The following is a 122628-nucleotide window of genomic DNA, read 5'->3' as shown; positions in this document are numbered from 1 at the left end:
AAATGCACTGTAGTAGGGCATGTCTTGGTTTTGATTTCGATTATACTTTGGCTATTATAATAACATGCCTGGTTAGAAGTAACAAAGAGCTTAATATGTATCTCCACTAAACAACGAAGCAAATAAGAAAGGGGGGGAAAGGAGCTTATTAACATTATAACCAAAGATAGAGTCATCAACGATCAACTAAAGAAACATATTGCATTGCTTCAGTTATTTATGTGCAAACTTCATTTTTCTACCTGAACAAATATGTCTATCCTACGCGTAAAAGTGTGAAAGAAGGTGCCTTACCTCATCTTAATCTGGCTCAAACAAAATTCTTGCTAGTGCAACAAAACCTTCTATTTACTATAAGACTTATCACTGTCATCAAAACCAATTACTGTATACAGAAACTTTATTGATTTTTGTGAAGAAAAAAAATAAATAGATTACTTGAACCAGCAAAGATGAAGGTAGAGATTAAATAAACATCACCAGAATGCCTAAAAATAAGTATTCAAGGGCATCGGTTAGAATGTACGCAGCTTACTTAATCAGTTGTCGTAAATGGCAAGTTATAAACTGTATTTTTTTTTACTCTTAAAACACTATAATTTTGTGTGCGCCTTACTCGTTTTGCAATATTATGCATGCCTGTACTAAAGACTTTCACCTGATTGAGTGACACAGTTTGCGGCAAATCGCACAATTACTCAATCCAACGTCGGGTCCCTCGGCTAGTATTTTGCTATTCAATAGCATTTCCTTCTTTAAGCTATTTCTGGACATTATTTGGAACAAATCTTTTCTTAAAATGTGATACTTTAGTATAACTGAACTTTACCTGTTTTTTAGTGGATGCGGAAAAGGCGTATGATTCCTGCAACTTGGGCACCTTGTTTTAAAAATTGGCCGATAAAAACATCTTTTCTGTTATCATTGATATACTATCTTCACGTTATTGTTCTATTCTTGCTTCTGTCTCTTATTCTGAAAGAACGTCCTCTGACCTTAATCTACCCCAAGGCATTCTTCAGGCTCTATTAGCTATAGTAACGCTAAAAAGGCCTTGCGCTAGTCAGTTCATCATAATCTTCAGAAAATGAGCGCTGGATGTACACATTACGATACAGGTAATAAAGTAAAATTTAATTTGAAAAAGTTATTATTGTTATGATGGTAGTAAAGGTAGCAAAACAGTGGATGCGCCGTAAATTACATACTTAATTTTCACAGGGTTAATGTAGTTCTTCTTTACAGCATCTTGTGTGGAAAGCCACTGTTACGTAATTCTAGAACATTCTAGAACCTTCGGCCTGTTTTTATGTTATTTGTGATTGGTTATATTTAGTCACGTGATCTCGACCACGTTTTTTCTTCATGTTGTTCATATTTTTGAGTTAGTTGAAAAATAACATTTCTAAAGACAAGTAATGCGTTTCAACTTGTTCTTATATCTTGTCTTCAAGTGATCAACACCATCTTAATCTCAAGTAGCGTCACTCCGATATTTTTATATACATTGCACTGAATAACCTATGGACAACAACAGAAGTACTCATCAAATTTGGTATACTTTTCTGTCATTCGTTTGCAATTGCAAGTATTTTAAACACAGTTGTGACTATCCTAGACCACTTCATGGATTGGAACTCCTTAAACTAAACAAGTCGATTCTAGACAACTTGAATACTCGAGCTATATCTGCTCCTAAATCCCTTTTTACCAAACACTTAGTATCAAATACATTGGTATTACACTTCAATACAAAAAATTGAAGCGCCATGTGCCTTTCTGTCAATCAAAACTTCACTTAATACGCATATTTTAAAACGACTTTGTTTCAGGATTTATTACAAATATTTAAATGGATGGGTTGGTTCAGCATATTTTGTTTAATGTTATCATGCTAAAAACCACCTTAAAACATATCTCCCATTTTAAAAAAGTTCATTTTATTCTGTTTATACTACATTTATTGAATTTCCGCGCCCGAAGGCGTAGGAAATTCTTTAAAACCGTCGTTTTTTTCTTTCGGAGCATTTTTTGAGAAAAAATCGACCCTGGGATTTCACGTTGCTCCGTCACAGATGTAAACTTCGTACACTAGCTCCCTAACTACTGGGAAGTCTCGTATTGACGTTTCAGGGCAAAATTGGTATTTGTTTTCGACAAAATTTGGCACAGTTAACAAAAAAAGTATGCTGAACATAATGGTAACATAATAATTTTGATTTTTGTCACCTAAATGTCATTTTAGGCCAAAATTGGTCCAAAAATTAGAACTACTTTATTTTCAACAAAATTTGGCACAGTTAACAAAAAAAGTATGCTGAACATGATGGTGACATCAAAATTTTGGTTTTTTGCCACCTTAAATGTCATTTTAGGCCAAAATTGGTCCAAAAATTAAAACTACTTCATTTTCAACAAAAATTGGCAAAGTTAACAAAAAAAGTATGCTGAACATAATGGTGACATCAAAATTTTAATTTTTGTCACCTAAATGCCATTTTAGGACAAAATTGGTCCAAAAATTAAAACCACTTCATTTTCGGCTAAATCTGGCACAGTTAACAAATAAAGTATGCTGAAAATGATGATGGTGCAAAAGTTTGATTTTTTGTCACTTAAATGTCATTTAGGCCAAAATTTATCTAAAAATTAAAACTGCTTTATTTTCGACAAAAATTGACACAGTTAATAAAAAAGTATGCTGAAAATGATGGTCACATCAAAATTTTGATTTTTTGTCAACTAATGCCGTTTAAGACCATAAACGTTTCAATCACAAGACTTTCAACCATGAATGATAGGCTGTATTTTTTGTTAGCAATTTCTTTTAAAATGTGAGTTTAATGGCACGTTTCGTTTTGTTTGCGTTTGTTGTAAGATATAATGTCACTGGTGTGCTTTATCTTCAGAGGTTCATGCACCAAACCCCTTCGAATGTTTGGCACAATAACACAACGAATTAGCAGGTTTTCATCAAATATTTTGGTAGCGCGCGGAAATTCTTAGAGCCCCCAGGGCTTCTTGTTAAGTAACATTCGAAATAATAAGCGAATATTTTCTTGTGTTTTCAACATGCTTTCTTTTTCGAAAGCTGCTATTATGGAATCAAGTTTTTTTGTGTTAAACCCCGGCTTGACGTCATCTCCTACGCGGCAAAGAAAAGCTTCCCCTAAACATGTTTTGTCGAGGCGTTTATTAAAGTCGGAGAAACAAACAAGAAGCAACGAGCTGCGTGGATCAAACTCATTAACAGAGCCGTAATCTCCCAAAGCGTGTTCCAATGTGCGATGAACACTTTTCGACCAGCTTTTTGATCAACGTTAAGAGCTTAAAAGAAAATTTTTACAGCCAGGTATGACATGTGGAAATCCTGTGTCAGAGATCATTAAAAAAATGTTGACTTCCTTGTCCGGTTGTTGGATAAGATTGGAATTTAGCTCCCAGTTATTTTTAAATTTCCACATATTTTTACAAAACAAATTTTTACCACAGATGTTGGTAATTCAATAATGGCTGCTGTTGGAGAGGTGGCGGGTACCCTTTTTTCGAAGTTAAAACGATTCAAGCATTTAATAAAAATTTATTGAGGTGCATATTTTTGTGCATTCTGAATAAGCATAATTATTTTCCTACGTAAATTCGTAAAATGAGTAATGAATGTCAATTGTTTTTGAATTAGCTACATTTTTCCAGAAATTCAAAATGCGTGGACTTCACATCAATTACGATTGTTTAAAGAAATACGTCAAACGAACAAGCTCTAGCTGTCGATAGATGACCAATGTGATAGTTCGAAGCATAATGCAACTTATTGTACCGTGTGTTGAAGGAACGTTGATACCGATAAATAGTGCACGTAAAAAAGTGAAAAATTGTGGTTGATATTTAGAAAATCTCTAATGAACATTAAGCATATAACTGTGAATAATCTTCTTGAAAACCATGAAGTAGAAATTGATTTAATATCTATTTACCACCAAAGGATGATAAAAAAACTAATTGCAACAAGCGTTTAAAGAAAAAAGGTTGGTATTTTTCAGAATAAATATATCGCTAAAATAAGAGCGAAATTATCGCTAAATGCATAAAAAATTTACGCATATTATTTCAGGTTACGGACAATTTCGGCCAGTGGGCACCACCTATAGTCAAACATCCCTACTAAAGCATACGCTACTGTATTGGAAGCGGGGAAAAATTGGTGAAGAGATTACTCTTAGTTATACACTATATATGCTTTCCTCGGAGTATATTACAGCAAGTGTGGACATGCTCCATACACTACAAAAAAATTGAGGAGCATTAGTTGGATTTAGCCTGTGCATAATTATGATCATACGACAACCGCAGCTTGTAATGAACATGCATAAGATAAATGAAGGTACTTCCACACCTGACTTGAAAGTATTTCATTCTCTTATAATCAGATACTCGCTAAAGACCGTCTTCTTCGGAAATGATAAAATGTTGGCTTTGATTGCATTAGGTCTACTTCATCAAAATTTATACATTGATAGAAAACAGGTACAAATTACAGGAAAATACCTCAAAACAAACACATGCTTAATCGGTGATTATCTTAACTTTTAAATCCTGCGAGGCTCACTGTCGTGAGAAAAACCCGGACGGAAAGTATGTGCTAAAACTACGTGTATGCGCTACTCAAACGCAACATAACAGTTTTCCGTTTCAAAGTTTAAGTACATCAATCGTACAGTTTCACAAAGAACTTCCTGGAAGCAGCCCATTTTGGAGCAGTTGATAGCGAAAAACGTTGAATTGGAAACTATAAAGCGCGTTTTTTTTGTTTCTCCATAATATCGACCTGATCGAGACATCATAATAGACAACTCTACGAAATATTCGCGACTTCAATAAAGATACTAGTCGATATCTTGTTCATTATTGCCCATATCAATATGATCTAAATATTAAATAATTTATTATATCCTATCCTTTAGGTCATACCATTTGTATAAACCATTTTTTATATTTATGTGTCGCTTTTAGTCTTGTAATTAGTTATCTATTTGGAACATTTACTCCAAGCGGAAGGTAACTAGCGTGTGGGTCATGCATACCAACTAACGCTGTCCAAAGTAGCTACTTGCTTCAATGGCTCGGCTGAGCGGGATCTCGCTGCTATTAAGAAACACATGAAAAAAAAATGTGTTCATATGATAACCGAGCCAGCCCGCCTAGGCGAGATGAAATTAACAATAGATTTAAAAAATTCTCATTAATTATTTAAAGTTCGAAATATATTCTTTTGTCTTCATTGTTTATGAATCTTTTGTGAAATGTAAACAAACCGGCTGGCCGGGATGTATAAAACTTCATATGAACACGAGATGAAAATCACCCCAGCTAGCCGAGCAAACCCGCCTCCATGTGAATAGCCCCTGAAATGCTCCAGATTTGTGGTGCACCTACCATCTAAAGAGGTTTCGGTACAAAACTCATACTCTTGATATGCATTCATCTAGACATGAATGATTGTTACTTACCTTCTAATTCACAAAGGCTTGCAGAGTTAAATAACAAACACTCCGTGTCTGTGAGAATTTTGGTACATTTTTTGCAATTACACCATATGTCGGGAAAAGCGTCAACACGTTTCTCTAATGCAGTGTTACTTTAACTATCATCCTCGCCCTCATAGTAACTTTACTGGCTGAAATGGAAAGCCCACAACTTTCTCACTAGAGGTCATCTTGTGAATGAGACAGCAAATAATAATAATTTGTATATATCATAACTGGGCCACAACCAAGCTTGAAAATTTATCGTTGTTGATGTCACAAGCGTTTCCGCGAAAAAAATTATTTACATTCGGACGCAAGGTGGCGACGGCACGAAGTTTCTTTCCATCCAATATTTTGCAACTTTGCGACCAATATATTCCCTATCCAATATATTGTTAACAGATCAAAACAAGTATAAAATTATATCACTTACATTGAATTAATTTTCGATTAAGTGGGGGAGGTAAGCTTTAAGGTATGTACAAATGGGAATTTTCACTTTTTCAGTGAGAGATATTAAGGGAGATTTTCACGAAGCGAGTTGAACGGCGAATTCGACGGGGAATTGTATCTGAGCATGCTCAGTTTTGTTTATTTTGATTTTGCATCGAAATATTCGCTTCGCTGAAAAGTAGAAACAGTTCCTACTTTTTCGCGGCTAAAAGGTTCGCTGCTAGTTTTTGACCAATCAGAACGCGGTTAACTAATGTAAACAATGACTTTGGCGCCTAATTTATTATGTCGTGAAAATTAAAAAGCGAATTCGCCATCGAATTCGCCGTTAAATTCGCTTGGTGAAAATCCCCCTTAAGACCTTTATTTGTTCATTCAGACAACTCTATAGCATTTATGCTAGGCTTAACTCACTTTCGGTATGAAATACTGAAACTAAGTTTACGATATTTACCTTTTAAACTTATAACTGAATGAACCAAAAGAATTTGGATATTAAGTCTTATTTTTGGGACATATCGGTGTCAATACCCTTATAATTTTTTAGAAGTATATAAAAAAACGACACGAAAATTCTTTTTAGCGTTTGAAAATGCATGAACACGCATTGATTTTTATCAGCTCGGCATGATTAAAATCATACAGTTTTGAGAATTGTTTGTTTTTATAAATCTTATCGTACAGAAACGTGCAAATGTTTGTCTGAAAAAATAATAGAATAAATATAATTATTCGTAATGAATGTAACTAAAATTCGGACACTTTATTTGATTTTGTGTTTCGTTATTAAACATTGTAATGGCCACATAAAAGATATGACACAGTCTTTAAAAACACAACTAGATGAAGAGACAGATCAAATCTTTGCAGAACTGCAAAAACAGCTTGACGAACTTGAAACCCTTAAAAAAGATGATAGAACTGGAAAATCTATAAAGGACGGCGCAGAAGAATCAAAAGATGCGATAAAGAAATTAAATGATCCAAACCATATGACTAAAGCGTTAGATGCGGTAAAAGGAATTGGTCCAAGTTTAGCAAAGTTTAAGTCAGGAGATCCTTACGATATTGCTGAAGGTGCTTTTGCTATTGTTGGTACAGTAACAGCTGCTCTACCACCTCCCGTAGGACCAGCACTTTCAGCTGTAGCGGCATTAGTGTCTGGCATCATACCTCTTTTTAAACCTGCACCAAAGGTAAGATTATATTAAAAAAATATTACCTAATTCGATGAAATTGTCGACAAGATTAATGTCTGTTAATGGCCAGGGCCTTGTTCAGGCTGTCCAAATATAAAAGGCCTAACAAATCCTGGGTACGAGGTTGTATGTAATCAAAAAAGGCAGATTTGATTTTCCCAAGGAGGTTTAAAAAGAAGGAGAGAGAACTCTTTTATTTCTATTGAAATCATCCGTGTCTCATGTTTACTTTTCTCTATTGTTCTTACATCGAATTCTGTCAATCAAAATTTGAAATCTCGCGCTTAAATTAATAAATTAGCCGTTGTCTTTTGTTACTATTTGCATAAATTATGAGCCCGCGGCTATTTTTCTCTCAGCGGTAAATGCTTGTTAGTTGATAAATTTGTCGTTTTTACATATCATAAACAAGCAAGAAGCGAAATGGCAGGCGAAGACGTTAAAAATATAATAGAATTGGATGATGACTTTTTTGTGACGGAAGAAATGTTGTCAGATTTTACTGTTTACGAAAGTTGTGAGGTGGAAGTATCGTTTGTGGAAGATCTGTTGGAAGAAGAAAATGAAGTAGATGCTGGATATTTGGGTATTCCTCAAATAGTATTCGTTGATGAAGAAGATGTGGACATGGTGGTTGATAACAACAGTACCAAAAATGTGAAGTTTGTGTGCAGCAAGTGCAAAAAACAGTATTTTAAAGAAGCTTACTACAAGAAACATACTCTGATATGTAAAAAGCCAACAGGTAATGCTTCAGTTTAATAAAGTCATGTTTTCTTTAAAACACCATTAGCTAGCTAGCTATAATGTTTTGTTTTTTGACTCTGCATGTAGATTTCATAGAAAAGCTATTGTATTATCATCATTTGATATGCTTTTTGTTGTTGTTGTCTTGTTTTGTTATCACAACTGTGTTCTGATGTCAACTCTGTATTCCAATAATAGATCCAGAAACAACAACAGTGGCAAGAAAAACTCTTGATGACTCAAAAAATAAATCAACTACAACAATTTCCACAAAACAAGTTAAATCAAAATCGAATCGTAAGTATTCATTCATGAACTCTGAGAACATAAGGAATTTTTTTTTGCTATATATAGAGCAAAATATTGTGAACTGGTGGTATAAACCTTTTTTTTTGCACCCTTTTAGAATCTTTATCCATCACCGATCATGAGCTGCAGCAAGAAAAAATGAATTTTGTTCGTGATGCTATGGTTAAAATTTCAAAAGACCCAATCAATAACATTGTTGTGAAAGGATTCAAAACACCTGGAAATCGTGTCAAAGAATTAGCCAACTCAATTTTGAATGCTGGGAGTGATGTTTTGGACATTATTTCTGAAAATGTAGTGTGTCGCATATTTAAAGAATTGCAAAAATCTAACCTACTGACTGGTTCAGGAAAAGAATCTCTTTGGAGAAAAGTGCATGAACTTGCACAAGACGATAAATTCAGACAACATTGGAAACATGTATTACCTAAAGGATACTGCATTGACAGTCAAGAATTCTCTATGTTGTTGCAGAAATTTGTTATGGAGTTAATAAAAATACTAGTAGCTCATGAAAACAAAAATCGACATGTCGAAAAAAGTCTTGACTTGAAACTCACAACTGAGGAACAAACTGTTCTGTATTATGTTTCAGGATACATAATTTTCTCGCTACGTAAAAAATACCAAAGATTAGCAGATTCGAAAAACAAAGTTGTTGCTGTGGCTGCATTGCAGTTTCTGAACTCATTGAAAGTTTCAGGTGATGATAAACTGCAGGTATATAGTTTTCTGGATTATACAAGATCTTGGGTGGACCAAGTCAGCAGAGGATACCTGATAAAAGTCAATGATGACATGTTTATTTTTTGCAGAAGAATTGAAAACGTTATTAGAAAAGTTTTAAATTTGAACATGTTGAAAAAATATAAAGGAGAAGATATACGGGAACTTTTCGAAAATGAACTTATGAAGGACTCTTTAATTGATCAAGCCTGGGTCATACTTTCACGGTATCTTGGAAATGAGAAGTTATCGAAAATTCTCAAAGCTCAGATCATTAAAAAATGGTGTGACATCAGAGCAAAAGCATATGTCACTGCATATATACAAGTAGTTCGACGCAAACTTGCTTCTCTAGCATCGGAGAAAAAAGAGAAGTTGACTGTAGTCTTATCTAAAAAAGGTGAACCAGCAATGAGAAAAAAACTTAACTAATTGTCATAACATTTTTACCTATAACTTGTTTTAATTTCTATATATCTTTTCCATGTATATAACTGTGTTTCTTAGTAAAATAATCATACCCTTATTATGTTTGTACTATTTTAAGGGTTTTTTTCGGATTGAGTAAGGATTCAATCTCGCTGAAGCTGTTTATTTTAAATCTAAATTTTTGCCAAGATTTGTGAACTTCACTCTCATTTCTTTTTTTTGTGCTACTTCTTTGTTCAGTTATGCACATTGGCAAGCGTTAAACTGAATAATGCTGCGAGATCAAAACTCTGCGCGCTTTGCTAGAAATTTAATAGATCATAAAAACGCGGAGAAATGGTTGATGGATAGGCTAATCAAGATGGTATGAAACAACATGCTTTTTATCAGCTGGAGGGACCCTGAAAAATAAGTTGCGCGTGCATAATTACCGACGCAAATATTCTTACGCGAGAATCGCTACTTAAAGCTGACCGCAACCTCGGACCTAGGATTGCCGCATCGGATGCTCTATGCCTGACTGTGGCCTGATGAAATCAACTCACTTTTTGATTATTCCATTTGATTAAATTTTTTGCAAACAAGTTTTATATCTCACACGGGTATCGAACTCTCTTTGCAAACAAGTTTTACATCTCACACGGGTATCGGGTATGTTTTATTGTGGTTTGTATACACCCTTACACCAAGAGGCCTTTGTCACGTTCTTTTTTTAAATCAACATAGTCCCGAATAGCGAATATTAATTTCGACACTCCTTCGCATGAATTCTTGTTGGGAATATAATGAAACTTGTCCCCAGGGTTGTTCTACATATCGCGAAGTGAGTATGTAAAAAAGCAAAACAAAACTGTAATATTTATTCACGTATGGCGGATCCATTCGAAATGAAGATAAAAGAAATTCCGTAATAGTTGTAATTTCCCGATGACATAAATAAAAATTACATAGCAATAATAAAGTAGCAATCCTAAATTTTTTTAATCTCAATTATTTTCTAAGATTTGATGTTTTCAAAAAAATGTTTCAAATCAAAGTCAAAATCGTACTCCACTAAAAATATTTGCAAAAGATGTGACTCAAAAGACAAGGCACTAATAACAAAACAACTTCTATGTTGAAAAAGCGTAATGGAAAAAATGTCTGACATACTCAGAAAAAATATAAATAAAATAGTCAAACAATCATGTTTCCAAAAGTATCAATATATAAATAACTATCTCTTTCTTTTCTGTGGAAGTTTCCTCATATCATTTACGTCTAGGTGAATCTGATTTTGATTACCACGTCGAGTGTTTCCACGTAGATCTCTGATCAACTCAGATTTCATAACAAGCAAAGAAAGTTCTTGTTGGCCAAATTGATAAAGTGTTGGGTTGTCACATGTACCACCACTTCGTCTTTGACGAGCGAAATGTTCCTCCAATGGATCTTGTGAGAATTTCTCGCTCAAAATCATCTTGACATTTGGACTCTGGAGAAGTAATTTGGTCAGTTCCACGAATGATTTCACTATGGACAAAGATAAAAAAAATATACATTTATAGAACAACACCGTTTGTCCATGAAACATTGCCTGGAACCACAATTGCAGAAAAATGTAGATTTTTTACCTGTTATTTTCCAACCATTTATCGTCTGTTTGCTCAATAACAATTTATTTTTTTCATCTTGGGATAAATTAGGTGTGTCATTGGCTTGTTCTTCCCACCTTCCCAGGTAATGTTCGAGGAATTCTTTCTCTAAAAACTGAATTTTACATGTTGATGTGAAAAAAATGAAAAATGAAAATGGAAATATTTGCACACCCTTTTACATGGAGATCAAGTTCTTTAGGACTGGTTTACAAATATGCAAAATGAACTTGAGCTTTTTGAGGGAAAAATGTTGTGTTTCTGAATTCCGTTACAAAATAATTGAATGTATTTCGAATGATACTACTAACCTCAAAACGCCAATCGTTAACATCTCTATATGCTGCAAGAGCTATTTTTCCGCCACGATCTTGATTAATTGAAGATACATTCAAGCAATCAAAAACTTGGTCAAACATACGCACAAACTTTATTGTACTTTTCGTATAATGCAGCCCCTGAACCTCAAGTGCATCAGCAGTTGTTTTACTCAAAACCTAAATGCAAAATCATAATTTACATGAGCAATGATAAACACATTATCAGAAGTATATCATTATTTGCAACTCCCACAAAATAATCAAACTGTGAATCCACTATCACTCAGAAAACACTAATACAAACAAGCAGACAAATAAATAATAAAAAAAGAAAAGAAAAATATCTCACTTGGATAGCCAACTTAACTTGCATCCTCAACCTTGGAGTTAACTTTATGTGATCCTCTTTTAGTTTATAAAGTTTCCTTAATCCAGGTGCTGCTCCATGTAAATTCAGATCCCATTCATAAACATTGACAAGATGGTTCCAGCTGATATCCATGTGATCGAGCTAATAAATAGAAAATTGATATATGTATACAGATATACTTTAAAATTGAAACAAACAAACAAAAAACACTTACAAAAAGATTGCGTGTATTATTGTTTCCATGAGAGTTCTCGAAACAGTTTCTCGTTGTTTTAATGAGATGAGGGACATCGGATATAAAAAAGATCTTTCTGTCCAATGATAATAAGTTGTTGGTCCAATATGTGTTACCAATATCAGGTGTCACCATAATTTTGTAAAACTTCCTATTGGGAGAAGCACCATCTGAAATAAATGCTCGAACATAAAAACCAATTGCCTCCAATACATATGTCGCCTCCCATACACATGGATAGAGCTGATCAGAGGTAAATCCCAATGATGCGAAATATCCAAAAGGATACACCAGAGATGAAACAATTCCTCGAACCATAAACACTATCACATAGGAAGCAAAGTGACGATCATTCTCTGATGATCCCTCAGCACGTTTTTGAAATTCAACTAACTCATCGTTAATATCCCCCATATCAGTGAAACCAACCAATTGTCCAGTTGACTGTCTGAACACCAAGTCAGCTTTTATTTTCATCTCATCATAAATAAGCGAAACGTTTTTTTGGTGATCATCCAGAGTTGCAATTTTACTATCCACTATTAATCTTTCAATGACATCTGGATTGAATCCACACATTGGATCAGTGAAGTTTATGTATTTTTTAAGTGTGTCAATATGTGGGAGTTTTAAAAAATTCAAATTCGGATTTCGCAAATGTTTATATGCTGCTGGTGAATGGTGGTATAAACTGAGGCACCACCTAATAATTAGTGGGTGCCATCTCATGCCATTAGGTGAACTTTTGGAAGCCATTTCTTTTTGTTGCTCCCATAACAACCACTGGGGACTGCCTTCGGGTATTTCAGGACATGTTTCCTCATTGCAAACAATATTTTTTATAAATTCGTGTTGCTCATCATCAACATGGATGCATTCTTTCTCAGTAATTTTTCTTACCCAAGATGATAATTGGGCAACTTTCTTTATTGCTCTCTGTTTTTCTCCCTGAGTATTGCGATATCTTTCCTCTAGTTCTTCTCTGGAAAGATATCGAATGTTTGTATGTGAGGAATCAAGCACAGAATCATCACTTTTCCGTCTACTTCTAACTTTTTTAACTGTTGGTTTAAAAGAATTGCACATACTACATACAGATGAAGGTTTTTCAGCTAAAAAATGACAGTTGGTATGGCGTATTGTTTTAAAATTGTCTTCATCAAATCTGACCATTTTATCGTCTTCAACAAAAGCTACTGGAAATGTTCCACTCTGATTCATGAATGGCTGTTCGAAATTACATCTCGACTTGATTACATCTTCATAACCTTGTAACCCCGTGCAAACACTGACTGACTTCCAGAATGACGAGAAAGTTGAAATATCATCATTTTTCAAAACACATGGCAGAGTTTTTGTTAGTTGTATTGTTTCTTTCTCCATAGGTTTCCCATATATGGAGAAATCCCAACCATTGCTGTTGTCTATACGTATTGTAAGCAAATGGTTTAATTCTTTTTCATTTTGACAAAGGGTATAGACACGTTTATAGTTATCCGATTTATCACATATACTAAAACCAACTTTCTTCATACTCACATCTAATTCCAGTATTTTTAAGCTGTCTTTTCTGTTTACAGCATAATTCATGCACACACAATTTTCATCCACATGAGGGTAAAATGATGCAGCAGTACCAATTATTTTTTTTGACGTTTTCATCTCATCTAATTTTCTTCTACATCCATTACAAGTAAATTTAGGAAATACACAAGGATCTTCTTGTTCAAAATTTATTCCATATATAGATTGAAACACTTCACTGTAAATATCACAAGATTTAAAATTAACGTAATGTTTACTTTTCACAATTTTCTTCCCACACAATCTACATAGCTTTTGAATATACTCTGAATGTGAAGCAGACATGTTGACACAGCAAAATTCAAATATGAATACTTTATTTTTCAAAAAAACTTCATAAAAAACCCACAAAGGTGTCAAGGGAATTAAAAAAAAATGTGAACCACTTGCCAGCTGGTTATGTAACACCTAATAAAAAAACAATTATAAACTCAATTCAATATATATTCAAAACATACAGCTGGTGTGAGAGAAAGAAAGAATATACATAAACAGAAAATCTACTCCCACTGGGGAAAAAAGAAAAAAAGTTGCTTAAAACTTTTACCTAAATATACATAATTAGAACTAATAATTATTTTCTTTTGTTCCATGACAATGGAAAACATCACCGAGTGCTGCGACGTGCTGCGACACCCTACCGAGAATTCGTCTACTTCGAGAGTAAAAAAAACAATTTTATAAATAACCCCTCCTGACGAGACCTGCACAAAAACGTTAATCAACCCTTTAACTAACATTTTCCCAGGAGGGGACATACGAAATAGTTTATAAGTTGTAAAACTTTACGATCTCCCAAGGCAGCTTTTCGCACTTTGAAGGCACTTTACTCCTTCCGCGTCCTTATGGAAGTGGAAAAACAAACTTCACCCTCATTGAATCTTGTAGTTTAACTAAACTACATGTTTTCCTGCTCTTCCGCATTGCTGTAAGTGTGATTTTTAAGATTTATCTTTTCTCGTTAAAACACTCGTTTCAGAGTCGGTAGGTAAATATTGAGCCAAATCAGAGACACGGATCAGTTCAAAGGGGCGCCGAAACAATAAAAAATTGAATAGAAAATTTAAAGGGACGCCGCGAGTTCTCTCTCCTTCTTTTTAAACCTCCTTGATTTTCCACATCTGCAACGCAAAAACTTTTGTATTTTAAAATAACACCATGTTCAATAGAAAATTGAATCTGAACAAGAGGTAACAAGAATCAATGATGTTTTTAATTTAATAAGAAAAGTATTTATCGTCTTGGTAAAGTCTTCACAGGATTATTTTCGCAAAAAAAACATTCCTAAAATATTGAAATTACGATTATACACTTTTTAATCGTTAATAGAATCGATCTTTATTGGATGGAAATTAAGATCTTTAAATGGAGGTCACATGAGGTTATTTTGGTCGGAATGTTTTTTACTATATCTGGCTATATTTTGTCTTCGTTTACTTCTTTAAGAAAATTAATGCGATGGAAAAAAACTAAGTTCGTCAGTGTTAAAAGTTGTTCTCATAAAGGCAAAAAAGGAAACAAGCAGGAAAAGGGGGATTATTTATTTGAGGTTAAAATGATGTATTTCATGTATAGGAAAAAGAAATTATAGCCAAAATGCTAAAAAACATACTTCGAGAAGAAAACGATGAATTGTTGAAGTCGGAAATAAATGGATTTAAAGAAGAGTTAGAGTCAGCACTTGCTGCAATATCAACGCTGAAAAAGTTTGATTCAGACGCATCAATGCGTTCTTCAGTGAATCAGATCCCTGCCAATTTTGGTGCAAACATTCTTGGTAAAGTAGGTGATCGAATACGTAAACGTGCTGGTGATGACACTAAAAGTGGAGGGAAAGGTGCATACGGTTTAGCAGTTGCTTTTGCTCAATTGGCAACATACCGCGATATTGGATTGACAAAAATGATGACATTACTACTGCAAACAGGTTTGCGTTCGTATTTTTTCTCAACCATTGCCATAATTGAAACATACGTGAACAAACTGTACGCCTAAAAAATAAATCAAATTAAAATAAGAAAAAAGACTGTTAAATGTTTAACTGTATTACATGTCTGAATTATCTATTATGTAACAATGCATGCATTATTCTACGATGGGTCGACAGGAAAAGAAAAATATTCAACTTAGATATTGTCTCGATATGGCAAAAATAAAAACATCTTCAGGTGATATGATAAAGTTTTGGAAAATCATGCGTAGCTATTCTTGGATTAACATGTAAATTTTGCTTCATTATAAAAAATTAATTTTATATAAATGACTTTTAGGAAAGTTTGGATTTTTTTAAGAAAGAAGAATATCCCGTCAATTTTATAAAATATACAATTAATAAGACAGGTAAGCCTGGCAGGTACGTTAATCACGTGAGAACAATAACACGAATGCATACGCAATCTGTTAGATCACGGTCTTTTTGGAGGTGCTTCTTATTTCCTTAAGATCTTATATTTTACGCACGAAATAATCTAATTTAGTTTATTGAAAGAATATTAACATTAAAAAGGTGTAAGAATTCAAATGAACATGTATGAGTATTTTTTATATGAATAGGAATAGTAAATTTTTCAACCCTATTCAGACTAGGCTTTATGAGGTTCTAAAAGGCCGGGTAGTAGTTGTGGGACTACAGATGCTCCCATCCCAATCCTCTGTAAAAAGACAGAACATCGTAGGCCGCAAATCTTGCCACAAACGTTTTTTTTGGAACACAAAAATATGACTTAAGGATATATATTTGAATACATTTTTTCCTGACCAACTTTTAAACAATGAGTCGCCATGACAACATACTTGACGTAATAAAAAAAATTTTCACAGTCATGAAGCTAACAAAAATAATATAAAGTCGCTAGCTTCCAACCCCTAAAAAGTATTTTTCAGAAGTTATTGTTAAAAATTGGAAAAGGGAACAGATTATTCTACCTTTTTCCACCAGTGTATCAAATCGTTCTTGCTCTAGGGAAATATCTTTTTTTTTTTTACAGGAAAAACTGGAAAAGATCTAGCTGAACAATATCAAAATGTCTTGGATCATAACCGAGACACTGTTTATCAGAGACATCTAGCGTTTTTTCATACACCAGCCCTAGCAATGGCACAAACCATGGTGTACTATTATCCACCAGGACATGACAAGCAAAGCAACTATCTATACTCTTTCATAAAAGCAAACGGAATAGACGAACCAAGCACAATTCCCACAGGTCACTATGTCATTAAATCCAAATATTGGCCGGCGTATTATCTTCGGCGAAGTTTTTCGTCTGGATATAAAACTGAAATATCGTATAGCCCTATGCCGTTCAATAAAAAACAAGGAAGAGTTTTGTATTCCGTGAGTTATAATGCAGACACTCCTACAACAGAAGACAGGATTCGTGTTACTAAAAAATCAAACGGTTATTACAGCTTTAAGTTGGACGATCCGCGATACACCACGCATAGTGATTATAGGTATGTGTTCATCAAAGTGGCCTTTTCAATTAATCAATACAAAACTAACCAAAAGACTCTACTTCATAGGTTACTAATATAAGAGATTTATAGTATTTATTACGGTTCTTAGTTGTTTTTTGTTTATTAATAACATTGAAAAACCTACTGTGACATTCAGATTTTCTAAAGCGCTATAAACGTGTCCTTCTTCATAAAGACGCGGTGATTCATGATTCGATTTTAGATCCCAGGTAATTATGCATATTCCTAATTCTAAAATTTATTACAATTTTCCATCCTTGCAACATGTATATGAAATTTAGGGAAAATGTATTACCAATCGCATATCCTGTTTGATTTTAATTTAATAAAAACTGACTTAATCATGTGACTAAAATTTACTTATTATTCCTAGATATATTACTAAATGGATGCTAAACCTTTTTTGCGAAACGTAAACAGATCTTTTTAGCTGTGTTTGTCTGACAAGATTATAGCAAATAAAACATTTCTATCTTCTAATATCTTGCCTACATTTAATTCTGGACACAAAGCTGTGGAATGAATTCAAAACTTGCTTAATGTTAGCGCTATCCTTTTAATTTTTATAGGTATGTATATTACAACAGTAAAGACAAAGATGTTTCGTATGTCAACATTGTCACCCGTCCTCCTTCAAATTATGGTGAGTTTATCATCATCAAATACATGGAGCCGAAAGGCACAGTCATCACTATATCAGAGAAGGATTCAGTGTCTAAATTCTGGAATGGTTTATCAAACAGGTGGGGTGTTTATCCAACAGAATTAGATGAATCGAATAAGAAATCAATACCGTTTATACTGCTGAAATGTGAAACGACCGCAGGATCAGAATGTCCAGATTGGAAGAGATAAGCACAGAAGTATATTTTTTGCAACTGAAAGGTTGGCACAATAAGTATATTCGTTCTGTAAAAACAAAATTTACAAATTTGTAAAAATCTGATTATTGTTGCAATGAATTTGAACGGCATATCAGTATTGTATTTGAATCGAATGTTGTTAATCTAAACCTGGAAAGCGCGTAAAAAATCCGTTTAGGCAGAACAACAATGAAAAAGAACCATCATTTGAATTATGATGACTTCAGCAATAACCCGTAGATACACAAAATACAGTTTTTTTTAGAAATTTGTATGTGATGATGTCATCAACCCGTCTGTTTCGAAACGGTTGGGTTGACCCAGCATTAAGAAATAGGTTTCATTTTAGTCGCAGATGGTCCTTATTTATCCACGCAGTAACAAACAACTAACTTCTCCATCCAAGTTATTTGGCCTCAAACTTGAAGGTGCAACGCAATGGATTAACTAATCTTGTTTAATGTATATTTAGGTCAGTTTAAATGCATTGGCGTTGTGCCGTAACGCCCAGAAATGTGATAAATCAGACATACTTTCTTCGGCTACGGAAAAGGTACATATAGACATACACCCGCAATTTCCGTAATATTATAAGAGACTAGTCGATAAGCCAGTGGAAAATCATGTTAGCCAAAGAAATAGTAGACAAAAAATGCATCAATTAGATTTTGGCGACGTCAGCAATGACCCGTCGCCAAAAAGACAAAAAATTCCGACATTTGCGTCAATTGCATGGAGCTGGAAACTCTAAATAAAATGATGTATAGGATCATGAACTTGCTTCCAATGAACGGTTAAGGAGATGTTAGGGTTTAACCAAGATCCACCAATATTTTTTTTCTTCAGAACTATGCTTGGCAATACTTGCATTAAATAGAGCTAATGACGCTGATCAAGACAATGTTTAGAATCATGTGCATTTGTAAGAAATCATTAGCCAAACTCGAAAAGTATTTTGAAGTATAAGAATAGACTACATGCAAGCGCAGGACAACCCCACTAGTCGAACAAAAATCGCTGAAACAGTTTTCAGTTTCAAGACAGTAAAGATAAAAAGCAAAAAAATTACAAAGACGTAATTGCATTTGAAAAACAGGTTGAGTTGAAAGCATTTATACGACATCACAAAGGATGTAGAAAGTATTTTTCTTGATGCAGAAGAGACTTGGTTTATTTGGTAAGGAAGGAAAACTGCAGCTCCTATTGGTGAAACGCAATATAGAGAAATCGGTAAAAAGAGACTAGAAAAATGCCAAATACAAATTCATGAAACGATTTCAAATAACAAGCTTATTCTATGTCGAGATAAGTTTGTGGGAAAAGATCAAGGCAGCATCCCTAAATGCGGAAAAAATTAAGCTTTATTGTTTAAACAATTTCACTTTGGTACTAGTATTAATACAATTATAAAATAACAATTTGTATTTCATAAATATAAGTGCAATAATTGTTGTGCCAAAAATAATAAAATTGATAAAATTAATTTATTTATTTATTTATTTATTTATTTATTTATCATCAATATTTACCCAGGATATACATTTCAGAATAAGTTTCTGCTTTTCAAATGTGTCCTGCTAAAATTAAAATCAAATACTCTACATTATATACAATTTAATATAAAATCGTCGATGTTCTAAAATCCAATAAAATGAAAAGGAATAGGCAAAACAAAAAGAAAAACGCTAAGCACATAGATGAAATGGTGAAAATACACTAAAGATAAGATTATAGGTGTCCATGAGTTAAGCGCTCAAATGGGAGATAATTGGTATAAATGGGTGAGGCAACAAAGCTAGTATAATATATGAAATATTGAAAATGCTATACTAAGAAACGAAAGATGAAACATGCCATATCACAAATGCTTCCTTCTGCTAAATGTCGAATGAATAATCGGCAAAAAACATTTTAATTCAAAACCGCGTATGTCATAAGCTTGCAGTATCTAAAAACATCAAGTAGAAAGGGTGAGAAACAGAGGTGAAAACATATAAATAAGGAAGACTAGACAAGGTTTAAGAGCTTCATATTGTGTTAGGGTCCAAAGTCCAAATAAAGTGTGTAAGTAGGCCAAACGATTAAAAAATATGGTTATCCAATTTATTTTTAAATTTCATATAACTAGGCTCCCTTCGTATATCTATTGGTAAAGAATTATATATACTGGCACCCATATAGTAAAAACCATTTCTTGCCATATCCAAACGTACTGCTGGTAACTTTAGCGAATAAGAATTGTTTCGAGTCAGTCTTTGATGATTTAGCAGCTGAAAGTGGTTCCAATAATTTGAGCATGTTTTACGATCAATACATTTTCTGACAACATTACAAGCATTTCGTTGAATTTTGTCGTAAATGGGTTGTAAACTGTTGTTGTTAGTTACTACTCTGGCACGTCTATCCAAGGACTGCAGTTTGTTCAACTGGGTGTTATTCAGGTTCAAATTGATGATACTATTGAATGTAATGATTGGAGTTATCATTGTTTCGTAAATCTTTTTAGCAGTTGTATCGTCAACTTCGGATCTTAGTCTCGTCAGTAAACGGAGTCTTCCAGATGCTTTTTTGTATGTAGAGTCGAAGTTGTTATTTAGAGACAACTTAGGATCAATAATTGATCCCAAATACTTGTAGCTTTTCGTCTCATTAATCTCCACAAAATTACATGACAATGATATTTTTCCTTCAGCACTTTTCAACATTTTACTCGTCCCGAATATCATCCATTCTGTTTTCCCTTTGTTTAAATTAATAACAAGATCATTTTCTCGTAGATATGTCTCAACAGCAAGAAGTTCTTCATTTAATACATTTTCAAGGACGAGAAAACTTTCACTTGAGAAGTAGATAACAGTGTCATCTGCAAATTTAATAACGCTAGCTTTAAGTAGGACATTATCAAAGTCATTAAAGAAAATTAAAAATAATAATGGCCCGAGTATGGACCCTTGCGGAACACCACAATTCACTGGTTGTGGGTCAGATTTGATATTATTTACCACTACTTCCTGCTTTCTCCCAAACAAATAATCAGAAAACCATTCTAGTTCGTTACCACGTATACCATAAGCTGATAATTTCTCAATTAAAATACTATGACCAACCGTGTCGAAGGCTTTTGACAAGTCCATGAAAACTGCAGCAACGTATTTTTTCTTATCAACTTCCTTTCTAATGTCATCTAACAATAGATTAGCAGCCAAATCTGTTGATCTGAGACGACGATACCCAAATTGATACTGAGATAATAAGTTGTTCTTCTCAAGATATTCGATAACTTGGTCATATACTGCCCTTTCGAGAATTTTTGAGATGACCGGCAATATAGATATAGGTCTATAGTTATTGTTATCGTCAGTCGAACCTTTTTTTAAAAATTGGCTTAACTACAGCATGCTTCCATTCTCCAGGTATCATAGCCGTTTGTATCGATAAGTTTATTATGTGACAAAGTGGAGCAGCGATTTGACTGGAACAATCTTTGAGCAGTCCAGGTGGAAGATCGTCTACACCTGTGGCTTTACTTCTCTTTAATTTTTTCAGTTCTTTTTCGATCGATATTTTCGATACATATTTGAAGGTAAATATGGAAGTAGTTTGTAATTTCGACCATTGTGGTTGTTTCCATACAAAAATCTTTTAAGGGAATCGATTTCTCCTTGATTTGAGCTGCTATTGAAGAGAAAAACAAACAAAGTGATTCAACTTTCGATTTGGTTGCTGTAGCATCACTTACGACGTTTCGTGGTTTAGTTGGCATTATTTTCTTTATCGTATCCCAAAATTTCTTTGGATTATGACAATTCTGTGCTAGTAAGTTTTTACTAAATTGGGACTTCGATTCTCGTATTTTACGTGTACATAAGTTTCGAACTTTGCAGTAAGCCTTCCAGTCGCTTGGAAATCTTCAGTAGGGAATATTCCATTACCTTCTTTTACGAGCTTTCTCTTCGCAATATAACATAATAAAATCAACACAAAAAGAGCAAATCGAAACACGTCCGACCTCGCCACCATCATAGTTTTCTGGCATAAACAAAACAATTATACCAAATCCTTTCCTTTTAATGAGCTCACACGACATAGGCAAGTAATCCAGAAAATGATCAACAGAGCAAACCCAAACAATTATGTATCATTATGCCATCCATGCTCTTTGTTGTCTTTCAACTCATCCCTTGGTTCCACTCTTTATACACCTATACATTGACAGCAATCTGCCATGAAAAATAAAAACAAACCAACCACCAATGTGAGTAAGAAGAGACCAATACTGTTCGTGTTATTGACACTTGCGCCGTGTATGAACAGGCTGAAATTAACCCACAAACAATGAACCAGCGCCACTATTGATCATAAACTTTTGTATCCATGATTGCATTGGACAGTCGTTGTAATAAATTACACCAGTAACGTATAAAATGTATTTCATTAATAATATTTATCTAACCAAATATATTAATGCATATATTTGGCTAGATAAAACAAGTTGAACACCTACCTTAAGGCGTAACGCTCAGTTATTCAAGTCAAATTTGAAATAGATTTCAAAATAACGCGCACCATAACCCAGGCTTGCGCGCACAATTTAATGCAATAATTAACTGAATGTCTGACATTAGACCTTTCTTCAAACCATTATTTTATTTTTTCTAGCACCAAAGTTTGTCATAAGAAAAAACGCAACGATATCACCTACAAATAAAATAATATTGTTAATTAACTAACCATTGATTTAACGGCGACATGTGTCTTTCTCGTCCTATTAAAAATGGAACAAACGAACCCTTGAAACACGGTTGTGTTTATATAATGTTATTCTTTCTCGGCGTAGTTTGCAATTCTATCAGTGCCTATATCTTTAGAGATTCCTCAGGTTTAGGGGGAGGGGTGGAGGAACTGCTAGAGAGGAGCTTTTCATATTTCTTTCGTAAACTTGTGATTAGCATGCACTGAGCCCTTGATTAGACAAAATTTTACAAAAAACATTGATTTTACAAATTTTTTGCTGACGTCAATATTTTTATAATGCTTTTACGATTTCACAATTATCACGACCTGATGTCACGTTAATCACCTCATTATCAACAGTTGCACCTCTGGATATAAACACTTTGCATTTGGCTTTATGAATTCAGTCCCCTGGGTGAATTGAAACTTCGTTTACAACGATCGCATGTGAAAACCATGTGTTGTGAACTTCTTTTTAACTTAAACAAAATAAACTTTCACGAGTCGATATTAAAACTTTCGTCAAATTTTTTCACTTATTTTTCGTAAGAAAACGCCATCACAGATTTGACGATTTTTTATATTCGCCAGAAACGACATCAACAAAAAACCAAGCTAAATTTCACATGATTTTTAACAAAGTTCAATTTAACCAGTGCTTAATGACACGTCTGCACTTCTCAACTTCGAGTTAATCCAGCCTCTGTATTTTAATTGGCCGAAAATTTATGAGTTATTAGCATATAGCAGTTCTAGTGTCCAGACTCTGCGCTTTGTTTTTAACTTCGTATCTCATTTTCCTCCACTCGAATCAGCAGTCAAAACCAAGAAAAATGTCAGAAATAAAATAAAACCCAATAACTTGTTTTGCTACAGAGCTACATAACTACAAAAGAGGTTCTTAAGTAAGTACTTAGCAAGTGTTACAATAACCATATGATAAATTACAAGAAGAGAGCTTGAAATTCAAACCGATTCTATTCCGTAATCATTTTTTTTCGAGCGTAGTATGTGAGTTTAGTTCTGTGTCTAGCTATCCGTCTATGTAATTAGTATGTCAAAGTAGATAGTTAATAGCAAGTAATGAAAACGTCGGAGTTTTGGAAGACTAAAGGTTTTGTCTGGTCACATTTTCATAACGTTAAATTTAGATCGGATTGCATCAATCTATCGGATAAATTTTTAAAATGTTCTTACACGTTTAATATAATACAATAGTGTTCTCAAAGTGTAATGTAAAGTATAAACAAGTATAATAATAATAATAAAATAATAATAAAATAATAATAAAATAATAATAAAATAATAAAATAATAATAATAATAATAATAATAATAATAATAATAATAAAATAATAATAAAATAATAATAAAATAATAAAATAATAAAATAATAAAATAATAAAATAATAATAATAATAATAATAATAATAATAATAATAATAATAATAATAATAATAATAATAATAATAATAATAATAATAATAATAATAATAATAATAATACTCAGAATCCACGCGAAACAAGAATTCTCAAGATCGAAGCACCCACGCTTTACAATTTCTTTTAAGTATTGTCCATAAACAATGGTGATTGTTGGAATTTATTTTTTTTGAGAAGTTTTTCGAGAAAAGTTTCTCAAAGAATAAAGAATAATACTACAAAATTACGGTACCTAAAACAAAAAACCCTTATTAATAATACTAAGAAAACTATTATTTATAAATTTGCTTTTATTGACCTTTACCATGAGTTAATTTCATTATGCAGCCCAATAAAAGCGAAATTAACACTTTTCCTTAACTCTTTTGCAGGCTACATATAATTGAAACTATCTCATAGTACAAGGTTATAAGCAATCGAACCATTGTTAAGTCGGTGTGACCACAGTCTCTATAAACAAACTGTCGTCGATGATAAAACTTCCCGCAAACAATGCTTCTTTCTGGATAAACATTGGACAACCAGCAGCAATGTTCATGTCTCTCGTAGGCTTCCGAAAACTCGACGAATTACGATCAGGAAGAAACGTCTCCCTGACGCTCTCTCGCGGATTGTCGTGGTTGATAAGACGGAATGTCACACGACTACTGAATGGCCACTTCAACAGAGCATCGTACTCTGAACGCATCACAACAAAGAACAGGGACACGTGCGTGCCCTTTCCCATGCCATCACCGTTCAGGTAGAGCCTATATATATTATTAAGGTACGTTAAGTAAATAAAGACTGTTTTCTTATACACTAGTTCATTTGTCGCCCTAACCTACTGCCTATGATTGCTCCCACACACCTGTGCCAGCTTGAAATCCAAAAATGATAAATATACCTTAAGGGAATTAACTTTTGAGCGTTTACTAGTTTCGAAACAATAATTTTCGCGAAATTTATGTTTAATTTCCTTATTTTCAAAATAAATTATGTTTAATGGAAGAAATACCGGCGGTAAGATAATATATTGAGTTAACAAAAAAATCGCCAAATTCCGCTGAATTTAATTATTTTTTACGTCAGCTAAATTTAAAAATTCTTTTACGTGTTCAGACACTAAAAGTCCATCTTCCAATTTTCTGTAACCAGTTGATCCGTTTGACGTCCCAGAAGAGGAGCGGTGCATGGAAGACGTAGAACTTCTGTTAGATGAACATGATGATAAAACAGATGAAGTTAACATATAAATCTTATATAAAACTAATTTGAAAAATAGATATTGTGTTTAAAATTCTATTATGTATTTAGCCTCCTCTCTTTATTTAGCCCCCCCCCTTCTATTAAGCTCCCCGTCTAAAACCTACAGAAATTAATAAGCCCCCCGGGGGCTAAAAAGAGGAATTACGATAACATCTTTTTTATTTAGTACAGAAGACGAGTTTGCGAAAATAATATCTGTAGAAATACGCAAGAAATGGACTAACGAAACAAATAGGTCTTGCAAAAAATTAATTTCCCTAAGGCAATAAAACAACATAAAACAAATCTGAACACTAAGAAAATGTTTACTTTTTAATCGTTTGACACTTGTGATGTTCCCAGCATGCAGGTAGCAGGTATTATTATTCTAGTTATTCCTAAAACGTTTTTTTTTTGCTATTTGCTTTTAATTTTACAACGTTAGGACTAGAATTTAAAATTAAACGCATAGCGTCTAACAACATTTCATAACATCTGGGTTTGTATCTCGAGCAGTTATCTTCCAATAACAAAAGCACGCCAATTGATAGCAGCATATAAACCATTCCATGATGTCGAGGAACTTTCCACTGTTTGAAGTTCTTTATAAACATGAAAAGTATTCGATCTATCATCTTTGCAACACATGGGAAGACAATGTGCATACTGTGTAACAGGAAATGGAAATGGAAACTGTATGATTTATAGATAATGTAGGAAAAAAATACAAAAAAAATTGGCTTGTGGGAGTGCTGTATATCTATACTGGACATGAACTAGTGCCATTATACATTTCTTTATTCATGTCTTCATAGCAGTAGATATTTAAACCAAACTACCCCAACAGAAATTACATAATGTGTACTCAAATAGAAATTACCTGTAACAAATACCTTACCTGGAACAAAATTTGTACCCCGCCCTGCTGGTAAAACAAGGAGCACTGTGAAGAGCTGTTACTTTGCCAGTGACAGCTTGCTGCATACGATGGCGCACATTATCGATCTTCCATAGCTGTCTTCCATCATAGCTAGTGTTTTCCAACAGTTGAAGTTTTAACTCCACGTCAGAAAGGTTGGCACTAATGACAGCGTTATTTGTCTCAATCATGTCAATCTTCGCAGCATAGTTATCCAGATCTCTTCTCATTTCAATTGAGTTACCCACAAACCCGCTGCTTGCACCTCTTGTATCCAAGTTTTGTAGCTTTCGCTCAAATTCCTGGTACTGAGAATCCACCACTGCCATCTGTTCTTGAATGGCTATAATAGATTCTTCCTTACCCAAATCTTTTTGCGCCTGAACATCGTCGATTACACGTTGTGTTCTCTCCTCGATGTGCTGCTTCGATTCCGATACCTCTTTCATCATATCCGATAATTGAGTCTGCAATATTAAAACCTGAACCTTTAACGGAGCTATCTTATTGGCTTGTTTTATTACTGTTTGCTCAACCTCAACACGGATGGATTTTTCATTCACCAATTCTGTTTGCAGCGCTTCGTTTTCAAGCTTCAACGATTCCACAAGCGACACTGTCAATGCAGTATGGGCAGCAATGTCTGCAACTAGGTGTTTATCCAAATTTTTTTTGCTTGTGAATGCCTGAAAAATTTATACCAAAATACAGCTGATACAAACTGGCATAGTCAAACAAAATTAACAGTAAAAAAAGAAAGAGAGGAAAAGTAGATAAGAAATTAATGCCTTACTGATTTATTTTAAACAAAAACAATATAAAAAATCAAATTAATTTTATTGGTCTGTTACTCATAGCGTAAAAGACCCTCCATGGTACCATATTAATTAGTTTTATATATTTACATATTAATTAGTTTTTTAAAAACATTTATACCATAATGATACAAGAAAAATGAAAATAATTTTCAGAACATACATTTGCTTTTTAATTATATTTACAATAATTCAAACTTGTTTTGTGCATTTTAAAAAAAGTTTCAAATCGAATAAGCATAAATTCCAAAGTATTAAAATAGAACACACACTTGCGTACCTTCTTCCAAAAACCTTTTTAGGCAACTCTTTACAGAAGATCTTTATTTTACTAATTAGATCAGTTAGGTAATAAAAAATGGATACTGATAACCTTTTACTATGTACTGTAAAATACAAAAACCAACCGTGAATGACCGCAGAACCTAGAATAGTCAGTCTAAACTTTTAAGTATGGCCTTTGTATCCGAAGAACAATATCAAAACTGGTGAGTATACATGAAATAACAAAAAGCACTGTCTAATATTCTTGGAGATATTAAAATTTCATGCATACCTTACTCTTGCACCCAATAATCTGATATGGACATGTACTTCCGGAGTCAATTTTGGGACAAACTGGAACGTGACTGTAAAGGTCATTTTGAGAGACAGCTTGACCACACTTATACGGGCACTCTCTTGGCTTCATCGCGCAACTGTTTTGATGGTCCTGTTAATATTAAATTGTTGTGCGTAACTCTTGAGATAATGAAAAAGCAGTTTTGACTTAAATTATTATTTTTCTTAATTTAGTGCCAAACATTATCAAACCCTACCAGATGGGCTGACGAGTATGGAGAGTCAGTACAAGAATCCTACATAGCGTCAAAATTTTCCGCTTAAATTTTTTTTAAAGTAAGGCATTGTATCAGAAATATCAGTGAGGAAACACAGTGGGAATTCATTTAGGCAATGCATGTGGGAAATTCAAAGCAAAGCAAGCACAAAATAAAAACATTGACAAAACATTGACTTAAAATTAACAAAGGAAAATACCTCAAGTAAATCAGCCTCAATTTCAACTTGACAATAATCACATCTTAACTTTCGTTTTGGGCACAAATTTATCAAATGATCATTGAGATTCCTTTTGATGACATTTCCTCCACAGTTGGTACACATTACCAGAAAGTAATCACACGTACTCACATGACCCTACAGAATAAACGATACAAAAGGTCGCGGGTTAAAATACATTCTAATAATACCATACAATTTGAAGAATGGGCCTAATTTGTTTCATTTAGTTTGACGCTTTCAAAAGTAGGACATCTACATGAAAATCTGTTGAGAACAGTGTTAATGAAGAAATACCTAGTAAAATACCTAATAAAATATTTCCAATGGATCCAAAAATTTGTTCCATTTAGATGAATTTTTGAATTACGAGGATTTAAATTAAATTAGTTTTCTTGTAAGCGTTTACTAACCTTTCTTAAAGGACCGAGAAATGTGTTTGATTTTTCAAATCACAGGAATTCACATGCACATAATTTTATTATATAAAAGAAAAACCGTCATTTTTGCCCACGGGACCTGTTTCTAATTCTTAAAAGGTTTGTCACCTATGACAATGAATTTCCATAACATATTTTTGTACAACAATGAGTTACATCGTTTTTACTCTTCAAAAATAAAGAAAATAAGAAATAGACATATTTCCATATACATTTTCGTTCAGCGGAATATACATACCAAAATACCGAATAACATGAAAACGAGATTATAGTTATAAGCAAATTTTTAGTTTGCAGCGAAGTAGTGCAGATATGGTTTGTTTACTTGCAATATTTGCAAAATTAATTTGTCATACAGATTGTTACTAAAATTTGGTGATAAAATGGGATAATAGCATGTATTATTGGGCCGTTCTATTGCTTTTGTTAATTATTCTTGGTGTTAAATGAGCTAATTATTAACTAGCTTAGAATATAATATGTCTAACTAGCTATAGTTGGCTGGCTGACTTGTTCCAAACAACCGTGAAATTTCAAGCTGTTTACGAAAATTGGTGATGTTGCTGCTATATATCCTGTGTCTCCCGTTATTTAGTGTACCTTATTTTTTAAACAACATCTGTAAAAATAAAGGCTTACTGATGACGGTGTGGTGGTTTTAAAATAGTAGTTGAGTTGACCTTATGGGTGCCGTACCTCGTTTTTTTTCCAAGTGAGGGTAGTTTTGGAAGTATTTATAACTCACATTTTACACATTTGTGGTTTCAGAATTAGGATACTAATATGACTTAGTGGAGAAAGTTGAACTTAAACTTTCCCTGGAATGTTCCTGCTTGTGTCACATTTTAAGCCTCTATAGTATTTGGTAAAAAAATTTATTTAAAATTCCAAAAAAAAAGATTGACAAAAAGGGATTTTTTTCCTAATTCTTAAATTTTGTATTCAGAGAGTTGCCATCTTGGTATTTTTCAGGCAAATGAAATTCTCCAGTGGTTATGCTTGGTCAAAAATAAATTTTTACTTGGGAGGATCACTTCACAAAACAATTTTAAAATTGTTGTTTGTAAAAACACAAAATAGTTACTAATGTACTGCCTAGAAAAAAAAATCTGTAACATTTTGTCCACAAAATGCCTGTCATATGAACATTTGTGAGGTGAAAACAAAATTTTTGGTTTTATATTTTCAAAAATCGACACTATGGAAGATCATTTTCTGTTAATAAACAATTTGAACAATTCTGCAAAATTAATTTTCAAGATTTGATGTAAGCAAGAAACCAAAATACCTGGTTTTTAAGAACATTGAGACTGAGATTTTGCCAAAAATTAAGCAAGTTTACAGCTGAAATCCAGACATTCTTATAAGAAAAAGTATATTATTTTACTTTCCTTTTTTTGGATAAAAACTTCTATATTAAAAAAAGACTCTACTTTTCCTAATGGAGATTTATGATAAGCTCTATGCTATATCAATTCATATTACTTATAAACTGTAAGTATTAAGGTTAACCATTACAATGCTTGATACAAACGTACAATTATTGACAGTCAGTAATAGAGGGAGTAGTGACAGATGGAGTGCGACAGTTACATAATCACAACAGCCAATAGTTTGAAAATATTAATTTTAAATATCGTTTTACACAACAAATGTTGAAAAATGATTTTATAAGAAAATCCAGCTGTTCCATTATTCTTGATGTTGAAATATCTTTATTGTCCTCTCCACTTTCCCCCAAAGTCAATGTTACTTTTCTCTATTACTCCAGTTTTTGCTGTACTTCTGTTAGCATCAGTCAAGTATATTCAATATTCAGCATTGATTTTGGGGAATGGAGAGCTCAAAATGAATTTTTTGAACTGATCAGAGTAATATGAAGTGACACTGAGCGTTAGTAAACTGTATGTTGAGTTTTAGTTCTAAACTTACTTAAACACAGTAAAATAAATATTTACATCATTCTAAAAACGTGGCTATAACAAATACCAAAAGATACGCCCTTAAAATTTACAATATTTTAACTTTTTTTCCACACTACCACTACCAAACCCTCTTTATAACTGTGTTAACTACGATTATGTGAAACTGCCAGTTAAAAGCTGTAAAAGTCAACATTTTGTTGATACATTCCTCAAACTTGCATGTAAACAACCAGCATCCCGAAATTTGCTCATTATTTTACAGCTCTTTACGCATTTTCATAGAACTTTCCAATGCTAGCTATATAATCTTGGCCATAACATAATGGAAACAAGGATGTGATTTTTAACACAAGAAAATAAGAATGTAATCTCAATATAACTCTTGCACACCCAAAGCGATGTTCACTATATTTGCACTAAGGGGGCCACAAATTTTTTTTCAAGAAAAAGAGAATTTTAGAGGATTTTAAAGAAGTTTGCACTGAACTTAGAAGAGTTTTTTTTGCAAATATGAAAACTTTAGAAGAAAAATAGAGGATTTTAGAGGATCATCTTTTTTTCTTAGATTTTCTTAGGTCTATGAATTTCTGATGTCAAAAACAAATACGCTTAGGAAAGTATTACTTCCAGCATAACTAAACAATTGAAATAGACGAGAAATGTATTGTTAACATGAAGGATAGAACTAACTGTTTATATTACTATAACAAATGTAAAATCTTTGTAACATGATAGTGAAAGTATCAAACTATTATCAGTGTGTACCAGAAATAAAATAGAGGAGTTAATTTAATTGGTCTCACTTTCAACTTTTTAGAGGACAATAGAGGATTTTAGAGGAGGTTTTTTAAAAAAAGGACTTTAGAGGAGGCGTGGCCACCCTGACTAATAAACTCAATATACCTCAGCATTAGCAACTTCACCAATCCATGGACAACCATTCTCCTTGTTATTGCAATAACATTTCAGTTGCAGAATTTCTCTCTTTGCATGTCTGTCTGGAAAGATTTGTGTATCATCAATAGGTTCTCCATCAATGGGACAAACAGAGGGATTTTTTCTAGAAATATGTAGTGGAAAATCAGTCTACATACATAGCTGTGCCGCAGTTAAAAAATATTCATTCACACAGCTCCAATGTGCAAAAGTAGAATGTAACTTACTCATGTACTACTAATGATCAGCTATAACTTAACAAAAATTACCTGCCATAAATGATACTAGATTTGGTGCTAGATTATGTGATATATAAACATAGTGACAAAGTTATATTTTATGACATATATGTATTTATACATTTCAACATCAAAAATCAACATTAAATTACAATTTAAAACTCAATTTTTTGTCAGACTTGCAAGCATTGGGTACATAAGAAGTGCAGTAGTATTGGTGGAAGGTTAAGAGCTGACATTCAGTTTGTATGCAAGCATTGCAAAGGTGAGGTTATAGAGAATGAAAAATTTCCAGCTTTAATGATGTACAACAGTGGCTCGTTGAGAACTTCTGTTACTTAGGTGATATGTTGGGCAGTGAAGGCGGGTGTTGGAAGGCGGGTGTTGGAAGAAGTGTTACTTGCAGGATAGGTTCTGCTTGGAAAAAGTTCAGAGAGTTACTTCCTTTGTTGACCAGCAGAGTCTACTTTTACTTTCTTCCTGGTCTTTCCATAACCTCATATCCTATGTTAAGGTGCCAAGAAAAAAACCCAGATTGCCAACTTTACTAATATCTTTTTATGCCAAACAAGCTACACAGACATGACCTAACCTATACCTTGTTGTACATTGTTGTAGGCTTTCGAAAAAAGTATTCAGGATTAGCAGATGTGTTTCAGTCCTCGTTGGATTGAACATCCAGTTTACACCAATGTATGCATATGTATAACGGAGTTTAAATCAGCCTGTGTTAACGTGATGTATCCTACAAGTTGTGGTTCATCTGGTATCTGGAATAGATATTTATCAAGGCTGTTTTTAAAAAGGTCCAGCGTGCAACCAGACATATTAAGGATGGATTTGGGGAGGATGTTAAAGAGCTTTATTCCATGGATAGGTAAACTGAGCTCTGCCACCCTACTGTATGGACCACACGGAAGTTTTGCTTTCCGCCCATGCCGAAGATGATGATAGCTTTGGATTTTCAAATTGACATTAGTACCAACTGTTCCATGATTTTCTAAATATACATTATTTGATACCTTTCCCTTCTACGGTCCAATGAATACAGTTTAAGTTCCTTAAATGATTTCCAATAGTTGTAATTGGTCAAGTTTCTGATTCTTCGTATTAGGACCATGGCAATGCCTGATCATTTGTATCTCTCCAACTTTATGTGGACTCCATAGGACTGAACAATACTCTAATAGAGGAAGAACAAGATATTTCTGCATGGTCATAAGGTGATCCTTCGTTCTGGTGTGAAAAGTTCTTAAAATCCAAGACATCATGTTTTTACTGTCATTTACTACTTTCAATATGTGGGAATGAAAGGAGCAGTTGGTGGAAAATATGACACCAAAATCTTTCAGTTCCTCTCGCTCTGTGATGATGGATCCAGAGGGGGAAAGATACGACATGCAATTGTTCAGGGTGTCATTATTATAAATTTGACTGTAAAAATTTTAAAAAACTGCAACTTTAACTATGGTAAAATATTTCAGCACAGTTTAATTGGATGTGTGAAGGTACATGCATTTAAATTGTCAAGGTTTTAGCACACCACATAGTTTGATATAAAACGTGCAAAAAATTGGCAGGAAAAAGTTATAAAACACATTATATACCTTCGGGCGTAACTGTAACAGGATCCGCATGCCAATTCTCCACGAAAGGTTTGTATCGGTTCTCTCAACAACAATTTGCACATTGAGCACTTATAGCGTCCAGTTACGGAAGAAACCAATTTTACGTCAAAACCACGAATATGACTCTCTGCCATCCTTTCTATTAATTATCTTAACAATAAATTGAAAAACCTTTTTCACAAAATAATATAAGATTTATTATGTTGACAAGAAACGAATGCTAAAAGCAATATACACTGAACTATACAGATAAACCCCAAATCTGGATTCCCTATTCCTTTCCATGTTTGAGGATTATTCACCCCAGAACATATGATGGGGGCATTACCACAGTTTTTCATGTGGGTTCATAAGGCAAAGCCAAAGGGTGTACAAGTAGTCATAGGTATGGGGCGTTCTAGCAAAGTTTTAGTACTAAAAATGTGCTAGAACCCCCATACCTATAACTACTTACTGTAATTAAATCAGAGGAACAAAGGGTTTTAAAGGATTGTAATTTCCTTACAGTCACACAAATAATAGAAAAATAACAAAGTTAGTTTTTTATCATTTCCTTGAGTGAAACAAAAATAATCGCTGTTAAGTTTTCATCACTATCAAAATACTGAGTATTTATTATTAAAAATATCCATTTGTTAAGGTTTTACATCCAAAAAACACTTTTCATGATTTTTGGATTTGCAAATTGGTGGCCAGTTAGTTCTTCATGAACATAGTTGACGGAACTGAAATATTGTTCCAGTAAATTAGGTCAGAATACAAACTAAAAAATTAAATTAAAAAAAAAATTAAAAATTAAATCTTCACCAAGATAGGATTATTAAAAGATAGGATCAATTTGCTAAAGGTGCAGGACAACCCATTAAGTTCATCATAGACTGGTAGCAAATCATTTTAAACCTTTAATTAAACCTCCTGATCTCTTTAGGTGTTCGTCAGAAGCACATAATACAACTTTTTATCGAAATTTACAATTGTTATTTTGCATAAGTGAACCTTTCCATGCTCTCATCAATTAACTTAATAATAACATAATATAGGCACAAACACAAATTATGCAACATTCAGGCATACACATTATGACGAATCATTTAAGACTTGAAATACAATTTGGGCCCAACATTAACCTCTGTACTTAAAATATACAATAGCAGTGATGAAAAAATTTCACCTAAGCAGACAAACAAAGAAAAATAATCGATTTTAATCAATGAAAAAAATTAAGGAATTTTACCAAATTAATAAAACACAAATTTATTTGATGTTTTGACTACTGTGACGTATACAGGATATCCAAGTATTGTAATTTATACATGAATGAAGATGTAAAATACATATGAAAATGCTGGCTTAGCTAAAATTGTTTTTTTTTAACTTTAATAAGTGGTGTCTTTTATATCCATACTTTGTGAGGATTTTTTTAGCACACATTGGAAGCAATGTTGGGAGGGGGAACAATGCAGGGAGGAGGATTTAGTAGAACTAAAGTCATAGAATAACTCATAAAATGCAAATTGAAAGCTTATCCGGGATAAGAGAAAGGTGCCCTGTTAGGTTGTGTTTGTTTAAATAAAGATGCAACTGCATTAACTTTAAGAGAATAGAACAGGAAAAGTCAAAAATTGCCAGCATATCCAGCTACTATCCCTCTTTTTGAATTTAGCCATAGCTACAGTACTGTACAGCACGCTATACTATGGCCTTCCCCGCACATGTAATGTCTTACCAGAACCTATTTTATATAATGCCCAAGATTGTTCATTTTTATTTGTATATTTTCATATTTGAGTTTGAAACCATATTTTTAACTAGATAACCTGTTAGATATGCTTTTAATATAGCTATAAGAATAACTTTATTTGCAGTAAAATGTACAAATAATTTAAAAAAACCAAAACCAAAAAACTGTTACTTTATATTAGCTATATATATATATGCTAGAGGCATTTCAAAATGTATTATAGTTTATTCTAATACTTGCGCTCCAAGGTATAACATTACCATGTCAAAACACATTACTTACTTACTAGGAGGAAACAAACAGGAGGGAAAGGTGAAAGCACGCAATAAAAGCACCTTTATTTTGCGGATCAGAAAAAAACTCTGGCAAAGGCGAATGCAACGTGGCGCTGTGTAGCTGGCGTTGTAGCTGGCGTTGTATTGCTGGCGTTGTCGCACGCATGTTAAAGCAAAAGTAATCTTAGTGCTGAAGTATAGAAAAAGGAATGCCTTCTTTCAAATACAAATCTCAGCATATACAGATAAAACAAAGTCAGACAAAAGGGACTAATGTTTAAGGAATTTTGTCTGACTAAAATTTTGTCCCACGAATAATTGGTCCAAAATTTTATTTTTAAAACCGGTCTTCTGAGAGCTATTGAAGTGTAAAATTCTATATTTAGTTCTAAAACTAATGAGAGAAAGTGATAGTAAAAGTACAGAAAAAAATCTTACAACGATAAAAGCTAGTTTTACCTATACAGTAATATATCTATAACAGTAATAATATATATACAAAATATAATGTAAAGATGATGAGTTTAGTTTTAACGGGATCTTTTACTTTTTCGAAAACATTTCGTGCATCGTTGATTACTTTGAATAACCTTTGAATATGATCTCTTTTTCGTTTTGCGTTATAAAAATTTACGATCCAGCCATTGTGTAAGGGTTTCAAATCAGAAAGTTAGAATTTAGATATCTGCCAGTCATTTCCAAGCAACTTGATCTAAAAACCAATCGTTATACTGGCTTTAAATAAAAGCTTTTCGTTCCTTATTGACACTTTGATTGAAAACTGACGAGAAATCAAAAGAAATTGACCCCTTTTGCTGCGCAATTACAACATGGTTGACCGAAAAAAAGGACAATTAAAAATATTTTACGGGAAATTTCTCGGCACGTTCATTTTTTTCTTAAGAAGAGGATTGCAGTATTATAAAAATCATCGAGTCAACTGAATATAGAATTTCTCCTATTCCAGTCCAAGATATATCACTCAAACAAAAACGAGAAGATCATTTCCACACTCTATTTATATGAATACAATGGAAACAAAGATGATGAAGAAAAATTATCCTCAGACAAGGAAATCAATTTGCTCATATGCGCATCATAATGGAGCTAGAGTGATAGTGAAGTCATGCAGCCACGTAAAAAGAAGAAAGCCCTTATTATAACGGAAACCTCGTTGAAAGCGAGTCCGATGGTGACGGGTTAGAACAACCCCGGATAAAAAGGAAGTTATTTTTCCTTGAAAATTGTCTTTTTGAACCTTACGCGCAAAGTGAAAAAATCTTTTATTCTTAAAATTATGTAGTCTAAGAAATTTTTAAAAAAAGACAAAATTCCTAGTCGGACAAAACTGATTAACTTTTTCAAAGGTGACTAATAATTTTGTCTGACTAAAATTTTGGTAAGGTAATAGCGAATCTGACACGCGCTCTAAAGGGTCTCTGCGTTCGCAAAAATAGCGGCTTCGCAACCTACTCGATGCAGAGTACTAAATATTTCACCCTTTTGTCCGTGGCACAGGTACGCTTTGCTAAAAATGTCCTAAACACGAAAAATACAAGTTGTTAAAGAAAATTTCAGGTAAATAAATATTTTTACAATGCTTCATGAAATCTATAAACGCTGTAAATAACAACTCAAAATTTGACTCTTCTTCAATGACAACAGGTTGTTGCACATTACATGGAATTACCTTTTATTCGTGCTAATTTTCGTGATTGCTCATTTTACCATTTTATTTTGCTACAGACCCATTTATTTAAACGTCTTTGAACTTGCCTATACCAGGAACTGACAATTAATTTTATCAACTGAATGAAATCAACACTTTTTTTTTTTTTTTACGACGATATCAAGAAGCAAAATATCGGTAAAATCATATTGCGTAACTGTCCTAAAGAAGAAGAAAAACGTGGCAAGTACTGTAACTGAAAATAAATTAGGCTCCAAAAATTCAGCTTTTTCAACATTTTCGCGAAGATTAATTTCAACAAATAAACCATTATTTTCAATTTCGCGAATATTGTTTCTGCGATTTGACCTTTTCTAAGATTTTCCCGCAGACGATTGTTCGCCCATATGATTTTTCGCAAATATGTGCACAATTCGTAAAATTCACTAAAATTAACCACAAACTAAGTTAATCCACTCGAGGTAACAGAAGTAATTCAGAGTTTTTATTGGAAACTTTGTGTGGGCTAACAATGCTTAGTAACGGAGAAAGAAGCATCCGCGAGTAAGAATAAAACAGAAAGTCCAAAGGCAATGTCCCAATAAAAAACCTCCATAAAATAAATCTTACATGACGATTTCATCGCTCTGTATTAGAAATGATAGGTATTCGACATCGTAGGCAGAACAACTTCAAGAATATAAACGTTATTCCAAAACATATAATCATTAACTTTTTATTTGCCATTTATTTATTTAAAATTTATTCGTTTCAATTGCCATATGCATATCAAAACTGAATAGTCTATTGAGAATAAAGTCATTATATATTCACTATATTCATAATCACTTGAAAGGGGTGGGATTCGAAAACTATCCTACGTGCCTCCATTTAAACGTTTAAAATGAGCAAGATAAATTGACATAAATTTAAACATTAGGAATTCAATACCGTATGAATATCAGGGATCCAAGGCTGAGGTCGTACGCCTCTTTCCCCTCCCTCGCCTTGCCCCGCCGCCGCAACCCATGACGTTAATTATAGCACAACCCATGTGCAAGTACAACATACAACATAAATGACTAGTTGTTGTCTTTTGTTTATAGTTTTAATACCTTTCACGATTCTTCGAGAACTTTAACCTTGCTTGCAAGAATATATATATTTTAGATAATATTTACAGGTGCGGATAATGGTAGGGATAATGTAAACATAGAGAATAAAACTGAAAAAATCAATTGGTCATGCAAAACACACAAGGCAACATGTTAGAGAAAGGGAATAAAATAAGTTATAGAACGGACCTCGATAAATGTGGGTACAAAAAGTTACTTCCCAATTGTTAATGCTACAGTCTACGCTCGTTATCTCGAACACTCGTAATCTCAAAACTTAACTATGTCAAACTATTTGAAGATGTTGCAGAAAAGTATGGGATAACAAAGAATACTGTTTTATCTTGGGTGAAAAACAAGGACAAATTATCTCTCCACTTAAAAAATCTTCGAGCAAACGAAAAAAGTTAAGAGGAAGCAGATAGTCCGATGTTTCCTAAATAGTTTGGTCTAAACCTTGGTACGTTACCCTAGCTGCCTTGTCGGTAATAAAACTATTAACCTATATGAGAAATATCCAAGGTGAGTTTATATTTACCTGGCTCCTTTTTTGAAATGTTACTAAACCTACTTACCTTTAACTCCTTTAGTTTTCTCCTTCAAATATTATTCTATAACTTCTGGGGCTTGATATACCGATGGATTTTTTTTTCAGACCTTAGGGCGCTTCGTTTTGCATTGCAGGCAATGCTAAATCCGTTTTGTAGACTGTCCAATACATACTCACCAAGACAGTCTTCAGTATCCGTCGCACACAGTTTCCCAATTTCAGGTAGATGCGTTGACAAACGTTTATTGCCGATATCTCTTCCCTGATCCTCTCCCTTGCTGCTCTCGTCTTCGGATGAAAACAGGTCTGGGGGATCGCTGGACACGTCCGGTATATCTAAAAAACTGAATATATTAATGCTGTGCACTAAACCAGTTGTGCAGAACCCACTGTTTTCCTGACAGGAAGAAACTTGTCTCGTGTTCACTCCTACTCCCTTTGTTTCCGCTGCCGAAGACATTTCTAACATAGTCAGCATACTGACGTAGACCTCTATATCTGGCACACACGTGCGGATACCTACAAAACGGAGAACTGCACTTGCCAAAATTAAAGGGCTAAGTACAACGTTTCGTGTAGTCTTCTATGTGCAAATGAAGCTTCATTGGGTAGAAAGGCTGGTTTGGCAAGGGTTGAGATGGTAGAAACATACGGCCATCGCCCACTTTTTCTCTGGCTTTAACGCGCTATATGTTCTAAATATGCGGTCGTAGTAATATAGCCGCCTGTTACCTTCCACCTCCCTGGCTGCCTTTATCATAAGTTAATTGTAACCCATAAGGTCTTGCATGCGTTGGGGAAACTTAGACGCGATCACTTTGCTTTAAAAGGCCTCGGCGCAGGTGACGTAATCCGTAATGTCAACTAAGTCTACTTTTGCCAGTTTTTTTCGTATAATTCTTCCGACGCGGGTAGGTTGGCTAGATTAACTCACAGTAGAAGTTTTAAGTCAATGTACTGTGAAATCAGAATTTTTTGAACAAGATATCCCGGAACTGGGGCACAGCATTCGGTGACTTGCACAGCTGCCTCGTTGCGACAAGGGAGCAGGATGACGTAGATTCTCCTCTCTCCTCTCTAATAAAGATTGGAACGATCTCCCCTTGTCTGTGGGGATGGCTAAGCTGGTCTTGTGAGGCTTAAAATTTTTCGTTAAATAGGTTCATCAGATCCCGATTATTCTCTGCGATTGCCTATGTCAAGTCCTCCCTTGTCACGACTGATGGAGTTTCCGTACTACTGAGTAACGGCTCCTCGCCCTGCATAAAAGACACTCAGTTGTTTGGATACAGAGGCCATGATAATTGAAAACGATTCCAAGCTCACAACCAGGTTTGTCTCGAGCGAGGTTCGAGATTACACGATGAACAGATTCTATAGCGCTTCGAATCTTTGTTTGTGGAAGGCAAATTAATTAACTAAATGCCAAAAAGCAGTCTAGTATTTTAGATTTTTTTTTTCAAAAAAAATTAGAGTTAAACAGGAATTTATAAAAAATGCGATGTATCGGTTGATACATCGTACTTTTACTACTACTTCGATTATTATAAATCCTTCAAATAAACTTTTTTCTTGTTTGATGCTGAGAAAAATCTCTCTGGGTTATAAGTAATGTGATCTTATAAATTAGTTTTGATTTTTTTACTCAATTTCAAAACTTTCCTATTTCGAACTTTCACACCACTTGCATCCGTTTTCTCGAACACTCGCTAACTCGAACTTTTTTGGCTATCCCTTGAGAGTTTAAGATAACTAATCGGTGGCCCGTGGAAAAATTACGGATTTCCCTGTCCTTTTTATACCGCATAGCGTGTGTCTTGCTACTTGCAGTACCATCTTACGTAACAGACAGACAGACAGACAGACAGACAGACAGACAGACAGACAGACAGACAGACAGACAGACAGACAGACAGACAGACAGACAGACAGACAGACAGACAGACAGACAGACAGACAGACAGACAGACAGACAGACAGACAGACAGACAGACAGACAGACAGACAGACAGACAGACAGACAGACAGACAGACAGACAGACAGACAGACAGACAGACAGACAGACAGACAGACAGACAGACAGACAGACAGACAGACAGACAGACAGACAGACAGACAGACAGACAGACAGACAGACAGACAGACAGACAGACAGACAGACAGACAGACAGACAGACAGACAGACAGACAGACAAACCAGGCCCATTTTTCTCTTCTTGACAATCTCGGACGGCGAGAAGAAATGACCCTGGGCCACACAGGTCAGTTCCGAGATATGATTGGTTTCTCATGTTTCTGTTAATTATGAAGATAAATTAATTTATGACTAAAAAATTGAATGATAACAGAAAAAAAATAATGGCGCTAAGTTTATGTACGAAAGGGACGCTGGAATGTTTATGATCTGCTGGACTAAATTTATTTTTGTGAAAAATAAAATATTTGGCATTGTTAGTATAGCTTAACGTGCAAACATAATTAAATAGCTTTTAGTTGTACTCAGAGACTGCTAAAGTAAGCTTCTGTTTTTTTTGCAGTGCAGTTGAGGAGGTAGCTTAGACTAGAAAGCTAGCTATGCTAGCTTTTGTCCACAGAGTGTAGTAAAAAACACAATGAATGTTTCTTTGAAGACATGTTTAGCAGCTATCTAGCTAGCTCAAATACAACACAAGGTATATACAGGTATACACAACTAATCCTATTTCTCCTAAACAGACCTTCTTTTACACTCTAGCTAATATTCTTTCGAGGCAGAATACATAAACAAAAAAATCATATGCTGTTGATTTGGTTGAAAAAGATTAAAAAACTGGATTAAGAAGTTCATACCATTTAATGAACTAAATAGTTATACGCTTAATTAAATCGATTTTACAGATTAAATAACATAATCTGCATGAAATGCAACATCCTATGTTTTATGACTTTTAATCTCTTAGTAAAGCAAAAAACATAAATTATTGAAAAAAGTCAATTGGTTTGACCATAGTGGTCATTTAGTTGTAAATGAGTTTCCAGGGACTCGTTTCGTGAAAACCGAAACTGTAATATGATAATATGCTGGTCTGATGGGATTAGAATAAAAAAATGATTCTGTAATAGCTATACTTTTCGAGTTTAGGCATTTAAAGCAGGGCGATAAGATTTTTTTTAAAGACAATTATAAATTTTGACCTAACAATTGTAAAATTATTTAGACAATACAATTACGACAATAACAGACAAAAGGAGCCAGTTATTATATACGTCAAAACGTATATATCTGATCTGTATCCGACACATGGTTACGTTGATGACTCAATACTAGTATAATATATAGCTACACCACGCCACTATAATGCCGGCGTGATAAAGCCTCAACTTAGGTTTATAGAGGTTCACGTCAGCAATAAGTCGCCCGCAAGACAAAAATGGAATTAGAAAGACTGCATGTGTCTAAAAAAATACTAAAAACTTAACTAGCCTTGTGGTAGAGCGTTCGCTTGCAGTGCGGAAGGTCTTGGGCTCAAATCCCAGCCGAGTCATGTCAGAGACTATAAAAGTGTGTATCTATTCTTTTTGCTTAGCGTTCAGCATAAGAATAGGATTGATATCTTAGGCGGTTGTCTAGTTGAGTGATTGCTGTGCTTGCAAGACTTTGTAGCTCATATGGCTTTAAATGCGCTAGGACCCCCTTTGCAGGACCCTTGTTGATAGCATTACCAACAGGAACTGAAGAGGCTATCCTGGGTAAATAATTTTAATAATAAAATAATAATAGGCATCTTCAGTAATTCTAATCACAAAACAGTCTGAGAATTCTGTGGCGTGGAAGCTAGCTAAAAGTACTTTCACTTTTAACTATAATATGAAGATAGCTAAAAATCATAATTAAAAAAGTGTAGCTATAGCTAGCTACCTTGGTTTGGCACAACCTTTGTTAGCTACAAAATTACCTCTTGGACCTTTGCTAGCTAGCTAGCTATACATGGCTGAAAACTTTTAAGTAAATACATATTTAAAATTTGTATGTAGCCAAAAAAGCGAGGGCAACACTGCAATCATTTTTTCTTGAAGCAAAAACTCAAAACACTTTAGCCGACTTGTTTCTGACTAAAAATAAAACTCTATCCATGATTTCGATCTAAGATTGTTTTGCATAAATTATAGCAATACGGTGTTCTCGGCGGTCCGCATGCAATTCTTAACAAAATGCCAAATTTTGAATAAACTAAAAATCAGCACGAATCGTGCTGATTTTAACCAGCCTGGCCCAGGGTCATTTCTTCGCGCCGTCTCGGATATCAAAAAAGGTTGGGGGTTTCTTTTGATTATAAAACATCATGATCAGATCTCAAGATCAATGACAGCTTTAATACCTGGAGTTATCCTGATCCTATATATACCGTTGCGAGAGACAATTACAAATTTTACTTTATGATGTCTATAAATTTCATTTCTTGAAAAGTTGACGGCGTATTGTGCGGTCAAACACGCTGTTTGCGGCTACTTCATATTTCTGAGGGCGCCTAATTGTTGACAAAAAGGTCACGTGGTTTAAATTCTAATCGATTTCACAGCAATCTTTGCACATGGTCGTACATGATTTCAAAGACTGTAAGATTATCCGTAATTCCTTCATTTATTTTGAACCAACAACTCATATTGCTCTGGGCAACCAAGATGAGCAGGAGATGCACGGCATGAAAACTTTATTTAATGGAAAATGAGTTCAAGTGATTTAAGATTAGGAAAACGTTAAATTAACGCATCAGATATCAGATTCAACTTCATCTGTATTTGGTACAACGACATCTCATTTAAGAAGTGCAATAGCAGAATTTATCAAAAAACTTTGTACAAATGTTTTATGTGCTGATGAGTTGGATTCAATTAGCTCTTTTACAGCTTGCTGATTGATACATGTGAACAAGAATCCTGGACTGAGACCTATTGGTGTAGGGGAGGTGCTCCAAAGGATAGATGGAAAAGTGATTATGTCTTTAACAAAGGATAAAGTAACAGAAGCGGCAGGATCTTCACAATTATGTGCTGGGCAGGAAGCAGGAACCGAAGCAGCAATACACGCTATGCATGACATATTCGATATGGATGAAACAGAAGCAGTCTTGTTGATTGATGCAGAAAACGCCTTCAACTCTATTAATAGGAAAGTCATGCTTCATAACATAGCTATTCTTTGTCCAATAATATTAACGTACATCAGTAACTGTTCAGCTCTCCAAAGAATATGCGTCAAACATGGTTAAATCCCGGGTGAAACAATTCCGTCCTCTATCACAAATTGCGGAAATAGATCCCCAAGCTGGATACTGTGGATTTATCAATGGATTCCGTAATAAATTGACGTACTTTATAAGAACTTTACCGAATATTTGCGACTTGCTATATCCACCGGAAGGAATAATGCGTGATAAGTTTATACCTGCATTAAATAGGGTATTCTATGCGCCAATAATGAAAGACTGCTTATGTCATTTCCACCACGTATGGGTGGTATGGGTCTCATAATATTTCATAAGGAAGTAATTCATGAGTACGCAAATTCTAGAGAATTAACGGCGACAGTTAGAGACCTCGTCCTGCAACAGAATACGTCATAGGTAACAACATCCACAACGAGGACGAAGGGAAAATTCAGAGCCAAACGTGAAAGTCGCCAAAATGAATTACTTCAAAAACTAACACTGTAACTAGATGCAAGAAAGCAAGTCTGAGTTGTAGAAACAGAGAAAAAGGATCGTCGAATTGGTTGACTATTTTGCCTTTGAAAGATCACGGCTTCGACCTGAATAAACAGAATTTTTGAGATGCTGTTAGAAAAAGATATGGTTGGAAATTTTCTAATGTCCCAACAACATGCGGTGCCAAATTTGATTTTCAACATGCTATGAACTGCAAGAGAGGTAGATTTGTTATCATCCGCCACAACAATGTTTGGGACAGCACCACAAATATGCTTTCACAACTTTGTAAAGATGTCGAATCGTAACATATGTTGATGCCTCTCACTGGTGAAAAGTTTGACAAACGATCAGTAAAAACGTCGCACGAAGCTCGTTTAGACGTAAGAGCTCGAGAATTTTGGGAGAAAGGACAAAATGCATGTTATGATATAAAGGTCATTGATCTAAACGCATCGCGCCAAAGCCTAAATCAATGCTATGTTAGGAAGGAGGCTTAGAAGAAGAATCACTACAACGAAAGAGTATTGGAAGTTGACAACGAATGCTTCACATCGTTGGTATTCTTGATTTATGGCGGAATGGGTCGAGAGTGCCAAACATTCTACTATCGGTTGGCTGAAGACATCGCAGCGAAAAAAAAGCCAAACCTGGGCAATGTGATATTGTGGATCCGGACGAAACTGAGTTTTTCACTGCTGAGAATGTGCCTATTGTGTATTACAGGCTCCCGTGCGGCAAATGTCAGGTCAGAGTGCAGTAGATTGGTTGCTGAAGACATTGATGTCGATTATCAACTGGCTAAAATTTAGACTTTTTCCTTGTAATGTAATCTTTTCTATGTTCTGTTATCCTTCCACGTATAATGTCTCCAGTCGAATTTATATGCATTTAATGTAATTTTTAATGTCTTTTTTATATTGGTATATCTTCGTATTAAAAAATTATACAGCTACTGGGCGCCAATTCCAAAAAGGTCATTGCAGTTTCAGATATCTGCAGAAGAAGTAAGCGTCAGAAGAACGTAACAGACTTTGCTGTACTAAAAATGGAGTTAGTTATGTTAGTGTAACCCAAATTCCTACACACACGGGTTGTGACTGTGCACTTGTAGTAAAACAAAGCGTTTATACCCAATTTTTGACATTTTTGACTGTAGCAAAAAATTCTTTGCGGAAAGGTTTCCTTTTGTTTTAAAAGGCAACATAGAGTTATCATTGAAACACCATTTTTTTTAGCAATGCGACAACATGGGCGAACAGGAGAGGGAAAGAAATCAAGTGGAAGTCCGACTATAATAAAAGATTATAATAGAGAGGACAAAAGTGGAACAAAATGAAAGGTTACGTTAGCTAGATAAGTAAGTGATATAGCAGAGGGCTAACCAGCTAATTCTAAGTGAAAGAACTACTATTACTGCTACATTTTGCTGCGTTTTGTTTCACATGTGAAAGTACTTCCATGGATATCATACACAAAAAAGTCCAGTTACCAAGTCCCTTAAATTGCTACCTAGTGACCTTTTTTAACTGCTAGCACAATAGAACATATTATCATAACAGTCACTGTTATTATGGTTGCCAAGTTGATACTATACTCCTGAAAAAACTTATAAATTTTTTCAGTAAACGAATTATTACCCCTACTTTCTTAATGTTTTTTCCGGTACGAGAATCTGTTGCAGCTATTTAGCATCTTGTGAATCTGCTATTTTTTCCTTACTCTTCACAATTTCTTAATCCTATATCTATAATTTTTGTGAAGTTCCCAGTGGAAAGCTTTTTCTTTTCCAATCTTTTTTAACTTTTACCTCGATCTTGTCAATGTATTTGTTGAAAAAGGTTAGCTTGCTCCAAATTAGCCTAATTGGTGACCTGGGTTCGTGATGCAGTATAGTCCATGCTCTCTTCTTAAAAAAGGAGGTTTCAATTCTACCACTGAAATGTCTTTAAATACTGTGTTCGCAACACCCTTAAACTTTTCATTGGTTTAGTACATTCCTTTAACCACATTGCCCGCGGTGGTCTGGAGCAAAATTTCTGCCTTAAATGCTAAACTGGATTTATCCTTATTCCTTAAACATATACCACCGTATAGAAATGGTTTTCATAGTCTTCAAACGTGTCGTATGCGAGCATTCTGTGAACCTAGTTGTCCGGTCAAAAGATTTCGTTTTCGTTTCCTCATTTTTTTGTGGGAATTCTGATCCTTTCATTGCGTTGTTTGGTGCTGCACATATGGGAATCTCCTGAAGTATATACTGACAGAAATTTTATCATAAGCAGTCACGCATAAGGGAACGCCAATTGCTCTATCGTGATTTTGCAGCTCAGAGACTTGCACTATTCGGCGTAACTCATAACACAAGAAAGATTTCGATGAGTGGGAAATTTAAACATTTATTTTCTGCTCGTCACCAAATATTTTAAACAAAGTATCGTCAATCATGTTGAGGCCATACTTGAATTATTAAACAAACTGCTTTTGTTTAGTCACTCTGTCAAGTCCGAGACTTCCATTTTCACTTTTCATTTAAACTTTCTTGAGCACTTCATTCCACATTTTTATAAAGAGCGCCTTTGTCCACTCCGATTTTTCCACCAATAGCTAAGCTAATATTTTAGGACCTCCACGTATCATGAGTTAGCATGTATTGCACAATTGACTGGTGGACATGCTGTTAACTCAGCTGCTTACCACTGGTGTAACAAACTGGTTTATCAAGCCTTAAAACCAACAACGACCATGATTTTTTTAAAAGAAACATGTAGATAGCCTGAATACAAAACATTTCCAAAATTTATATGTTAAGTTTGTTTGGGTATAAAGGCAAAAAAAAAAAACATTTATTATTATTTCATAATTTTTCTCCTCTTTATTAATGAAAGAGTTTTTTTGCAATTTCTAGAATACGGTTAAAACAATTAATCATTCACATAGAGTACTAAAAAACAATGATTGAATAAAATGTTCTCCCCTATCTTCCACAACGTTGGCACCTCCTTTTTTTAGTCAATAGCTCATCAGTGATTGTCTTTTTAAATTTTCTCTTTTTAAATCCTCCTTTTCTTTTTAACACTACTACTTTTTTTAAAATTGACTGTATGTTTCGTTTTTTGATATGTTGGGATAGCTAGTGGCGGTACATTTTCTTTCACTTCTATCGCTTCTTTTATGTCTTCTTTTAATCGGTTGTCTAATTTTCTTCCTGTTTCTCCGATGTATCGTTTATTGCAATCTATACGCATAAGTCATAGACAACTCTAATTTCTTCTCTTGTGCACCATCTTAAATAAGTGATTCTTCAGGAGTTTACCCTTTTTGCGTATCACTCACACATTAAATTTCTTGGCAAATCTTGCACGGTTCTTAAATACAACCTTCACACAAGGTAAAAACAATCTAATTCAGTTGTCGTCAATATTCTTCTGCATTTGGCATTCGTTTATGACTTCATTCATTGTTTTCTTGGCAACACTTCTCGGAAATCCGTATAATTACATTGTTTTATCAAAATAATTTAACTCACTTTTCAGATTATTTTCGTCACCACAGACCATTTTTGCACGTCTTGTCAAGGTCTTCACTTTTAATAATTTTACATGTATTTTACATAATTTTACATATTTCCAACGTGTCGTTTTCTTATAGACTTTCGTTTTTTTATTGTTTTCTCGTGTTCAAACAATCAGACAATTCATCTATTTCTTCTTCTGCAGTAAATTTAATTTTTTGGTGAATCTCATTAAGACTTGATAGAGTGTCATCGACAGCATACTTAGTTATTGTAAATGTATCGTCAACTTTTCTGAGCCATATCATAGGAACATGTAATAGTATATATATGTTCAATTCTTTAATTCGCTGAATAAAGATCTCGGAAAAACAGTAGACGTCGGAGATCCAATGAATAACCCACCAGCTTGCCCAAAAACTTTATTACCTATTTTGAAAGACATAAACTCAATTAAAAGCTGTACAAGTCTTATCAGTGTCCGCAATGTCAAAACTTACATTCATTTTATGTTCTTCTAGACGTGTATCCTTGACTACATTTAGGAATTGTTCAGTTTCTTTTGAAAGGATTTAGCACACATCATTAATGGTTTCAGTTCTCTACTAACAACTTTTACAATTTTTAAAAATGCTGTACCTCTTGCGTATATAAGTCAAACTTTAACCAGTTTTTTTGCGTGCTGTCAATGTGGAATGTGCTACTGGTGTAGTTGGAGTTACTATCTCGCCTATTACTATTTTATTGGTTTCCAACTTGTGACTAACCACCAATGTCCCAAATTGCATTTATAAGGTCACCGATTCATACTTGTTCCTAAACCTGTCTCTAATCGTTTTAAGGAAAGCTGTAAACAAGATTTCATTGGCGAACAGTCTGTTTTTGAAAATCTACTGTAGTGCGACTTGAACCCATTTCGACTTATTGCCTTGCGTGTAAGTGCAGCACGATAACCACAATGCCATGGCGAACTTCCTGATGTTTTTACATTATTTATACTGAGACGTATTTTATACTCAAAGAAAGTCATTATCAAGAACCTTTGTTTCTGTAGTGCTTTTTTCCATTTTTTTTACGAAATGAAGCGTAATATTGACGCTAAAATCGAAATGAACAGCTAGAAAAAGAGACAGGCTTTTTTAATCTAAACAGATTGAATAATATCGTCTTAAAAATGACAGTCTGCAGTATTTTTAGCAGTCACTACACATAGTGCTAAGAAGAAGAAAAAATCGAAACTAATCTGTTTTTATCGGCCATAGTGGCTACAATCGAGTTAATGACCGTGTTCGGAATCCTAAAAGGTATGTAAAGACCCACACGCTGTTTTTCTCGTTTGCTTTTCACTCTGCTCTGCTCTGCTGCCTTCTCACTTCTTCGTTAGTGGTGGATGTTTTTTTAGATCTTAGTTTATAGCTTGCTTATTACAAATTAATTCCATTCCTACAGAACCGCAAAGAAATTCGTGGTAGGTTCTTCAAATGAGACACTTTAATAAGCGTGTGTACGACGCAAGATAGTCTATGCAACTTTTGCATGTTTTTTTCTCCTTCATTTCACAATTTTGCAAGTTCATTATTTATATAAGCTTCTACTCTGTCTATGTTGTCTTTCTTTACGCTATACCTTTGTTTGTTTTTACAACTCCATCTCGATTAACTTCTCCATATTTTTACTTTCAATAATGCATGCCGCTCGAACTTTATCATTCTTAATCAACATTAATTTATTTAGCTTTACCACTCACTCAGTCCTGCACAAAATGACTGTTTAACACTAACACTATGTTCTCGTTTCCCTTTCTCAATCATTCTTTTGCATTCAAATCTAAACTCGTTTGCTATGGCATTTGCAAAAATTTATTTTTTATCTTTTCAATACTACATATCATGTCACCTATGGGTAGTTTGTGGCTATTTAAAGCCCAATCATTTTGATAGTAAAAGGTACAAACTCACCGGGTATTTCAACTTTGACAAAACTAAGTAACGTTTTCCTTTGATGTTTCTTTTGTTCCTTCTCTGATGTCGTACCATAACCTTTTTTAACCCTATTCTTGAATCTCGGAGAAATGTTTATCTTTATGTTCTACTATCTTTGAGTTTCTCTTTTTCGTTAGCCTTGACATATGTCCAAAATGTTCATGATTTAAATTTTAATTCATTTCTTTATATTATATACAAAGCATTGGCATCGTATTCTGGAATCACCTTTTTGTATGTGCAAATGTTGCTATGGGGAGTAAAAATTAATTCAAGATTCAATATTTTCAGGAAAATTCTGTTGTAAATTACATCGCTGTTCCAATCAAAAGAACGCTAATTATCATACCAACGTCGCTGTAGAATGTTGACGAGTTAAGCACTTGTCGAGCACAAAATAAATGTAATGTAGCTACTTATATGAATAAAGCACTACAGTTTACCTGTATGTTCTGATTTTTATTTGTGTTACATCACCAAGTTCTGTTGCAGGGAACACAAACAGCCGTAGTTGAATGGCTGTTCTGGACCAACTTAGTAACTTTGACACAAAAGGTTTAAACTTGAAACTGATAAAATATTACCGTTTCTTTTGGGTGGTAGAAAATCTATGAAATTATACACGAATAACAACCTTATTGTTTCTGTCCGTCAAAAACAGTTCGTGCTAACCGCGCACAAAATCTTCAAGCTACAAATAAAAAATGCGATACATTCTTACCGACTTATTTTTGACAGCCCAGGCTTATTAGACTTAGTAGAATTATGAAGTCTAGTTTCTATGAATAGCCATTTCAAGTTCGTCGTTGCCTCGACATGCTGACGAAAGAATAAGCAACGATCACAGATGGCGAAGGACATTTTGGACTGCAAATGTTGGTGGTAAGGTTGGGAGGTTTCTTTGTTAAAGCGCGCGAAACCGCTTTTTAATACTTTCTTTTTCAAAATTATTTTTTAATCATTTTTTCTTTGTTTAAACATACTTTCCTTTTTTAAGAATAAATGTTGAGCTTTTCGACCCTTTTTTCAACTAACTGCTTTGTAGTTATAGGAATATTTATTTTTTTTGTTTTGACGTTTCACCATGTTCTTTATCTTAAACAAGTGCTAGCCTAGCCAAATTGCTTTTTAGCTTAGTCAACAATACAATACAATCTTGAGTTGAGATAAGCTGCACCTGTTGGACAGAAAGACAGGCGAATATGTTTCAGGTTTTTGGGTGCAAAATAGTAAGAAGAAGAATTCGAAACTTGGACGCTTTTATTTTTGAACCTAATTTTTTGTTTTGTTTTTCTACGGACCAATGACAAGTACCAGAACTAAGATTAAAAAGTAACAACAATAAATAACTAATACCTTGCAACAGCTAGCCAAAGCAATTAGTGTTGATCCTTATGCAGCAGAAGGTGTCTACAAAAATGGATTCATTTTAAAAATATAGCGTTCTTACCATATACAATTAGTTCCCAGTTCCCTCTTGAGGCTAACTTCTTCAGATAACTCGAGCTTTTTACTTCAGAAAAGGAAATCAAAGACTAGATAACTGTGAGATTTTAATTTTGTTTTTAATTTTATTAACTCATGATGTAGTATAGATAGATAATGTTTTCTGTAAAGGAAAATTCAATTTACATAGGATTTGCATGTCTGTTGCATCGCAAAGATTGCACCTTTTTCCCGGTAACTGCTGCTCAACCTCTTGAAAAAATTGCCTTAACTGGAACTAAAATCTCATTTTACACTTAATTCGACTTAACAGTCCGAGTATTTTCCTCAGACCCTTGGAGGTTCGAGTTTCCGGAAGTTAATTGTGCATTTATAAATGTGTCCGCACAATTATAAATGTTAAAAGAAACTTATTCAACTATTGGAATTTAGCAGATACATTTGGGATGCATGTTTAACAGTCTACAAAAGATGGTAATAATGAAAAAGTGTCTCCAATAACTTACGCCATCCTCTAAAAAGGTTAATACAATATCCCAGTTGGTTTTAGCGGATATAGTAACACGATTGCACCAAAGAAGAACGTAAGCTCTTTTATTTCCTGCTTTTTCTTTTGAAAACAAAAAATGATCGTTAAAGTTAGGGCGCCTTTAACTTTATTTTTGCTATTTTTTTTAATGGCTCCTACCGACCCATTTTAACTAAACAAGTATTGTGGTTAAATATAAAGAAAAAACGGTGATACCTTCAACCAGCTCATCAGAAATAGTATTAATACTTTTTCAGGAATCTACAAAAAGAATGTTTCTTTTTAAAAGTTAACCGTTTTTTTTTTATCGCGCAGCACATAAAAAACAAATTAATAATTTAAACTATTTTCCAAGAAAACAATTATGAGACGAGATTACGAGTTTATTAGCTATATAAAAGAAAAAAAAAGTAAATCTCCTTATAAGGTTTAAATAAACTACAATCTATGTCATTGTCATTGAATAATATAGATATCATTATAAAGATATAATAAAAGAGAAAAAGACACAACAGCATAATTTTCTATTGAAACCCTTTTGTTCAAATAAACAATGCGGAGGAAGCGCGTCGCTTGGTTCCAGTTCTTTTTGCGCGTTTCTCGAAAAACGACCAATGACCAATTCTTTCAGTATAAAATCCCGACAATTTTACTTAGCTAAGCTAAAGCTTATTTGGTAAAAAGCTCTTAGGCGATTACCCTCGCCTTCCAAATAATATACCTGCATGATTTTCAAGAGAATCAGTTGGAGAAGAAGCTTGAAGGTAAAGCAGCCATATTTGTTGTTGAAACATGAAATTTGTGGGGGGTTTGTTTTCGTGTGTATGTAAAAAACAACCATGTTTTTTTTCAAGAAATACTAAATATAAATCCTTTTTAGATGTACGAAGGTAAGGGTTTATTCTTTACTTTTGTAGCTAATAACCTCTAAGTAAAGGGCGATGGCTAGCCATAGTTTAAGGACAAACTTCAACTAATAATTTTCGGTGTGGTAAAGTGTCCTTTACATATACTCGGTGTATTCTCTCACAACTATCAGTTTTGACTTGCAAGTATTTAGACCACATTTAAGTGATGTAAACTCTGAACTCAACTGCTATATCAGACAACTAAAATATGCTCTAAGAATTAATTATCAAAAATTTTACGCACTTTTTAATTCAAACACACATCTTGCAAACTCAGTATGGAGGTGGTTAACCTTGATCGGCAATACAATATTGAAAAACATATTAGCGTTACCAGGAACGTCGTATGGAAGTGTCGAATCGCAAAATATTTAACACAAACATGTATGTATATCCAAGTAACTGATTTCAAGATATAGACAAAACAACGTCGTATGGAAGTGTCGAATCGCAAAATATTTAACACAAACATGTATGTATATCCAAGTAACTGATTTCAAGATATAGACAAAACAACCACACATTGGCATTGAATTGGATGGACAGTATTTCATTGAAACAGGATGGACAACGGTGTGACACCTGGAAGGTTAGAAGGTTTATAAATTAGCTTAGTGGCTTTGGGTTAAAGAATAAATGTCAAAGAATTCAGAAAATTATAAAAATTTGGTTGTTAAAACTTAGCCTCTATGTTATACCAGTATATACCTTGTATGTACTGTATCAAAGCTTGATATGCAGTTTCTTGATCAGAAGCATGGACAATTTTTCTTACATGATCAGCCTGAAATTGTTCTTATTTTTCCATATTTGAACATTTTAACCTTATTTTGTTGTACGTACATTAAAAATATTTGCATTAAATCACATTTACAAGAACATGCTCGTTTAAAATAATAGCAACAATTTATTCTGTAGAAATGTTGCCTTGAAAGATGTTCCTCATGTTTTTGAGACGTTTGTACCGAATCATTTTGAACTTTTTTCTGAATTTTCGCTTTCCGAAGTGCGGGTAACTATATTTCTGGAAGTTGATAGGAAATACTATTGATATGAGTATTTCTCCCTATACTATTTATTGTTTCTTTCACTTTTCTTGCTGTCTAACCAAACTCTCGGTCTAAGACCTTTCAATTGTCTCAGTCAATAATATGATCATTCTTCCAGCTATGGCCCGCAATCCAATTTTTGTCTGTATCTGTGTTGCGTACGGCCCTAATTTTTTATACAATTTTTTTTCAATTTTACACAAATAAAAACAGTGAAAACATGGTTGAGTAAATGAGGAAAAGCCTAATAAAAAATCACAGAACCACAGTGAAAAACACATTCATTGTTGTTTAATGATTGACCCTGAATATTCATAAAATTTCAGAAAGTATCTTGATACTAAAGACAAATGTTACCAAAAAATGCCACTTAAATGAATGTGGTCAAACCGATCGACGTCGATCGAATCAATGTTACTAAAAATTGCATAGAACATTCCATAGTCTTCGTCAATCGACGTCGATTTGGCGGTCGAATTTAATAGAATTTAAAAGTAAGATTGCTTACTATTTTTTCGTTGAAATTTATCCAATTAGATCATTGATTACCCACGTGATGTGAACAAATCGATGAGGAAATTGAACATTCACTGAGAAACGGGGAAAAATGAAAATGGGTGAAAAGATTGTAGCAAACAAAACTTAATTGAATAAAGGTTTTTTTTATTAGAAAATGGGCCTTAAAAACCTCAAAAGCTGATGATGGGAGAAGGATCTCCCGAAACGTCGCCTACTAAACTATCATGTTCAAGAAATGATAAACTTTCCACAGTAATATGAATACTGAACAGACAAACCGAAATAATATCTTCAATAATCATTTTCTAACTCAGCGGGGTCCGCGCATAGACAGACCGACGACGGGTATTATTATAGGGATTGACGTTAAAGTAGTGTTATTTTTGTCGCACCGTAACGTCAGAAAATTTGACACATTGGAGATGCATTTTTCGGCAACATCAAAGGAAAATGAAGACATCCACTTTGCCTGTCACAGACACACAAACAGACACACTTAGCGTATTATTATATAGACTAGTCGATTAGGCCCGTGGAAAAATCCACTTAGGCAGAAAAACAATTGAAAAGTTCTGTCATTTGAATTTTGATGACATCAGCAAATATTTCAGTATATATTGGATATGCCTTTTACTAAAAAAAATAATCTGAAAATGCATAAAAAGAAAGTATATAAGTCATAATTAACCAAAAAAGTTCTTAAAATCTAACACAAAATATCAAATGTCAAATCGCATGAAATCCTCCCAACAAAACTTCAGACAAAATAAGAAAAACAACGGCGTGCAAGGTGTAAAATCTAGTTAGTAGAAAGTTACAACATTGACAGTCACAACCCAGACAGTTACGACAACAATAATAATAATGTCAGAAATAACACATATCTTAAATATGTATACATCTTATTATGTGGTTATGTTGAAAACCTTCAATATTTTAATCTGAAGTGTCGAAAAGAAAGGCTTGCAACAGTAAGCACAGATCTATGAAATAAGTTCTTTACGCATTTTAAACATTGTCTTTTCCCTAAATGCTTATACAACAATACAACCTGAACAATATCAAAAAGCCAAACTTAAACAAGCACAAAACACCTAAAATCAAAAAGATAAATTTTGAAAAATCATTTATTCGGTTGCATACCATCCTCTCCCGCAAAAATATGCACAAAATGTAAAAATTAACCGGTTAACAAAACAATTTTTTGTCTAATGATCCGTACTGACTTTACCAAACATTTTAACCTGAAATGTCGAAAAAGCAATGAGCAAGGAGTAAATTTTATTTTGAAAACATTGTATATATATATATATATGGTCCTTCCTCACAAAAGTTTACAATAAATGTAGAACACAAAGGTTTATGAGGAGCAAATCAAAATATGAACAAAAATCAGTTCAATTGGCATGTTCTATATTGCCTTCAGCCATAAAATCTTCCACAAAATTGATATGAAACCCATCAAATTCAACTCAGAAAAAGCAGTCATTTAAGTGCATACAAAAATACAACTTGTAGAATATCAAATTATTATTTTTAGTATATATAATTGCATATGGTCCTCCCTCACAACAGTTAAATTTTTGCACTAAATTTGCAACACAAAATACAAATTCTAAATAATTCCTATAGTTTTCCTCAAAAGTTTAATCAAAATATAAAAGATGAGAGGTGAACGACAAAATCAAAGTTTGCAGAATTTAATTATTTTGGTATATATATGTCTATTAATATATGCCCTTTATAACAATATTTCAATCCAAAATGTGAAAAAGAAAAACAGTTTGCAACAAAATCAATTATTCTGATGACATTGCATACACTTTTTCTCCACAAAAGTGTAAAAAAAGAATGGTTGTAGGAAATACTTCTGATTCAACAAAAATCAGTATTTGCATCTTGTACTCATTAAATATTACCCAAAATTTCAAAAAACTGTGATTCGGAACGCATCAAATTTATAAATAGAGAGGAATCAGTCATTTCGGTATGTTGTACAGAGTCCTGCCCGGTAAGAATTTATACAAAATATAAAAAAAAAACAAGTTTTTTCGGTGTTGTACTCCCTCAAAAAAGTTGAAACTTTTCTTAATTGAGACAAAATGCCATAAACAAAAACATTTTAGTCAGAACATCTAGAACAACAAAAATCACTACACTTAAGGTACCAGAATTACTACATGTTAAATAAAAATCGTTTCGTCATATTGCATGTAACCGATGTATATATATAAGTTACACAAAATGTGAAAAATACATTATTTGCATACACAAATTGTGAAAAATACATTATTTGCTTAAAAACAGTCCTTAAACTCTTCTTAAATATTATGTAATACTTTTTTAAAAGTTGTTGTGGCTTGTTAATTTAAGCTTAAAATGTCAATTAAATCAAGTTACAGTCACATTCTTAGCAAAGACCACTAAGATTAGCTTACATGTAAAAAGCAACATAAAACTGAAGCTAACATAAGGTAGCTACAGCAGCTAATAGCTGGTCACTTAAATATAAACTGGAGACTTAGCTAGGTATAAAGAACATGGCTACATATTTATAAATTCCTAGCTACCTATAGCTAGTTGTTGTTGGTGTGGTTGATGCTAGCTAACAAACATGTCTCGCATCAATAATATCATCAAAACTTTAAAAAACATAAACAAACCTTACAGAAACCTTTCTATACTTCATTTATATACCATGCCCCTTTTTAAATGCTTTTGTAAAGATTTATTTTGAAGGCAAGAGAAGACAAATGCTTAAAAAGGACAGCCATCTTTTTTGCAAACACAATTTCCGTTACTTTGTGCTAGAACTTCATTTAACAAACCACACAAAACTCGCGCTTTTCACGACAAAGAAGACATATTATTTTCGGCAACATCAAAGATTTTTTTCGGCAACATCAAAGGAAAATGACGATATACACTTTGCCTGTTACAGACACACAGACACACTCTCCGTATTATTATAAGAGACTAGTCGATAAGGCCCGTGGAAAAATCCACTTAGGCAGGATAACAGAAAAAAACAACCGTCATTAAAATTTTGATGACGTCAGCAGAGACATGTCAAAACACAAAATGTTTTTTTCAGAAATGTGTATGCCTGTTGCCTTCATCGTATGGATCTTGAAATGCTGATCAAGAAAATGTATATGATCATGTATCTTTGACAAACGGTTGCAGAGATATCAAGGTTTAAAGGTTTTTTGATGACGTCATCAAACCGTCATTCCGAAACGGATTCGGGGACCCAGGTTTGAAAAACTTACCCAAATTGGTCCCAGGTTGTCCCTAGTTACCCACGCGGTGAAAAAACATTGACGTCATTACCTCGTTTCCAAGTTATTAGGCCTCAAAGTTTTAAGTGCATTGTAATGGCTTCACTAATCTTAATTAACTTTCCTTTGACGTCAATACTATTTTATCGGTAAAGTTTGGTAAATTACAGAACAATTTTATAGGCGATGTTTTATAGAATTTGTTAAAAAAAATTTTGAAGAATGTAATCCACTTTGCAAAAGTGACAGACAGACACAAGGAATTAGCGTATTATTATATAGATTAATAAACATTGTCATGTTATCGTGCACAACAAAGGAAGACTAAGAATATTTTTGTTTAGATAGTAACTAATGGCTCAAACTAATTAGACTTCACGCATTCGAAACTTATTCAAAAAGCAACTAAATCAACATACCCCTGATTTAAAAGAGACGCTATCGCTTTGATCAGCATAAAAATACCACAGATCAACATATTCTGTTATGTTGACCTTGATTTGTTGATAACTTGTTTACAAATAAAGCTACCCATTAATCTGTCTGCCTTGTTAACAGTTTCTTGGTGATCTTTATAGTGATTTTCAAGGCTCGAGTTTAGTTAAAAATCAACAAAGAGTTTTTTTTTCAAAAACAATCACGTTCACAATTATAAATTTAATGCTTTAATATTCCTTTCGCGATTTTTTTCTAACTGTGTCAAGAAACATTTGTCAAAACTGGTTTCTGTGAGAAAATGATTTAACTTTGTCTACTTATTACTTAATATAACGCCTCTTAAAATGTCTGTGAATTCTAAGCTATAAAATTGGACATAATAAAAAGTCATTGTTTGGCTATCCAAATGTTCAAACATTGTCACTTAGCCAGGATTCTACTTCCGGTTAGGAGTTTCAGATTCTGCCCTTCTTTCCACTAATTTATGTAAATATTTGTACACTAAATGTGTAATTGAAAGTGTGATTTCTAACATTCTCACAACAACGGCATACGATTTCTCTACGTAGAGTTCTAATGTTTTTCCGCGTCATCGTCAAGATTGCAGTTTCGAAAGTTACCGCGCGCGTATTCAGTTCATAGTACAGTAGACTCCCGGTTATTCGAACCTGCACTTATTCGAATAATTCGGTTATTCGAAGTGAGATGGCGTTCCCCTTGGATCTGCTCACCCAACTCAGGCAAAAACACTCTCGGTTATTCGAACTTCAGTTATTCGAATAATTCGGTTATTCGAAGTGATTTTTATTCCCCTTGGGGCCAATTATAGGCTAAGTCACCCTCAGTTATTCGAATTTTTCTTATTGGGAGATCGTCGAGTGAGAACATTGATTTTCTGCGATTAAAACACTTTTTTTCTTCAAAAAATCAGGTTTCAATATTCATGGCTATTTACACTCTTCAAGCAATTTCTTCAAAAGTTCAATATTCTCCTTCAATCAGAAAGCAGTTAAACATGATAACACGTACATGTCAAAAACACTACATCGATAGTAAAAAACAATGTAGCATTAAAGATTTTTTTAAGAGTTGAACTCCTTGTATTTACTAGATACATTTTCTTTATAACTTTCATATTTTAAAACCTGTTAACAATTTGTTCAAATTTATTCTTTCTTCAAAAAGTGAAAATTCTTTGTGTTTACACGCTCAACTGAACCACAATGCCTCAATTACTTAAGAAAAGTCCATCCCATTAAGGTTAAGTTGAAAATCTGGCGGGAAAACGAATTTTTCAGTTATTCGAACTCCCGGTTATTCGAAGTAAATTCTTATCCGCCTTGAGGGTTCGAATAACCGGGAGTCTACTAGCGCAAAAAAGATACCCCAGGAGAATAACAATTCGACATAAGATGGACGAAACACAGAAGAAATAAGTAATTAAAGAAAAAAGGATAAAAATAAAGAGAATCACATAGTACAAAGTACATGTTACCTGAAAAAATGTTTCGCTTTACATTTTTGTGTTCTTTTTCTGCCTCGACATGTTTTATGAATAAGTTAAAGTCAGAGGTTGCACAAAGCGTTTTGCTTGGATGAGTTTGTGATAGCAGTATGATTCTAAAAAAAACAAAAAACAAAAATTTTATTGGGAAAATTTTAAAACTTAGCTCACAAAGTGTAAGTAAGGAATGTACATTTATGAACGTAGTTATAATTTAATAATTACAAATTTTGTGGGTGATTTAAAATATTTTTTAAAGTTCTTACTTAAATTTACGTACAACAACTTTCAATATAGTTTTGTTTAAAATAACATTAATGTTATTTACACAACATTTCTATGTTTAAACATTACTATATTGGTTTCATATTACCGCGGGTTTTTGGGAAACTGGGAAACTGGGAAATGTTATGTTCCGCATTTTATCACGGACTCTTAACGTCACGTGATCTTATGTATATATACGGAACATTTTTTTTTCTTAGTGTATATTACAGTCCTCTAGCGATCTGAGTTATTTTTCATGGTCCACACCGCGCCTGATAGATGGAAATTCTACATTATTTAGTCTGAAAGTAAAAATAGTTGACGTTGAAAAGCTGTGGAGGAAACGTGATGTTATGTTAAACAGTATAAAATTTATCGTGTGTATTAATGAAGAAAAGTTACAAAACGTTGAAGAAAAAAGAAAAAAATTTAATTAATACTAGGAAATTAACACAAGTTATCCCAGCAGGCACACGACGTCGTACAGATGTCTGTTGCTAGTCGCTGCTACGTCGTGACGTCGTTATTTCCGCCGTCGTATTTCGGCCCTAAACCGACGTCGATCCAACGTCAGGATTTCCAACGTCGCATATCGGCCATAAACCGACGTCGATTCGACGTTAGCTTATCAGACGTCGGATTTATACTTCAACACGACGTTGTACTAACGTCGCACCAACGTAAGATTCGATAACTCTTTCAGGGAAAAATATTCTTAAAATTTTCTTAGAAAAATAAAAAACGGTTTTTACAAATCCAATAGCTGACTGACTTTTGGAGATTGAACAAGGGATACATTTTTATTATAGTTTTACTTTAAAAGAGAAAGCGCAAAAGTTTCCAGTTAAAATTTGTAATAGATGTGACCAAACTATGTGATAAAAATTATGCAATTTGATATGTTAAAACATCGCACTTTCGAACGAGGAAATATTCGAACGGAAAAGAAGTCGCTACGAATTTAAAAATAAACACAACGTTTTTTTCTTTACCAAAAGAGAATTGAAGTTGCAAACGTTTTGAAATATATTTGTTGAAACGACGTGTTATATGTGTCAGTTTCTTTCGCGTTAAAATCGTTGTGTGTTAATTTCAAGCATTTGTTGCTGGTAAAGTATTGTTGCTGGTAAAGTATTGTGGATTTTGTAATAAATACAGTAGAGTCTCCATAACTCGAACAGCCACGGGGAAAAGGAAATCGTTCGAGTTATGGAGACATTCGAGTTGTAGAGGTTTTCAACTTTTAGCGCAATATCCTCCCTTTACGTGAACCAGCTGGATAAAAACGTTATATTTAATCTTAAGTCTAACTTTAAGGGGGCTATTAGGTTAATGAAAGTCAAAACAATACACTTTTAATGAACTTTTTAATGTTTATTTAGAAAAGAAGTCGGTGATAACTGTTTGCTTACAACTCATATCAAAATCTTTGGCGATATTACGATTCAAGTCCTTCAGGGAAGCTATCATTTCTTCTCCAAAATGTGAAAAAATACTCAAGTCTTCGAGGACGTTGATAGCTGTACGCACTTGCTCGGCCGTCGGTCTTGTGATCTTATCTTCTTCCTCCTTGTCTTCTTCGTCGACCTCTTTTAATTCTTCGTCTTGAGTCCCAGTGATCTCAGCAATGATGTCAGCAGTCTTCAGACGCCCAAGGGATGTACTGACTTCAATGTCAAAATCAATGAAATCTTCAGTTGATAAGTCAGGATCAATGTGGTCAGGAAACCTTCGTTTTATGTAAGAGAGTTCAGCATCGAGGGTTGGAATTGGGTCTTCTTCTACTTCGCTGGTTAAACTTTTAAAAGGGTCGTCATCTTCGTTGATCGCTCTTTCTGCATCCTTTTGGGAAATTTCTGATTTTCGAAAGCAATTGGTGAATGTTTTGTTGGAAACATCATCCCATGCTTTCCTTAGCATGTACATAGCTGCAAGAATCGATTTTTCCTCGTCCAAGGCTTTTATCAATTTCCGCACTGCTAGCGATCGATATTTTGCTTTCAGGGCGCGGATAATTCCTTGGTCCATAGGTTGGGTTCGGGACGTGGTATTTGGAGGAAGAAAGATCAATTCTACCCATTCCAGGTTTTCAACATGAGGATGTGCGGTACAATTGTCAATAATCAAAGCAATTTTTCGCTTAGAGACAGAGAATTTTTGATCAAGCTCGCGTACCCACTCTTCGAACAGCTCTCCAGACATCCAACTCTTCTTTTGCGAACGGTATCGACAGGGTAGTGTTTTGACACCTTTAAAGCAACGAGGGTTGGCGGACTTGCCGATTACAAACATTGGCAATCGTTCCCCCAAGGCATTACCAGCAGCTAAACCAGTAAGTCTAACTTTGCTGTGTTTTCCTCCAGAACACTTATCACCTTTCATATGCAAAGTTTTATTGGGAAGGCATTGAAATAAAAGCCCAAATTCGTCGGCGTTAAAAATGTCTTCCAGAGGATAGCGGGAGAGAATGGTTGGTGATGTTGTCTCCGACCATGGCGCTGTCATTTCCTCAGTGACGGACCGTGATTCTCCAGCGATGGTTTTGAAGGATACTCCATACCTGAAAGGAATGGATGAGAAAAACGTTTATCTCTGTAGTTGTGACAAGTGTAGATGGAGCTTTACATTTTGTTTGATTCGAATCATGGAATTCTAAATTTAGAATGCCATGGCCATGATTCGAATAGAAAACATTCGATTGTTACCATGTTTTGATTTGTGATGTTTGCCCGTTGTTAAACTGCTTGTAAATCTTTTCTTTATTTTTTTTCCAAGTTGACAGGGTGCTTGGAGGAATTTTGAACTCTTTTGCCACATCCTTTGGCGCAGTACCCTTTTCCAACGCTTTAAGAGCTTTGTACTTGATTTTGCACGACTTATTGTCAATTCGACGCTTTGATCCTGCCACAGACGACATTGTTATGAGAGTGTCTTTCTTTTGAAATTCTTTAGATTTTCTCGAAAACGTTCGAAAAAGACGTTCGAAAGGTTTGGATGACGCATCATTAATCATTCGAATTAATAATAAGGCCTGCAAAACACGTATTAACAAGATTTTTAGACCCAATTTATCAGGAAAACTGTTCGAATTTTGATTATGATGTCAGAAAATTCGAGTTATGGAGAGAAAAGTCTCCAAGGGACAAAAAAATTTGTTCGAGTTAAGGGAAGATTCGAGTTATGGAGGTTCGAGTTGTAGAGGTTTTTTTATAAGAGTTTATTAGGAAATTTTCACGGTGCCAACGAATTTGTTCGAGTTAAGGAGAGATTCGAGTTATAGAGGTTCGAGTTATGGAGACTCTACTGTATTACAAAAAAGCCGTAAAGATGTTGGCGAGAAAGGACGTATTTTTATGCTTATGCCTTGCGATAGCATGCCTTCTGATTATGAGAACTTTTAGTGATGATAACTCACCAGAAAGAAGAGACAATTCATTGAGAAAATGTGGAATATGTTTACTGGGAGAAAGGCAATTTCGACGACACTATCTTAGAATTCCCAAACTACAAAAGAGAACTTTGATGTTTATGTTGCTTCTTCTATGTAGTGGAGATATTGAATCATGTCAAGGGCCATTTCAAAAGAACTTTCAAGAGCTGTCAAACATGAGAGGAATAAAACTGATTCATCAAAATATCAGGGGATTGTTTGGTAAAAAAGATATGTTACAAACTTTGTTTACAAGCGAAAAATCAAAATTCATTCTAACTCTATCCGAAACACATACAACCTCTACAACAAACACAGAACTTTTTAAAAAGCGAAGGTTTCAGTTTATTCGCAAAGATCGCCCTGACGGTATTGGGGGTGGTGTTGCTATCTATTTATCTGATGATATTAAATGGAAAAGACGACCAGATTTAGAAACTTATGAAATTGAATGTATTTGGGTTGAAATTGAGATTTTTAAAGGGAAAAACTTTGTAGTTGGTTGCATATGCAGACCCCCCGATTCGTCAAATTACTTGAAAAAAGATTTCAACAGTTTTCTCAACGATATGCTGTCAAAAGTTAACAAAATCTCCATGGAAACGTTTCTCTTGGGAGATATGAATGTAAACTTTCTTATAAAATTGAATAACAAAGAAATTAAAAATATTTTTGTCACTCACGGACTTACATAAATCGTTAAATCACCAACTCGTGTAACAAAAGACACACAAACTTTAATTGATTCTTTGATTGATTGATTGATTGATTGATTGATTGATTGATTATAACAAACAATTTCTCTCATGTTCATTGTATTGAAGTTATACCCCTGAGTCTAAGTGATCATGATTGTGTTGCATGTGTACGAAAATTAAACCGTCGTAAAGAACAATTCAGAGCAATTGAATGCAGAGATTTTTCAAAATATAATCACACAGACTTTTCTTTCGATGTTGCAAATTTCAATTGGAAACCATTTTAAGAAACACAAAATGTTAATAGAGCTTGGAGTTTCATGAAAGAAGGACTTACATCGATTGCTGATAAACACGCACCTCTCATCACAAAACGTGTCAAGGGTAGGCCTTATCCATGGGTTACTTATGATTTGAAAGCGCTCATGAACACAAGAGACAAGTTGCTTCGCAAAGCGAGAAAATCGAAAAATGAATGTGACTGGTCGACTTACAAAAGACTTAAAAATTCTTGTAACAACAAAGTGAAACAAGCAAAACAGAAATACCACAAGTATCTTCTACACGAGAATTGTAAAAACCCGGCCAAGTTTTGGAAATGCATTAAAGAAATATTTCCAACAAAAGAACATCCTCCAGCTTCTGCAACTACAAGCATCGATCACGAAAAGAACCTGAATACTGCGAACGTATTGTGTAAGTTTTTTACAAACATTGCACAATCAATTAAATCCAAAGCTTTCAAGCTAAGAAATTTCGTCTGGAAGATACCACCAAAACTTGTTACGTCAGAAAAAGTGTTTACTTTCGGCTACGTTAGTCGAATATTTGTGGAAAAAGAACTGAGATCACTAAAACGGAGAAAAGCTGCTGATTGTGACAACCTACCTCCAGGAATCCTGAAAGATGCTGCCCAACCCCTATCGGGTCCATTAGCTCACCTCATCAATATGTCGATTTCCACTGGACTGGTTCCAACTAAGTCGAAAATTGCGAAAATTACCCCAACTCACAAAGGAGGTGCAACTGACAACAACAACAATTATCGACCGATTTTTGTACTTTCTTCCTTATCAAAAATCCTCGAGAAAGCTGTCCATAAACAACTATCTGATTACCCCGAGAGTAACAACATCTTATCAGAAAATCAGTTCGGTTATCGGAAAAGAGGTTCAACTGAGCTAACTACCATCCTGCTGACAGACAATATTCGCAAAGCTGTCGACAAAGGCAACTTGGTAGGTGCACTTTATATTGACTTATCCAAGGCTTTTGATACTTTAAACCATTCCATTCTCCTGGAAAAGTTGAAAAGTGTTGGAATCAGAGGTTCTGCTCGAAATTGGTTCGCTGACTACCTTTTCAATAGGGAGCAATACTGTATTGTTGAGAAGTGTAAATCAGAACGTATGAAGATCACCTGTGGAGTGCCCCAAGGGTCAATCTTGGGACCTCTTCTTTTCTTGATTTATTTCAATGATTTTGAGAAATGCTTAAAAAGCACGCATTCTTTGAACTTTGCTGATGACACTGTGGTTTATGTTGAGGGAAAGAACAAGGAATCAATCGAGTACCAGCTAAATAAGGACTTGAAGTTGATTTCAACATATTTCCAAATCAACTAGCTAGTTATCAACTTGAATAAAGGCAAAACCGAAACTATGCTTTTTGGTACCTCGAAAAAACTATCATCCTGTGGTAAAAATATGTCCTTGTTGTTTGATGACACTGAGATACAGGCTGCTGAAACATACAAATACTTGGGAACTACGTTGGATAGTTCACTTTCACTCTCTACTAATTTTGATAAAATCTACAAGCGTTCAGTATCCAAATTACGTATGTTGTCTTCTCTTCATAGTTATCTCGAAGATTCGTCAAAAAGAAAGATTTACAATGGAATGATTCTTCCTTGCATAACATACAACTGTACGGTAAACTTAAATTTAAGCCAAACGCAAAGAAATAAGCCTAAATCCATTGATAATCTAGCTGAAACGGTCACTGGAACAAGCCAACCACCTGTTGAAAACGTATTGAAGAAACAATCAATTCTACTTGTGCGAAAATGTTTAGAAAGGAAAACGTGTGCAAACTTTATTGATTACTTCAAAGTACAGTCCCATGGTAGGGGGACAAGAAATGATGGTTATAAATTACAAATTCCATTCACAAAACTCAAATATGCAAAATCTGGTTTCTTTTCAATGGGTGTTACACTATACAACGAGCTACCATTAAATATTCGTAAAATTGAAAATTTTAATTTGTTTAGGAAAAATGTTTTGAAGATTTTTAACCTTTGATTTGATTTATATCCGATAGTCCCATACTCCATTTGATAGTACAGAGTGTTCTGTTTGATTTAACGTGCTTATTTTTCCTGCGGAGACTTTACTTCAGCTGTGATACTTTATTTGTAACCTGTTAGTTCCATAAACAGACATTTGCTGTTTATTCTATCATCTCACACACTATCTGGCAGTTTTAGCTAATTTTAAGACTTTTTAACTAGTTTTATTTTTATTGCTTATATAATATATATTTTTACCTTACTATATTTTGCTAAATCTGTTAAAATCTGTTAATATATTTTTCTTTGAACACCTAGCTTTGCAATTACACATCTTGTCATTTCCGAAAAATGTTCTTATATAAAAAGTGTGTATCTTCGCTCTGTGACAAATTCTCTTTGCAATTTATATCACTAGTTAGATCATATTTTAATACCTTTACTTTCTTTCTATAGCAAATGGAAGAAAAAGTCGATGAAAAGTTTCGATACTGAAGACGCACGTGAAAAATGCAGAGGTGATGAAATATGTTTATGCTTGAGAACATAAAGGTATTGTAAATAAATATGAGTTATCAAGTGTCTTCTGATACTAGTGTATTTTAACAAATGTGAATACTAGTTGATTATAAAAGAAAATAAATTTAAAAATCACTTTTTGTTTTTAAGAGCCTCTTTGTTACGTCTGTTAAAATCGCAGCTTAGTCACTGTAACGTCACCTAACGTTACAGTTATACGTCTGTAAAAGGTCCGTAGACGTCTATACGACGTAGCCACGACGTCGATAGGACGTTGTGCTCTGACGTCGTACAGACGTCAAACTCCGACGTCTACGCAAATTTCCATTCTGACGTTAAGCGAACGTCGCACCGACGTAAAACTCGACATCGCTACAACGTCTCTGCGACGTTGGTGTGCCGGCCGGGAACGATTATGATTAAAACTATGTTGATATTGCTGAGCAAATTATGGATCAATCCCACTAGTGTCTGCGCTCGCTGAACTTACGACGGTGCTAATTGATGGTGGAAACAAGATGGCAGCTGGTACTCATGGCAGGACAGGCAAAAAATACGTAAGCGAGACAATCTGAACCTAATAATAATTTTAACATACAATTGAATACAAGTAAAACACGATACAAAATTGGCGGTTTTCAAAGATTGAACATCAAAACGATGTTCGTTTCGAAAGAGCCCTCAATTACATCGCCATTAGAGGCTTTAAGGGCTGTGGTACTAGAAAATTTACCAACAAAAGCTTTAGCTAGACTCAATTCGTCAAACATTTGCCTTATATGGCGGTCTAATTTTAAGTTTAGGTGCTAAAACTTCATGACCAGGTACCACAAGTGTGGCTGCTAAATCTTTTGGCGGTGCCGTTAAAATTAACTAATATTCATCATCTCAAAAGAGTAAGTAATGAAGTGCTAACAGGCAGAATGATACCGAAGTACTCGAAAATAGCACTTCGTTTGAAGAGAAACAATCTCAGAATTAACATTCCGACTAAAAGGTAAATCGTTTTTATTCTATTTGTAGATCCAAGAATATGAAAAGCGTACTCGGACAGTAACGAGGAGTTTGTCAATCTAACAATCAAGAATATCACTTTATAAAGGCAAACCAAGTTGTATGGTCATAAGATGCTTTTAATGCTCGATTTGAAAAATCGCTTGCTCATCTCAAAATAACAAGATGCACTGCAATTTAACGTTCACTTGTCGAATTTTTGTTGAACTGGTCAGTAGCAAAGAAGAGCCCATAACTATCTAATCATTAAAATAAAACTTCTATCCAAAACACTACCACAAACACTACCTCATGTTTTCAATCAACCCCTAGTGTTGGCTGATTCCAATTTGAATTTTTCAGCTGTAATTGGTAGTATCGCTTTAAAAGCACGGTATTAAAAATACGTCTTGCTTCTTCGTGGTCATAAAAACTTTTAATGTCAGAACACTAAGTACGTTTAAAACAAGTACGCAATTTAGGATATTTATAGGGATTTTGGTAAGATTATGACAGTTGGTAAGATTATGGTCTCTTAATTCTTATTAAGATTTTGAATTACATCCGAGATCTTATTAAAACGACGGTCTTTTTCTTCTCCTCCTCTTTCTTCTTTTTCTTCGACTGATTTTTAACCGATTGCCGTGACGTCACGACTTTTAAAGCCCGACCTGACACCGCTACCTAGCGCTACGCCGGCTGTGTGCGTATGTTGATATTCGTGAAATTGGAAAAGAATACAGACTGCGTTACGAATTTGATCACAAATATTGTTATTAACTTTATTTTAATATCATTTGATGACCTAACCTGGATACTCCTTCAAATTTTCATTTCCAGTAATGTTTTTAACGAGTCAGATTTAGTTCAACTAAACCGAGCTCTAAGGGTTAAGGTACGAGATGTTCCTATTAAGGGCCGAGCTGAAGCACGCCATATTGAACACACTCCTTTTTTCTCTTTTAATTACTTGGTGGGGTTGGTATAATTATTTAATTGCCTAAATTTTAGTTATATCGACGTTTAAGATATTCTCTTCATTGTGTCTATGTTTCCACATGTTAGAATGAAGATATCATCACGTTTTTTTGCCATGTGTAAGTCTGAAACAAACCAATTTCAAGATTTTAGCGAAGCAGCATCCTGCCGAAGCTAGACTTATTTATTCTTATTTTTTTAAAGTTTGGTAATTTATTATTTTTATGTTGTGGTTCTAGCTCTTTAGCTATCTCTTTAGCTTCTTCTGGCTGAAGAGTGAAAGTAGCTAAAAGCACTTTGGCTGTCTACAACATAATTCTTAATCAATATTTCAGATGCTAAATGCAGTTAGTAGGTAGCGGGACTTTTTTGTTACTGTCATGAAGTCTTAATCCGCAAAATAAAATTGTTGAGTGATTTTTTTCGCTGGACGGGGTAAAAACAGGCTGTTTCTCGTGTTGTTATTTAAACCAAAGCTGCAATAAAGCTTTTTGAGAAGGTATTACGCCCATAGATATGTGCAACACCGTTTACCTAAACTAAGCCTGTTGTTAGCGACAGATTGTCTTCTGTTTTTTTTGTTTAAATTCAAGTTGTGATTCAAGTTTTTTTAAAAAAGGGGAAGGACGCCTATATGAAAATGCAACACGATTAACCTGCATGTAGTAAGCGCTTAGCCAAGTGTTACAGAGAGCATCCTGCTTTTTTATGTAAACCGAAGCTGCAACACGGTTTTCTTTAAAAGAGTATTACGTCTAAATGCATTGACGACACAGTTTACCTGTACTAAGCGCTCTTTCCAATGTTAATGATGGCTGTTTCCTGTGTTTCCGTGTAACTGAAGTTGCGATAAAGACTATTAGGACTAAAAGCCTATTATACGTATATGGATGTGCGCCATTTTTTGCCTGTACTAAGCACTCAGCGCGGAGTAACATTAATTTTTGAACTTTCAGCGGTACAGGGTACCAACGAGTTGTAAACCGTGTTTTTATTTCAGCTAAAGTTGTGGAAAGTTTTATTTTCTGAAAAATATATCACACTGGAAATACCATAATGTTGTGCGCCTCACTCGATTTACGACATACTATACTAAAAAGCTCCACCTGAATGTGTGACACAGTGTACGATTCTTAGTAATCGCTCTTCCGGGCGTTTAACGCCGGGTAACACAGTTACTTGTGGATTAACCCGGAGTTTCGACGCTGGGTCTCCTGGCTATTCTAAATATTAATACCAGGGAATCGCACTTTGGATCTATTTTTATTGCTGTTAATTCTAAGCAGATGTATTCATAACTTTTTTTTCTTTCGCCTACATTTATTTCTTTATTTGTTTTTAAACTTGTAAGATCCAACTTTATGGTCAAATCTTAGATATTTTAAATTTCACAACATTTTTAGTCATATCGCAGGTATAATACAACATTTCCGAAATATCGCTACACCACAAGCAATAATATTTAATAAATTGATATGCTAAAACGTGTTCGTTTCTCTCCTATCAATGTTAAATGTAGCACAGTATTGTTAAAGTTATAATTTTCACACATTACTTGTTTTGTACATTTGGGGAGACCTTAATTCTGTTATAATTTTAAAACTTTAAAGATTCGTGATAAGTTGCATTACGATGGTGTATTGTTGGGAAAACATATTACATAGAGAAGGGGTGACCAACAAAGAAGGTGCGAATGCATTTTTTTCGTACGGCTACATCCGGCGTCTGACGCAGGGCCCAGCTAGTATTTCAAAAAATATATAAAACAAACAAATACACCATAAATGTTTAAAGATGTACTAATAACATAAAGATAATTTTAAAATAAAATGTCGAAAAAAATCAAAAATTAAAATAAAAAAAACAAGCAATTTGTTTGATTGGCGCCTGGCAAACCTGCTCTTTCTACATCCTGCCTGGCCGCTGCGACCAGACGAAATGTTTCCACGAGTATCTGATTCTAAAGTCTGATCATAGTCACAAGGGAGAGTCTGGGTAATCGGCCATTTCGGGTCGCTACGGCAAAAGTACCTGACCTAGAACGGGTGGTCCGAAAGTAAGGGGACTGAATGTTGTAAAATGGCTGCGGCGAAGGAAGATTTCCTTTATGGTGAAGACCTTAATGCTATATTGGAGGCTATAGATGAAGACATTTTGGTAAGTAATTCAGATTTTGACGTGGAACTAACCACAGTTGTTACATACCGGAAGAGAACACAAAAGTCACCTTTAGCTGTAGTTTGTGTCCTAAAGTTTGTGTTTCTAAAAGAGGATTAACACGCCACACCAACGCAAAACATAGTGACGACGACAAAGGTGACTCTGCAGGATCGGGTGATTGAGATTTCAAGGAAGCTGAGAAGATGTTACATCCACTGTATTTTAAAAAATATATGGAAGAAGCTGGTCCATATTGGCTGGTGATGAATGTTACCCATCAGAAATCACCAATGAATTCAAAATGTTCAAAGTTGGTGGCCTTGACAATGTTTTACCGTCTTATGCTCTTGTGAAAGAGCTTATAAAATCGTTCAGTGGGGATGCTGAAAAGTTTTATCCGTTGTTTTATAAGAATATTTTGGATATAGAGCATCCCTTTGGTTCAAGCTTGAGTCCCAACTGTAGCGTACTGTTGGGATTTGATTTAGCAAATCTAGTTTTGTGTCACTTGTATGGTTCAACATACAAAGACGATCTCCTGGAAGTGTCAAATAAGTCATCATACACTTTTTCAGAGAAAGAACTATCTGTGATATCTTATCTTGGTGGATATGTCTTAAGTACCATGTATCGTCGTATAAGCTTCTCGTCAAGAAAGACCTTACAACACATATACCACCAACAATATCTAGCTATCCTGTTGGCAGGAACATCTGAGGACACACAAGATATACCACAAAACAAATTAGTCAATGCTAGGGACAGTGGTGGCTTATGGAAGGTTAAAAAGGAAGTGGTTTTAATATTTACATCTGCTGAAGAACTTTTTCGTTCATACACCAGCAAAAGCTGCTGCAAAATTGACAGTAAAGAAATAGTTTCTTGTCTGATGAAGTCTAATTTCTACAAAATTCTGCAGCTTTGCACTGAGTCATTGAAAAATGAGGTTTCTTTGAACTTGTTAGAAGATCTGATTTTGTTGTTTGTCGGAGTAAGAACTTTTTCTTATGTCAAAGATAAACAGCAATTACACAAAATAGCATCTGATGCTAAGAAATCAAAATCACTGCGCACTGAGCTGAAGAAAAAGACATCATCACTGGATCAAGGTCATTATTAAAATGGCTATCACATAAAAAACAGCTATTTTTATAGCTACACATTTATAAAAAATCATTATGTTGGCATAGCTGTAGCTAGTGAGCTAGCTGTAGTTTCCAATCTTGAATTTCTGATGTTTTCACAATTTTTTTTAAATATATACTATACTTTTAAAAAAATTGTAGCTAGTATGAATATGATCATAACTATGTCCAGGTCAAATTCTGAGAGTCATAAAGTATCAAGCAATACTTGCTCCTTATTCAACTAAGTTTTCATGGTTGAAAAAACCTTCACCGGCATTCTGTTTAATTATGCTGTACTTATAAAAACACGGAGCTCAACATTCTTACGGTGATAGTTATTATCTCTCTAATAATTGGCGGATCTGTTTCGAAAACTAATTAAAAACAAACATTAGCTTGTAGATTTGCATTTTGACTAGAAGCAAACTGCAAGTGAACCGAATGGGGATGTTTGTGTAAATCCTAGCTAGCCGAAAGATACTTATAAAAGGTAATAACTTACTGTTAAGTACATCAACTTTATACTTACACCAAGGTAGAAATATTTGCTGTGAAGGAAAGTTGTAGCTCTGTAGCTAGTAGCTAGTTTTCTACCAAATAATAATGTTTTTATAAGAATGTGTGGCTATAAAAATAACCGTTTTGTTGTTAGTATTGCTTCTTCTTCAGTGTTTCCTCTTTTTTCTGCATGGTACAGGTTCATCATTAAAATCACCTACAACATGATTAACTGCATTACCAGATATAGGTTTGAAAATTTTCTGGTTCTTGATGGTGTTGTCATTGTAGCCAAAGTCTCTCATTGAAGGGTTGTCTTTTCGTGCTCCCATAGATCTTTGCCGACCAAAATAATTTTCTAAAGGATCTTGTCATAACGTTCAGTAAGAACATAAGGCACATTATTATTCAGTAAGTACTGAGTCAACTCGATGATCGAATTAACAGTAATCTTAATACCTTCATGTGTTTGCCAAGATATAAAAATGTTGGGCTTTGCGTTTTTAGAATAATTACCTGGTCGATCTTCAATGGTTTGTAGCCAATCATCAAAATATTGGAGAAAAACCTGACGTAACCACACAAAGCGAGTATCATTGATATCTGTAAATGGAGCAAGAAATGGTTTTCTTTTGTGCTTGTATTCTTGTGTGTTTCTAATTTTGAGAATATCAAAAAATCCATCCATCATTACACAAAATTTGGCAGTACCAGCAGCTTCAGGTGGTACAAAATTATTCAGCACAGTACTGACTATGGAACTCAAGACTTGGGCTGCTAACTTTACATTCATCACAGAAAAAGATGACAATTTTATGTGGTCATACGATAACTTTGGGAGAAGGTGTAAACCACATTCACGATCTTCATAGAATATATCAGCTATGTGATTCCAAACCATAAACATTCTACCATTTCACATAAACCGTGTACATCCACCAGCACCTGAGTTAGACAAATAATTACGAGCTGTTTTTATCAAATGTGGAGGATCAGAGATAAAATAAATATATCGTTCTTCAACACTAAAGAAATTGACAGTGCTATACGAAACATTGACGTGTGGATTGATGTCATCAGCTTGAGCAAGGTAAAAATGCATCTGAAAGTGTATTGAATCACACTTACGTTGTACTATCTGGCTTTGTAGAAAATGCCTCTCGCAAATACAGTAGAGTCTCCATAACTCGAACAGCCACGGGGAAAAGGAAATCGTTCGAGTTATGGAGACATTCGAGTTGTAGAGGTTTTCAACTTTTAGCGCAATATCCTCCCTTTACGTGAACCAGCTGGATAAAAACGTTATATTTAATCTTAAGTCTAACTTTAAGGGGGCTATTAGGTTAATGAAAGTCAAAACAATACACTTTTAATGAATTTTTTAATGTTTATTTAGAAAAGAAGTCGGTGATAACTGTTTGCTTACAACTCATATCAAAATCTTTAGCGATATTACGATTCAAGTCCCTCAGGGAAGCTATCATTTCTTCTCCAAAATGTGAAAAAATACTCAAGTCTTCGAGGACGTTGATAGCTGTACGCACTTGCTCGGCCGTCGGTCTTGTGATCTTATCTTCTTCCTCCTTGTCTTCTTCGTCAACCTCTTCTAATTCTTCGTCTTGAGTCCCAGTGATCTCAGCAATGATGTCAGCAGTCTTCAGACGCCCATGGGATGTACTGACTTCAATGTCAAAATCAATGAAATCTTCAGTTGATAAGTCAGGATCAATGTGGTCAGGAAACCTTCGTTTTATGTAAGAGAGTTCAGCATCGAGGGTTGGAATTGGGTCTTCTTCTACTTCGCTGGTTAAACTTTTAAAAGGGTCGTCATCTTCGTTGATCGCTCTTTCTTCATCCTTTTGGGAAATTCCTGATTTTTGAAAGCAATTGGTGAATGTTTTGTTGGAAACATCATCCCATGCTTTCCTTAGCATGTACATAGCTGCAAGAATCGAGAACTTCGGAGTCGATTTTTCCTCTTCCAAGGCTTTTATCAATTTCCGCACTGCTAGCGATCGATATTTTGCTTACAGGGCGCGGATAATTCCTTGGTCCATAGGTTGGGTTCGGGACGTGGTATTTGGAGGAAGAAAGATCAATTCTACCCATTCCAGGTTTTCAACATGAGGATGTGCGGTACAATTGTCAATAATCAAAGCAATTTTTCGCTTAGAGACAGAGAATTTTCGATCAAGCTCGCATACGAAAAACGTTTATCTCTGTAGTTGTGACTAGTGTAGATGGAGCTTTACATTTTGTTTGATTCGAATCATGGAATTCTAAATTTAGAATGCCATGGCCATGATTCGAATAGAAAACATTCGATTGTTACCATGCTTTGATTTGTGAAAGAATTCGAATAGAAAGAGATTCGATTTTTACCAAGTTTCGAAGTTTTGACGAGTGAAAGAAAGCATGGAAGCCGTGAAAGTCCAACAAGTCAAAAGATTAACAGACATTATTTGTTGTATAGAACTTCCTATCATTAAACTTATTACGTACGAAATCGACGCTTTTGTCATGGGGTATCATGTTTATAAAAGTATTTGGACACCCTCTGTTGGAGATGAATTTTATGGTTTCATGGAACCAACAAATAAAATGGATAAATATGCAGTTGCAGTCAAGAAAAATGATGGAGAAATCATTGGACATCTACCACTAGGAAAGTCAGGACGCTTTGCAAAAGTCATATTTTACTTTCTGAAGAATGACAGCTTCAATGTTTGCAAAATAACAATTACTGGAAAGTCATTGAATGCTGGTGATGGATTAGGGATGAAAGTCCCATGCAAATTATCCTTCCTCTCTGAAAGAGAGTCTATTGATATTTTGAAAAAACAACTACCAAAGCTATTGTAACATTTTTTTAGATTTTATCTTCACGAAGATAAACAAACAAAATCTTAGTCAACTAACCTGGTTTTCCATTTAGCCATCCACCCCTGAGAAGCTTGAAATGACTCGACACCCAACGCTTCGGCAAACTCAAGAGCTTTCTCTTTCAGCATCGGGCCACTGATTGGGATATTCTCACTCCTCATCATAAGTAACCATTTATGAACAGCTTTGTTCACATCTTCGAATTTTTCTGGCTTTGATCTCTTCGATGTTTGCCCGTTGTTAAACTGCTTGTAAATCTTTTCTTTATTTTTTTTCCAAGTTGACAGGGTGCTTGGAGGAATTTTGAACTCTTTTGCCACATCCTTTGGCGCAGTACCCTTTTCCAACGCTTTAAGAGCTTTGTACTTGATTTTGCACGACTTATTGTCAATTCGACGCTTTGATCCTGCCACAGACGACATTGTTATGAGAGTGTCTTTCTTTTGAAATTCTTTAGATTTTCTCGAAAACGTTCGAAAAAGACGTTCGAAAGGTTTGGATGACGCATCATTAATCATTCGAATTAATAATAAGGCCTGCAAAACACGTATTAACAAGATTTTTAGACCCAATTTATCAGGAAAACTGTTCGAATTTTGATTATGATGTCAGAAAATTCGAGTTATGGAGAGAAAAGTCTCCAAGGGACAAAAAAATTTGTTCGAGTTAAGGGAAGATTCGAGTTATGGAGGTTCGAGTTGTAGAGGTTTTTTTATAAGAGTTTATTAGGAAATTTTCACGGTGCCAACGAATTTGTTCGAGTTAAGGAGAGATTCGAGTTATAGAGGTTCGAGTTATGGAGACTCTACTGTATACAGATTACGTTTATCTATTTGTGCTCTCAACTGTTTATCAATAACGCGATCTTTGATTATCACAGCGACTAGCTTGTCTCTCCAGGATGCGTTGTACTCCTCATTCGCTTGAGTAATTTTGAAAATAGAAATGCCACTTGTTCTACGGGGGCTAGAGCAACCAAACACTAAACAATTAGCTCCAACCATAGTTTATAATACCAAAAAATCCAGGCAAACTTCTGCAAAGTACCTAGCATACAAAGCTTCCCGCCTGTTTTTGATTTTTTGGTCCCCCTAAAAGTAGACTGGGCACTAGAAAATTTCTTAAAGCGAGTCAGATACCGGAGCGGAGCTCAATCACGGCGGTACCCAGACTATCTATCTTTCTTATGACTAGGGTCTGATCGGATTGCGTTTTTTTACCTCCTTGGGTTACTTAATTTTATGACCCTCGCTTTGCCCGCTAAGAGTAATGCGCTGGTTTGTTGTAGCCTGTATCTCACGCACTGCATGAAACATTTTGCAAGTTAAAGATAATACGATGGGATAATACCTATTTCTTTGAAATTACGGAATAACATTTTAGAAGTTCTGTACAAAACAGGCTACTTGATAACTCGAAAGGTATAGGGAACAAAATTACTCGCGAACAAGAATCCGAAATCTTTTACTCTGCAAAGGCTTTTTACTTGTTTCTAAAACGCCCTCCAGAAGGTTAGGAGAAGCGCTTTAACCTACAGGAGAATGAGTTTTTTAATTCTAATCTAATTTTTGGTTTAATCTTCAGCTAATCCTTCATAAGTGATGCAAAGAAACTAATCTTCGTTTACAAACTGCTGCTATTGCATTATTAATAAACAAACAACTACAAATATGGCTATAAACCTCTGTCTAATTTAGCATCATATTAGCCACACAATGTTTTTAAATGAAATAACTGGAAAATTATAGTATACCCTAAGATTTGGAAAGATGGAGGGGATGATTACATTGATTTGTCTTGGTGCTTTTAAATTATAAAAACTAAACCAGGCGTACTGGGAAAAACATTTTGACACAAAATACATAGTCAAAACAAAAAGAAGGAAGTGACAAATAAATTAAATTGTAGGTAATCGCTGTGTCCTTCTCTGGATCCTGCAAGAAAATATTTTCTCATCAAATCCATACTTTTGTCGTAACAACATTGTATTCGAATAAGAAGCATGCATACTTATACCTATGAGCTTCCCTTGCAAAGATGTTTTAATACATAAGATCTACTACATATGTACACGCAGTACATCAAGTAACATATATAGTATGTATGTATATACTATATTTATACTATTTATGTGACATCAAACGATTAAGAATTGTTTGCTGAGTAGTAAAAAAATGAGATTACCCACGCAAATCTCTAAATAGAAATGACAGCAGCTTTACTCACCTTCATGTGTAGTTTTCAGACTGCCATTTCTCAGTTTAAATTAACAGTGTGTAATTAAAAAAATATATGTACTAATAGCAATCCTTTTCATACATAATAGGATTTAACATTTTTATAGTTTCTTTTATAGCCTTTTATAGTCTTTAACATAGCTCAAAAAAGCTGACCACTGCATAGTCTAGCTCTTCTTTCTTTCTCAATTGTATCTTCTACCATGTATGTTCGTACATTTTGGTCAGTTAGTGAGGGCAGCAAAGTCAGGTAGCTATTAATGTTTCTTCCTCGTCTACTGCTAATTCCTTGTTCGTTTCTTCTCTGAAAACTGGTCTTGTGATCAGTTGCGAGAGCTTTGAAAACAGTTCAGATTTAAAATCCGTCTTCCCTCACAAAATGTTTTAATGCATAAAACTTGAGGGGTGAAATATTTGTCCAAATAGCTAGACCTTTGTTTTTCTATACATTTATTGGCTTTCGAATCTTGTTCTCTGACTCTCTTTATAGTTCTTTCAAAGTTTCAATAAATAGGAGAATAATGATAGTATGATATAATTTCAACGTGTTTGACTGATGTATATACGGTTTTTGCACATAGTTGAAGTGATATAACAATTCTTGTCGTATTTTTTAGATTAGGCGTGAACTGCAATCTTTCAATCATACAAACTCATTAGGTACTGCAAGCTCAAAACCATATTATCGCAATTAATATAATTTGAAATAAGAGTTAGAAGCACTCTATTCTAGCTACACTTAGATTGGTTAGTATCTGTGTAAATGATCAAAGCTAATGATGGCTGACATGCAAGTCTGTACAAATCCGGCTAATAGACGTAGTTGCACAGCTAGCATTATAATATGAATGCATTCTCGTCCCTACAGCTGCGTGAGATAAACTAGTCTTAGCTTTAACCTTTGTGCAGAGCAAATTTTTCGTTTCGCTTTCAGATGCGTTTGCCTTAGTATTATATGTGCTATCATTTATAATTTTGAGTTGCATTGCCAAGATTTTACCAAGACGTGGTAAGTATCAAGGCAAGCTATTAACACTATGGCGGCAAATGTGATTTATATTTTTTGTTCAGGTTTACATATCTGTGTTTTTTTATACTACTCTAATAGTATTAGATTAAATAATTGTATGACAGTCTAATAGTGTCATACAAGAACTTGCCTGATAATGAATGTTTTCAGACGTCATATGGCATTGAAATATACTTAGTATGGTTTACTGAACAATTGGATTAGTGTCTGCTGCGTTTGATTAATCACTTTGGAATGTTTTGATAACTTGGTGCTCTTTCTCAGGATTTTCCCAGGATTTGTTGTCAAAACCGCTGGCGCCTACTTGACGGCTAAACAAGACCCTGATGCAAGCCACTTGTCATAACCAGTATATTGGTTCTTATGAATAGTTAATGATTTGTGTCGCTGTTCTTGCGGCTAATAAAAGCAACTTGATCGAGTCCTTATTCTTCAAATGGCGGGAACGATGTTTTTGGTTGTTGGATGTTTTCGAACGCTTCACTTTAGAAAGTAAGTTTTATTTCAAACCAAGTTATTATTTGTTCACTTGAAACTATATATTTTAGTGATTAAATCTTTTAAGAAGCATAGTTTATCAACAAAGTGTGGAACCGTGTGACTGTTTTTTTTGGGATATGCCATACAAGCCAATTTACATATGACTGGTGTGGCTAAATTTTGAACAAGTGTGATATATCTGTTAGCTAGCTAGACACAGACCAACAGCGTTTTTTTACACACTTATTATTACGTAGAGACATCAATTGTTTAATATTGAAAGATGGTTCAAAGCTAGTTAGTTTAGCTGGTTCAAATAAGACAGCACTTCTTAAAGAGCAATAGTTTTTTTATTTAGTAATGGGTTATTTCTCATGCCTATGACATGTTAGCAAGATAGCCAGCTAGATACATGTCTTTTCTAATCTATCTAAATTGTCAAAAGATATGTTTTTACATAGCTTTAAAAAGGAGCTTCATTTTTATTTTACTAGTGGCTAGTGTTTACAACGCAATTTTGGGAACGAAAAGTTGTTTAATGGCGCACCGTTTATTCATTTTTGTGCAAAAGGCGCTTCGTTTTCTTTTCGTACAAATGTTTCGCTGATGTTCTTTACCATTTTAAATCTAATCACACATGTTTTGGTTGTTATACACCGGTTACGTGTTGTTGATAACAACTCCGGTATATAAATGCTACCGACTATACTAACAGCTGTATTCCTTTTGTCTGTGTGTGTGTTCTAGAAAACCATTGCATTTGGATTCACAGGCAATAAAGTAAGTTTTCCCACTCCTTAGTTTCCCAAATACTAAAGATGCAAACCGGCATGCAAACCCTTTTAACTCTTATCACCCATGTGTTGGTTGTTTTACACTGGTTACTGGTTACTTGTTGTTGATTTTTATGTACGTATTTAGTCCTTATATTTAACGGGCAGAGTTTTTTGTAGACTATTGTCAGTCCACCAACAATATGAAAATTTGACAGTCCTTTAAAAAAGGATATTACGATTAATGCATTTAATATGCATTTTAACATATTTGGCTGAGCCTTCTTTGATGTTGAACAATGTTATTTTGTTTCTGCGAATGTTTCTCAAACATAACGCTCTACAAAATCCATTTTGGAACCATGACTTACTTTTAGTTTTAATAACACTTATGCTCATCGGGAAATCATACGGCTGTATCTCGCGTAGAACGTCACTGATAATAATATTTTTGAAATATGGGACTTTTTTAAATTGTGGGGCTAAGGAGAGTACTTTCGTGCAATTATAAAACACTTACAGGGCTATTTATGTTATTTAATCATTGCGAGGACAACTTTATTCAAAGAAAATTTAACAAAAAAAGTTTTGACAGGGAAAAGCATCCTTTCCAAGTTATTTACATACAAAATTATTAGCTAGTCTCATTATCATCCTATTTTTCAACTGTAACCCGGAGATTTGCTGTGAGCATGAGGAAAGATCAGCAAAGAAGAGTAGAAGTACATAATTATCTGGTCTGTAAAATAAAACTACCATTAAAAACACTAACCAAAACACTACCTCATGTTTTCAATTATACTCTAAGGTTGGCCGGCTGTAATTGTTAGTGCCGCTTTAAAAAAAGGGTAATAAAAACACCTCTTGCTACTACGAGGTAGTAAGAACCTGAAATGTCAGAACAATAAGTTAGTAAGACAAGTACGCAATTTTAAATATTTATATATTATAAAATATTTAATATTTTGCATTATTAATAAACTACCCTGGAGACCCGGCGCTAATACGCCAGGTTATTGTAATAATCTTATAATAAGTTTCGGTAAAATTGAGAAATATGGATATGAAACTTATAAAAATCATTCAAAGTTAATCATGTACTCTCAGAAGATAATACAATCTTGAAAAAAATAGTAGAATGATATCTCAAGAAGATAACGAAGATAACGTTACCCCGGCAACATATTTAAATACCTGTGATAAAAAGATCTCAGTTGATATTATCTTGTAGGTGTAACAATACCATTTTAAGTGTAACGCTGACGATATAATTTTAACGTGTTTGACTGATATGTAATTTATACGACAAATTTCATTGAGTCAGTCCTAATAGGTTCAGGTAGTCATTATTGAAATAAGACCTATGATCAAAAAGTTGTCCTTGTAGCTGAACATAGTCACTGCATCTTAAGTAAACATGAGTTGCTTCAACGTAGTCATTTTGACTACATTAGATAGTCAATATAGTGAGTCATAGAAAGCGGACACACAATTTATTTATTTTTTGGGTGGGCAGTGGGGGGATTTTGAGATTTTAAACTCCTAGATATTTCAGATTTTACCAATGGTCAACAATTATCTTGGCGGGGGGGGTGGGGCATGCACCACCCTCGCCGGTAGACTGCTACAACCTCAAGTACTGCGAAGCTAAATCACTTTTTCACAGAAAAAGAAGGGTCTTTCCACAAACAGGGCGCCCACAAGGGTTAACTACAAATTTTGAAAGTTTAAGAGGCTCTTTTAACTATCTGAACGTGATGTTCGGTTTTGTCCAATACTCTAAGCATGTTTGTTGATATAGGGTTGATATCGGGCCTTTATAAAATATCCGCACTAACTTATATCGTCATTGACACTTACCTGACGATGTGTATTTAATTACAAAAAGCTTCGTGTGTTTTATTGTACATTATTCTTTGTTCTTGTATATAATAATTTTATTATGGCGAAGAGAACAATTTATTACAACATTTCCAGATGACTCAATCAAGCCTAAAGCACATTTTATCACTCACTACCCAATGGATATTCGTGTATTTGGTCCGCTTGCGAAGACGTTACGGTTCGAATTAAAGAATGGCTACTTGAAGTCTTGCGTAGCTGCATCACGAAATACAGTGAAATTATGCAAATCTATGGCTGTACAACCCCCAAATGCTAACCACCAAATGCTAACATAAAAATTTATCACCTATAGAAGTCGTTGGATTAAAGAAGGTTTGGTGTCCTCTGTACCAGAAAATTTGTTTTAATTTAATCAATAAAAAGTGTTCGATTTTTGGTCAGTCTATCAGTAAGGCGCGTGGCGTTACTTATCAGGGCCAAAAATACTATAGTAGAGATGCTGTAGTTTTATCATGTTTTGCTGGCAAGGACGAACTTGACAATATTATATCTGTTATTATTGTTCATGATATACCTTATCTTATGTGCAACAAGTTGGAAGCATTATCTTTTTGCAAAACATTTTAATTTATTTTTCTGTGAAAAAATTCCTGATGTATATGTATGTGGGTTGGTAATTTGCATGATTATCACTCTCTGAGTATTATCATTTGGAGTTTATACCTCTTTATCACTACATTTAATGCACCAAATAATATAAATTTTTTATTACGTTTGTATATGATATGTTAAGATAATAGGTCGTAAATGTTAGATAAAAAAGAGTATGCTTAATAATACTGTGTTCCTAATTTTTTTAGAGTGATTTGAGGTATTTTCTGTTTTTTTGTTTTACTATCGACATTTTGTGACTTAGATCAAAGTAATTGGAATTCACCATTTTGCAACCTTTCCCTTGTGTAAGGTATTGACATCTTTGTGGGCATACTGTTCTTTACCCAGTATCTCATTCAAAAAATCTGCATCTTAAAATTATTGTTTTTTTATTTATAGTGCATAAAAATGGTGCTATTTGACACTTGATATAATAATCTTGTTGGTTGAATATTATACCTTTTCTGCAAGTCCGGTGAAGCTTCCCCAAGAATATCTTGTGCAATATTTTGACAGTAAAATCTAAGATAATTTAGATCTTGATGACGAAAAGGTCCTGGAAGTAAACACCAAAATAAAGATTAACCCAGTTTATGACGTTTCGTTAAATAAGTCTTCGTCACGTTTGTTAAGCGAACCATTTGCAGCAAAGCCTGGCATGGACAAGAAAAATGATAAATCTAGCAGTGAGAATAAAAAATTGGTGAAGGAACCTGGCGAAAATGTTGAAAAATTATCTACTTTTAGTTGTGGTAGCTCTTCCAATACTAAGCCATGGTCACATCCATTTATAATTAAAGATAAAATTGTTAGGCCATCCACACTCAAACTTCTGCAACAGAAATCGAAACTTACTACTGCAAATGTGACATCTCTAATATCTTTGATCTTGGATGAAGTGATTGAATATACATAGTACGATATTTCTGTTAATAATTTTTTTAGCTGTTTTTCATTTATATTAATTGCCACAATTTTCATCAATATTAGCACTCCAGTAGTTACATGCAAACAGTCAGTTAGTATAATTTACAGAAATTGTCATCTCAAACAGTTTATAAAAAAATAAGGATATGTATGTACTGAAACTTACTCACAGTGTTTTGCATGTGCATTGGGGTGGGCTGTTTCGGTCTAATAAAATTTACAGTTTTACGCATGCTATCAGTACCGGGCATCAAAGATCTTTGAGTGTGCATTTGCAATCGCACACGTCTCATGAAACAGATTGTAGGGATAGAAACATGCTGTTACACATTGATCAATATTTTGTAGCTATCCAACACCATGGCAATACATGGAACCACTATGGTGATTTTGGTGAAATGGCCTCATCTGATGAATGCTTATCTGACAGAATTGGATAAGGTTATGTTTTAATATGTTAGTCACCTTTGAATCCTTGGTGTAAACTTCATTATCAGCATTTGCCAAATGTAAGCGCTGCATCAATTCACGTTTAAACTTTAGTGACTCATGTAGCTCTTAAGTGAATGACTGATTTATAATATGTTGCATGGCTTACCTGTAAGATAATAATGATGGTAGCAGCGTATGTTTTAAAATTTATACATTTTAGTGGGCATGGAAAAAACTGAGTGAATTTGTCCGTAATACCAGAAAGGGGAGATGTGGACAGCTTCCTGGAATAATCTTAATAAAGAGCAAGTTTTCTAAGCAATCAAAAAAGATGCTGTTAATGAAAGCTTTTACGTTTTACTTTTTTACCTTTAAACTGTGGCAATATCTTAACAATTCATTTTTAAGAAAAATACAGACACAGTGTTGGATCTCAGCATGTCCAGAACATTAATATTCAAGTTTTGTCTCCGTATTCATCCTTGTACCTTTTATTCCAAAATGTAGATGTGTATCGAGCAAAAATTGTTTTCGAGGTATCGCCATTTAAACTTTATAAAAAATTGAGTTTTATGGAGAATAACTTAGAAAAAAATGATTGCTGTTTTATATTTTTCCTTTTTTTATGTTTGCTGTCAAAAATTTATATTAGTTTCTTAAAATGAATATTTTATAAATTATAAGCTTTCCAATGATATAAAAATGAAAAAAAAATTACAAAAATAACGATTTTGGTGTTTCATGTATCCTTAAAAATGTAACATATTCCATTACATTTCTATTTTTATGTACGTATAATATATTTATTTAATATACATATTTTTAAATTGTAACTTATTAATCCTGTAAAAATTCCTATTTTTATGCATTTATTTTGTTCTTTTAATGTTATACTTTACCAGAGAATACTTTTACCAATGTATTCTTTTTTACCAACGTTAGGTAAGGTAGCAACAGCAGTCCTTCGGACTAGGTAACGGTAGTCATTTACAAAACGCTCACAACGATAGCAAAAATTCCTACTCGACCTAAGTGAATTCGACTCACTAAAGGTTGTCTACCTGACTCACGAAAGATCGTCATTTACGAATAACTACCTAAGGTCGTAATTCTTATTCACAATTGTGTATAATCTTGACTCGCTTAAAATGAGTAAATCTGACTCACGAAAGGTAATACTCATGAAAAGTAGTCCCCATAGGCACTGTAAAAAGACTACCTTGTGGTATTCAATTTTACTACCTTGTATCCCTGAGTGAGATATAACAATTGTTGTCGTAATTTTTTAACTGTAATCTTTTAATCATATAAATTCGTCATGTATTGCAAGTGCAAAACCACATTTAATGATATAAAATGAGAGTTATAATTACTCTATTCTAGCTGCACTTAGTATCTGTTTAAATGATCAAAGCTAACTAGCATGCAAGAATCCAGCTAAAAGACGTTATATAGCATCGTAATATACTTAATATGATTTACTTAGAGAAATCCGCTGCGTTTAATAAGTGTCTTTGGAATGTTTTGACAACTTCGTACTTAAGACTCTGCGGCACTTATAGAACTGTCACATCATTTGGTGTAATTCCAACATAATAGTTTTTTACCTGTCTGTCGCAAGGTGATGGGTGCACGGCAAGCATTTATAATAAGAATGTATTCTCGTCCCTAGAGCTTCTTGAGATAAACAAGGCTTAGCTTCAACCTTGACTTACTTTATTAATAGAAATTGTTGCGGATGAAATTTTTATTTTAGCTTTCAGGACAAATTATATGTGCTATCATTTATAATTCTGGGGTGTATTGCGAAGCTTCAACTAAGACGTGGTAAGTGGCAAGCCTTTACCAACAAGACGTTGACTCGGTATGAAACAATATGGCGGCAAGCTGGATTCGATTTATGTGTATTACTCAGATTTATATATGATCTGATCTGACAGTCACTATTAGCAAAGTTTGTGTCTCATACAAAAATTTGGATAATAATAAATATCTTCAGACGTCATATGGTATTTAAATATATTTAATATCGTTAACCGAACAACTGGATTAGTGTCGGCTGCGTTTGATTAGTGTCTTGGAAATGTTCTGACAGCGTGGCACTCAAAACTCCTCGAAAATGCAAAATAAGAAAACAATAATAAGTGCATAATTTTCTTTTTGTGTGGTGCCATTAGATCAGACACCTCATTTGGTGTAATTTAAACGCAATAGTTGCTCTAACGATGTGTGATGGCTCGAGTGCATGTAAAGACACTGACTCAATCTCCATTAGTTACTGAAATGATAGTTGCTACAAAATCTATAACTTTCTAGGGTAAATTCGACTTCTTTTTTCTCTTTTTTTCTCAAACCAAGTTTAGGTAAGAGTGCTCGTTAGAGCAGACAACCTAATAAAAGCAACTGGCACAAGCTGTTAGTGTGTTTCTCCTTTACCTTCCTTTTATACCGCAATGCATGCGTCTTGCTATTTGCGGTACTATTTTGTGTGACAGGCATTTACGGATATTATAATATACACTAGTCAAGAAACCCGGCGTCGAAACGCTTGGTTAAGTCACAAGTAACTGTTGTTGAACGCTCTGAGGAGCGCTTAGCAAGAACCACAAATTGTGTGGCACTTTCGTACAGATTTGCAGTATGTCGTAAATCGAGTAATGTATAGTCTTTCAGGTGTAACATATTTTAAAAATATAACATTCCCCAACTTTACGTGAAATAAAAGCACAATTTACAAACCGTTGTTATCCCGTGATAGCAAAACAATCAGTCAATATTATTTTATTTTAAGGAAAAAAACCTCCCTAAAAGTTAAAAAAAAAAATATTTGTGACACAGGCCTGAGCGGTTAGCTCAGGTGAACTGTGTCGCAAATGAGTATAGATGTAATACCCTATTTCTTAAGAGCTTTATTGCAACTTCGGTTTAAATGAAAATACAATGAGCAGCCTGTCGCTACCCCATCCAGTTTAAAAAAACGCTAAGCCATTTTATTTGGCAGAAAAAGTTGCATTTAGCATAAGAATTATTGCTTAAGAATATTTTTTGTAGCTAACCTGTATTTGACTACTTTCGCTTTTTAGAAAGAGCTAGCGAACGAACAACCTAGATGGTCACAGCCCCAACGTAAAAATGAATAATATTAAAGCCCTCATATGAAACTGAATAACACTCTTAAAAGAAAATGAATAAATAAGATTTGCTACCCGGTGTCCCTAAAAATCTTCGTTCATAGCTAAAATCTTAAAATTAGTTGTTTAAGATTTGTACGTGGCTAAAAAGTATATTTACCTTAACATGTGAAAACATACAGAAAACAAATATTACAAAAAAAGGCTTTTGAAGATAAAAAGGTCAAATAGAAACCTACAAACCTAGCACTGAACACACCACATCCAAAATCAAAATGACTTTTGTCGCTCTGCTTTGCACGTTCTTTTGTCGGCATGTCGGGTATTATTATAGAGACTAGCCGTTAACCCGTGGAAACATCCACGGGTTTTCCTGTCCTTTTAATTTACCCGTCGCAAAAAAAGTGGATAAAACACATATCGCATTTGATATTCGTGTTTCCGTAGCACGTCTTTCTAACTCAGCGGGGGTCAACTCAGAGACAGACAAAATAGGACTATTATTAAAGAGATATAGTAGTATGTCAACAAGTGCCACCACTTTAACTCTATTTAGTGCGGTATATTCCAAACACACTATAATCTTTTAATAGACTTAGCACAGTTTATGATACCTTGCGAACTGCGTGAATTCTTTAGTTCTGGCGTAAATTCAATTACTTTAGTCCTAGAGGGAATTTAACTATTTTAGTTCTAAGACGAAAATTTAAATTCCCTTAAAGTTTCCGGTTGTCATATAAAAGTTATTGACATATTTTCTGATTTTTACATAATTCACATCAAAAAATCCTAAATTGCACGAAACTTCACAAAGTAATTTTCCTTTATATTATCAAGTTGCGTTTGTGGAAATGGCATTTAAATAGCAAAACTTGCATTAACCATTGACACAACGTGAAACACTATTTACAAATTTGGTTTCATTGCTAAACAATTATTAGGAAACACAAGTACACACAAGGAACAGAGAAAAAAAACTTGAATTAGGTTGTTATTGTTTTCGGACTCAAATCCCCTTATTAAGCCCTCTCTGTTTCAAGCGCTAAATACCTAAACATTTCTTATTGAGTATCATTTACAACTTTAATTACATTGGTTGCCACATATATTGCATAAGCTTCGAGACAAAGATTCGGATAAGCGAGTATATCAGTACTACTTTTGTTACAGGTAAGCCATTGACATCATCACATCATTCAGCAATTATAGAAAACTTAAAGCATTGTAAGAATTATATTTTAATTGACAATTTCAAGGCTTTGCCGCATAACTGAGGTTAAAGACACCTTATTTAACTGGTCAAGTTCTGTATTGAATATTTACATGACTTCAGCAGTTCTATATTTCATTTATTATTAATGTCAATAACATTCTAAGTTTATATATAGCTAGAGGTAGATAAATAATCTGTCTTTCGTTAAAAAAGTAAAAGAAAAAAAAGGTGGAAAAGTTCGAAGTTGTTTCGTGAGTATAAGAGCTCGAATTAAAATGATACTAAACGGATCCAACGAAGCTGACGTTGAATATCAGATCCCTGTCGAGAAGCCTGGACTCAAAAACTACAGAGCATTATAAAAAAGCTATACAACCCTTACAACTAAAGTATTATATTTAAACTGTATTCAAGCAGCTACAATTCGTTAAATCGAGTTAATCCTTCTTTAACCCGGGTAAAAGGGCGGCATCAATATTTCTGAATATAGCCCTATGTGATTGGTTAGAACTTACGTCATAGCGGGCAATATTCCACTGTATTGCCCGCTACCATAGCAACCGTGTTTAAAGTTTAAATATGGTAGCATTAAATGTAAAAAAACACAAAAAAAGTAAACAAAACGCGAAAAATAAGTGAAACTTACTTTCATGTTTTCAAGAATTCTATGTTGCAGCTACAACAAAAACCTGTGATGTTTACACGATATTCGATTTTAATAAAAACATATTAGTTAGTTCGAATGTACGTACCATATGGGAATAGTTTCTATGGTTGCTACGTCCTGCTTTATTGTTGGTCGTAAAATGCAGTACCCGGATAATAATCCATATAATAACTGTTTATTTCGGGCAATACCTTCAAATATTGACCTCTGTCACGTATTGCCCTCACAAGCTCGGGCAACACTTTGACGTCGGTCAGTATCCTTCAGTATTGCCCTCATAAACAGTTATTATAGGGTTATTATTAACCGTCTGTATTTTTCAAGCGGGCAATACGGGTTTTTAGGCCGTCTGATTGTCTTAGCGCTCTTGACGACGCCCGTCGTCAAGAAAAATGGTAGCTTAAAATGTAAACAAGCACGAAAAACAAGTTTTAAGAAGCATTGGAAATGATTATATATCTAACTCCTACAATACATCTATTGATAAAAACATTTTCATAGGATAAACACAACAACGATGTCAAGTTTAACATTTAAAATAACCAGACTCAGCAACTTCCGTGTGGATGATTCTTCAACATGTCTAGTTAACTGGCTACATTGTCCATATAAAACGATGCTGATATCCAGTTATCAAAAATACTTAATACAGGGCGACGAAATCTTAACAAATACGTCTCCTCTCATTTTCAGATTTGTTCCTTTAGCTTTGTGGTTAGCGAGTCAATATAAAGTTCGTTGAAGCCCATGTTTTTCTTGGCTACCTAGCTAGTTAAAAAAATTACTTCGATATTCGTTGTAACTATATTTTAGCTCCGCATTTAACTTTACACATTATTCTGTACGTGTCGAACATCGTAATGTTTTGTTTACAAAGTTTTATTCTTTAGGGACTTTCGAATTCTAAATAGAATTTTTGTTTTTAGCTAGTAATTATATTATAAGAATACTAAACTAAAATTCCTTTTTTTAATTTTATCTAACCTAGACGGTTAACAAATACAATAATAATCGATTACCCCGTGCTGTACCGAAAATATCGCCCTCAGTCATTGCACTGACCTCGCAAGCTCGGTCGGCACTTAAACCTCGGCCGATATTTTGCGGTAAAGCCCTGGGTAATCGGTTATTATTGTATTAGAATCATACACGGGTTAATAAAACATGTTTATTCTAAAAGTGTTAAAATGCTTCTCCTTTTTTTACAAGAGTTTTTAGTGATCTTTCTTGTAGTTTTTATTGTAAAATGTAGTGACATAAGACAATCTGACCAGCAGCAGAAAATAACACAGCAACTGAAAAAGCAATTTATTTTTTTAAACGTCTTTTTAATAAAAACTAATTGGCATGTCTAAATTTCTTTGCGTTAATTAATAACTGATGTGTATGTATAACCTCATTAAAAGTCTTAGGAACAGCACATAACAGCTATCGTGTTTTTTCTTCATTGATAAATCACATAGAGCAGTCGTCATGAGTACACAGCCAATTTTATCGCTTGAAACAAAACCTATTCACAATGAAGGGTATGACCCAATTAATGGTTCAGAAGTTTTTAAACCTAAAAATTACATCAAAGGTGTTTGGATATGCGGTAAGTGAACATTTTTTTTTCCTTTTCTCGTAGCCATGTTAGCTATCTGACAAGTTTAAATATCTTAAAGGCTGAAAATGTCGCTATCTCCAAAGCGACATTTTTAGCCTTTAACAAAGATGAAACAAAGAAGCAACAACAACAATAACAACATTAACAACAATAACAACAATAACAACAATAACAACAATAACAACAATAACAACAATAACAACAATAACAACAATAACAACAATAACAACAATAACAACAATAACAACAATAACAACAATAACAACAATAACAACAATAACAACAATAACAACAATAACAACAATAACAACAATAACAACAATAACAACAATAACAACAATAACAACAATAACAACAATAACAACAATAACAACAATAACAACAATAACAACAATAACAACAATAACAACAATAACAACAATAACAACAATAACAACAATAACAACAATAACAACAATAACAACAATAACAACAATAACAACAATAACAACAATAACAACAATAACAACAATAACAACAATAACAACAATAACAACAATAACAACAATAACAACAATAACAACAATAACAACAATAACAACAATAACAACAATAACAACAATAACAACAATAACAACAATAACAACAATAACAACAATAACAACAATCACAACAATCACAACAATAACAACAATCACAACAATAACAACAATAACAACAATAACAACAATAACAACAATAACAACAATAACAACAATAACAACAATAACAACAATAACAACAATAACAACAATAACAACAATAACAACAATCACAACAATCACAACAATCACAACAATCACAACAATCACAACAATCACAACAATCACAACAATCACAACAATCACAACAATCACAACAATAACAACAACTTTGCTGTTGGCAAGCTTGGTTGGCGAATCATTTAACAAGGACGTTAAAGAAACTTAACACTTGTTTTCTTTAAAAAATTGTTTTCAAAAATGTAAGTTTAAGCAGGACAATACTAGCCGTAATAAAAGAATTGCAAGTTGGTGATAATACTTAATGCCAGGAAGTTTTATCTAGCAAATATTCTAACACTATTTTACCAAATCAGAAATGTATGTCGCGTGGACAAGTGGTCGAAAGGAGTACAACTTGCAATCACAAGACCTGTGTTTCGGTTCACAGCGTGGCCATGTTTAGGAAGTGGCTTTAACTAAGCTACGGGTCAATCCAAATAATGTTACTGAAATTACGTAGGCAATGCTGGTGTATACTTAATGTATGCACAGAACTCACATAACACTTCCCAACAATGAAATGGCCATCCTGTATAATTAAATAACAAGGCAAAATGTAAAGCACTGCTTATTGTTAATTATTTTTTAGGTGGCGTGCAAATAGCAGCAGGCCTGTTCGTTCAACTCGGATACATCTGTAGCCATGATGTAGGACGCTTATCATCACCATTTGGTCTGCTCTGTTTTGCTACTGGAGTTACCGGATTAGTTTGGACACTTTTAATACACTCCATGTGTTTGAACAGGACTTATCTGGTATTCTCAATATTAACTACGTGTTATGCTTTTGCGTATGTTATTATATTGTTCACTAAACATTTCAGTGGCAATATTTGCTTTTCTATGATTGGAGCAAGTATAATTTGTCTCGTAACTTCTGTATTTGCTTGTATCTTCTGTTATAAAGTAAATAAACTGCATAAGTTATAAACTGTGGCTTATAAAGTCGTGCAATTACCAAGTTTCATGCACTTCTTTCTCGCTTAACTTTCAATTTTTCTGCTAGTGATAGATAACCTTTGAATCGATTAACATGCATTTTAAGCTCTTGTATTGTACCTTCTGTGTATACAATCTTTCTTTTCCATTATTGCAAAAACAATACGTATAAGTGTTAAACGGCAAATAACTATAATATAATGACTTGGAAGTGTGTACCAACGCTAAATCTTTAAACTTTGCAGGAGTTCTGAAAATTTGTCCCTACAAGCCACTTTATCTCAGGCCCAGACCTGCGCGTTATTAAAATGTAATGTTCCTTTGACGCACTTAGTTCCCTTAATAAATTATAATAAGCATTGCATGCCCATTCAGTATGAGTATCAACATTTTTCCACTGAGGTAATATTTCACGAATCAAAGCAAGGGAGATATCGTCGAGAGTGGCAATAACAATTGTGTTATATTCCTAACAACAATAAAGATTTATGTGGGTTACGCACTACTTTTTAACGCAATTTTTTTTTCATTTACAAAAGTAAAAAACTCTTGTAGATGATTTGGAAATTCCTAATTATTTTGAAATCAGCCCTGCAGAAGCTGCAAAAAAGTTGTTTATAAAAATTATGATTTTTTAGCTATAAAATACAATTATTTCTCTGTTGTATAGGTAATTATTATAGTAGATTTTAGGATTTAAAGTCACAGTTTTTTCCTTCTACCACAAAACAGCTTTTTGCTCGCCCCTCCTTTAAATCAATGTTTACATATCTTACGTTACAATCGTTTGAAATATATTCAATTCCAAAATTCAAAAACACTGCACGGGACTTTTGCGCTGTTTTCTTGATACGCTAAAAAGCCGACAAAGTTCTAACCTGTAATGCTCCGATCGTATAAAATTATAGCAACAACCTGGAATGTGTTTTTATACTCAACTTTGACAAGAGTCTCGAGGAATTTATTTTATAACTCTAGTGTAATAAAAATCTGAAATTTTATCATTTAAAATTTTTTTAATCTAAATATTTTATTAACATTTCCTGGAAAGCACGTGACCCTACGCGTCCTTCTCATAAGCGCTTCAACCTGAAAACAATGGAAAAAGAACAGCGTCACAAAGGTCTGAGTAAAATAGTAACGGGTCATGAAATCCGTAAATATTTGTCTCCCAAGCTAAGTGGATTTTGCACAGGCTAATTATTTTTTTATATTTTGTATAAACGTCTATGGAAGAGGACGGTATGTAATAGACAGAAATAACCGATTTCAGTTTACTTACAATTTAGGTGTTTCAAATTGTCAAATTTATAAATTTTGAGTAAAACGTAGAAATGAATTGATTTTGTATATTCATATATTGTCATCAACTGTTGTTAGGGGAGACAAAGCAATATAACCGAAGAAATATTTTGTATAATTAAATTTTAAAGCTTTAAATCTGTGTTCTTTCAGCATTTTGTATAAATTTTTATGGGAGAGAATGACTTGTGATGAAAATGGCTAGTTTTTTTATACCTATTAATGTTTTAAAATTTGAATTGATTTTTGTTGAAGTAGGTTTGGGTGTGTAAGCAAATCATTCTTTTTAATTTTTCGGATTGAAATATTGCGGTAGAGGGCAGCATTCAATATATACAAGAAGCCCTGGGGGCTCTAAGAATTTCCGCTCGCTACCAAAATATTTGATAACAACCTGCTAATTTGTTGTGTTATTGTGTCAAACACTCGAAGAGATTTGGTGCATGAAGCTCTGAAGATAAAGCACACAAGTGACATTATATCTTACAACAAACGCAAAAAAAACGAAACGTGTCATAATAAACTCACATTTTAAAATAAATTTCTAACAAAAAATACAGCCTATTTTTCATGGTTGAAAGTCTTGCGATTATGGTCTTAAACGGCATTTCTTTGACAAAAAAATCAAATTTTGATGTGACCATAACATTTTGTGTCAAACTTTAGAGGGTTGCTGTATGCACTAGACTGAATAGCTGATATTGGTATGATGTGATAGAAATTTAATTTTGTAAGAATCTTTTTTTATGTTAGAGTTTTAATGTCTGATTTGCTTTTTTCCCTGGTATACTTTTTACATGGGCAAAATATAGTTTTTTGCAAATTTAGCTTTTTACGTAACGGTTGTCAGACATCTTTAATTCTGTTAGACATTGTGCTTTTTTACTTAGACGTTTTGTTTTAGCGGGTATAAATATGGAAAAATTACTGTGTTCTATATTTTTTCAACACTTTGGTATGCCTTACATAGATTCAATGAGAGATACAGTGGATTCTTCCACTGAGTACCTTATCGGGAAAAAAAAGTCGGGGAAAAGTAAAAAATGTTTTGCAAGTGACTTAATTTTTCCCGGACCAAAATTTCCCTCGATTAATTTTTCCCCGACTAGTACTTTTACCCGATTTTTATATACCCGACTAAGAATTTACAAAGACTTTTTTCTTTTATCCTAAACTTTTTTCCTTATTGTTGCCACCTTAATAAATTGCAAGGAAGATTACAAAAAAGGATCGGGGACAAAAAAAAAACATAATGGAAACAAAAAGAAACAATATTTTGTGTTTAAACAAACATGAAACAATCATACAACTATACATCAGTAGTTCGTTTGAGTCAAACAACGAATGGTCTCTCAGTTCTTTTCATTTCGAGAAGCAAGGAATGGATTGTCAATTCTATGATAAACTGTTAGCTTCTTCTAAGGCTTTAGTGATACCTGCTGCTTTAAAGCCATTAAATACCAAACTACCACGCCGTTGCAAGTATTGGTACATCTCAAAGATCCACTCGGCATGTAATGGTTTGACTTGTGACTAGTTTAGGGAAACTTCTACGTCTGCTGGAGCTTTGCCTTCATTAAGCTGGTTTGTAACCTTTTCAGCATACCACATGTTATACTTGTCTTTGATAAAACACTTAGTTGGCTTGTTAACTGTAACATCAATTGGCTGGAATTTGTTTTTAGATTATGAGGAACAATTATAAGGGCACAATAACTGTCACGACAAAGTTTAGGGATTTCATCATTATCTTGTTCTTTAAAAGTGGCCATTATAACAGGACTCATCTGCTCATCTGGATAACCTTTGGCTCGACGAACATTTTTTAAATAAGTCAACACAATCTTGTTAAAACCAGCTAAATAATTTTTCAGTGTTAGGAATATCAAGAATTAGTCGGGGAAAAGTGACTTATTTTTCAAAAGTGACTTAATTTTTTCCCGGACTAACTTTTAACCCGACAAAATCTTTCCCCTTTTTTTCCCCGATAAGGTTGGGAATAATTCCAAATGACGTCACTAACTTAAATGTTTACTTGGAATATATTTGCATTAGTGAAATACAAGCACTTCAGGATTTAAGGTTTCAACTTGCCAACTTTAAACAATCGCCCCTAAAATTGACAAAATTTTAAACAATTGCTAAACAATTTGCATTGGGCGAATAAATGGTCGAAATTTAAACAATTTGTTTGGTTCTGTTCCAAATTTTTCGGGTGCATTATACATATTGTGAGAACTAATAAAACACAGTCAAAAATAATATCTCTGTGTCATTAATCATGCACATGATTATCAGTTTTTGGCTCCAAAATACTATACTTCTTTCTAACAACGATATGTACATGTAGGTCTGGCTATAAACCTAGAAGTTCTTGAAAATTATCAAATTTAATGATTTTTATCCATGTAGTTACGACCTTAACTTTCAACAAAAACTACAATTTATAAAATTGAATGTATGAAAATTATACTGCTAAACAAACCCATATATTGTCAATAAACAGAATGTGCAAATTATGTACAAAGTATACCATTAGTTATAGTCATAAAACTGTTAACAAGTTCCAATACAAACTTTTTATTCCTCATAGTCTGGAGGTGGTTCACTTTTATCGTTGTTTACGTTGTGGCCTACGAAAACTGCTTGAAAATTTGGACGCGGTTCATTACTTCTGTCTGGTGGTAGCTCATAACTGTACTGCATTGGAAGTGAAGTTGCTATGGATACAAAAAAAGATAGAAATAGAAATATATAAATAAAGAAATATGTAATGTAGTATAATCTACATAAAAAAGAAAAAAACATGTAAGGTAGAGTATTTGTTTACTTTTAAAATGCATTGATTTATATCAAAGCAAAGCATTAACAAACATAGTTAGTATACCATTATGGCAAGGTAAAGCAAGCTTAATTACGGTTACGGAATTTTTTAACATTCCAAAAATCTTTAATTTCGCCTTGCTTTTACTAATAAATTTTTTTTGGCAGCTAAAAAATTACAACAATTTCTGATTCAGAAAATGTTGTAATATTATTACAAGGAAATGCCTATAACCCATCGTTATTTTATGACACATCAATAAACGAATTTAATTTTGAACAGAGTAGCAGTGAAACAGTTGAATTACAACCAAAAGTTAATTTATTTTTACAAAATCTTGACTTTGAACCAGAAATGGCAGTGTTATCAGACAAGCAAATGTCATTTGTAAGCAATTTCATTCATGTCAATGCTGAACAAGTTCGAGACATTGAAAAATCCACATAAACCGGTCATTTGAAAATGCCATGTCATTTATTGTGGCTTGTTGTTATACGATAGTTTGATCAAGTTCTTTTTCATTAATTCCCATACAAGTAATTTCGGCTCTCAACTTTTCCAACTCTTGTTTTAACTCTTCCTCCACAGATAATTCTGCAGCAATATCATTTGTCGTAGCCCTCGCAGGAGAAAATAGTTGCAATTTACAGTTTTTACTATTGAGAGTTTTAAGCAAGTTGTTTTCAAAAATGCATATAATTAACGCGAATTTAAGAATATGCGATATTACACAAAGCAAAGATTACGGCAACAGTCGAATCCACGGTAGCGAAGCGGTCTTTTCTATTACAAGACCGTTTGGACGGTTTCTTTGTTTGGAATGACAATGTTAAAAATTTAAAAATTTAAAGAAAAAGTGCTTTCAGTTAATTTTCAACTTGAATGACAGTATGATGATTACACAAAAGCTATTTTTAAAAAGATTGTTGAGAAAAATCACCAAATTAACAGATTTTTAAATTAACACTGCATTAATTAACGGTCATTAAATTAACGCGAATTTTAAAAAGCCGCGTTAATTTCATTACTCGTAAATTTCATGGAATAAGGTATATTGTTTCTATGGTGAGCAATACGTTACAAATATTTATGATGGAAGAAAGGTTTGACAAAATTGCATCAAATTGTCCTCCTTTTTTATTTATTTATTTATTTTTATTATTTATTGCTTGGATTAGTTTATTAATAAAAATAAAATATCAATAAAATGTCAGCTCTGTCTTTGTCTTTATTCTCTTCCTTTTTTAAACTTCACTTTTTCACTTTTTCGCGGAAAAAATTAAAACCTTTTTAACAAAATACTCAGTAAGTGTATTCACTGTGGTAAACTAGCGATAATGAATTTGTAATCGCCTTTGCGTGTTACAGACAGATACATACACGCAGCCGGAATTGGTGTATTAATGCAACAGTAATGTACCTACCGTTTCCTTCGTAACTGCAGCAACAAACGTTGGTCTTGCAACAGAAGATACTTGCTGTTATTGAGATCCCCATACAAACAAATGCTGATATAGCAGGTACGTAGGCATAAAGAGCACACATTATAATAGCATGGGCAAAAGCGTAAGCAGCTGTTGTAATTGAGAACCCCATATACGTTCCATTTAAGCATGGCGAATGTATGAAGAAGGAAAATACTAATCCAATAATACCAGTGACAATGGAGAAGAAACCGAATGGCGTGGATAAAATTCCACCAAATAAGTTCCAAACATATGCAGTCTGTTGAAGGAATCCCATTAAAATCTGGATTATCGCTAAATATAAAATGAGACCAAAGAAATTTATATTTATTGACCCTGCCGGGTTTTTTTTTATTACGGAGTTTCATACCGCGCGGATCTGGGCAATAGCGAAGCACTTGTAGGGACAAATTTTGAAATCCCCCGCAGAGCATTAAGCATTTGCTAGGGAAAACATGCAGCAGGCAGAGAATTAGTCACTAGTCACAGTTCCTTTCTATTTTCACTTTTTAAACTGGGGAGATATATTGATTTAAGGGAAGACAATTATTAAAAGGAAGGATACTCAGTACTGACATAAGAGTGTATATTATGAAAGTTCAAGACCTAAATTTGGTTATTCTTGCTTCAAGTTGTGGGTAAACTCATTTTATGAAAAGTTGGCAGTCAAGAGAGAAAGAAACCTTATTTTGGTAGCTAGTTACATCACATATATATATATATATATATATATATATATATATATATATATATATATATATACTTCTTTATTCCACGTTAGGGGGACCCCGCTCGAAATGTATAATAAGGTGACACCTCATATTTCATGAACAAAGCTTTTTTGCTCAAAACAATTTTAATATTCGAAACCTATTTGGGATGCTGACACAGCTAGGGTATGTTTTATGGGGTTTCGGCGATAGCCACATTTTTTGTGTCCCCTTTAATTTTTCAAAGTACAATAGTGAGATTCGGGGGACGTGTCTCCCCAATCTTCCTTTAGGACAAAAAAATATAAATTTTTTTTGAGTGCACAAATAATTAGAAAGTTATTTATAAACATTCGGGAATTAGGGAACACTATACCATGTTTTACCTACCTTTATTCTCCGTTACGGACATGATTTACAAATATATATATATATATTTTAAGCTTCAGCATTGAATATCTAATAACTCCTTTTTGCACAATTATGTGCACATTACTTTTGAAATGCAAAGTGCTAAATAAATCTCTCGTGCTAGCTATGCTATAACAATAAAAAATCATTCCAACTTGTTTCTTATTATTGCGTCTCATCTCCTAACCCATTATAGCAAGATAGCTAGGTAAGACATGACAATTGTTGTTACTTTCCCTTTTTACGCATTGCGGTATTTTTAAGACAATAATGAAAACTTGTGATGTAACTAGCTGCCATAAATAAAGTTTTTTCATTTGTAACATTGGTGCAGCTACAGCTTGAAGCAATTTTAGCATGTTTCGATCTTGAACCTTGTTTCTTCTGGACAAGCTCTTATGTGAGTACTGAGTATTTTAAATAATTAATAAATCAATTTATCGCAGTATTTTAAAGAGTAAAAATACAAAGCAAAAGGTCACTAATTCATGTTTTCCTTATGCCTTACGCTCTGCCGGGGTTTTAAATTTTTTTTCCTACAAGCGCTTTTCTAGTGGGCAGACCTGCGCGGTATTAAACTCCGTAATCTTAGAATCTGAAGAAATTAAAAGAATGAAATCATAAAATTTCTGGTTAGGATAAGGAAAATGCAGGGTTTTCACCTTGACTTTGGTAAATTATTTTTCTACAATACAGCTACAGTACAAATTATATTTTATCTTCTTATAACTGAGAAGAACTGAAAATAAACTGATTAGAAATGCTAACTAGGTCATTTTAGAAGATGTTAAGAAAAAATTCTGAAATAGTACTTCTCTAATCAAATGATGGAAATAAGAAGTGCCTTATTTGTGGTATAACGACCGGTGAGGCATATTTTTTATTGGTTTTTTGTTTGTTTACTCTAACCAGATGTCAATATTTGTGCGAACTAACGAAGTTTACCCTTCTTTGATCGATCTCAAGAAACGGAAAAGACATTAAAACAACTCTTTACTCTAAGACAATTTTCCACTTGCAGGATCATAAAATTTCGGTAAACGAAAAGAATGGCTTATGATTTATACCCAATCATGCCTTATTTACCTGTTCCGTTCATGTCGGAAAAAAATATTCTTGAAGCAGTCGTTTTAAATGTGAGCTTTTCGCTGTTTCTAAAACTATTATGTATTTTCACTTCATATTTTTGAGCAAATAATGTAAAACTACGTTTAATCAATTTATTAATTTCTGTCCAGTTTGTTCGGAAGTGGATTTACACTTGAAACACCTGTTACTCCGAAGATTGGTGAAACAGCAAAATCACTTGCGTATAACGTGACCGTGAGAAGGTACAAAAGGTCTACCCGACGGTAATTATTAGTGTATTGGCGCAAAACATTTCCTATAGGATGACACATAGTCATTTCACAGGTTTGAACCAAGGAGAAATAAAGAAAGCAAAATGTGGACTAATTTTTCTTTCTGAACATAAAATTACAAATAAATTGCAAAGAATAAATGGATCGATTCATAACTTAAAAAAAAAGGAAAAAAATCCACACTAACTCATTTGTGCGTAATACATGTACAGAACGCAGGAATGTAAATAGACACCAAAATGACTAGAAATTAGGTAATTCAAAGCGACAACTTCACAAGTTAGCTTAAGTCAGTATATCCAAACAAAAAATTAGTAAAGCAAAAATAACTGCATGATTAACTAGTTAGTCCAATTTCTTTCAACCTTTTATTCTTTATGTCATCGAACTTTTTCCGCTCGTTGTTTATTTTTGTTCGCACAGCGAAGGCAAAATTGGCTGATCCAAAGTAACTTTTTGCAAAATTTTCCATTTCCAGTCGACCTAAAATAATGCAAGAATGATTGAGTATACTCGCACAAAAGACAAAAAATAGTTGCTTTAAGCAACTATGCCTCATTTGCAAGTGATTGTTCAAACAATTTATTTACCTATACTTAAAAACCATCGAACAAAAGCTAAATTATTTGATACCTGGAAATGGTCGATCATTGGTGCGACGCACGTAACAACCAAATTCTTCGAAGAACACTTTATTTAATTCCGGAGTCCACTTGACACTGGATTTGACAGCTAAGTATAAAAGCAACAATAAGATAAGTTTTGTTAATATCAAACCTAAAAAAGTGGTTTAACTAAACCTATATAAATGAAGAAGCGATAAAAGTGTTCAACCTACGTTTGCATTTCAATCTCTCATTCTCTTCTTTATCTATTGGAATAAAATCTGGTTGTTTTTTTAAACTAGAAAATTCCTGGAAATTATAACTCTTGGTTAGCAAGACGACCATTCAAACTATTATTGCTTTAACAGAAAAAATATTGTCCTTTATAACTTATATATAGCAGCGTTTTTATACTATGGCAACTCAAAAATCAGTAAAGTTAATGACACTTGAAAGATCTAAGCATTTTTCAACATATTTAATCTCCAGGATCATTGGAAAGTTGACTTTCTGAGAGAATTTAAGATTGGGGAAGACGCCAAATTCTTTAAAATCTAATTTGCACACGAAGCAACCTACAAAGGTTTCTTTAAACTTAATTTTTTACATCACTTACCTTCATAGGAAGTAGGATCACATGAATCATCTCTAATTTGGGCATCTAGATAGAAATGGATATTCATAAACATGAAATACATCTTTTGCAAAAAATACTTGTACATCCCATAAATTTTAAACAATCCAGGTTGATATTTCTCGGTATATAAATAATTTTCATAACTGTCTAAGTGTTATTGAGAAAACTAAAATAAATAATTAAAACAGAAAGACTCTTGAAAGGATACTCACCAGTAATTTTAACGTACTTTTTTCTTTTTTTTGATCTGCCTATAATTCAAAGTCAAATGTACAATCAAATGGTCAACAAAAAATACATTTTTATTTCGGTGAACTCGCAATTACTTTTAAGTAAGTGAAAAAAAGTTAAGTACATTTAATTTGTAAGAATATTACGTTTAATATTAGTGATACTAGACAATTTTCCGCAAAAACGTTAAGTAATATATTTTGCATAGAGGACTATAAAAACAACTTATATTTCATCAAGACCAGATATGATTTTTAATTGACCTATGTGAGATTTAAAACAAATAAGGTCTGGTTTTCAAATTCAATGTTCTATAAATAAACATTTCCCACAACGCAGAGTAGGACAGGTTGAATAAATATTGTTTGACAAAAAAATCAAAAATCAAACCACTCACCACGCAAAGGATACTTCCTAGCTTCAACTGGTACTAAAAACAAAAAAAAAACCATCGTATATCTAAAACAAGGTCATGGTTGGTATTATAAATCAGACGTTGTTTTAAATTAAATTTAAAACTAACCATTTTTTGATTCAATAGCTTCTTCATCCGATGAACTGCTCGACAGCATCATCACTCTTTTCCCCACTGATCTTTTTGTCTTTGTCGCTGAATAAAAAAACAAAAAAAAACAAACACTTTGCAAGTAACTGAGGCCCAAAGGATTGAATCAATAAACTACAGTGAAGTATTAACCTTCAGCTGATGTTCTTACGGGAGTACTTGTCACTGCATAGTTAGTTGCCAATTTCTTGTCTTCTAAAGAAAGAAAGTATTAGTCTGCTATGTAGTCCATTGAGCAGCTTCAAGGTAATTTTCCAAACAATATAAAACAATGATGGGAAAGATCTTTAGGTTTTGGATCACACATTGATTTGAAAAAATTTCATCAAAAACAATGACTCATAAAAAGAACAAAATAACGAGTTTTGTAACTAACAGAAATTTTCTCTATTTGCACCAGACAACATTAGAAAAAGCAAACATACCTGTATGAGTTTTGTCTTTAAATGTTTTTAAACTTTTATCAGTTTCTTCAATATGACCGTTATCTATAAACAATCAAGTTATAAACACTGAAAGACTTGCTAATCATGAAAAGTCATTCTACATTTTGCTCATCTGCAATCTTTTAATAATTTTTTAATGAAATCAAATTTGGAACACGTATTATTTCGATCATAATAATCGTGAAATAATATTAGCTGATTTGAACATTTGTTAAATACATTATAAGAAAAAATTAAACAAATAAATGAAATACAGTGGTTAAAACGACAAAAATTTATAAAAAAAGGTTTAATAAAACATAACCTGGCAAGTCTTCCATTATATCCTGGTTTCCTAAATCTCAATAAACAAGAAAAAAATTAAATTTACCACTCATGATCTATGATAAAGTTGTTACCTAGAATGCGTGCCACTTCCACAATTTTATTCCATACAGAAAGGCTCCTCCCTAACAAATAAATACATACCGCTTGCATGGAGATTTATTAATTGTTTTCCAATCTTTGTGACTCCCATTAAAGCTAATGGGGCTTGATAAATATCTTTATTCATGCTTTCAGAATGACCCATATGGGCGTAGAACAGTTGTCTTTCCTGTTGTGGCAGGTCCAACGCAGCATATAAAGTGCTGACGCGGTGTCTATTAGTGGTTGCATTTATAATTTCCACATTGGTAAGTTCTAGTTTCTTACAGACTTCTTTCAATGCATGCCAGCCAGACACATTTAAAGATGACAGCTGTGTGCTGGCAAACACAAAATCATTATTTTTATCGATACCAGCCTTGAATCTAAATTTTGGATCAACTAACCTTTTCATAGCAGAAGTAGTGTCGTTTGGAAATAAAACAGACACCAAATGATGATTTCCTTTACCCGTCATGTAGGTTATTTTTAGTGAACTCACTAATAGTTTGTCAGCTTCATTCAAACTCTGAAGACGTTGTTGATCAATCCAATTATCGCTTTCTGCTTCTAACCAATCTTTTACTAGGAGGCGACTTGTTTCCCCACCACGGCGCCCATTCAATAATGTTAGTCGTGTGAGTACTAAGTTCCTCAGTTCAACAAAAGAGTGAGCAGTCCATAACTCAAAAACACACAGTAGTTCACCCATTCTCTTGAGAATATGTTGATGTATTTTCTCAATGTCGCTTTCCAAAGGCAACTGACATGGTTTTCTTATTTTAACTAGCCTTTTTTTTTCAAGCTCGTATCGTGCAGAGGAAACCATGCAATCCTCGTTGGCTTTATAGCATACCATAAATTTTTCGATTTCACTGGCCTCCTCTTCGTTAGCTAACATATATTGATGAGCATACAATATTTTTACACTTTTGTTGATGATGTAAAAAACATTCTGGCGTAGTCCTGGCTTAAGACTACGATCAACATTCAAAGTAACAGCGTCAATGGCATCAGTAAAACACGTAAAATTCTTTCGCACAAACATATCTAACAAATTACCATGATCATGACAAACGCCATTCATCCTCTTAAAAGATTGGTACAGGCTACCTAACACTCGCATATGACCCCTAACAGATTTATTCACGGTGGCTGCTTTTTCTTTTTTGACTACAAGCTTTGCAAACAACTTCATTCCAATTCGTAATATCATTTCATCTTTGCGACATATATTTCCTATTATTAAACAAGGCAAATTAAATTTGCAAATATTCATTTTGTGTTTAAAGGTTTAGAAAATTGAAAAAAACATTATTTGCATCAATTTTAATGTACAGTGGAAGGTTGTACATTAAAATAGATGTTCTTAAACCTTTGGGGGCGTGAATACAAATTAAATAAACCTACATTTTTTTTCTGTCAAACATTTGTGAGTATTTATTTTAACGAAATAAACTTAAAACCTTTTGAAAACATAATTTTATGAATTAGGTCAATAATCTAAAAGATCAATTCATATATTTTTTTTAAATTAAACTACAACTTTAATTGAACACTTTTTTTACTATTTCGCTCATAAAAAACAAAAAAAAAATGTTACACTTGATCATATCCAGGATGTAACATGATTATGTTTATTAAATAATTATTTGAATGAATTAAGGATTTCTATGAAATACATAAGGACTTTTAATGAATAGTGCAAGTATTTTTTAACTCCTTAAATCCCAGAAGTTTCCTTTGCAATTTTTTATTATTTTTGATTACTGTAGTTATTCGTAATAATTTAATAAAGAACAATGAAAATTTCATGAATTGGTAACAAATGTAAAGAACAGGGATGTTATCACCATAAAGCTGTCCTACAAATCAATTGCTAAACTATGAACAAAGTATGAAAAAAAGCTCGTAACGTAAATATAAAAATGATAACTTACCTACGGGATCATCTCTAAGCTTGGCCAAAATGACTTCCTTGAATTGATCCGACATTTGGAGTGACATTGGAAGGAAGTCCAGTGACAATGGCAAGCCTGTTGGGACAGCATCTTGTCTTCTCATGCACGTTCTTTTGGGGCTGGCAAAGAAACGCTTAGAGATAAAAGCAGAGCATAAATTACAACGTTGCAATTCCAAGTATTTCTTTCTTTGACGTTCTCCTTGGAAAATAGGATTTTCTGTGGTAGCTTGCAACTTGTTGTACATTAAAATTCCTTCCCTTTTAATTTTTTTCCATTCCTCAATTTGCTTCACCTTAGTCATCTTTAGTGCATTTTTCACTCTTTCATTTTCCTTATGACATTTTTTAATGTGTCTGCTCAATTTTGAAGACATTATAGAACAATAAATGCACATTCTATACGGTTTTTTGTAAGGACTTTTTTTCTGAAATAAAAAGATAAGATGATTCTAGAATTGCTACATAACACAAAACATAAAGCCTTGCATCAATAATCCTAAATTTAAATAAAATAGCATTGGAAAGTATTAATCAGTCAGTAGTATATAAGTTTACACAATCTTAAAATGCATCGATAATAGTACCTGCAGTTTTTTAGACTCGGCTTCAATTGTTTCCTGTTCACTATCAGTATTCACAATGTCTAAATCCTCATCAATCTCCAAACCAGAATCATTTTTCACTGAAACCTGTTTGTGTTAAATAATACTATTGATAATTAAAAATAATAAATTAGGAAGCAACTTGTTGGTAGTTCAAAAGGGCTGAACAAATCATTGTAAATTAAATAAGCATCATCACAAAACTCACTTGTTCACAACAGCTGACTTCCCTAATGGTCTGCGTATGTTCAGCAACTTGACACACCTGCAAAATTTCCAGATATAAAAAAAGCTATGCAAGGATGTATGAAAAGTTATTACAAACATACAATACCTTTGTCGATGCTAGAGTTTCTATTTCTTCAAGATCAACTTTCATCTAACATTAATAAAGAGTAACTATTAGGTGTATTTAATTATTACTATTGACCGTAGGACCTAATGGAATTGATTTTGGACTTTGACCTTATAAATGCAGGAGATGAGAAAATTGGACTCCCAGAATTAACATTCTTCTTACTTTGGCATGAATGCTGGAACTACACTACATATTGCTTTAATTAAGTAATCATTTGGTGGTGCATGCTTTATTACCAAGTCATAACATCAGACAACTGATAAAACAAGTACTTTTAAAATAAATTTTTAAAAAAATAAAAACAAAAAAATTGAAATTACATGCCTTCAATGCACAAGGCAAATTAAGCAAGTTTGGGTCAAATCCGAGAAATTAAATTCTCACAAAATGTCAATATTTCATGATTTTCAACAAAAGTTCTACAAAAATAAGTTTTCAACCAATAAACCATTCAATTGTCGTTAAATGGAAAAGTTACTGAGCACAAAAAAAGATTTGGTTTTATAAAATCTAATCTTTTAAATTTAATGAAATTCTGAATAAATAAAGAATTTCCTATAATTTTCTCTAATTGTAACCAGTGCATCACAATGTAACCTTTGTAAACCAAAATTAACTGTCAGGTAATTTTACCATGAAGTTAATTTTTCATTTTTTCACTTCAACAATTCATAATTTTCAACATTTAGGTAAATCGATGACAGTTATTTTAGCAGCAAAAAAAACATGAAAATTTTATTAACCTGAACTAACATTTGCTGAAAATATACCGGCATTTGTATTAAATTTAAATTAGAAATGCTGCAATGTAAAAAATATATGAGTAATGATGGAATACATACGAACTTCTCCAATACTTTTGTCTAAAAATAAAATAGCATCAATTTATTACTATAATTATCATACCGTACAACTTTCTAGTGGACTTCAACTATACTGTATTCCAATAAAAAAAATGTGCAATGTCTTTATAGCATAATTATAACGGTAATAGTCTAGGCATTTCTTATATTAAATCAGGTGCTATCTATATCTCCTCCTCACAATTCAAAATCTTCAAAAACAAAAATGTACATAGGTGAATCTTTATTATATCGCAATAAAGATTCACCTATGTATATGCACCATCCAGATAAACTATCTAACATATTGCCGTAGTGTGGTGTAGTGCTTTTGTGTTTGGCTCCCAACTCTAGGGTCCGGAGTTCGAATCCCACTCGCTGCCTGGCAGTATGTTAGTGATGAACAAAATAGTTCTTCTTCATTATAACAAAAATGTATATGGGAGAATTCTAACATACCAGTGTTTCAGTTTTGTCATTTCTAAAAAATAAACATAGAAATATTACAACAAAATTATCTTTAAAGAACTAAATAAGTTACTTTAATTTCGATTAAAAAAGCATTGTTTACGTCGTTTACAGCAAATCTCATGTGAATGACACCATAAAAACACCAATTTTTCATAGTTTCGTTTGTAATATTTTATCACTTTTTGTAATATTTGAAAACAATAATTACCTAAAATTAATTTTTAATGGAAAAGTTGTTTCTTCATCACTACCATTCAAAATGGAACACTAAAAAATGAATAGTAAGTTTAAAATTTTTAAGTATTATTAGTGGAATTACTGGACCTTCAATACTTACTGTTTCACTGTCAGAACTGCTGAAATCAGGGACAATTTCAATTTCCTGAAACATAAATATTTATCATCAATACAATTAAAAATTATACTTTAAACGGAATCATGAATTGCATACATACCGGATAAGTAATTTTTACATCATCGTCACTACAATCCAGCTTGGCAAAATCTATGTCCTTGTAGTAGTCTGCAAATTTATCTCCACCAATGACATTCTTTTTATTTACACCACTGCCAATATTTTCCTGAATCTTTTTTTTTGATTGGTAAGTACTGTTCTTGTACGTATTTACACCTGATGCAACCACATCTGCACTCTTGTAATTTCGACCTTGGACACTGACAACATCTGCAATGATTTCAGCAACTTGTTCTTTATTTTCACAACCTATTTTCATATCCTGTATACCAGCAATATTCGTTTCCTTAACATTCTGTCCATGTAGAGGTTCATCAACACAATATCTGTCCCCTTCGTTTGATTCTACTTGTGTATAAACAGTAGGATTATCCACCTTATAACTCACACTACCAGCAACACGATTGACCAAAACTGCATCTTTGCCTTCACCTACACTTTGATTGTGTAAACTATCAGAATTATTGCCCTTGGGTTCACATACATCAACAAAATCAAGAACCTTGTCATTAGTGACACTTCTATCTATAACACTGACAATATCTGTAATGATTTCAGCAGCAACTTGTTCTTTATTTTCACCAACTATTTCCATATCCTGTATGATAGCTGTGTTTTCAACATTTTCTTTAAGTTGGAGTTTATGAACACAATATTTCTCCCCTCCCATGTTTTCTAATTGCATGTAAACAGTAGCACCATTTGTCTGATAACCACCATTAAAACCTTTGCATTTAATATTTTCCTCTACTTCCTCCTCTAATTTTTCACACAAATCAACATTCTGACCATTGATAGCAACTGAATCTTTTCCTTCGCCTACGTTTTTACTATATAAACGAACAGGATCGTTATTCTTGGGTTCATATACATCAACAACATCAATAAACTTTGCATTCACATCATCTTTATCTTTTACACAGGTGTCAGATTTTAGTTCAATACTTCCGTCTTTTTTCCGAACAACTACTTGATCACATTTTTCTTCGTCATTTTCCCCATTATCTAAAACAAATAGATCAGGTAAGGAGTATTCAAAAGTAAATAACATGTGTATAATACATATATATTGCAGTTCAGGGTGTATGCTACTCAAATTATTCAGAAACTTATATATTGTTCAGTTCATGTTTCTAAACTATTTTTAGACATTTTTACACATTTTTAGAGATAGCATGGGAAAGGGTGTTACGTAATTGAGAAATTTTCACACATTACAAACCTATCACTTCTGTTTGAAGAATGCAATCATGAATCCAATAAAAATAATTTAATATTTTTAAGATACATGTAACGTTAAAAACAACATAATTAAAGTATATATCTTACCTTGTCCAGACATTCCTTGACATCTTCCTCTGTTGTTGCACTACCAGAAATGAATTCATCATCCTAAGTGCAATATTAGCAAAAAATTACTGTACAGTAGAAATAATTTTGTTTTATTTATAGGAGTGATTCTCAAAAATTATCTTTGTGCATGTTTCGTCTATATGGAGGAGCAAAAGATTGCTTTATTAGCAACATATTTTTTGTTGTATGGTAAAAACAAAAATATTGTGCTACAGTTTAACTCTTGTTATTAAATACAAAAAAATTGAAATCGATAACATATTGGTTAAACAAATCATTTTCAAAAATTGGATAAAATTAAGTCATTTTGACACATATTAGAATTCCAATCTTAAAAACTACACAACATAAAATATTTAAATGAAAAAGAGAAAATGAAAATTGTGGATATATAACTGATTATAACTTAAAATTATTCCAAAATGACTTGTACAGTAATTAGAGCTAATATCGTGAAAGCTTTTCTTCAAAATTAACTTTTTAGTATGGCTAATAACAGGAACCAAAACGTGGACATCATGAAAGATTACAATATTGATACAAAAACATTTTGCCTTAAAAATGTAGATGGCTTACATGTTCAGAATAAATTTTCTTTTTTTGGTTATTCTAAAATCACAAAAAAGGTTTTATTATAAACACAAGAATTTTTTGAACAAAAAGTTCAAAATCTATGATTGGATACTCACAATTACATTCCCAGGATCGCATAAAACAAACTGAAAAGAAAGAAAAGAAAAATAGCAGTTACTCTAGTGAAGAAAAAGAAAAATGTATATATTACAAAAAAACTTACTCCCTGCTTGGTAACAACATCAATATTTGCAAAATATGGTGAAGCAGTCTCCTTGTTCTAAACATAATAGAAGTAACGGTTGAAGTTCTCAAAAAAATTTTTTTCGAATATTTTTCTGATATTTTTCAAAAAAGAATCAAAAATAATTATTGTTAAGGCGACTCCAATGTTCTACGGGAGAAATCGATAGTAACTTACGGTCGGTGGGCAAAATAAAAATAATTTTATTGAGAATGTATGGTTGGAACAACAACAAAAATAAAGAAATACACACTAACAACGGCGGTTAAAAAATAGAAAAATTCAAAAAAATCGTTTGTAACCGTTTCAACTCGCTTGGTTGATTTGAAATTCATTTCGTAATCATTTCCAAATCATTTTGTATTCATTTCCCATTAGTTTTTCACAAAAATAAGAATTAATTTGTTTCATCTACGTTAAATTCGTTTCGGTTCAAATTGTTTTAAAATCGCTTAAATTGTCACACATGTTTATAAGACATTGTCAATTTCTAAAGAAATTTAACTATCAAATTACGTAAATAACTGCATTCTTCTTGCAGAAATAATAAAATTCTTCGCTAAAAACGAATATGTAACAGATTTTCTGTTACAAAACGTTTTAGCCGATATTATTTTTTTGTTTTCGTGAAAATTAGTCTGTCGAGCCTGTAGAACAACTAATGAAGTTGAAGTCGCCTAAAAGTTACAAAATGAGAAAAAATCTGTGTGTGCTCAAAGTTAAAATTCCTCAAATATATTTAATCTGTATGATAATTAAGGAGTTTTAAAATTCCTCTAATAAATTTAACCTGTATGATAAGTAAGGGGTAACTAGGGTAATAACTAGGTTCTGCAAAAACACTTTACCTCTATGTTTAATAAAATATTCATGACTTATTAATAATTCACAAACATAACATTCTTTTAGCATGATTTTTGCAGTGCAAAATTTTTGAATTGCATTTTCTCGAAATAAAATTTTCCAACGTAACAGTACATAGTTTTGTTGAACACTCCCCTCCATTTTGTCGAAATTCTACGAAAATAAACAAAACAAAACGTGGTTTAAAAAATATAGCATATTTTGTTTTACAACAGCTGTTTTATGACTGATTTATCAATTTTTAAGTATATGATGGATCAATAGCTCGATATTTTCTCACTTTTGCGCTAAAAAAAGCAAAGTTATTTACAGCTGAATAAGATCTTTGCAACCATATGTTTTTCAAGAAACAAAAATTTTACTGAAGGGAGTGTTTGGTAAAATATTAGAAAGGTGAAATTTTGTAAATAATTTTTTTTCTCCTTCTTGGATTTTTTTATGGAAATATTTTATCATCATTCTAGAGATAATTTATTTGGCTTTCAGAATATATATATATATATATTTGTTACAGTTAATAAAGCAAGCAGAGAAGATATTTTAAATATACTGAGAATGTGTCTAAGGGGGTTACCGTATCCTTAATGGAAGTTGATGTCCTTTAGAAGGCATTCCAGGAATGCCTTTTTAGAGGACAATTGCATCGCGTAACTTGGTGAACTGGCGTATGTGATTGATCACATAAGCACCTATTTTTAAAATGAGAAGCCTGATTCATCACAACTATAAAATCTAACTAAAAAGAAATAACAAAAAAGTGACAAAGATACTCACTTTTCTCCAAAAAAGTTCTTTCATATCTCCATACGAATATCTCAACTCTTCTCCAATAGATATGACTTTGTCACACAAAACAAACAGGCAAAGATGCAAATGCCCATTATCATCATATATCGGTTTCATGCAACAGTTTTTGGCATTTTTGCTGTCATTAACGTATTTCCCAAACTGTGTGTTCTCAGTTGCATCAATGCTATTATAAATAATCTTAAAATTGCAGTATATTACCTAGAGTACTTTTCAAATTTCACAACTGACTTTTGTGACAATTTTCCTGAATATTTTATGAAAATCAAATTTTCCATTTTTCTCAAAAGAAAATATTTTTTGCCGGCATTTATTTGCAAAAATTATCCTGTGCTCTTTACAAAATTCGTAAATAAAGTTTCTTTCCAACAATCTTTACGCAAGTAACTGCTGTGGATATTAAAATAATCACAACATATATGTACAATTTGCTTACCAACTGTTATTATAAAAAAATAAAAAGGAACCAGCTTCATCAGGATATGTAGATTGCAATTTTTCACCCTCAACTTTGCTAATACAATTTCCAGCATACTCAAGAAGAAATTCACCATGTTGAAATGTTTTTGTAGCAAACACTCCAAAACCTTATAAAAAAAGTTGTATAATAATAATGTAAAACAGTTCACACCCTATTTGGAAGCATAATAGACGTATACCTATGTTGTCATTGATAAATAATTTCTGGAAACCACTTTGATCTGCTTTTTGTTTGCAATAATACTTTGCAATAGAACGTGGGTCTGTCTCACGCTTATTCTGTCGTCTCTAAAAATAAATACAAAAATGAACAAATAAAAATTGAAGTAAATGAAAAGTAGAATTTCACCCTTTGGCAGCCAGGTCACTTTTTTATTTTTTTCAAGAAACGTAGATGTACTCTAAAAAATCACAAAGAAAATTCCTTTCATATAGTAAAAAAATAATTTTACTAAATTAAATTTAAATTTTACAAAAATTTGAATAAATTTTATGTTACCTAAAATTATTTAAAGGTTACCTCCCGCAAAAAATAAAGGTAACTGCTTATACAAGTACTTGAAAGGCTGTCTAGGAATTTGAATATTTTTTTAAAAATTCTTGATTGGTTCTTTAGAATTTGGACTAAGAAGATTTACTAATTATGCATGATGACAAGCCATAGAGAGTTAAAAATGTTTCCTATCCATTCACTTTGACGCGTTTTGAACATTTTTACATAAATTTTAACATTTAGTTATCATAATTATGCTCAATTCATATTCATGGCATCATAATTTTGCATAATTAGCACAACTTTTAAGACAAATATCTCAGAAACGGATAAAGATTTTTCAAAAAAAATAAAAGGATTTCTAGAGAACTTTCAAAGATCTTTCATATGAGCTTAACTTAATTTTTTGCGGGAGGTAACCTTTGAGGTGGCAGTAACCCTTTTTTAGCTGTCCAAATAGCTGAATCATTTACTCAGTGTTTTATTTATACCATTTTATTTTACTATTTCCTAGAAATATAGGCCTTAATACATAAGAAAATGATTTTAACACTAAAATTGCTGAGTCAGCAGAAATTTCTTTTTAAAAATGTATCAAAAACAAGAAAAACTTTTTACAATCTCGTTATTTTTCATCAGCTTCTGTTTTTAAATGAACCTCGGGTTAACCCTGTTAAAACGGTGTGCGGATTTTTTTTGTTCATTCTTATTTTTTTAACAATAGCCTTTAATCTTTTTTCAAAAGATTTTTTGTTAGCATCCCCTGCTGCATCAAACGCTGTTAAAAGAAAAATATCCCGAATAAAAAGATTTCCGCACACCGTATCATGGCTGCATGATTCACCAAGCATGTCTGAAAATTTTAAAGTAAAACGAAAATGCTATTGAAAGTTACAGCTTGTGCAATGTAGCATAATGAAGATCGTCTTAAATTTCTTTATAATGCGCCATCTTTGTTGTTATTAACGTTTCTCTTTAATAATTACATCATTTCTTTCTGTACAATTTCACAACCACGTAGACTTAAACTATACTCGGCAAAACTAATTAATTATTCATGAATTTTATTTTAAAGAGGAATTTTTAAGGCTAAATATTTTTGGTGAAAGATAATAGTATTATAGCCATAAAATCGTGACAAGTGTGTTATAACAGAAAAAATTGGATATATATAGTCTGAAAATAACCTTACGTAACCAATTATGTAAAAAAAATCCGATTTTTAAAAGGATTACTGCCACCTTAAAATAATGTTTTATTATTGTAATAACATATACAGTACCGCTTAAATGTACACAAGTTTTAGGATCTCATGTCTCATTTCTACATAAATATCTTTTATTCATTACCTCCTTTGTAGACTGCGTAATTGAAGAATTAAAAACAGCGCTCCATTTTTTGCGTTTTTATTTCCATGTGATTTCTTTGAATAATATTACTCGCTACAGTTTTATTTAGGAGCTTGATTGTTCACGCACATAAGGAATGAGTTCGTATTTTAGGCGAGTTATTTTTCACTTGTCTAACACATTTTAGGACCGTGCCAAGGTGCATGCGCGCGATCGCGCACCTAATATGAGGCAGTCTGCAAAATCATTTCTATACATCTTAAATAACGAAACGTTGTGGTAAAAAAAAATAGTTAGGTGTGATTCACACTGGCTAATATTCACATTGCACTTGTAAATTTTGCTTACAAGTGCGATTTTTTGCACTCCATATAGCACTGGTAATTTTTTAGCGGATGCTTTTTCTGGCTCTGGCCTGACATATTAGAAAAGTTAAATCATTGTGGGTATTAAATGTGTGTTTTTGTAAAATAACCTTCACACAAAAAATCATTGCTACCTGTTTTGTTTTGTCTTAAAATGTTTGTATGTTTTTTTGTGTCATAAAACAAACGATACAAAGTACATTATATACTTCGTTATGCTAAACGAAAACAATATTAAGTGCTTTGTTTAAAGTAAAAAGTACAAACGAAGTCCATACAAACTTTTTTATAACATGATACAAAATGTTTTCTTGTCACTTAAAAAAGGAATATGGCCACGTTAAAGCTTTGTAGAGACATTTTCTCGTCATTTTAAAAAGAAATACAACTTTCAAGCTTCATAGAGACGTTTTCTCATCACTTTAAAAAGAAATATGGCCACGTTAAATATATAATATATATGTAAATATATGGTAGTATAAAGACAAAGTGATTTTATGCCAAATACAAGTCAAAATATAGTACGTTTATATTAAGCCTGTTAAGTATTACTTATAATTTATTAATTATAATCGAATAATTATTCTTTTGAATTCTTCACCACCATCATTTGCATGGTGAAATTTAGCCCATAGTAGGATTAAGTACTTTTTTCTACAAGAAAAAAAACTTACTTTTGACATTGATGCAAACTTTTATTTATTGTCAATTTACCTAGTAACAAAGATTTAAATATGCTAAACATGGACCATAATATATTGTTCTGTTTCACATGAAAACGTATTACCATAATTAACTTTTTTTAACATATACATAGATATTTCAGGGTGTTTGTAGTTGCGGCAATCATGTCTCAGCTGAATAGAACCAACCACAATAATTTACAAAATGATTAATTAAATGTGTGAGTGGGTCAGGAATACATAGCGGGGTGCAACTTGCCGAAAGAGATTCAGGAGAGTTTACTGTATTTAAAGAAACTCCTAATTTTGCAAGGAAAAGACTATACATTTGTTTAAAAAATTAAGCAAAACATATACTTTTTTATTGTAGTAAAACATCGTTACTATATCCGAGCATCCCACAAACTACCAAGTCAGAAAATCAAATAATTTATGACAACATTAATTTATCAATCAAAACAAGATTTGCTTAAATTTGACGGAAAACATAATTCAGATATACTGTGATAGTATTGTTCTGCCCAATCTTAGGAGACTGCCCAATATTTGGACATAAAAATGCCCAGTTCGTCAAAAGATTAGGCAGGAGACCATGGATGTGACACACAAGCTCTGTTGTTTGCAAGACCCTACAAACATTCTCAGGCACATTAAAAAATATATTTGGGGTATGTACATCAAAAACGAATTTGCCAGTACTGTTGAATTGACCAGGCCAGATTTGGCTAAGACGGGGGCCGTTTCAAGATTGGGCAGAACAGTATCATTGGGAAATTAGCAAGATAGTTTGATGATATTGTTTTCGAAAACGCTGTATTTGATCCAATTTGATCAATAGACATATAGTTAAAATTGTAATACTATTCTCACTTCAAGGGAAGGTTATATTTTTTATGGTGAGTCAATAAATGTAAGCTTGCTGTATCAAGCTGGTTTCTAATGTCTGACATCAAGCAATGACAGATGAGCATTAAGTGCACAAGAATATGTGCATGATTCTGTGCAAAAATGCAAATTTGGACCAGAAAACACACACACATTAAGATTCCACTATTTTGTGCAATTCAAACAACCATATTTCAACCATGACAATATACAGTAGTAAAAGCTGTTGATGTGTGCAAACTGAAATTGAAAGCTATGACCTTGACCAAGAGAATAATAAGGCGTCAAATAAAAAAAACTGTTTTTACACTCAGCTATGCTAGCTAGCTATCACAGTGAAGTTAGTTTTAGTCAAATTCACAAGAAAATAAAAGAAAACAAAGAAAGTAAGAAACAGAAAATAAAAACACAAGAAACTTTGGCAGCTCAAAGCGCGAAGAACTTTCCCGCGTCCAATATATGACGTAATGTTGGTCAATACTGCTACGCTATTGGTCAACAGTTTTTGGTTGCCTTCATATAAATGGCGAACATAGTTACGCTAAATTCAGCGGTGCCTGGAGAAATTATGAAAAGGTATATGGTTACAATAGATTACACTTTGTTTTGCCTTCGAAAGGAGATGGTCAGAGAATCTATATACTTTAAATTTTTAAGTTTTTATTTCCTAGTTACGCCTGTGTATGTTAAGGGGTTTAAAATCTTGGGTAATTAAATCATTTGAATTTGTTGTCTTACTTGTTCAGTTATTTTTGTTAATGTTTTTTAAATTTCTTATAGACTGAGCAAGTTGAATTTTGTAAACAAACTTTATGTAGACAGTTGTTTCATAAAAATGGCGTGTAAAGGTTTTAGCCATATAGCTGTTCTGCCTGGATAATGAACATTGGCCTGATTAAGTAGCTTGCCCTGGTTAAGAACAGGGCAGGAAATACATAATCAGGGCAACATAATCAGGACAGGCCGGCTTATTACTCAAAAAATATTATTTGGCACTTATAAAAGGAACATAATCAGGTCAGGCCAGATTGTGTACGACAGTCTAATATTATTTCTCACTTATTATAGAATGAACATAATCGGGGCAAAGGTGCCGATAAGCCGCAAACGCCCGCATATATAAGGGCGAGTTCAGGCGACTTTTCGAATTAAATTGACGGTTGTCCGCCGAAACCGCCTGCACTTTCCCGAACTCGCTCGAAACATTCCCGAAATGCAACACCTTGTAACATAAACATGGCGGACGACAATTGAAAGAACACACTTGAAGAGAAAGGAGGTAATAAAGTTTATATATAAGTTATTTATCAAGTAAATCTTATCAAAACCATAAAAACAGTTCTTTTAAGAACTTAGCTACCATATAGTTAGTTCATTCTAATTTTTATACTTTTTTAAATAATTCTTCGAGAGTCATTTATGGTAAATCTTTTTTTTCGGGCATTGTTCAGGACTATGCGGGTTTTTTTCGGCCAAATACTGAATTTTCTTTAAAACGCCGAACTCGCCCGAAAACACCCACACTTTTTACGGCGTATGCGGCTTATCGGCACCCTCGTGGGCAGGCCGACTTATGTATGACAGGCAAATATTATTCTTTATTGAATTTCCGCGCCCGCAGGCTTAGGAAATTCTTTAAAACCGTCGTTTTTTTCTTTCGGAGCATTTTTTGAGAAAAAATCGACCCTGGGATTTCACATTCCTCCGTCACAGATTCAAACTTCTGACCCAAGCTCCCTAACTACTGGGAAGTCATCTAAATGACGTTTCAGGCCAAAATTGGTATTTGTTTTCGACAAAATTTGGCACAGTTAACAAAAAAAGTGTGCTAAACATAATGGTGACATAATAATTTTGATTTTTGTCACCTAAATGTCATTTTAGGCCAAATTTGGTCCAAAAATTATAACTACTTTATTATAAACAAAATTTGGCACAGAAAAAAAGTATGCTGAAAATGATGGTCACATCAAAATTTTGATTTTTTGTCAACTAAATGCTGTTTAAGACCATAAACGTTTCAAGCGCAAGACTTTTAACTATGAATGATAGGCTGTAATTTTGTTAGCAATTTCTTTTAAAATGTGAGTTTATTATGACACGTTACGTTTTGTTTGCGTTTGTTTAAGATATAATGTCACATGTGTGCTTTATCTTCAGAGCTTAATGCACCAAACCTCTTCGAATGTCTGGCACGATAACACAACGAATTAGCAGGTTGTCATCAAATATTTTGGTAGCGAGCGGAAATTCTTAGAGCCCCCAGGGCTTCTTGTATTATGCTTCAGAACAAGTCCATTGACGTCTTTGAAGGAATTCATATGATTGATGCCTTAAAAAGTGCTGCCATACCCGAAATCGGATGATGCTTACCATGACATTTGGTGTGAGAAAGCTATATTTTTAGCTCAAAAAGTGTGTTACTCCTGCAGAATCTGGGACTTTTGGCCGTCAAAGAAAGAGGTCCAACATTCCTGCTGATAACATTTCAGAATATTTCAAACGGACAACAACTATTCCAATGTTGGTGCTGGAGTTTATTTTTAAGTAAGATGCGCTCTCTCATCAAAATTTAAGTGAATTAATTCAATAGTAAGGTTATAATAAAATATTGGTAATAAATAGTAAAAAGTAATAGTGGTAGTGTCGTAAATAATTATATAATAAGAAATACTCCCCCCTTTTTTTTGGTGATAACAAACCTGCTTGATTTCAAAATGTTCCCTGGGCTCAGTAACTTCGCTGACAGTACCTGGGTCAAGGAGCAACTAAGTTTTTTTCTTTTCTCCATTGATGATTGCGATTGTGATTGCTATAATGACATGATTAATCCATACCTTCCTTTTGTTAAATTTTTCACACATTAGTTATATACAAATTGTAACAAAACAGGTAGCTGTAATGATAATATTTTTGCAAGGATTTTTTGTAAAACACTGACCATACACTGTTGTATGGTAGTAACAAAACAGGTAGCTGTAATGATAATAATATTTTTTAAGGATAAATACACTTATTCTTAGCGTTTAAGTCTTATCATTGAATTCCTGTGCGTGCAGATGACAGAGCCCCTCTCTTTGCTTCTCTATGTTTCTTTTCTTGCCTACCGGGCTCGGCATGACTCCAGCCGACAGTACCTGGTTTCTGGAGCGGCAGTATGACTGTCCATGCTGGACTTAACAAGCTATATTTTCAATATGTTTTTCGTTTGTCCTACAGGCATGCTGACGAGTCCTGACATTGGGGAAACAGTCTTATTTATTGCGGTGCAGAAGCGATTGCGAAAATATTCCTATTCTGTAATACCTGAGGCCTTACAAATTAAAACACTTATATACGCATTGGTTGCGTAAAACACGCAAAGACCCGAAGCAGTGTTTTTTTTGTTTTTTTTTACGCTTTGACATAGTAAAAAAATTGCCTACATCCGTGCCTGGCGAGGTAGTACGACCTTTAAAAATGTAGGTTGTATAATTATAAATGAGACTGCATCAAATTTCTATTTTGCAGAAATAGGGCACACAATTTATTTGTAGTGTTGAAACGTTCCAGATTAATTTCAATGTGCAATTGGATTTAGAATAAGTATATATACACCATTTTTCTACTTTGTAGAAACAGGGCACGCAATTTATTTTTTGACTTGAAACATTACAGGTTATTTTGATTTGTGCAACTGTGGGCTGTTATATTGATTTTTCTATTTTTGCAGAAATGGGGCACACATATTTTTTGACTTAAGGCCAAGATTCACACACGGAAAACGTTCCGCGGACCGGACCGGATCAAACAAAAACAAAGCTTTGCCCATGCACATTGTTAGCTCATTACGCAATCGAAACGGAAAATTGTGCAGTCCGAGAAGCTAGAAGACAGTTGAAATGTTTTTAACTTTTTTTCTGGTCCGCGAAGCGACTAGCATTTTTGACCAATACCAAGCTACAAAATATAGCCAAGTGACATCAAGAAACGACCGGCAGCAGCAAGCACATGTTTTTTATCCATATTATGTTGTTATTATTGTCGTAGCAACGTAGAAATTAATATTCGGTCTTTAACGTACTGGAACAGAACGGAACGAAACAGAACAGATTTTTATCGTTATCCGGTTCGGTCCGTGGAACGTTTTGCGTGTGTGGATACTGGACTTTTAACGTTACTGGTTATTTTGACTTTTGCAGATGCATTATAAATAAAGCCGTATCAATTTTTCTATTTTGCATTACTGAAGCATACGTATTCTATTTTTTGACTTAAAATGCTAGAGGTTGTTTTGATTTGATTAACTGTGTTACAAATCATATTGCATCGATGTTTCTATTTTGCAGAAATGGAGCACACATTGTATTTTTTAACTTAAACGTTACAGGTTATTTTTATTTGAACAACGGTGTTATTAATAAGGCTGTATCGATTTTCCTATTTTGTAGAAATGGACCACACAATTTATTTTTTGACTTAAAACATTACAGCTTGTTTTGATTTGTGCAACTGCAGCATAAATAAGAATATATTGTTTTTTTTTTCTATTTTTGTAGAAACGGGGCACACAACATATTTTTTGACTTGTAACATTACAGGTTATTTTGATTTGTGCAAATGTGTTATAAATAGGCAGTATCAATTTTTCTGTTTTTACAGAAATGGGGCACACATTCTATTTTTTGTGTTGAATCGTTATAGATTAATTTCAATGTGCAACTGGATGAAGAATAAGAATACAACATTTTTCTATTTTGTAGAAATGGGGCACACAACATATTTTTTGACTTAAACGTTACAGGTTATTTTGAGTTGTTCAACTGCGTTATGAAAGGCAGTATCAATTTTTCTGTTTTTACAGAAATGGGGCACACATTATATTTTTTTTTTACTTAAACGTTGCAGATTATTTTGACTTGTGTAGCTGCGTTATGAATAAAGGCTGTATCAATATTTCTATTTTTTCAGAAATTGGGCACACATTCTTTTTTGTGTGAAAACATACATCTTAATTTCAATGCGCACCTGGGTTTACAATAAGAATTATACGAGTATAGAACCAACATTGAGCAATTTAATTTTGTATTGACAATATATTTCGATCTTCTAAAATCATCTTCAGGTTTAAAATATATAAAAACAAGATTAAAATCCGTTATATAAAAAAATGTAAATTGCGTATCACTCCTTTCTACAGTAAAAAAAAATTATCAACAACCGAGTAAAAATTCAAATGTACAAGAGAAAAGAAAATTAAACAATTGACAAGTCTCCCATGAGACACTATCCGTATAAATCAAAATAATTAAAATTTTATTACTAAAGTATGGCTTTTGTATTCATTAGTGTTTAACTTAGGACGTATATCGTTAATAATCAAAGCTTCAAGAGTCTCTAGATGATGCATTGACTTCGTTGATGATGCTAAAATATCTAAAATTATATAAATAGAATGAAATAAAAAATATAAAAATAAAAGTATAAAAATAGAATAAGTAATAACTAAGTAAGTAAGATAAGTAAATATTATATAAATAGGATAAAAATGCACCATTTTTCTATTTTGCATAAATGGAGCATACATTCTATTTTTTGACTTAAAACATCAGGTTATCTTGATTTGTTCCACTGCGTTAAATAAGACTGCATTGATTTTTCTATTTTTACAGAAATGTGTCACACAGTTTATATTTTGACCTAAAACATTGCAGGCTATTTTGATTTCTGCAGCTGCGCTATAAATAAGGTTGATTCAATTTTTCTATTTTGCAGAAATAGGGCACACAACTTATTTTTTGACTTGAAACGTTCCAGGGTATTTTGATTTGTGCAACCCTGTTGTGAATAAGCCTGCATCTATTTTTATATTTTGCACAAATGGTGCACACAATTTATTTTTTGACTTATAAAAACGTTGCTGGTTATTATTTCTGTGCAACTCTGTTATGAATAGTGCTGCACCTTTTTTTTTTTTATTTAACAGAAATGGGGCACACAATTTATTTTTTGACCTTTATAACGTTGCTGGTTAATATCTCTGTGCAACTCTGTTGTTATGAATAGGGCTGCATCTTTTTTTTCTATTTAACAGAAATGGGGCACACAATTTATTTTTTGACTTATAAAACGTTACTGGTTATTATTTCTGTGCAACTCTGTTATGAATAGGGCTGCATCTTTTTTTCCTATTTAACAGAAATGGGGCACACAATTTATTTTTTGACTTATAAAACGTTGCTGGTTATTATCTCTGCGCAACTCTGTTATGAATAGGGCTGCATCTTTCTTTTCTATTTAACAGAAATGGGGCACACAATTTATTTTTTGACTTATAAAACGTTGCTGGTTATTATCTCTGCGCAACTCTGTTATTGATAGGGCTGCATCTTTTTTTCCTATTTAACAGAAATGGGGCACACAATTTATTTTTTGACTTATAAAACGTTGCTGGTTATTATCTCTGCGCAACTCTGTTATGAATAGGGCTGCATCTTTTTTTCCTATTTAACAGAAATAGGGCACACAATTTATTTTTTGAATTATAAAACGTTATTGGTTAATATCTCTGTGCAACTCTGTTATGAATAGGGCTGCATCTTTCTTTTCTATTTAACAGAAATGGGGCACACAATTGATTTTTTGACTTATAAAACGTTGCTGGTTATTATCTCTGTGCAACTCTGTGAATAGGGCTGCATCTTTTTTTCCTATTTAACAGAAATGGGGCACACAATTTATTCTTTGACTTATAAAACGTTGCTGTTTATTATTTCTGTGCAACTCTGTTATGAATAGGGCTGCACCTTTTTTTTCCTATTTAACAGAAATGGGGCACACAATTTATTTTTTGACTTATAAAACGTTGCTGGTT

General features: G+C 33.4%; 7 protein-coding genes and 1 long non-coding RNA gene across 11 annotated transcripts; 5 read left to right on the top strand and 3 right to left on the bottom strand.

The window, feature by feature from the left end:
* Positions 1-7342: 7342 nt before the first annotated feature.
* Positions 7343-11853, top strand: LOC130641938 (uncharacterized). The gene is made up of 3 exons (XM_057448965.1): positions 7343-7922; positions 8123-8221; positions 8331-11853. Exons 1-3 carry the CDS (start codon positions 7601-7603, stop codon positions 9389-9391), a joined length of 1482 nt encoding a protein of 493 aa, XP_057304948.1. The 5' UTR covers positions 7343-7600; the 3' UTR covers positions 9392-11853.
* Positions 10128-14598, bottom strand: LOC130641935 (uncharacterized). 2 transcript variants are annotated; one of them, XR_008982521.1, is made up of 4 exons: positions 11927-14598; positions 11334-11853; positions 11002-11137; positions 10713-10900 (listed from the first exon to the last, which is right to left on the bottom strand). XR_008982521.1 is itself a non-coding variant. In XM_057448961.1 (3 exons), the coding sequence occupies exons 1-3, from the start codon at positions 13814-13816 to the stop codon at positions 10605-10607; spliced, it is 2364 nt and encodes a 787-aa protein (XP_057304944.1). In that variant the 5' UTR covers positions 13817-14598; the 3' UTR covers positions 10128-10604. The 2 variants fall into 2 exon arrangements, 1 of the variants encoding a protein (XP_057304944.1); XM_057448961.1 differs by lacking the exon at positions 11002-11137 and having other exon boundaries at positions 10128-10959; positions 11735-11853.
* Positions 14599-14796: 198 nt separating this feature from the next.
* Positions 14797-18031, top strand: LOC130641939 (uncharacterized). The gene is made up of 3 exons (XM_057448966.1): positions 14797-15458; positions 16519-16987; positions 17581-18031. Exons 1-3 carry the CDS (start codon positions 15128-15130, stop codon positions 17864-17866), a joined length of 1086 nt encoding a protein of 361 aa, XP_057304949.1. The 5' UTR covers positions 14797-15127; the 3' UTR covers positions 17867-18031.
* Positions 18032-24175: 6144 nt separating this feature from the next.
* On the bottom strand, positions 24176-59549 carry LOC130641937 (TNF receptor-associated factor 3-like). 3 transcript variants are annotated; one of them, XM_057448962.1, is made up of 10 exons: positions 59435-59549; positions 51961-52005; positions 51126-51179; positions 38766-38924; positions 33218-33388; positions 31339-31495; positions 28050-28208; positions 27568-27723; positions 26176-26882; positions 24176-24799 (listed from the first exon to the last, which is right to left on the bottom strand). In XM_057448962.1, exons 5-10 carry the CDS (start codon positions 33370-33372, stop codon positions 24478-24480), a joined length of 1656 nt encoding a protein of 551 aa, XP_057304945.1. In that variant the 5' UTR covers positions 33373-33388; positions 38766-38924; positions 51126-51179; positions 51961-52005; positions 59435-59549; the 3' UTR covers positions 24176-24477. The 3 variants fall into 3 exon arrangements, 2 of the variants coding, with proteins under 2 accessions (XP_057304945.1, XP_057304946.1); XR_008982522.1 differs by lacking the exon at positions 59435-59549 and adding an exon at positions 25608-25943 and having other exon boundaries at positions 24661-24799; XM_057448963.1 differs by lacking the exons at positions 24176-24799; positions 59435-59549 and adding an exon at positions 25614-25879.
* An 18115-nt stretch (positions 59550-77664) lies between these two features.
* LOC130641941 (uncharacterized) lies at positions 77665-82698 on the top strand. The gene is made up of 2 exons (XM_057448968.1): positions 77665-79048; positions 81787-82698. Exons 1-2 carry the CDS (start codon positions 78931-78933, stop codon positions 81987-81989), a joined length of 321 nt encoding a protein of 106 aa, XP_057304951.1. The 5' UTR covers positions 77665-78930; the 3' UTR covers positions 81990-82698.
* Positions 82699-89785: 7087 nt separating this feature from the next.
* Positions 89786-94670, top strand: LOC130641940 (uncharacterized). The gene is made up of 2 exons (XM_057448967.1): positions 89786-90272; positions 91656-94670. Exons 1-2 carry the CDS (start codon positions 90152-90154, stop codon positions 91994-91996), a joined length of 462 nt encoding a protein of 153 aa, XP_057304950.1. The 5' UTR covers positions 89786-90151; the 3' UTR covers positions 91997-94670.
* Positions 94671-99602: 4932 nt separating this feature from the next.
* Positions 99603-112084, bottom strand: LOC130642345 (uncharacterized). Its single transcript, XM_057449431.1, has 22 exons — positions 111488-112084; positions 109609-109885; positions 109009-109071; positions 107660-108684; positions 107524-107586; positions 107413-107471; positions 107193-107214; positions 106734-106754; positions 105868-105912; positions 105742-105798; positions 105516-105620; positions 104909-105356; positions 103032-104207; positions 102543-102605; positions 102250-102312; positions 102076-102162; positions 101950-101982; positions 101534-101572; positions 101301-101345; positions 100918-100950; positions 100713-100811; positions 99603-100562 (listed from the first exon to the last, which is right to left on the bottom strand). Exons 3-22 carry the CDS (start codon positions 109019-109021, stop codon positions 100417-100419), a joined length of 3642 nt encoding a protein of 1213 aa, XP_057305414.1. The 5' UTR covers positions 109022-109071; positions 109609-109885; positions 111488-112084; the 3' UTR covers positions 99603-100416.
* A 4208-nt stretch (positions 112085-116292) lies between these two features.
* LOC130641942 (uncharacterized) lies at positions 116293-118799 on the top strand. The gene is made up of 2 exons (XR_008982523.1): positions 116293-116351; positions 117936-118799. It is a non-coding gene; the product is annotated as an uncharacterized LOC130641942 (long non-coding RNA).
* The last annotated feature ends 3829 nt before the right edge of the window (positions 118800-122628 follow it).

The sequence above is a fragment of the Hydractinia symbiolongicarpus genome, chromosome 4 (genome assembly GCF_029227915.1).
Source record: "Hydractinia symbiolongicarpus strain clone_291-10 chromosome 4, HSymV2.1, whole genome shotgun sequence".
NCBI classification, from domain to species: domain Eukaryota; kingdom Metazoa; phylum Cnidaria; class Hydrozoa; order Anthoathecata; family Hydractiniidae; genus Hydractinia; species Hydractinia symbiolongicarpus.
This window is presented reverse-complemented; position numbering and strand designations above follow the sequence as displayed.

Excerpts from the sequence above, each read along its gene's own strand:
- LOC130641940 (XM_057448967.1), top strand. The coding sequence starts at position 90,152 with ATGAGTACACAGCCAATTTTATCGCTTGAAACAAAACCTATTCACAAT. Across the intron at positions 90,273-91,655 it reads CAAAGGTGTTTGGATATGCG|GTGGCGTGCAAATAGCAGCA; the intron begins GTAAGTGAACAT and ends ATTATTTTTTAG.
- LOC130641937 (XM_057448962.1), bottom strand. The coding sequence starts at position 33,372 with ATGGCAGAGAGTCATATTCGTGGTTTTGACGTAAAATTGGTTTCTTCC. Across the intron at positions 27,724-28,049 it reads TTGAGGCTGATTTACTTGAG|GACCATCAAAACAGTTGCGC; the intron begins GTATTTTCCTTT and ends TAATATTAACAG. Across the intron at positions 24,800-26,175 it reads GGGTACAAATTTTGTTCCAG|GCTCTACCTGAACGGTGATG; the intron begins GTAAGGTATTTG and ends TAATATATATAG.
- LOC130641935 (XM_057448961.1), bottom strand. The coding sequence starts at position 13,816 with ATGTCTGCTTCACATTCAGAGTATATTCAAAAGCTATGTAGATTGTGT. Across the intron at positions 11,854-11,926 it reads ATAATACACGCAATCTTTTT|CTCGATCACATGGATATCAG; the intron begins GTAAGTGTTTTT and ends TCTATTTATTAG. Across the intron at positions 10,960-11,734 it reads CTAAAAGAGGATCACATAAA|GTTTCATGGACAAACGGTGT; the intron begins GTTAACTCCAAG and ends GTTCCAGGCAAT.
- LOC130642345 (XM_057449431.1), bottom strand. Across the intron at positions 105,913-106,733 it reads CAAAAGTATTGGAGAAGTTC|ATGAAAGTTGATCTTGAAGA; the intron begins GTATGTATTCCA and ends TATTAATGTTAG. Across the intron at positions 101,573-101,949 it reads TAGGAAGTATCCTTTGCGTG|GCAGATCAAAAAAAAGAAAA; the intron begins GTGAGTGGTTTG and ends TTTGAATTATAG.
- LOC130641938 (XM_057448965.1), top strand. The coding sequence starts at position 7,601 with ATGGCAGGCGAAGACGTTAAAAATATAATAGAATTGGATGATGACTTT. Across the intron at positions 7,923-8,122 it reads GATATGTAAAAAGCCAACAG|ATCCAGAAACAACAACAGTG; the intron begins GTAATGCTTCAG and ends TTCCAATAATAG. Across the intron at positions 8,222-8,330 it reads AGTTAAATCAAAATCGAATC|AATCTTTATCCATCACCGAT; the intron begins GTAAGTATTCAT and ends GCACCCTTTTAG.
- LOC130641939 (XM_057448966.1), top strand. The coding sequence starts at position 15,128 with ATGCTAAAAAACATACTTCGAGAAGAAAACGATGAATTGTTGAAGTCG. Across the intron at positions 15,459-16,518 it reads GACATTACTACTGCAAACAG|GAAAAACTGGAAAAGATCTA; the intron begins GTTTGCGTTCGT and ends TTTTTTTTACAG. Across the intron at positions 16,988-17,580 it reads ACCACGCATAGTGATTATAG|GTATGTATATTACAACAGTA; the intron begins GTATGTGTTCAT and ends TAATTTTTATAG.
- LOC130641941 (XM_057448968.1), top strand. The coding sequence starts at position 78,931 with ATGATTTGTGTCGCTGTTCTTGCGGCTAATAAAAGCAACTTGATCGAG. Across the intron at positions 79,049-81,786 it reads CGAACGCTTCACTTTAGAAA|ATGACTCAATCAAGCCTAAA; the intron begins GTAAGTTTTATT and ends CAACATTTCCAG.